General features: G+C 45.2%; 2 protein-coding genes across 3 annotated transcripts; both read left to right on the forward strand.

Annotated features, from left to right (window-relative positions):
* The first annotated feature begins 6,619 nt into the window (after positions 1-6,619).
* Positions 6,620-72,593, forward strand: LOC139383681 (G2/M phase-specific E3 ubiquitin-protein ligase-like). The gene is made up of 15 exons (XM_071128223.1): positions 6,620-6,744; positions 8,174-8,258; positions 8,440-8,537; positions 8,902-9,003; positions 19,615-19,739; positions 21,422-21,590; positions 21,810-21,916; positions 66,372-66,488; positions 66,599-66,723; positions 66,867-66,978; positions 67,343-67,656; positions 69,136-69,317; positions 70,006-70,178; positions 70,364-70,575; positions 71,785-72,593. Exons 2-15 carry the CDS (start codon positions 8,216-8,218, stop codon positions 72,030-72,032), a joined length of 2,127 nt encoding a protein of 708 aa, XP_070984324.1. The 5' UTR covers positions 6,620-6,744; positions 8,174-8,215; the 3' UTR covers positions 72,033-72,593.
* Positions 72,594-74,711: 2,118 nt separating this feature from the next.
* Positions 74,712-89,796, forward strand: LOC139383350 (sec1 family domain-containing protein 1-like). 2 transcript variants are annotated; one of them, XM_071127857.1, is made up of 24 exons: positions 74,712-75,246; positions 75,959-76,118; positions 76,473-76,563; positions 76,786-76,908; positions 77,138-77,225; positions 77,382-77,471; positions 77,960-78,015; positions 78,480-78,565; positions 78,965-79,064; positions 79,793-79,932; positions 82,504-82,594; positions 82,716-82,795; positions 82,906-82,987; positions 83,230-83,326; positions 84,382-84,452; positions 85,723-85,802; positions 85,918-85,980; positions 86,193-86,268; positions 88,172-88,225; positions 88,700-88,752; positions 88,853-88,886; positions 89,102-89,167; positions 89,270-89,338; positions 89,568-89,796. In XM_071127857.1, exons 1-24 carry the CDS (start codon positions 75,216-75,218, stop codon positions 89,589-89,591), a joined length of 1,905 nt encoding a protein of 634 aa, XP_070983958.1. In that variant the 5' UTR covers positions 74,712-75,215; the 3' UTR covers positions 89,592-89,796. The 2 variants fall into 2 exon arrangements, with proteins under 2 accessions (XP_070983958.1, XP_070983959.1); XM_071127858.1 differs by lacking the exons at positions 88,853-88,886; positions 89,102-89,167; positions 89,270-89,338; positions 89,568-89,796 and having other exon boundaries at positions 74,944-75,246; positions 88,579-88,700.
* The last annotated feature ends 12,862 nt before the right edge of the window (positions 89,797-102,658 follow it).

The following is a 102,658-nucleotide window of genomic DNA, read 5'->3' on the forward strand; positions in this document are numbered from 1 at the left end:
CAGGAAATATACAGAGCCTTCTTTAAATATTTAGACCCCAGGACTTTTTCCATATTTTATTACGTTATAGCCTTATTCTAAAATGGGTAGGATTGTGTCGAGGCACATATTTGGGAAACATTTCTGCAGCATTGAAGGTCTTCAAGAACACAGATCTCTAGAGTTCCTCTGCGGAGATGGGAGAACCTTCCAGAAGGACAACCATCTCTGTCGCACTTCACCAAACAGGCCTTTATACTAGAGTGGCCAGACAGAAGCCACTCTTCAGTAAAAGGCACATGACAGCACGCTTGGAGTTTTCCAAAAGGCATCTAAAGACTCTCAGACCATGAGAAACAAGATTATCTGGTCTGATGAAACCAAGATCGAACTCTTAGGCTTGAATGCCAAGCCTCACAACTGGAGGAAACCTGGCACCATCCCTACGGTGAAGCATGGTGGCAGCATCATGCTGTGGGGATGTTCTTCAGCGGCAGGGACTGGGAGACTAGTCAGGATTTAGGGAAAGATGAACGGAACAAAGTACAGAGATCCTTGATGAAAACCTGCTCCAGAGCACCCAGGACCTCAGACTGGGGTGAAGGTTCACCTTCCAACAGGACAACGACCCCAAGCACACAGCTAAGACAAGGCAGGAGTGGCTTCGGGACAAGTCTCTGAATGTTCTTGAGTGGCTCAGCCAGAGCCCGGACTTGAACCTGATCGAACATCTCTGGAGAGACCTGGAAATAGCTGTGCAGCAATGCTCCCCATCCAACCTAACAGAGCATGAGAGCATCTGCAGAGAAGAATGGGAGAAACTCCCCAAATGCAGGTGTGCCAAGCTTATAGCGTCATACCCAAGAAGATTCGATGCTGTAATCACTGCCAAAAGGTGCTTCAACAAAGTACTGAGTAAAGGGTCTGAATACTTATGTAAATGTGTCATTTCTGATTGTTAAATTAGCAAACATTTCTAAAAACCTGTTTTTGCTTTGTCTTTACGGGCTATTGTGTGTAGATGAGGGGGGGAAACAATTTCATCAATTTTAGAATAAGGCTGTAATGTAACAAAATGTGGAAAAAGTCAAGGGGTCTGACTACTTTTTATTACACACATTTAACCCCTTTTTCTGGGGAGGCACAAAACTACCTCCATGCAAGCTGTAGAGCAAAACACCACAGATTGTGAGAATGTCATCTTTCCATAGAGTGGTCATATTAGTTTGTAGGCCAAACCAGTCAGACGTTACAGATGTTTTCCATGAGAACACTGATTTTCGGGATATCTCAGGGTCTGAGAAACACCGCTATAGCTTGGTGACCTTCCACCGCAGATGCGGAAGGCTGCCATAGGCGAAGATGGTGGATTGAGACGCAGCCCATGCAAAAAAAATCTATATCTCGAGCTTAAACTGACGGATTTTGATGGGGATTTTTTTTTGTTTTTACTTAGTTTGACACACCAATAGACTCTAGGGGGTTTTAATAGGGTGATGGGCCACCACAATAACAGCTTCAATGCACCTTGGCATAGATTCTACAAGTGTCTGGAACTCTATTGGAGGGATCCAACACCATTCTTTCACGAGAAATTCCATAATTGTGTGCATTTTTGATGGTGGTGGAAAACGCTGTCTCAGGCACCACTCCAGAATTTCCCATAAATGTTCAATTGGGTTGATATCTGGTGACTGACACACACACACCCTTTAAACCCCCTATGCTGCTTTGAGATGCATCTTTCAAGTCACTGAGGTCCCTTCTTCTAGCCAGGGTAGCCAAAATAATGGGCAACTGGGCATTTTCATACATGACCCTAAGCATGATGGGATGTTAACTGCTTAATCAACTCAGGAACCTGCTTTCAATATACTTTGTATCCCTCATTTACTCAAGTGTTTCCTTTATTTTGGCAGTTACCTGTGTGTTGATGTGTGATGTGGTGTTGACTATTTGGCCATCGTTATGTAAACAGTCATTGTGCTTAGGTCTTATAAACACTTCTGCACATTAGTTGCATGCACATGTGAACAATGTAGCCCCGTTATTATATCGAAATGCTGAACACTGTTACAGTACCATGATTGGACAGGTAAGATCACATCAAGTAAAACATTATCTGAATAAATGTGTCTATCATTGAAAATCTGTTGAATCCTTCAAACAAAAGAGAAACCATGAAACTTTCCAGTGCACAACCAATCAACCAACCCCCTCCTCCTCCTCCTCCTCCTCCTCCTCCTCTCTGCAGGCAGCATTGTATTTTGTCAGTCCAATACAACAAAATGGTCTTGTCATATAAAAGGTGTTTTGCTGTGAGACAGAAGCTAGTGAAAAATCACAGGAAGCCAACAGAGGACAGATGTGCAATTATACTATTTTTACTGCCAGGAGCACAGTATGTGAGAGGGGAATTAGCATCACACCTGTGTATAATTGGCTAAATTAGCTTGTATAATGCCGGCTCTGAATAGTGGTGGACTTCAGGGGGAGGTGTGAGCAATGTTAGAAATCCAGCGTGTTGTTTAGACTCCCTTAGGAAACTTTTCAGGGAGGAGAGTAACGGTCTGTAATCTTGAGGCTCGGGGCAAAGGAACACTTGTGTGTCCTCACAGTGGTGTTGACAAACAAGGTAAATCAGTTCAGTTAGCCGTACAGTAATGCTCATGTTACACGTCAGAGGGAGAGAGGCTATATAGTTCAGTGTTTGAGACGCCTAAACTGAGTCTCATTACAATATGCCATGCCTCGATTCCCAATTAAATTAGACTATGCATAGTCCTCCTGTAGAATATTGTCATGAATTCATGGCATGTTCTAGTTACTGTGTAGGGTGGCTACTGTACATCATCTGGTCAATGCAATAAGTGAAAAACTGAAGGAGGGACAGGGAGGGGAGATCATTATAGTATTATCTTATATTAGAATGGGACTTACATACTTTATTTATGGGGGTGCAATGTGCCAGACGATGGCATGCCATAGCTCTCTGTTGTTCATGACAGCTGGTAGGTCCTCTGTTCTGAGACCAGTGTCTCGGCAGATGTTGCCCATGTTTCATGTGGTCATCCTGGAGGTTTTCGCCTATCAGGGTACCCGCAGTACGAGACAGCTGGTGGCCAGCTGGGAATGGCACATGACAGAGAAACTTGGACATCTCTCTGACTTTCCTCAGCTACATTTTGTTCAAGTGATGTTTATGAATTTGCAAAAGATCAATCTTGCCAAAGATCATTTTTTGGTCCATGATTTTGTTAATTCTGATCAAATATCTCAGATTATGCACACCCAAAAATTACACTTTCAGAAACTTAACCCACCCTATTTTATAATGTGACAAAGAGAATTGTGAAAAGAGGATATTCTGATACAGTATTCCAGTTTAACATTTGTCAAACATCCTTAAAAAACGAATGACAAAAATATTTAAAATGTTTTTTTAGGACCTTGACACTTTCAAAAGCCTGAAATAAAACTAACTATGAAAAGGAATTTATTGTCTATTAGCGCCATCTATTGGTGCAGTGAGACCAAAACCTTTGGCGATACGGAGTTAATCATTTCTGTCCACCAGATGCAGAACATAGCCGTATGAAAATACAATTCATTTAATCATAAAGACATTACGGAGCTCTATAAAGCAATGTATTCTTAAAGCATAGACACTTTTGGTTTTATGTAACCTGGTGCCCCCAGATACATTTTTGTTATTTAATCATATGCTCTAATTGAATTCAATATTTTCCTTGACATGTGCACCACACCAATACTTTTCCACAGTACAAGAGTTCCCAGTACCAGTATTTCAGACAAAAATATTTACCTGAATAAACCTATATAAAAAGACCAGAGTACGCCTGTGAATCAAGTATACTTAGAACATTGTATATTCTAGATAGAAAGTCATAGGGCCTATGTCTCCGTTTGTTTTGTTGCTTCAGGGCCGGCTTAGGGACCCTATTTATTTTTATGAACTCAGTCAGGGTGTCAACTTACTGTTGAGAGTTGGAAAAGTAGAATACACAAGGTGCAACTTTGAAATTTGGTTGTGCAACAGCAATTTTTCTGTTATTTCAGTCACTCAAATAGCCATGTTAGCTAACAATTTTTAGATTGGTAAGTCGGTAAGTTAGCTGGCTAGACTATCTAAATCATGGCCAAATACCAACAAGGAACATGCCCAGGGGCCCTGAACTCCACGGGACCCACACTGAATTTGTTAGTCACTCTCACTCAGATATCATTAACATGGCATAAGTCATGGCAAAATGGTTAGAATTGCAGGAAAATCCCTTTAAAACTTAAACAATTTCTCCATCCCATGGAAAATGAGGGGAGGGGGGTCACTAAAATGTTTTGCCTGCGAGGAGGAGGGGGAAGCCCCCCAGTGAAATCTTGCTTATGGCCCCAAAAGACTAGAACCGGCCTAGCCCAAGATGTGCTCTTAATGAGCCTGCCATTACTCGTTATGTCCTTGGAACTTATTTTCAGAGGTTGACTGGCTCTGGCAGCCAAAAACTCCATCCAAACGTGACTAGATTCTCAATTGCGATACGGTGCTCGAAACATAAAGCCCTTTACTTTCATATCACATCAAAATAATGTCACAAATGTAAAATATACACTTACTGTACACCAGTGGTGTTCGGTGCCGTTTAAGATGAGGGAGGATTATTTACTTATTTTGAGCATGGCCTTGTTTCCATTACAGCATATTGGATGACTGTCATTGTTATATTCCATTCACCCAGCTCAATGTAACATCGATAGGTTTAGGCTACTACATGATACTCACATTTTTCTCTGTACCCATCATGAGGTTGCTACAACCTTGCCTATGAATGAAAGTTTACAACGTCAAGGTGACAGACAGTGACACATTTAATACTGTCTTGCACACTCTTGCCTGCATCTAGCTGATCTAGGGTGTAAACATTAGTCCAACAGTTGAAAATTAGAGTTTCTATTGGGCAAATTCAGGTATGTTTATCCTTCTTTCGTTTAAAAACATTTTTCAACAGAATCGGCAGAATGAGTACACCCCTGATCACACGCAAACACAGTTCACTTTCATAGCAGCCACATAAAAACAGTACGATCACTTTGCTTGTTGTGTGTGTATATATAAAATTCCGTATCGTAACTATCTACACGCTCTCCTCCTCACCTTTTCCCTTCGCTTGTGGACTTCAGTGCACAACACATAAGCTGTCTGTGACCAGGCAAAAAATAAACTTTTCAAGCCAAATCTTCATATTATGACCGCTAACCACTACACACAGCCTACATCGTTGTCACGTCATAGTCAACATACTAGACCTATCGCGTTAGTAACCACCTACAATCATGCAGTACCTTGTACAGTCAGAAAGCAGTTTAGCAGCTACACTGTCAGGCCACAGTGGCAATAAATAAATCAAACCAAAAGCTTACCTTGACTTGGAAGAGTTCCGGTGTTGGATAGCCATAGCCGGCTGGCTAACATAGCATCCCTCTCTGAGCCAGGTAGGATAAACTAGGTAGCTGCATTCACTAGCTAAGTGAAAGTTCTCTCTCGCTTCTCCTTTTTGTTCAAAACTGTCATCTTTCACTCCGAGTCAACTACTCACATTTTATGCACTGCAATGCTTGCTAGCTGTAGCGTATACTTTCACTGCTAGATTAATTCTCTGATCCTTTGATTGGGTGGATATGTCAGTTCATGCTGCAAGAGCTCTGATAGGTGGGAGGACATCCTCCGGAAGTTGTCATAACTACGGTGTAAGTCTATGGGATGTGTGACAACCATGAGCCTCCTAGGTTTTGTATTGAATTAAATGTACCCAGAGGACAGAAGCTAGCTGTCTTCTGTTTACACCATGGTGCTAACCTAGAGTGCTGCTGAGGGTACTGTAGACCTTCATAGCAAAACAGTGTGTTTTAATCAATTATTTGGGGATGTTAATATATTTAGTATAGTTTTAGCTAAAATGTGTAACTTTTTAAAAGTGTCACTATTTTCATTTTTATGAAATTCACTTGAGATATGGCCGTGTGTGACACTAACCCTATAAAAATGTGTATAATTTTTTATTATTGTTTCTTGCTGGTATGAAAGATAAGCAGTGCTTGATTTGGGCAGGAGTTAACCATAGCGGAGTACCAGCACCTTACATGATCTACTGCCTGAGCTCCTGTTCCTTTTACAGAATATTAGCTCAAACGTATTGTGGAGCTCCTGCATCTAAATATTAACAGTACTGGCACCATATTTCAGTCCCAAATCAAGCACTGAAGATAAGGTCCTTATGCTTCCACAACCGTGCCGCAAGCAATGCTTGTTCATGTTCACACCGAGCGTCAGGGCTCTTAACAAAACCCCACCTTACATAAGACGCCTTCGTCCAATGACTTATGTGTAATGCAATGGAACCGAGGGTCACGATCAAAGGACTGGAGCCGGCCCTGTATTGCTTACTTAGTCTATATTTCAACATTACTATAATTAAATCAAATTTAATGGCTCCCCTCCCAGATCTTGTAGAAACATGAATATCAGTGGACTATATGCATTCGTTTCTGTTTTTATTTACATTTTCAGATAGGCTTTTATTCTGAAAATAATTAGCAGATTCTACCGGAAATCAACGTTGTGACTCTTCCCATTTCCGAATGTTTTGGTTCGGTTTGAAATTTACCCTCCAAAGACGAAGGGCGACGAGGGAAATTTAAAATCATGGAAAACCAAAGAAACTAGATTAAGTCCATATAAATCGAGTAAAAGTAAGATGCACGTTTTCATTCAATGTGTATAGTAGATAACTAGATTTTAGCTATGCACTTCTGTAACATACTTTATTAATTAGCTAGCTACTTAGCAAGCGAATGTGTTAACATATCATTGGCTTGTATTTTTGGAGAGCACTATAATTCACCGCTAAAGCTATCTAAATATCGAGAACGTCATTACACGAATGCGTAGATCTCGTTGCTACTTATTTGATACAGATAACGACTATGAGGAAGACTTTTGGAAAAAAATATGCATCTAAGCTGAAGCTATTTATAAATGCGGACGCATACCCATAGCTCTGGTTCACCGCTCTGGCACGTTTCCCCCCAGTTTTGTTTCGTAACTCACCAACGTGAAGATATTGCTAGAGTAATTTCAAACTTTTCTCTGTCCACTAAAACGACTTGGGCATTTTATCAGCTGATGAGCCATCTTTCGCTGTATGGAACTGAAACCTGCAATTCGGGACGTTCCCACATGTGTGCACCCCCCCCCCAAAAAAAAAATCGAGTATCCCATTGGTTCCTTCATGAACCACACCCCTCGAACATCCCTTTTGTTCCTGCATGACCCCCCCTCATGCTTGTGTGAAACTTTTGGATGTGGGTCAAAAGGGAAATACAAGTATTCTCTTTGAGTTTTTTGTGCCCCTGTCTGCTGTGTACCGGTGTCCTCCTTAGGACTAGTTTGCTAAGCTAGCACACTGGGTCCTTCGCTCCCGCCAGCTGAGCACTTGCTCTCGTCATCGTTAACAGAACTGCGGGATAACTGCCCGACAGGCGGGGGCGGTTATCCAGACAGAAAATATTTACACCAGAAACAATCTAATATCACACAGTCAAAACTCGCCGTCGTTTGGTTAAGTTCACCATTCTGAGATTCTCACTGTTAATAAACATCAGGCGTTTAGTTAAGTTCACGATTCTGCGATTCTCACTGCGTCCACCCCTCTTCTCTGGAGTTTATCGTTGGTTGGCATCCAACGTTATGGTGCGTTACTGGATCTAGGTTACTGGACCTATAAAAGGAGGGGTTGAACGCCCAGAATTGCGGGTTGCAGTTACACCCTTCTCGCTGCATGCTCATCCGACATGTGCATGGACCAGAGCTAACATACCCGGAGAGTGGGTCCTGGCCCACCTGCATAAAGTAAACAATGGAGCCAATGTATTCCCAGACAGTTTCACATGCAAATAGCTATGATTGTCTGTAGTGCCCAAGGTATGACATTCCATGCAACAGTAAGGTATTTGAGGTGCGCTCAATTCAGCTTGTAGTTTGCACTTTTGGGACTATTCCATTAGTTCCATTCTACAAGGCAAACTAGAATAAGTTAAGCACAGCTCCAGTATTTGACATGTATCAGACAGTCTGGTATCTTGAAAGTTTGCTGATACAGCTATGACATTTATTTTTCAGGCAATTTTCATGTGAAGAATCAAGTTCCTCTTACTATTAAAAATGAAGAGGAGGATTCGGAGATCCGAGCAGGAATACTTAGACCGTGAGTAATCAGTATGAAGGCCACTATATTGTTGTAGTATAACATTTTATCACTTTTTTTTTTTTAAACACTTTGACTTTGATGACAATGGTGAGCACACACATGATCAAACCACCCTACCCAAAAGTTAAGGTACTTGTTTATTTACATTGAACTTGAAATGTCTTCTTTCTATTTTAAGGTTGTGCACTTTGTAAATGCAGTGAGAATTGTCCAGACAAATATGGCGAGAAGATCACACTTAAGTCACAGGAACTCACTGTGCACTACTTTTGCCTGGTAAGAGAGAGAGAGAGAGAGTGTGTGTGTGTTAGAATTACTCATTGTTAATGAATTATGGCCTAGCTCAAACCAAAATATCTTGTCATTGTGGAATACTATTACTCAAACAGTAATAGTTTTTGTTTTATCATTCAGTTGCTTACTGAAGGGACCTTAAATGTACAGAATGTTTACAATGTCAGATGAAAGGTGGCAACTTAAATTCCCTGGTTTTCCAGAAATCTTGTTTAGAGGACTCTGGATTTTCTGCTTATTCCCTCCTGATTCCGGTAGTCCTCCAACCGGGATTTCCGGAAAACCAGGGAATTTATTGAAAGTTCCTGGGATTTTGCAATCCTATTCAGAGGTTTTTATATTCCAGCTGATGTCAAGCGGCGTGTATCAGCGTGGAGAGGAAAACGAAGGGATCTATGGCTTCTTGGTGGATGATATTAAACAGGAGGTTCGCAGATCCTCCAGACTAGTAAGTCAGTGTGTTCATTCATATTGAGGGCGTATTTATTTATCCTACTTTCATTATAGGCAAGGTACCATTTAGCCCTTGATTATGACTCAACAGTCTACCTCTGAAAATAACATATAGTTTCAAGTTGTAATGTCACATGCGCATGTGCAGTGAAATGCCTTTCTTGCAAGCTCAAAACCCAACAATGCAATAGTCAATAACATTGTAATACAACAAATAACATAAGTTAGATCAAAAACACAAGAACTAGAAATGAGAAGAATATGAGAAAGTAAGTAAGAATACTATAAATAGGGTCAGTCAGTTCCAGTACCAAATCTACAATGTGCAGGGATACTGGAGTGATAGCTGTAGATCAGGGTTCCCCAACTGGCGGCCTGCATTTGATTTTATTTGGCCCAAGTTTTCTGAGCAAGACAATTATTATGTTTTAGGCAAATATACAGTACCAGTCAAAAGTTTGGACACAACTACTCATTCAAGGGTTTTTCTTTATTTGTACTATTTTCTACATTGTAGAATCATAGTGAAGACATCAAAACTATGAAATAACAAAGGTAGGGGTGGTATACAGAAGATAACCCGTAAAAGACAGAGTCCATATTATTGCAAGAACAGCTCAAATAAGCAAAAATAAATTACAGTCCCATCATTACTTTACGACATGAAGGTCAGGCAATCCGGAAAATGTCAAGAACTTTGAAAGTTTCTTCAAGTGTAATATTCTCTGTTTCACGGAAACATGGCTCTCTCGGGATATGTTGTCAGAATCGGTTCAGCCACCGGGCTTCTCCATGCCGACAGAGATAAACACCTCTCTGGGAAGAGGAAGGACGGGGGTGTATGCTTTATGATTAACGACTCATGGTGTAATCATAACAACATACAGGAACTCGCGTCCTGCTCACCCAACCTAGAATTCCTTACAATGAAATGCTGGCCATTTTACCTACCAAGAGAAATCTTGTCAGTTATAGTCACAGCTGTGTATATTCCCCCTCAAGCGAACACCAAGACGGCCCTCAAGGAACTTCACTGGACTCTATGTAAACTGTAAACCATATATCCGGAGGCTGCATTTATTGTAGCTGGGGATTTTAATAAAGCAAATTTGTGAACAAGGCTACCTAAATTCTATCAGTATATTGATTGCATGACTCGCAGGGCTAATACTCTCGATCACTATTACTCTAACTTCCGCGATGCATATAAAGCCCTCCCTTCGGCAAATCCGACCACGATGCCATCTTGTTTGTTCCGTCTTATAGGCAGAAACTCAAACAGGATGTACCAGTGACGAGAACCATTCAACGCTGGTCTGACCAATCGGAAGCCACGCTTCAAGATAGTTTTGATCACGCGGACTGGAATGTGTTCCGGTCAGCCTCAGAGAACAACATTGACTTATACGCTGACTCTGTGAGTGTGTTTATAAAGAAGTGCATTGGAGATGTTGACTATTAAAACCTACCCAAACCAGAAACTGAAGCTGAATGGCGGCATTCACGCAAACTGAAAGCGCGATCCACCGCATTTAACCATGGAAAGAGGTCTGGAAATATGGCTACATTTAAACAGTGTAGTTATTCCCTCTGCAAGGCAATCAAACAACCGAAATGCCGGTACAGGGACAAGGTGGAGTTGCAATTCAACGACTCAGACACAAGACGTATGTGGCAGGGTTTACAGGAAATCATGGACGTCAAAAATAGCCACGTCACTGACACTGACATCACGCTTCCAGACAAACTAAACACGTTATTTGTCCACTTTGAGGATAATACAGTGTCACTGTCGCGACTTGCTAACAAAGATTGCGGCCCCCCCTCTACTTCTCAGTGGCTGACGTGAGTAAAACATTTAAACTTTTTAACCCTCGCAAAGCTGCTGGCCCGGACGGTATCCCTAGCGCGTCCTCAGAGCATGCGCAGACCAGCTGGCTGGTGTGTTTACGGACATATTCAATCGCTCCCTATCGCAGTTTGCTGTCCCCACATGCTTCAAGATGGCTACCATTGTTCCTGTACCCAAGAAGTCAAAGTTTGCATACTGCCCCAACAGGTCCACAGATGACGCAATCGCCATCACACTGCACAGTGCCCTATCCCATCTGGACAAGAGGAATACCAATGTAAGAATGCTGTTCCTGGGTCTCAACCCTTCCCTGTGCAACTGGGTTCTGGACTGTCTGATGGCCGCCCCCAGGTGGTGAAGATGGAAAAAACGTCTCCACTTCGCTGACCCTTAACACTGGGGCCCCACAAGAGTGCGTGCTCAGCCCTCTCCTGTACTCCCTGTTCACCCATGACTGTGTCGCCATGCAAGTCTCCAACTCAATAATCAAGTTTGCAGATGACACAATAGTAGTGGGCCTGATTACCAACAACGACAAGACAGCCTACAAGGAGGAGGTGAGGGCACTCGGAGTGTGGTGTCAGGAAAACAGCCTCTCACTCAACGTCAACAAACAAAGGAGATGATCGTGGACTTCAGGAAACAGCAGAGGGAGCAGCCCCCTATCCACATTGAAGGGACAGCAGTGGAGAAGGTGGAAAGTTCCTGGGCGTACACATCACAGACAAACTGAAATGGTCCACCCACACAGACAGTGTGGTGAAGAAGGCGTAATAGCGCCTCTTCAACCTCTTGAGGCTGAGGAAATTTGTCTTGTCACCTGAAACTCGGACAAACTTTTACAGATGCTCAATCGATAGCATCGCGTCGGGCTGTATCACAGCCTGGTACAGCAACTGGACAGCCCTCAACTGCAAGGCTCCCCAGAAGGTGGTGCGGTCTGCACAACACATCAACGGTGGCAAACTACCTGCCCTCCATGACACCTACAGCACCCGATGTCACTGGAAGGCCAAAAAGATCAAGGACAATAACCACCCGAGCCACTGCCTGTTCACACTGCTATCATCTAGAAGGCGAGGTCAGTACAGATGCATCAAAGCTGGGACCGAGAGATTGAAAAACAGATTCTATCTCAAGGACATCTGCTAAACAGCCATCACCAACTCAGAGAGGCTGCTGCCTACATTGAGACCCAATCACTGGACACTTTAAATTGATCACTAGTCACTTTAAACAATGCCACTTTAATATTGTTTACATATCTTACATTACTCATATCATATGTATATACTGTATTTTATACCGTCTACTGCACCTTGCCCATGCGCTTGGCCATCGCTCAACCAAATATTTATATGTACATTTTCTCATTCATCCCTTTAGATTTGTGTGTGTTAGGTACTTGTTGGGGAATTGTTAGATTACTTGTTAGATATTTCTGCACTGTCGGAACTAGAAGCACAAGCATTTCACTACACTCGCATTAACATCTGCTAGCCATGTGCATGTGACCAATGAAATTTGATTTGATTTGAAGTACAGTGGCAAAAACCATCAAGCGCTATGATGAAACTGGCTCTCATGAGGACCACCACAGGAAAGGAAGACCCAAAGGTACCTCTGCTGCAGAGGATACGTTCATAAGAGTTAACTGCACCTCAGATTGCAGCCTAATTAAAAGTTGCACAGAGTTCAAGTAACAGACACATCTCAACATCAACTGTTCAGAGGAGACTGTGAATCAGGCCTTCATGGTTGAATTACTGCAAAGAAACCACTACTAAAGGACACCAATAAGAAGAAGAGACTTGTTTGGGCCAAAAAATACGAGCAATGGACATTAGACCGGTGGAAATCTGTCCTTTGGTCTGATGAGTCCAAATGTGAGATCTTTGGTTCCAACTGCCGTGTCTTAATGAGACGCTGTAACGGGTGTCGTCGTCGGATGAGGAATAATCGGACCAAAGCGCAGCGTGGTAAGTGTTCATGACTTTTATTTAAACTGAACACTATAACAAAGAGCGTAAACGAAACCGAAACAGTCCTGTAAGGTGCAGAAAACACTAAACAGAAAATAACTACCCACAACACAATGGAGGGAAAAAGCTACCTAAGTATGGTTCCCAATCAGAGACAACGATAGTCAGCTGTCCCTGATTGAGAACCATCCTTAGAAAACATAGAAATACAAAACATAGAAAAATAACATAGAATGCCCACCCAAAATCACACCCTGACCAAACCAAAATAGAGACATAAAAAGCTCTCTACGGTCAGGGCGTGACAGACGCAGAGTAGGTGAATGGATGATCCTGAGTGGCACAGCGGTCTAAGGCACTGCATCTCAGTATAAGCGGCGTCACTACAGTCCCTCGTTTGATTCCAGGCTGTATCACATCTGGCCGTGATTGGGAGTCCCATAGGCGGTGCATAATTGGCCCAGCGTCGTCCAGGGTTTGGCTGTCATTGTAAATAAGAATTTGTTCTTAACTGACTCGCCTAGTTAAATAAAGGTTACTTTTTTTATCGATGCATGTGTTTTTCCCACCGTGAAGCATGGAGGTGTGGGGGTGCTTTGCTGTTGACATTGTCAGTGATTTAGTTAGAATTCAAGGCACACTTAACCAGCATGGCTACCACAGAATTCTGCAGCGATACGCCATCCCATCTGGTTTGTGCTTAGTGGGACTATCATTTGTTTATTAACAAGACAATGACCCAACACACCTACAGGCTGTGTAATGGCTATTTGAAAAAGATGGAGAGTGATGGTGTGCTGCATCAGATGACCTGGCCTCCACAATCACCCAACCTTAAACCAATTGAGATGGCTTGGGATGAGTTGGACCGCAGAGTGAAGGAAAAGCAGCCAACAAGTACTCAGCATATGTGGGAACTCCTTCAAGACTGTTGGAAAAGCATTCCTGGTGAAGCTGGTTGAGAGAATGCCAAGCGTGTGCAAAGCTGTCATAAAGGCAAAGGGTGGCTACTTTGAAGAATATAAAATATATTTTGTTTTGTTCAACAGTTTTTTGATTACTACATGATTCCATATGTGTTATTTCATAGTTATGATGTCTTCACTATTATTCTACAATGTAGAAAATTGTCAAAAAAAAATAAAACCCTTGAATATGTAGGTGTGTCCAAACCTTTGGCTGGTATTGTATTGTATCTGTTTGGGCTTCTTGTGGTACATTTTTAGTCTACAAATTGATTGTAATTATATTCCGGCCCTCTGACCATCCGCTCAAGAAAAAAAACGGCCAGCGACTGAATCTAGTTGATGATCCCTGATGTAGATACGCTACATGACCAAAGGTATGTGGACACATCTCATTCCAAAATCATAGGAATTAATATGGAGTTGGTCCCCCATTTTCTGCTATAACAGCCTACACTCTTCTGTGAAGGCTTTCCACTAGATGTTGGAACATTGCTGCGGGGACTTGCTTCCATTTAGCCATTTGTGAGGTATGGCACTGATGTTGGGCGATTAGGCCTGGCTCACAGTTCTAGTTCATCCCAAAGGTGTTTGATGGAGTTGAAGTCAGGGCTCTGTGCAGGCCAGTCAAGTTCTTCCACACCGATCTTGACCAAATCCATTCCTGTATGGACCTGATTTGTGCACTGGGGCAGTGCCATGCTGAAACAGGAAAGAGCCTTTCCCAAACTGTTGCCACAAAGTTGGAAGCACAGAATCGTCTAGAATGTCATTGGACTGTATGCTGTGGTGTTACGATTTCCCTTCTCTGGTCTAAGGGGCCTAGCCCGAACCATGAAAAACGTCCCCAGACCATTTTTCCTTCTCCACCAAACTTTACAGTTGGCACTATGCATTCGGGCAGGTAACGTTCTCTTGGCATGTGCGGCTACTTGACCATGGAAACCCATTTCATAAAGCTCCCGACTAACAGTTTTTGTGCTGAGTTTGCTTCCAGAGGTAGTTTGGAACTCAGTAGTGAGTGTTGCAACCGAGGACAGACAGTTTTTATGCGCTTCAGCACTCAGCAGTCCCGTTCTGTGTGCTTGTGTGGCCTATGACTTTGCGGTTAAGATGTTTTTTCTCCTAGACGTTTCAACTTCACAATAACAGCACTTACAGTTGACTGGGGCAGCTCTAGTAGGGCAGAAATTTGACGAACTGACCTTTTGGAAAGGTGGCATCCTGTGACGATGCCACGTTGAAAGTCACTGATATCTTCAGTAAGGTCCTTCTACTGTCAATGTTTGTCTATAGAGATTGCATGGCCGTGTGCTCGATTTTATACACCTGCCAGCAACGGGTGTGGCTGAAATAACCAAATCCAAATTTTGTTACCTTACAGCCTTTTTCTAAGTTGTTTTCCTCATCAATCTACACACAATACCTGATAATGACAAAGAATAAACAGGTTTTTAGAAATGTTTGCTAATTTATATGTATTTTTTACTGAAATATCACATTTGCATAAGTGTTCAGACCCTTTATTCAGAACTTTGTTGAAGCACCTTTGGCAGCGATTACAGCCTTGAGTCTTCTTGGGTATGACGCTACAAGCTTGGCACACCTACATTTGGGAAGTTTCTCCCATTCTTCTCTGCAGATCTTATCAAGCTCTGTCAGGTTGGATGGGGAGCATTGCTGCACAGCTATTTCCAGGTCTCTCCAGAGATGTTAGATCGGGTTGCAGTCCTGACTGGCTGGGCAACTCAAGAACATTTAGAGACTTGTCCCGAAGCCACTCCTTCGTTATCTTGGCTGTGTGCTTAGGGTCGTTGTCCTGTTGGAATGTGAACCTTCGCCCCAGTCTGAGGTTGTGAGTGCTCTGGAGCAGGGTTTCATGTAGGATCTCTCTGTACTTTTCTCTGTTCATCTTTGCCTTGATCCTGACTAATCTCCCAGTCCCTGCCGCTGGAACACATCCCCACAGCATGATGCTGCCACCACCATGCTTCACCGTAGGGATGGTGCCAGGTTTCCTCCAGACGTGATGTTTGGCATTGAGGCCAAAGAGTTCAATCTAGGTTTCGTCAGACCAGAGAATCTTATTTCTCATGGTCTGAGAGTCTTTAGGTGCCTTTTGGCAAACTCCAAGTGGGCTGTCATGTGCCTTTTACTGAAGAGTGGCTTCCGTCCAACCACTACCACAAAGGCCTGATTGGTGGAATGTTGCAGAGATGGTTGTCCTTCTGTAAGGTTCTCCCATCTCCACAGAGGAACTCTGGAGCTCTGTCAGAGTGACCATCGGGTTCTTGGTCACCTTCCTGACCAAGGCCCTCAGTTTGGCTGGGCGGCCAGCTCTAGGAAGAGTCTTGGTTGTCCCAAACTTCTTGCTGCAGACATTTTTTTGTACCCTTCCCCAGATCTGTCTCGACACAATCCTGTCTCTGAGCTCTACGGACTATTCCTTTGACCTCATGGCTTGGTTTTTGAACTGACATGCACTTGTCATCTGTGGGACCTTATATAGACAGGTGTGTGCCTTTCCAAATTATGTCAAATCAATTAAATTTACCACATGTGTATCAAGTTGTATAAACATCAAGGATGATCAATGATGCACCTGAGCTCAATTTAGAGTCGCATAGCAAAGGGTCTGAATACTTATGTAAATAAGGTATTTCTGTGGAAAAAGTCAAGGGGTATGAATACTTTCTGAAGGCACTGTATGATGTATGCATAGAGGTAAGGTGACTAGGCATCAGGATACAGTGGCTTGCGAAAGTATTCAACCCCTTGGTATTTTTCCTATTTTGTTGCCTTACAACCAGGAATTAAAATTGATTTTTGGGGGGGTTTGTACAGTGCCTTGCGAAAGTATTCGGCCCCCTTGAACTTTGCGACCTTTTGCCACATTTCAGGCTTCAAACATAAAGATATAAAACTGTATTTTTTTTGTGAAGAATCAACAACAAGTGGGACACAATCATGAAATGGAACGACATTTATTGGATATTTCAAACTTTAACAAATCAAAAACTGAAAAATTGGGCGTGCAAAATTATTCAGCCCCTTTACTTTCAGTGCAGCAAACTCTCTCCAGAAGTTCAGTGAGGATCTCTGAATGATCCAATGTTGACCTAAATGACTAATGATGATACATACAATCCACCTGTGTGTAATCAAGTCTCCGTATAAATGCACCTGCACTGTGATAGTCTCAGAGGTCCGTTAAAAGCGCAGAGAGCATCATGAAGAACAAGGAACACACCAGGCAGGTCCGAGATACTGTTGTGAAGAAGTTTAAAGCCGGATTTGGATACAAAATGATTTCCCAAGCTTTAAACATCCCAAGGAGCACTGTGCAAGCGATAATATTGAAATGGAAGGAGTATCAGACCACTGCAAATCTACCAAGACCTGGCCGTCCCTCTAAACTTTCAGCTCATACAAGGAGAAGACTGATCAGAGATGCAGCCAAGAGGCCCATGATCACTCTGGATGAACTGCAGAGATCTACAGCTGAGGTGGGAGACTCTGTCCATAGGACAACAATCAGTCGTATATTGCACAAATCTGGCCTTTATGGAAGAGTGGCAAGAAGAAAGCCATTTCTTAAAGATATCCATAAAAAGGGTCGTTTAATGTTTGCCACAAGCCACCTGGGAGACACACCAAACATGTGGAAGAAGGTGCTCTGGTCAGATGAAACCAAAATGGAACTTTTTGGCAACAATGCAAAACGTTATGTTTGGCGTAAAAGCAACACAGCTCATCACCCTGAACACACCATCCCCACTGTCAAACATGGTGGTGGCAGCATCATGGTTTGGGCCTGCTTTTCTTCAGCAGGGACAGGGAAGATGGTTAAAATTGATGAGAAGATGGATGGAGCCAAATACAGGACCATTCTGGAAGAAAACCTGATGGAGTCTGCAAAAGACCTGAGACTGGGACGGAGATTTGTCTTCCAACAAGAAAATGATACAAAACATAAAGCAAAGTCTACAATGGAATGGTTCAAAAATAAACATATCCAGGTGTTAGAATGGCCAAGTCAAAGTCCAGACCTGAATCCAATCGAGAATCTGTGGAAAGAACTGAAAACTGCTGTTCACAAATGCTCTCCATCCAACCTCACTGAGCTCGAGCTGTTTTGCAAGGAGGAATGGGAAAAAAATTCAGTCTCTCGATGTGCAAAACTGATAGAGACATACCCCAAGCGACTTACAGCTGTAATTGCAGCAAAAGGTGGCACTACAAAGTATTAACTTAAGGGGGCTGAATAATTTTGCACGCCCAATTTTTCAGTTTTTGATTTGTTAAAAAAGTTTGAATTAGAATTTTTTGAAACAAGCTATTTTTTTTCATTTCACTTCACCAATTTGGACTATTTTGTGTATGTCCATTACATGAAATCCACATAAAAATCTATTTAAATTGCAGGTTGTAATGCAACAAAATAGGAAAAATGCCATGGGGGGTGAATACTTTTGCAAGGCACTATATATGATAAACAAAGTTGCAGCAGCATATTTAATTATTGTATGTGAGGCTAGAGTCAGTATAAATGTATGTGCATATTATGTGTTTGTGAGCAAATGATGGAGTGAATCTTTGTGTGTTTTGGGGTGTCAGTGTGCGTGAGTGTATATGGCCCTTTGAGTGTGCGCAGAGACAGTGATAGAAGCTGTTGGTGTCAGCTGTATGACTTTTTGAGGATTTGAGGGCCCATGCCAAACCTGAGGGGGAAGAGTCGTTGTCATGCCTTCTTCATGACTGTGTGTGTGGACCATTTTAAGTCCTTAGTGATTTGGACAACGAGGAACTTGAAGCTCTTGACCTGCTCCACTGCAGCCCCATCGATGTGGTCCACAATAAGCTCCTTGGTCTTACTGACATTAAGGGAGAGGCTGTTGTTCTCGCACCACACTGACAGGTCACTGGTCCACCACTGTCGTGTTGTCAGCAAGCTTAATGATGGTGTTGGAATCATGTGTGGACACGCAGTTGTTGGTGAACAGGGAGTACAAGAGGGGACTAAGTACACACCCCTGTGGGTGATGAGTTTGGAGGGGACAATGGTGTTGAACGCTGAGGTGTAGTCAGTTAACAGCATTTTCAGATAGGTATTCCTCTTATTTAGGTTGGTGAGGGCAGTGTGGAGTGCAATTGAGATTGCGTCGTCTGTGGATCTGTTGGGGTGGTATGTAAATTGGAGTGGGTCTAGGGTGTCTGGGATGATGGAGTTGATGTGTGGCATAACCAGCCTCTCAAAGCACTTCATGATTACAGATGTGAGTGCTACAGGGCAGTACTGTAACGTTAGGCTCCTTTAAGAGTACAGGGCTAGGTACCATTCAACCTCTTCAGCTCAGCAGGCACTTTGAGTGATGCTTGTCACCATGGAAATATAGTATAAGGCATGCACAATATGTTCTATTTAATTCTGTGCTTGCCATGGCCAACATGGCCTCGGCTGTTTCGGTAGAGGAGAGTTTACGCAGTGGCTTGACACCAGGTAGAGGTCAGGAGCTTGATCACTCACCAAGCAGAAACTTTTCGTCTAAGGCTGATAGGCTCACTCAGCACCAACAGTAGTGCCGTCCATACAAGTTATTTAGTATGATGTATGGTTGTATTAGGGTTACCCTAATCCTAGAGTATTTGTCCACTCCAAGACTAAGCAGCACTTTTATTACAAAACGCATACAGTACATATTTTAGATGTTGCCTTCAATCGTTTCTGATTGCTTGGATTCTTGTTCAAAAACATCATTATCATGTCCTAAATGTACTTTTTTGCTTTCTGTGTACCCTGTGTTTAGAAATGTGCAGTCTGCAAGAAGAATGGTGCTTCAGTTGGGTGCTACGTCAAAAGCTGCCAGAAAAAGGTCCATTTTCCATGTGGCAAACAACACCAATTCATCTTTCAATTCACAGATTTATTTCCGTAAGTGACGATGATTATATATCACCAGTATGTATTAGAGCTGGGGCATAATCCGAAAATTATCAACACCGACATTGCCTTCCTCTTACCGAAGCATTTTGCATATGGCGGTAATTTTGCTACAGAACATTATTGTAGATTGTTCTAAAAACCATTATTTGGTCAACAGTAATAGCCTATGCATTATGTTGATTCCTGCTATGAAAGTGTGTACCTATCCCGGTTTCGCTGTCGACTGCTGACTCTCACTCCCTTTCCGCACTGCGCGCTCCTGAGGGGGGAGAGATGCATTCTGAGAAGCCCAAGCATATGATCGTTGCTTAAAATTGAATTGCGGGAGAAATGCCGTTTTCAAAGCAACTAATGTTGTTCTAGTAACAGAGGAGAGACAACTTTCTGTGACTATATACTCTATTTCTCAGCTCTTAATATTGAGTTCAGGACGACACCACTTTACAACCAGAGTAGGCCGTAGTATGGTTTTGATACGACCGCGGAGCTGAGCGAGCCATTTGCAGCGAATAGGCCTACATAACTAGCCTAGGAATAGTGCTGGAAAGTACTGATTTACTGATAGATCAATAAATTAGCCTACATGGCTATTTAGCGACAATATCATATTTAGATTTAGCAATCTAGCTGTCTTTGAGTTGCCATTTCCCCAGTTGGTGAATAATATAGTCTATAGGCCAATATATACAGAGATGTCGGCAAATTCTCTGAAGAGCCTAACATAAATGTGATCATTCTGGATCCTATTTTGACAGGCTGCATATCAAAATATCAATCATGCATTCCCTGGATATGTTAGATGAAATAGCTTTCTGTTTGAATAGTAGGCTCCCATCTCAGGTGTCTAACTTGGCATTGAAAAACCCCTATCTAGAGCCTTGCCACTAATGGAAAGTTATTGTTATCTAGTAAAATAGTTACATTTATTACGATATTACTTTTGATCCATATTGTCCAGCTCTAGTATGTGTTGTGTCTAGAGATTCTAAACCTAATAGACAGCAGCCATGGCAAACACAGTAACAGGGGATAATTAGGCTCAGCTCTTGTTTTAGAGATTACGAATATATAATTCATTCAAAAACAGTAAATTCATATTCGCCTTCATCAGAATGAAATTACAGCTGTGCCTATTTTCTCCCTGTGAACTTTATTTTTGTTTTTAATTTAATCTTTAACTAGGCAAGTCAGTTAAGAAAAAAATATGATTTACAATGACGGTCTAACAAAAGGCCCCCTTGCGGCAACGGGTGCAGGGATAAAAAATCTAATAAAAATATAGGACAAAACACACATCACAACGAGAGAGACACCAGAACACTGCATCAAGAGAGACCTAAGACAACAACATAGCATGGCAGCAACTCATGACAACACAGCATGGTAGCAACACAACTTGACAACAACATGGTAGCAACACAGCATGGCGGCAGCACAACGTGGTAGCAGCACAAAACATGGCACACACATTATTGGGCACAGACAAAGGGCAAGAAGATAGAGACAACAATACATCACGCGAAGCAGCCACATCTGTCATTAACAGTGTCCATGATTGAGTCTTTGGCTACGCCTCTACTTTTAGTTGGTTGAAGTACTCTTATCTCTCGGAAACATTAACAACAAGCCATGCTTTATACCATGGTGCGTCTCTGATTGTATTCCCCCAGGTCCTACTGTAAGGATCACAGTCCCTCCCAGTCCTTGCCAGTGTCGGCTTGTGTCAGTGAGCCTATGTCCTGCTCAGTGTGTCTGGACCCCATAGAGCCTGTCCTCTCCTACTCCATTCTCAAGTGTCCTGCCTGCCATGGCAGCTGGTTTCACAGAGACTGTGTGCAGGTAGCTACATCCCATGATTTTTCATACTACATAAAAGGTGTTGTAACAGTTCCTTGCAATGTGCTACAATGTGCATAACCCTTATTTCTTCCCTCTATATGGCATTACATTTGCATATATGGGCTTTGTGAAGCATCTATGATGGCCGTATAAAGAGTTTATGAAGGCTTGTAAGTGACTGCATGCATTCTCTTATTTATTTCCTATGTATTCCTCCAGAACCAGGCTCATAGTGCTGGCATGTTCTTCTTCAGATGCACTCTGTGCAACAACAAGGACATGTTCCAGCAGGAGATGCTCCAGATGGGAGTCCACATACCTGAGAGGTATTATTTACCTTACAGAACATTCTGCCCAAAACCTTTTTAATTGTCTACTGTACTGTGTGGTCCAGGCTCTACTGTATGTATGGTCCAGGCTCTACTGTATGTGTGGTCCAGGCTCTACTGTATGTATGGTCCATGCTCTACTGTATGTATAGTCCAGGCTCTACTGTATGTGTGGTCCAGGCTCTACTGTATGTGTGGTCCAGGCTCTACTGTATGTGTGGTCCAGGCTCTACTGTATGTATGGTCCATGCTCTACTGTATGTATGGTCCAGACTCTGCTGTATACATGGTCCAGGCTCTACTGTATGTGTGGTCCAGGCTCTACTGTATGTGTGGTCCAGGCTCTACTGTATGTATGGTCCATGCTCTACTGTATGTATGGTCCAGACTCTACTGTATGTATGGTCCAGGCTCTACTGTATGTGTGGTCCAGGCTCTACTGTATGTATGGTCCATGCTCTACTGTATGTATGGTCCAGGCTCTACTGTAAGTATGGTCCAGGCTCTACTGTATGTATGGTCCAGGCTCTACTGTATGTATGGTCCAGGCTCTACTGTATGTATGGTCCAGGCTCTACTGTATGTATGGTCCAGGCTCTACTGTATACATGGTCCAGGCTCTACTGTATGTATGGTCCAGGCTCTACTGTATGTATGGTCCAGGCTCTACTGTATGTGTGGTCCAGGCTCTACTGTATGTGTGGTCCAGGCTCTACTGTATGTATGGTCCAGGCTCTACTGTATGTATGGTCCAGGCTCTACTGTATGTATGGTCCAGGCTCTACTGTATGTATGGTCCAGGCTCTACTGTATACATGGTCCAGGCTCTACTGTATGCATGGTCCAGGCTCTACTGTATTGTGTTTATGGTCCAGGCTCTACTGTATACATGGTCCAGGCTCTACTGTATACATGGTCCAGGCTCTACTGTATACATGGTCCATGCTCTACTGTATGTATGGTCCAGGCTCTACTGTATGTATGGTCCAGGCTCTACTGTATGTATGGTCAAGGCTCTACTGTATGTATGGTCCAGGCTCTACTGTATGTATGGTCCAGGCTCTACTGTATACATGGTCCAGGCTCTACTGTATGCATGGTCCAGGCTCTACTGTATTGTGTTTATGGTCCAGGCTCTACTGTATGTATGGCCCAGGCTCTACTGTATGTATGGTCCAGGCTCTACTGTATGTATGGTCCAGGCTCTACTGTATGTATGGTCCAGGCTCTACTGTATGTATGGTCCAGGCTCTACTGTATACATGGTCCAGGCTCTACTGTATGTATGGTCCAGGCTCTACTGTATGTATGGTCCAGGCTCTACTGTATGTGTGGTCCAGGCTCTACTGTATGTGTGGTCCAGGCTCTACTGTATGTATGGTCCAGGCTCTACTGTATGTATGGTCCAGGCTCTACTGTATGTATGGTCCAGGCTCTACTGTATGTATGGTCCAGGCTCTACTGTATGTATGGTCCAGGCTCTACTGTATGTATGGTCCAGGCTCTACTGTATGTATGGTCCAGGCTCTACTGTATACATGGTCCAGGCTCTACTGTATGCATGGTCCAGGCTCTACTGTATTGTGTTTATGGTCCAGGCTCTACTGTATACATGGTCCAGGCTCTACTGTATACATGGTCCAGGCTCTACTGTATACATGGTCCATGCTCTACTGTATGTATGGTCCAGGCTCTACTGTATGTATGGTCCAGGCTCTACTGTATGTATGGTCAAGGCTCTACTGTATGTATGGTCCAGGCTCTACTGTATGTATGGTCCAGGCTCTACTGTATACATGGTCCAGGCTCTACTGTATGCATGGTCCAGGCTCTACTGTATTGTGTTTATGGTCCAGGCTCTACTGTATGTATGGCCCAGGCTCTACTGTATACATGGTCCAGGCTCTACTGTATGCATGGTCCAGGCTCTACTGTATGTATGGTCCAGGCTCTACTGTATGTATGGTCCAGGCTCTACTGTGTGTATGGTCAAGGCTCTACTGTATGTATGGTCCAGGCTCTACTGTATGTATGGTCCAGGCTCTACTGTATGTATGGTCCAGGCTCTACTGTATGTATGGTCAAGGCTCTACTGTATGTATGGTCAAGGCTCTACTGTATGTATGGTCCAGGCTCTACTGTATGTATGGTCCAGGCTCTACTGTATACATGGTCCAGGCTCTACTGTATGCATGGTCCAGGCTCTACTGTATTGTGTTTATGGTCCAGGCTCTACTGTATGTATGGCCCAGGCTCTACTGTATGTATGGTCCAGGCTCTACTGTATGTATGGTCCAGGCTCTACTGTATGTATGGGCCAGGCTCTACTGTATGTATGGTCCAGGCTCTACTGTATACATGGTCCAGGCTCTACTGTATGTATGGTCCAGGCTCTACTGTATGTATGGTCCAGGCTCTACTGTATGTGTGGTCCAGGCTCTACTGTATGTGTGGTCCAGGCTCTACTGTATGTATGGTCCAGGCTCTACTGTATGTATGGTCCAGGCTCTACTGTATGTATGGTCCAGGCTCTACTGTATGTATGGTCCAGGCTCTACTGTATGTATGGTCCAGGCTCTACTGTATGTATGGTCCAGGCTCTACTGTATGTATGGTCCAGGCTCTACTGTATACATGGTCCAGGCTCTACTGTATGCATGGTCCAGGCTCTACTGTATTGTGTTTATGGTCCAGGCTCTACTGTATACATGGTCCAGGCTCTACTGTATACATGGTCCAGGCTCTACTGTATACATGGTCCATGCTCTACTGTATGTATGGTCCAGGCTCTACTGTATGTATGGTCCAGGCTCTACTGTATGTATGGTCAAGGCTCTACTGTATGTATGGTCCAGGCTCTACTGTATGTATGGTCCAGGCTCTACTGTATACATGGTCCAGGCTCTACTGTATGCATGGTCCAGGCTCTACTGTATTGTGTTTATGGTCCAGGCTCTACTGTATGTATGGCCCAGGCTCTACTGTATACATGGTCCAGGCTCTACTGTATGCATGGTCCAGGCTCTACTGTATGTATGGTCCAGGCTCTACTGTATGTATGGTCCAGGCTCTACTGTATGTATGGTCAAGGCTCTACTGTATGTATGGTCCAGGCTCTACTGTATGTATGGTCCAGGCTCTACTGTATGTATGGTCCAGGCTCTACTGTATGTATGGTCAAGGCTCTACTGTATGTATGGCCCAGGCTCTACTGTATGTGTGGTCCAGGCTCTACTGTATGTATGGTCCAGGCTCTACTGTATGTATGGTCCAGGCTCTACTGTATGTATGGTCCAGGATCTACTGTATGTATGGTCAAGGCTCTACTGTATGTATGGCCAAGGCTCTACTGTATGTGTGGTCCAGGCTCTACTGTATGTGTGGTCCAGGCTCTACTGTATGTATGGTCCAGGCTCTACTGTATGTATGGTCCAGGCTCTACTGTATGTGTGGTCCAGGCTCTACTGTATGTGTGGTCCAGGCTCTACTGTATGTGTGGTCCAGGCTCTACTGTATGTATGGTCCATGCTCTACTGTATGTATGGTCCAGACTCTACTGTATACATGGTCCAGGCTCTACTGTATGTGTGGTCCAGGCTCTACTGTATGTGTGGTCCAGGCTCTACTGTATGTATGGTCCATGCTCTACTGTATGTATGGTCCAGACTCTACTTTATGTATGGTCCAGGCTCTACTGTATGTGTGGTCCAGGCTCTACTGTATGTATGGTCCATGCTCTACTGTATGTATGGTCCAGGCTCTACTGTATGTATGGTCCAGGCTCTACTGTATGTATGGTCCAGGCTCTACTGTATGTATGGTCCAGGCTCTACTGTATGTATGGTCCAGGCTCTACTGTATGTATGGTCCAGGCTCTACTGTATGTATGGTCCAGGCTCTACTGTATACATGGTCCAGGCTCTACTGTATGCATGGTCCAGGCTCTACTGTATTGTGTTTATGGTCCAGGCTCTACTGTATACATGGTCCAGGCTCTACTGTATACATGGTCCAGGCTCTACTGTATGCATGGTCCATGCTCTACTGTATGTATGGTCCAGGCTCTACTGTATGTATGGTCCAGGCTCTACTGTATGTATGGTCAAGGCTCTACTGTATGTATGGTCCAGGCTCTACTGTATACATGGCCAAGGCTCTACTGTATGTATGGTCCATGCTCTACTGTATGTATGGTCCAGACTCTACTGTATACGTGGTCCAGGCTCTACTGTATGTGTGGTCCAGGCTCTACTGTATGTGTGGTCCAGGCTCTACTGTATGTTTGGTCCATTCTCTACTGTATGTATGGCCCAGGCTCTACTGTATACATGGTCCAGGCTCTACTGTATGCATGGTCCATGCTCTACTGTATGTATGGTCCAGGCTCTACTGTATGTATGGTCCAGGCTCTACTGTATGTATGGTCAAGGCTCTACTGTATGTATGGTCCAGGCTCTACTGTATGTATGGTCCAGGCTCTACTGTATGTATGGTCCAGGCTCTACTGTATGTATGGTCAAGGCTCTACTGTATGTATGGCCCAGGCTCTACTGTATGTGTGGTCCAGGCTCTACTGTATGTATGGTCCAGGCTCTACTGTATGTATGGTCCAGGCTCTACTGTATGTATGGTCCAGGATCTACTGTATGTATGGTCAAGGCTCTACTGTATGTATGGCCAAGGCTCTACTGTATGTGTGGTCCAGGCTCTACTGTATGTGTGGTCCAGGCTCTACTGTATGTATGGTCCAGGCTCTACTGTATGTATGGTCCAGGCTCTACTGTATGTGTGGTCCAGGCTCTACTGTATGTGTGGTCCAGGCTCTACTGTATGTGTGGTCCAGGCTCTACTGTATGTATGGTCCATGCTCTACTGTATGTATGGTCCAGACTCTACTGTATACATGGTCCAGGCTCTACTGTATGTGTGGTCCAGGCTCTACTGTATGTGTGGTCCAGGCTCTACTGTATGTATGGTCCATGCTCTACTGTATGTATGGTCCAGACTCTACTGTATGTATGGTCCAGGCTCTACTGTATGTGTGGTCCAGGCTCTACTGTATGTATGGTCCATGCTCTACTGTATGTATGGTCCAGGCTCTACTGTATGTATGGTCCAGGCTCTACTGTATGTATGGTCCAGGCTCTACTGTATGTATGGTCCAGGCTCTACTGTATGTATGGTCCAGGCTCTACTGTATGTATGGTCCAGGCTCTACTGTATGTATGGTCCAGGCTCTACTGTATGTATGGTCCAGGCTCTACTGTATGTATGGCCCAGGCTCTACTGTATACATGGTCCAGGCTCTACTGTATGCATGGTCCAGGCTCTACTGTATGTATGGTCCAGGCTCTACTGTATGTATGGTCCAGGCTCTACTGTATGTATGGTCAAGGCTCTACTGTATGTATGGTCCAGGCTCTACTGTATGTATGGTCCAGGCTCTACTGTATGTATGGTCCAGGCTCTACTGTATGTATGGTCAAGGCTCTACTGTATGTATGGCCCAGGCTCTACTGTATGTGTGGTCCAGGCTCTACTGTATGTATGGTCCAGGCTCTACTGTATGTATGGTCCAGGCTCTACTGTATGTATGGTCCAGGATCTACTGTATGTATGGTCAAGGCTCTACTGTATGTATGGCCAAGGCTCTACTGTATGTGTGGTCCAGGCTCTACTGTATGTGTGGTCCAGGCTCTACTGTATGTATGGTCCAGGCTCTACTGTATGTATGGTCCAGGCTCTACTGTATGTGTGGTCCAGGCTCTACTGTATGTGTGGTCCAGGCTCTACTGTATGTGTGGTCCAGGCTCTACTGTATGTATGGTCCATGCTCTACTGTATGTATGGTCCAGACTCTACTGTATACATGGTCCAGGCTCTACTGTATGTGTGGTCCAGGCTCTACTGTATGTGTGGTCCAGGCTCTACTGTATGTATGGTCCATGCTCTACTGTATGTATGGTCCAGACTCTACTTTATGTATGGTCCAGGCTCTACTGTATGTGTGGTCCAGGCTCTACTGTATGTATGGTCCATGCTCTACTGTATGTATGGTCCAGGCTCTACTGTATGTATGGTCCAGGCTCTACTGTATGTATGGTCCAGGCTCTACTGTATGTATGGTCCAGGCTCTACTGTATGTATGGTCCAGGCTCTACTGTATGTATGGTCCAGGCTCTACTGTATGTATGGTCCAGGCTCTACTGTATACATGGTCCAGGCTCTACTGTATGCATGGTCCAGGCTCTACTGTATTGTGTTTATGGTCCAGGCTCTACTGTATACATGGTCCAGGCTCTACTGTATACATGGTCCAGGCTCTACTGTATGCATGGTCCATGCTCTACTGTATGTATGGTCCAGGCTCTACTGTATGTATGGTCCAGGCTCTACTGTATGTATGGTCAAGGCTCTACTGTATGTATGGTCCAGGCTCTACTGTATACATGGCCAAGGCTCTACTGTATGTATGGTCCATGCTCTACTGTATGTATGGTCCAGACTCTACTGTATACGTGGTCCAGGCTCTACTGTATGTGTGGTCCAGGCTCTACTGTATGTGTGGTCCAGGCTCTACTGTATGTTTGGTCCATTCTCTACTGTATGTATGGCCCAGGCTCTACTGTATACATGGTCCAGGCTCTACTGTATGCATGGTCCATGCTCTACTGTATGTATGGTCCAGGCTCTACTGTATGTATGGTCCAGGCTCTACTGTATGTATGGTCAAGGCTCTACTGTATGTATGGTCCAGGCTCTACTGTATGTATGGTCCAGGCTCTACTGTATGTATGGTCCAGGCTCTACTGTATGTATGGTCAAGGCTCTACTGTATGTATGGCCCAGGCTCTACTGTATGTGTGGTCCAGGCTCTACTGTATGTATGGTCCAGGCTCTACTGTATGTATGGTCCAGGCTCTACTGTATGTATGGTCCAGGATCTACTGTATGTATGGTCAAGGCTCTACTGTATGTATGGCCAAGGCTCTACTGTATGTGTGGTCCAGGCTCTACTGTATGTGTGGTCCAGGCTCTACTGTATGTATGGTCCAGGCTCTACTGTATGTATGGTCCAGGCTCTACTGTATGTGTGGTCCAGGCTCTACTGTATGTGTGGTCCAGGCTCTACTGTATGTGTGGTCCAGGCTCTACTGTATGTATGGTCCATGCTCTACTGTATGTATGGTCCAGACTCTACTGTATACATGGTCCAGGCTCTACTGTATGTGTGGTCCAGGCTCTACTGTATGTGTGGTCCAGGCTCTACTGTATGTATGGTCCATGCTCTACTGTATGTATGGTCCAGAATCTACTGTATGTATGGTCCAGGCTCTACTGTATGTGTGGTCCAGGCTCTACTGTATGTATGGTCCATGCTCTACTGTATGTATGGTCCAGGCTCTACTGTATGTATGGTCCAGGCTCTACTGTATGTATGGTCCAGGCTCTACTGTATGTATGGTCCAGGCTCTACTGTATGTATGGTCCAGGCTCTACTGTATGTATGGTCCAGGCTCTACTGTATGTATGGTCCAGGCTCTACTGTATGTATGGTCCAGGCTCTACTGTATGTATGGTCCAGGCTCTACTGTATGTATGGTCCAGGCTCTACTGTATGTATGGTCCAGGCTCTACTGTATACATGGTCCAGGCTCTACTGTATGCATGGTCCAGGCTCTACTGTATTGTGTTTATGGTCCAGGCTCTACTGTATACATGGTCCAGGCTCTACTGTATACATGGTCCAGGCTCTACTGTATGCATGGTCCATGCTCTACTGTATGCATGGTCCAGGCTCTACTGTATTGTGTTTATGGTCCAGGCTCTACTGTATGTATGGCCCAGGCTCTACTGTATACATGGTCCAGGCTCTACTGTATGCATGGTCCATGCTCTACTGTATGTATGGTCCAGGCTCTACTGTATGTATGGTCCAGGCTCTACTGTATGTATGGTCCATGCTCTACTGTATGTATGGTCCAGACTCTACTGTATACATGGTCCAGGCTCTACTGTATGTGTGGTCCAGGCTCTACTGTATGTGTGGTCCAGGCTCTACTGTATGTATGGTCCATGCTCTACTGTATGTATGGTCCAGACTCTACTGTATGTATGGTCCAGGCTCTACTGTATGTGTGGTCCAGGCTCTACTGTATGTATGGTCCATGCTCTACTGTATGTATGGTCCAGGCTCTACTGTATGTATGGTCCAGGCTCTACTGTATGTATGGTCCAGGCTCTACTGTATGTATGGTCCAGGCTCTACTGTATGTATGGTCCAGGCTCTACTGTATGTATGGTCCAGGCTCTACTGTATGTATGGTCCAGGCTCTACTGTATGTATGGTCCAGGCTCTACTGTATGTATTGTCCAGGCTCTACTGTATGTATGGTCCAGGCTCTACTGTATGTATGGTCCAGGCTCTACTGTATACATGGTCCAGGCTCTACTGTATGCATGGTCCAGGCTCTACTGTATTGTGTTTATGGTCCAGGCTCTACTGTATACATGGTCCAGGCTCTACTGTATACATGGTCCAGGCTCTACTGTATGCATGGTCCATGCTCTACTGTATGCATGGTCCAGGCTCTACTGTATTGTGTTTATGGTCCAGGCTCTACTGTATGTATGGCCCAGGCTCTACTGTATACATGGTCCAGGCTCTACTGTATGCATGGTCCATGCTCTACTGTATGTATGGTCCAGGCTCTACTGTATGTATGGTCCAGGCTCTACTGTATGTATGGTCAAGGCTCTACTGTATGTATGGTCCAGGCTCTACTGTATGTATGGTCCAGGCTCTACTGTATGTATGGTCCAGGCTCTACTGTATGTATGGTCCAGGCTCTACTGTATGTATGGTCCAGGCTCTACTGTATGTATGGCCCAGGCTCTACTGTATGTGTGGTCCAGGCTCTACTGTATGTATGGTCCAGGCTCTACTGTATGTATGGTCCAGGCTCTACTTTATGTATGGTCAAGGCTCTACTGTATGTATGGCCAAGGCTCTACTGTATGTGTGGTCCAGGCTCTACTGTATGTGTGGTCCAGGCTCTACTGTATGTATGGTCCAGGCTCTACTGTATGTATGGTCCAGGCTCTACTGTATGTGTGGTCCAGGCTCTACTGTATGTGTGGTCCAGGCTCTACTGTATGTGTGGTCCAGACTCTACTGTATGTATGGTCCATGCTCTACTGTATGTATGGTCCAGACTCTACTGTATACGTGGTCCAGGCTCTACTGTATGTGTGGTCCAGGCTCTACTGTATGTGTGGTCCAGGCTCTACTGTATGTATGGTCCATACTCTACTGTGTGTATGGCCCAGGCTCTACTGTATACATGGTCCAGGCTCTACTGTATGCATGGTCCATGCTCTACTGTATGTATGGCCCAGGCTCTACTGTATACATGGTCCAGGCTCTACTGTATGCATGGTCCATGCTCTACTGTATGTATGGTCCAGGCTCTACTGTATGTATGGTCCAGGCTCTACTGTATGTATGGTCAAGGCTCTACTGTATGTATGGTCCAGGCTCTACTGTATGTATGGTCCAGGCTCTACTGTATGTATGGTCCAGGCTCTACTGTATGTATGGTCAAGGCTCTACTGTATGTATGGCCCAGGCTCTACTGTATGTGTGGTCCAGGCTCTACTGTATGTATGGTCCAGGCTCTACTGTATGTATGGTCCAGGATCGACTGTATGTATGGTCAAGGCTCTACTGTATGTATGGCCAAGGCTCTACTGTATGTGTGGTCCAGGCTCTACTGTATGTGTGGTCCAGGCTCTACTGTATGTATGGTCCAGGCTCTACTGTATGTATGGTCCAGGCTCTACTGTATGTGTGGTCCAGGCTCTACTGTATGTGTGGTCCAGGCTCTACTGTATGTGTGGTCCAGGCTCTACTGTATGTATGGTCCATGCTCTACTGTATGTATGGTCCAGACTCTACTGTATACATGGTCCAGGCTCTACTGTATGTGTGGTCCAGGCTCTACTGTATGTGTGGTCCAGGCTCTACTGTATGTGTGGTCCAGGCTCTACTGTATGTATGGTCCAGGCTCTACTGTATGTATGGTCCAGGCTCTACTGTATGTGTGGTCCATGCTCTACTGTATGTATGGTCCATGCTCTACTGTATGTATGGTCCAGGCTCTACTGTATGTATGGTCCAGGCTCTACTGTATGTATGGTCCAGGCTCCACTGTATGTATGGTCCAGGCTCTACTGTATGTATGGTCCAGGCTCTACTGTATACATGGTCCAGGCTCTACTGTATGTATGGTCCAGGCTCTACTGTATGTATGGCCCAGGCTCTACTGTATGTATGGTCCAGGCTCTACTGTATGTGTGGTCCAGGCTCTACTGTATGTGTGGTCCAGGCTCTACTGTATGTATGGTCCAGGCTCTACTGTATGTATGGTCCAGGCTCTACTGTATGTATGGTCCAGGCTCTACTGTATGTATGGTCCAGGCTCTACTGTATGTATGGTCCAGGCTCTACTGTATACATGGTCCAGGCTCTACGGTATGCATGGTCCAGGCTCTACTGTATTGTGTTTATGGTCCAGGCTCTACTGTATACATGTTCCAGGCTCTACTGTATACATGGTCCAGGCTCTACTGTATGCATGGTCCATGCTCTACTGTATGTATGGTCCAGGCTCTACTGTATACATGGTCCAGGCTCTACTGTATGTATGGTCAAGGCTCTACTGTATGTATGGTCCAGGCTCTACTGTATGTATGGTCCAGGCTCTACTGTATACATGGTCCAGGCTCTACTGTATGCATGGTCCAGGCTCTACTGTATTGTGTTTATGGTCCAGGCTCTACTGTATGTATGGCCCAGGCTCTACTGTATACATGGTCCAGGCTCTACTGTATGCATGGTCCAGGCTCTACTGTATGTATGGTCCAGGCTCTACTGTATGTATGGTCCAGGCTCTACTGTATGTATGGTCAAGGCTCTACTGTATGTATGGTCCAGGCTCTACTGTATGTATGGTCCAGGCTCTACTGTATGTATGGTCCAGGCTCTACTGTATGTATGGTCAAGGCTCTACTGTATGTATGGCCCAGGCTCTACTGTATGTGTGGTCCAGGCTCTACTGTATGTATGGTCCAGGCTCTACTGTATGTATGGTCCAGGCTCTACTGTATGTATGGTCCAGGATCTACTGTATGTATGGTCAAGGCTCTACTGTATGTATGGCCAAGGCTCTACTGTATGTGTGGTCCAGGCTCTACTGTATGTGTGGTCCAGGCTCTACTGTATGTATGGTCCAGGCTCTACTGTATGTATGGTCCAGGCTCTACTGTATGTGTGGTCCAGGCTCTACTGTATGTGTGGTCCAGGCTCTACTGTATGTGTGGTCCAGGCTCTACTATATGTATGGTCCATGCTCTACTGTATGTATGGTCCAGACTCTACTGTATACATGGTCCAGGCTCTACTGTATGTGTGGTCCAGGCTCTACTGTATGTGTGGTCCAGGCTCTACTGTATGTATGGTCCATGCTCTACTGTATGTATGGTCCAGACTCTACTTTATGTATGGTCCAGGCTCTACTGTATGTGTGGTCCAGGCTCTACTGTATGTATGGTCCATGCTCTACTGTATGTATGGTCCAGGCTCTACTGTATGTATGGTCCAGGCTCTACTGTATGTATGGTCCAGGCTCTACTGTATGTATGGTCCAGGCTCTACTGTATGTATGGTCCAGGCTCTACTGTATGTATGGTCCAGGCTCTACTGTATGTATGGTCCAGGCTCTACTGTATACATGGTCCAGGCTCTACTGTATGCATGGTCCAGGCTCTACTGTATTGTGTTTATGGTCCAGGCTCTACTGTATACATGGTCCAGGCTCTACTGTATACATGGTCCAGGCTCTACTGTATGCATGGTCCATGCTCTACTGTATGTATGGTCCAGGCTCTACTGTATGTATGGTCCAGGCTCTACTGTATGTATGGTCAAGGCTCTACTGTATGTATGGTCCAGGCTCTACTGTATACATGGCCAAGGCTCTACTGTATGTATGGTCCATGCTCTACTGTATGTATGGTCCAGACTCTACTGTATACGTGGTCCAGGCTCTACTGTATGTGTGGTCCAGGCTCTACTGTATGTGTGGTCCAGGCTCTACTGTATGTTTGGTCCATTCTCTACTGTATGTATGGCCCAGGCTCTACTGTATACATGGTCCAGGCTCTACTGTATGCATGGTCCATGCTCTACTGTATGTATGGTCCAGGCTCTACTGTATGTATGGTCCAGGCTCTACTGTATGTATGGTCAAGGCTCTACTGTATGTATGGTCCAGGCTCTACTGTATGTATGGTCAAGGCTCTACTGTATGTATGGCCCAGGCTCTACTGTATGTGTGGTCCAGGCTCTACTGTATGTATGGTCCAGGCTCTACTGTATGTATGGTCCAGGCTCTACTGTATGTATGGTCCAGGATCTACTGTATGTATGGTCAAGGCTCTACTGTATGTATGGCCAAGGCTCTACTGTATGTGTGGTCCAGGCTCTACTGTATGTGTGGTCCAGGCTCTACTGTATGTATGGTCCAGGCTCTACTGTATGTATGGTCCAGGCTCTGCTGTATGTGTGGTCCAGGCTCTACTGTATGTGTGGTCCAGGCTCTACTGTATGTGTGGTCCAGGCTCTACTGTATGTATGGTCCATGCTCTACTGTATGTATGGTCCAGACTCTACTGTATACATGGTCCAGGCTCTACTGTATGTGTGGTCCAGGCTCTACTGTATGTGTGGTCCAGGCTCTACTGTATGTATGGTCCATGCTCTACTGTATGTATGGTCCAGACTCTACTGTATGTATGGTCCAGGCTCTACTGTATGTGTGGTCCAGGCTCTACTGTATGTATGGTCCATGCTCTACTGTATGTATGGTCCAGGCTCTACTGTATGTATGGTCCAGGCTCTACTGTATGTATGGTCCAGGCTCTACTGTATGTATGGTCCAGGCTCTACTGTATGTATGGTCCAGGCTCTACTGTATGTATGGTCCAGGCTCTACTGTATGTATGGTCCAGGCTCTACTGTATGTATGGTCCAGGCTCTACTGTATGTATGGTCCAGGCTCTACTGTATACATGGTCCAGGCTCTACTGTATGCATGGTCCAGGCTCTACTGTATTGTGTTTATGGTCCAGGCTCTACTGTATACATGGTCCAGGCTCTACTGTATACATGGTCCAGGCTCTACTGTATGCATGGTCCATGCTCTACTGTATGCATGGTCCAGGCTCTACTGTATTGTGTTTATGGTCCAGGCTCTACTGTATGTATGGCCCAGGCTCTACTGTATACATGGTCCAGGCTCTACTGTATGCATGGTCCATGCTCTACTGTATGTATGGTCCAGGCTCTACTGTATGTATGGTCCAGGCTCTACTGTATGTATGGTCCATGCTCTACTGTATGTATGGTCCAGACTCTACTGTATACATGGTCCAGGCTCTACTGTATGTGTGGTCCAGGCTCTACTGTATGTGTGGTCCAGGCTCTACTGCATGTATGGTCCATGCTCTACTGTATGTATGGTCCAGACTCTACTGTATGTATGGTCCAGGCTCTACTGTATGTGTGGTCCAGGCTCTACTGTATGTATGGTCCATGCTCTACTGTATGTATGGTCCAGGCTCTACTGTATGTATGGTCCAGGCTCTACTGTATGTATGGTCCAGGCTCTACTGTATGTATGGTCCAGGCTCTACTGTATGTATGGTCCAGGCTCTACTGTATGTATGGTCCAGGCTCTACTGTATGTATGGTCCAGGCTCTACTGTATGTATGGTCCAGGCTCTACTGTATGTATGGTCCAGGCTCTACTGTATGTATGGTCCAGGCTCTACTGTATACATGGTCCAGGCTCTACTGTATGCATGGTCCAGGCTCTACTGTATTGTGTTTATGGTCCAGGCTCTACTGTATACATGGTCCAGGCTCTACTGTATACATGGTCCAGGCTCTACTGTATGCATGGTCCATGCTCTACTGTATGCATGGTCCAGGCTCTACTGTATTGTGTTTATGGTCCAGGCTCTACTGTATGTATGGCCCAGGCTCTACTGTATACATGGTCCAGGCTCTACTGTATGCATGGTCCAGGCTCTACTGTATGTATGGTCCAGGCTCTACTGTATGTATGGTCCAGGCTCTACTGTATGTATGGTCAAGGCTCTACTGTATGTATGGTCCAGGCTCTACTGTATGTATGGTCCAGGCTCTACTGTATGTATGGTCCAGGCTCTACTGTATGTATGGTCCAGGCTCTACTGTATGTATGGTCCAGGCTCTACTGTATGTATGGCCCAGGCTCTACTGTATGTGTGGTCCAGGCTCTACTGTATGTATGGTCCAGGCTCTACTGTATGTATGGTCCAGGCTCTACTTTATGTATGGTCAAGGCTCTACTGTATGTATGGCCAAGGCTCTACTGTATGTGTGGTCCAGGCTCTACTGTATGTGTGGTCCAGGCTCTACTGTATGTATGGTCCAGGCTCTACTGTATGTATGGTCCAGGCTCTACTGTATGTGTGGTCCAGGCTCTACTGTATGTGTGGTCCAGGCTCTACTGTATGTGTGGTCCAGACTCTACTGTATGTATGGTCCATGCTCTACTGTATGTATGGTCCAGACTCTACTGTATACGTGGTCCAGGCTCTACTGTATGTGTGGTCCAGGCTCTACTGTATGTGTGGTCCAGGCTCTACTGTATGTATGGTCCATACTCTACTGTATGTATGGCCCAGGCTCTACTGTATACATGGTCCAGGCTCTACTGTATGCATGGTCCATGCTCTACTGTATGTATGGCCCAGGCTCTACTGTATACATGGTCCAGGCTCTACTGTATGCATGGTCCATGCTCTACTGTATGTATGGTCCAGGCTCTACTGTATGTATGGTCCAGGCTCTACTGTATGTATGGTCAAGGCTCTACTGTATGTATGGTCCAGGCTCTACTGTATGTATGGTCCAGGCTCTACTGTATGTATGGTCCAGGCTCTACTGTATGTATGGTCAAGGCTCTACTGTATGTATGGCCCAGGCTCTACTGTATGTGTGGTCCAGGCTCTACTGTATGTATGGTCCAGGCTCTACTGTATGTATGGTCCAGGATCGACTGTATGTATGGTCAAGGCTCTACTGTATGTATGGCCAAGGCTCTACTGTATGTGTGGTCCAGGCTCTACTGTATGTGTGGTCCAGGCTCTACTGTATGTATGGTCCAGGCTCTACTGTATGTATGGTCCAGGCTCTACTGTATGTGTGGTCCAGGCTCTACTGTATGTGTGGTCCAGGCTCTACTGTATGTGTGGTCCAGGCTCTACTGTATGTATGGTCCATGCTCTACTGTATGTATGGTCCAGACTCTACTGTATACATGGTCCAGGCTCTACTGTATGTGTGGTCCAGGCTCTACTGTATGTGTGGTCCAGGCTCTACTGTATGTGTGGTCCAGGCTCTACTGTATGTATGGTCCAGGCTCTACTGTATGTATGGTCCAGGCTCTACTGTATGTGTGGTCCATGCTCTACTGTATGTATGGTCCATGCTCTACTGTATGTATGGTCCAGGCTCTACTGTATGTATGGTCCAGGCTCTACTGTATGTATGGTCCAGGCTCCACTGTATGTATGGTCCAGGCTCTACTGTATGTATGGTCCAGGCTCTACTGTATACATGGTCCAGGCTCTACTGTATGTATGGTCCAGGCTCTACTGTATGTATGGCCCAGGCTCTACTGTATGTGTGGTCCAGGCTCTACTGTATGTGTGGTCCAGGCTCTACTGTATGTGTGGTCCAGGCTCTACTGTATGTATGGTCCAGGCTCTACTGTATGTATGGTCCAGGCTCTACTGTATGTATGGTCCAGGCTCTACTGTATGTATGGTCCAGGCTCTACTGTATGTATGGTCCAGGCTCTACTGTATACATGGTCCAGGCTCTACGGTATGCATGGTCCAGGCTCTACTGTATTGTGTTTATGGTCCAGGCTCTACTGTATACATGTTCCAGGCTCTACTGTATACATGGTCCAGGCTCTACTGTATGCATGGTCCATGCTCTACTGTATGTATGGTCCAGGCTCTACTGTATGTATGGTCCAGGCTCTACTGTATGTATGGTCAAGGCTCTACTGTATGTATGGTCCAGGCTCTACTGTATGTATGGTCCAGGCTCTACTGTATACATGGTCCAGGCTCTACTGTATGCATGGTCCAGGCTCTACTGTATTGTGTTTATGGTCCAGGCTCTACTGTATGTATGGCCCAGGCTCTACTGTATACATGGTCCAGGCTCTACTGTATGCATGGTCCATGCTCTACTGTATGTATGGTCCAGGCTCTACTGTATGTATGGTCCAGGCTCTACTGTATGTATGGTCAAGGCTCTACTGTATGTACTGTCCAGGCTCTACTGTATGTATGGTCCAGGCTCTACTGTATGTATGGTTCAGGCTCTACTGTATGTATGGTCAAGGCTCTACTGTATGTATGGCCCAGGCTCTACTGTATGTGTGGTCCAGGCTCTACTGTATGTATGGTCCAGGCTCTACTGTATGTATGGTCCAGGCTCTACTGTATGTATGGTCAAGGCTCTACTGTATGTATGGCCAAGGCTCTACTGTATGTGTGGTCCAGGCTCTACTGTATGTGTGGTCCAGGCTCTACTGTATGTATGGTCCAGGCTCTACTGTATGTATGGTCCAGGCTCTACTGTATGTGTGGTCCAGGCTCTACTGTATGTGTGGTCCAGGCTCTACTGTATGTGTGGTCCAGACTCTACTGTATGTATGGTCCATGCTCTACTGTATGTATGGTCCAGACTCTACTGTATACATGGTCCAGGCTCTACTGTATGTGTGGTCCAGGCTCTACTGTATGTGTGGTCCAGGCTCTACTGTATGTATGGTCCATGCTCTACTGTATGTATGGTCCAGACTCTACTGTATGTATGGTCCAGGCTCTACTGTATGTGTGGTCCAGGATCTACTGTATGTATGGTCCATGCTCTACTGTATGTATGGTCCAGGCTCTACTGTATGTATGGTCCAGGCTCTACTGTATGTATGGTCCAGGCTCTACTGTATGTATGGTCCAGGCTCTACTGTATGTATGGTCAAGGCTCTACTGTATGTATGGCCCAGGCTCTACTGTATGTGTGGTCCAGGCTCTACTGTATGTATGGTCCAGGCTCTACTGTATGTATGGTCCAGGATCGACTGTATGTATGGTCAAGGCTCTACTGTATGTATGGCCAAGGCTCTACTGTATGTGTGGTCCAGGCTCTACTGTATGTGTGGTCCAGGCTCTACTGTATGTATGGTCCAGGCTCTACTGTATGTATGGTCCAGGCTCTACTGTATGTGTGGTCCAGGCTCTACTGTATGTGTGGTCCAGGCTCTACTGTATGTATGGTCCATGCTCTACTGTATGTATGGTCCAGACTCTACTGTATACATGGTCCAGGCTCTACTGTATGTGTGGTCCAGGCTCTACTGTATGTGTGGTCCAGGCTCTACTGTATGTGTGGTCCAGGCTCTACTGTATGTATGGTCCAGGCTCTACTGTATGTATGGTCCAGGCTCTACTGTATGTGTGGTCCATGCTCTACTGTATGTATGGTCCATGCTCTACTGTATGTATGGTCCAGGCTCTACTGTATGTATGGTCCAGGCTCTACTGTATGTATGGTCCAGGCTCCACTGTATGTATGGTCCAGGCTCTACTGTATGTATGGTCCAGGCTCTACTGTATACATGGTCCAGGCTCTACTGTATGTATGGTCCAGGCTCTACTGTATGTATGGCCCAGGCTCTACTGTATGTGTGGTCCAGGCTCTACTGTATGTGTGGTCCAGGCTCTACTGTATGTGTGGTCCAGGCTCTACTGTATGTATGGTCCAGGCTCTACTGTATGTATGGTCCAGGCTCTACTGTATGTATGGTCCAGGCTCTACTGTATGTATGGTCCAGGCTCTACTGTATGTATGGTCCAGGCTCTACTGTATACATGGTCCAGGCTCTACGGTATGCATGGTCCAGGCTCTACTGTATTGTGTTTATGGTCCAGGCTCTACTGTATACATGTTCCAGGCTCTACTGTATACATGGTCCAGGCTCTACTGTATGCATGGTCCATGCTCTACTGTATGTATGGTCCAGGCTCTACTGTATGTATGGTCCAGGCTCTACTGTATGTATGGTCAAGGCTCTACTGTATGTATGGTCCAGGCTCTACTGTATGTATGGTCCAGGCTCTACTGTATACATGGTCCAGGCTCTACTGTATGCATGGTCCAGGCTCTACTGTATTGTGTTTATGGTCCAGGCTCTACTGTATGTATGGCCCAGGCTCTACTGTATACATGGTCCAGGCTCTACTGTATGCATGGTCCATGCTCTACTGTATGTATGGTCCAGGCTCTACTGTATGTATGGTCCAGGCTCTACTGTATGTATGGTCAAGGCTCTACTGTATGTACTGTCCAGGCTCTACTGTATGTATGGTCCAGGCTCTACTGTATGTATGGTTCAGGCTCTACTGTATGTATGGTCAAGGCTCTACTGTATGTATGGCCCAGGCTCTACTGTATGTGTGGTCCAGGCTCTACTGTATGTATGGTCCAGGCTCTACTGTATGTATGGTCCAGGCTCTACTGTATGTATGGTCAAGGCTCTACTGTATGTATGGCCAAGGCTCTACTGTATGTGTGGTCCAGGCTCTACTGTATGTGTGGTCCAGGCTCTACTGTATGTATGGTCCAGGCTCTACTGTATGTATGGTCCAGGCTCTACTGTATGTGTGGTCCAGGCTCTACTGTATGTGTGGTCCAGGCTCTACTGTATGTGTGGTCCAGACTCTACTGTATGTATGGTCCATGCTCTACTGTATGTATGGTCCAGACTCTACTGTATACATGGTCCAGGCTCTACTGTATGTGTGGTCCAGGCTCTACTGTATGTGTGGTCCAGGCTCTACTGTATGTATGGTCCATGCTCTACTGTATGTATGGTCCAGACTCTACTGTATGTATGGTCCAGGCTCTACTGTATGTGTGGTCCAGGATCTACTGTATGTATGGTCCATGCTCTACTGTATGTATGGTCCAGGCTCTACTGTATGTATGGTCCAGGCTCTACTGTATGTATGGTCCAGGCTCTACTGTATACATGGTCCAGGCTCTACTGTATGTATGGTCCAGGCTCTACTGTATGTATGGTCCAGGCTCTACTGTATGTGTGGTCCAGGCTCTACTGTATGTGTGGTCCAGGCTCTACTGTATGTATGGTCCAGGCTCTACTGTATGTATGGTCCAGGCTCTACTGTATGTATGGTCCAGGCTCTACTGTATGTATGGTCCAGGCTCTACTGTATGTATGGTCCAGGCTCTACTGTATACATGGTCCAGGCTCTACTGTATGCATGGTCCAGGCTCTACTGTATTGTGTTTATGGTCCAGGCTCTACTGTATACATGGTCCAGGCTCTACTGTATACATGGTCCAGGCTCTACTGTATGCATGGTCCATGCTCTACTGTATGTATGGTCCAGGCTCTACTGTATGTATGGTCCAGGCTCTACTGTATGTATGGTCAAGGCTCTACTGTATGTATGGTCCAGGCTCTACTGTATGTATGGTCCAGGCTCTACTGTATGTATGGTCCAGGCTCTACTGTATGTATGGTCCAGGCTCTACTGTATGTATGGTCCAGGCTCTACTGTATGTATGGCCCAGGCTCTACTGTATGTGTGGTCCAGGCTCTACTGTATGTATGGTCCAGGCTCTACTGTATGTATGGTCCAGGCTCTACTTTATGTATGGTCAAGGCTCTACTGTATGTATGGCCAAGGCTCTACTGTATGTGTGGTCCAGGCTCTACTGTATGTGTGGTCCAGGCTCTACTGTATGTATGGTCCAGGCTCTACTGTATGTATGGTCCAGGCTCTACTGTATGTGTGGTCCAGGCTCTACTGTATGTGTGGTCCAGGCTCTACTGTATGTGTGGTCCAGACTCTACTGTATGTATGGTCCATGCTCTACTGTATGTATGGTCCAGACTCTACTGTATACGTGGTCCAGGCTCTACTGTATGTGTGGTCCAGGCTCTACTGTATGTGTGGTCCAGGCTCTACTGTATGTATGGTCCATACTCTACTGTATGTATGGCCCAGGCTCTACTGTATACATGGTCCAGGCTCTACTGTATGCATGGTCCATGCTCTACTGTATGTATGGCCCAGGCTCTACTGTATACATGGTCCAGGCTCTACTGTATGCATGGTCCATGCTCTACTGTATGTATGGTCCAGGCTCTACTGTATGTATGGTCCAGGCTCTACTGTATGTATGGTCAAGGCTCTACTGTATGTATGGTCCAGGCTCTACTGTATGTATGGTCCAGGCTCTACTGTATGTATGGTCCAGGCTCTACTGTATGTATGGTCAAGGCTCTACTGTATGTATGGCCCAGGCTCTACTGTATGTGTGGTCCAGGCTCTACTGTATGTATGGTCCAGGCTCTACTGTATGTATGGTCCAGGATCGACTGTATGTATGGTCAAGGCTCTACTGTATGTATGGCCAAGGCTCTACTGTATGTGTGGTCCAGGCTCTACTGTATGTGTGGTCCAGGCTCTACTGTATGTATGGTCCAGGCTCTACTGTATGTATGGTCCAGGCTCTACTGTATGTGTGGTCCAGGCTCTACTGTATGTGTGGTCCAGGCTCTACTGTATGTGTGGTCCAGGCTCTACTGTATGTATGGTCCATGCTCTACTGTATGTATGGTCCAGACTCTACTGTATACATGGTCCAGGCTCTACTGTATGTGTGGTCCAGGCTCTACTGTATGTGTGGTCCAGGCTCTACTGTATGTGTGGTCCAGGCTCTACTGTATGTATGGTCCAGGCTCTACTGTATGTATGGTCCAGGCTCTACTGTATGTGTGGTCCATGCTCTACTGTATGTATGGTCCATGCTCTACTGTATGTATGGTCCAGGCTCTACTGTATGTATGGTCCAGGCTCTACTGTATGTATGGTCCAGGCTCCACTGTATGTATGGTCCAGGCTCTACTGTATGTATGGTCCAGGCTCTACTGTATACATGGTCCAGGCTCTACTGTATGTATGGTCCAGGCTCTACTGTATGTATGGCCCAGGCTCTACTGTATGTGTGGTCCAGGCTCTACTGTATGTGTGGTCCAGGCTCTACTGTATGTGTGGTCCAGGCTCTACTGTATGTATGGTCCAGGCTCTACTGTATGTATGGTCCAGGCTCTACTGTATGTATGGTCCAGGCTCTACTGTATGTATGGTCCAGGCTCTACTGTATGTATGGTCCAGGCTCTACTGTATACATGGTCCAGGCTCTACGGTATGCATGGTCCAGGCTCTACTGTATTGTGTTTATGGTCCAGGCTCTACTGTATACATGTTCCAGGCTCTACTGTATACATGGTCCAGGCTCTACTGTATGCATGGTCCATGCTCTACTGTATGTATGGTCCAGGCTCTACTGTATGTATGGTCCAGGCTCTACTGTATGTATGGTCAAGGCTCTACTGTATGTATGGTCCAGGCTCTACTGTATGTATGGTCCAGGCTCTACTGTATACATGGTCCAGGCTCTACTGTATGCATGGTCCAGGCTCTACTGTATTGTGTTTATGGTCCAGGCTCTACTGTATGTATGGCCCAGGCTCTACTGTATACATGGTCCAGGCTCTACTGTATGCATGGTCCATGCTCTACTGTATGTATGGTCCAGGCTCTACTGTATGTATGGTCCAGGCTCTACTGTATGTATGGTCAAGGCTCTACTGTATGTACTGTCCAGGCTCTACTGTATGTATGGTCCAGGCTCTACTGTATGTATGGTTCAGGCTCTACTGTATGTATGGTCAAGGCTCTACTGTATGTATGGCCCAGGCTCTACTGTATGTGTGGTCCAGGCTCTACTGTATGTATGGTCCAGGCTCTACTGTATGTATGGTCCAGGCTCTACTGTATGTATGGTCAAGGCTCTACTGTATGTATGGCCAAGGCTCTACTGTATGTGTGGTCCAGGCTCTACTGTATGTGTGGTCCAGGCTCTACTGTATGTATGGTCCAGGCTCTACTGTATGTATGGTCCAGGCTCTACTGTATGTGTGGTCCAGGCTCTACTGTATGTGTGGTCCAGGCTCTACTGTATGTGTGGTCCAGACTCTACTGTATGTATGGTCCATGCTCTACTGTATGTATGGTCCAGACTCTACTGTATACATGGTCCAGGCTCTACTGTATGTGTGGTCCAGGCTCTACTGTATGTGTGGTCCAGGCTCTACTGTATGTATGGTCCATGCTCTACTGTATGTATGGTCCAGACTCTACTGTATGTATGGTCCAGGCTCTACTGTATGTGTGGTCCAGGATCTACTGTATGTATGGTCCATGCTCTACTGTATGTATGGTCCAGGCTCTACTGTATGTATGGTCCAGGCTCTACTGTATGTATGGTCCAGGCTCTACTGTATACATGGTCCAGGCTCTACTGTATGTATGGTCCAGGCTCTACTGTATGTATGGTCCAGGCTCTACTGTATGTGTGGTCCAGGCTCTACTGTATGTGTGGTCCAGGCTCTACTGTATGTATGGTCCAGGCTCTACTGTATGTATGGTCCAGGCTCTACTGTATGTATGGTCCAGGCTCTACTGTATGTATGGTCCAGGCTCTACTGTATGTATGGTCCAGGCTCTACTGTATACATGGTCCAGGCTCTACTGTATGCATGGTCCAGGCTCTACTGTATTGTGTTTATGGTCCAGGCTCTACTGTATACATGGTCCAGGCTCTACTGTATACATGGTCCAGGCTCTACTGTATGCATGGTCCATGCTCTACTGTATGTATGGTCCAGGCTCTACTGTATGTATGGTCCAGGCTCTACTGTATGTATGGTCAAGGCTCTACTGTATGTATGGTCCAGGCTCTACTGTATGTATGGTCCAGGCTCTACTGTATACATGGTCCAGGCTCTACTGTATGCATGGTCCAGGCTCTACTTTATTGTGTTTATGGTCCAGGCTCTACTGTATGTATGGCCCAGGCTCTACTGTATACATGGTCCAGGCTCTACTGTATGCATGGTCCATGCTCTACTGTATGTATGGTCCAGGCTCTACTGTATGTGTGGTCCAGGCTCTACTGTATGTGTGGTCCAGGCTCTACTGTATGTATGGTCCAGGCTCTACTGTATGTATGGTCCAGGCTCTACTGTATGTATGGTCCAGGCTCTACTGTATGTATGGTCCAGGCTCTACTGTATGTATGGTCCAGGCTCTACTGTATGTATGGTCCAGGCTCTACTGTATACATGGTCCAGGCTCTACGGTATGCATGGTCCAGGCTCTACTGTATTGTGTTTATGGTCCAGGCTCTACTGTATACATGTTCCAGGCTCTACTGTATACATGGTCCAGGCTCTACTGTATGCATGGTCCATGCTCTACTGTATGTATGGTCCAGGCTCTACTGTATGTATGGTCCAGGCTCTACTGTATGTATGGTCAAGGCTCTACTGTATGTATGGTCCAGGCTCTACTGTATGTATGGTCCAGGCTCTACTGTATACATGGTCCAGGCTCTACTGTATGCATGGTCCAGGCTCTACTGTATTGTGTTTATGGTCCAGGCTCTACTGTATGTATGGCCCAGGCTCTACTGTATACATGGTCCAGGCTCTACTGTATGCATGGTCCATGCTCTACTGTATGTATGGTCCAGGCTCTACTGTATGTATGGTCCAGGCTCTACTGTATGTATGGTCAAGGCTCTACTGTATGTACTGTCCAGGCTCTACTGTATGTATGGTCCAGGCTCTACTGTATGTATGGTTCAGGCTCTACTGTATGTATGGTCAAGGCTCTACTGTATGTATGGCCCAGGCTCTACTGTATGTGTGGTCCAGGCTCTACTGTATGTATGGTCCAGGCTCTACTGTATGTATGGTCCAGGCTCTACTGTATGTATGGTCAAGGCTCTACTGTATGTATGGCCAAGGCTCTACTGTATGTGTGGTCCAGGCTCTACTGTATGTGTGGTCCAGGCTCTACTGTATGTATGGTCCAGGCTCTACTGTATGTATGGTCCAGGCTCTACTGTATGTGTGGTCCAGGCTCTACTGTATGTGTGGTCCAGGCTCTACTGTATGTGTGGTCCAGACTCTACTGTATGTATGGTCCATGCTCTACTGTATGTATGGTCCAGACTCTACTGTATACATGGTCCAGGCTCTACTGTATGTGTGGTCCAGGCTCTACTGTATGTGTGGTCCAGGCTCTACTGTATGTATGGTCCATGCTCTACTGTATGTATGGTCCAGACTCTACTGTATGTATGGTCCAGGCTCTACTGTATGTGTGGTCCAGGATCTACTGTATGTATGGTCCATGCTCTACTGTATGTATGGTCCAGGCTCTACTGTATGTATGGTCCAGGCTCTACTGTATGTATGGTCCAGGCTCTACTGTATACATGGTCCAGGCTCTACTGTATGTATGGTCCAGGCTCTACTGTATGTATGGTCCAGGCTCTACTGTATGTGTGGTCCAGGCTCTACTGTATGTGTGGTCCAGGCTCTACTGTATGTATGGTCCAGGCTCTACTGTATGTATGGTCCAGGGTCTACTGTATGTATGGTCCAGGCTCTACTGTATGTATGGTCCAGGCTCTACTGTATGTATGGTCCAGGCTCTACTGTATACATGGTCCAGGCTCTACTGTATGCATGGTCCAGGCTCTACTGTATTGTGTTTATGGTCCAGGCTCTACTGTATACATGGTCCAGGCTCTACTGTATACATGGTCCAGGCTCTACTGTATGCATGGTCCATGCTCTACTGTATGTATGGTCCAGGCTCTACTGTATGTATGGTCCAGGCTCTACTGTATGTATGGTCAAGGCTCTACTGTATGTATGGTCCAGGCTCTACTGTATGTATGGTCCAGGCTCTACTGTATACATGGTCCAGGCTCTACTGTATGCATGGTCCAGGCTCTACTTTATTGTGTTTATGGTCCAGGCTCTACTGTATGTATGGCCCAGGCTCTACTGTATACATGGTCCAGGCTCTACTGTATGCATGGTCCATGCTCTACTGTATGTATGGTCCAGGCTCTACTGTATGTATGGTCCAGGCTCTACTGTATGTATGGTCCAGGCTCTACTGTATGTATGGTCCAGGCTCTACTGTATGTATGGTCAAAGCTCTACTGTATGTATGGCCCAGGCTCTACTGTATGTGTGGTCCAGGCTCTACTGTATGTATGGTCCAGGCTCTACTGTATGTATGGTCCAGGATCTACTGTATGTATGGTCAAGGCTCTACTGTATGTATGGCCAAGGCTCTACTGTATGTGTGGTCCAGGCTCTACTGTATGTGTGGTCCAGGCTCTACTGTATGTATGGTCCAGGCTCTACTGTATGTATGGTCCAGGCTCTACTGTATGTATGGTCCAGGCTCTACTGTATGTATGGTCCAGGCTCTACTGTATGTATGGTCCAGGCTCTACTGTATGTATGGTCCAGGCTCTACTGTATGTATGGTCCAGGCTCTACTGTATGTATGGTCCAGGCTCTACTGTACTGTATGTATGGTCCAGGCTCTACTGTATGCATGGTCCAGGCTCTACTGTACTGTGTTTATGGTCCAGGCTCTACTGTATTGTGTTTATGGTCCAGGCTCTACTGTATGTATGGTCCAGGCTCTACTGTATGTATGGTCCAGGCTCTACTGTATGTATGGTCCAGGCTCTACTGTATGTATGGTCCAGGCTCTACTGTATGTATGGTCCAGGCTCTACTGTATGCATGGTCCAGGCTCTACTGTATGCATGGTCCAGGCTCTACTGTATTGTGTTTATGGTCCAGGCTCTACTGTATACATGGTCCAGGCTCTACTGTATACATGGTCCAGGCTCTACTGTATGCATGGTCCATGCTCTACTGTATGTATGGTCCAGGCTCTACTGTATGTATGGTCCAGGCTCAACTGTATGTATGGTCAAGGCTCTACTGTATGTATGGTCCAGGCTCTACTGTATGTACGGTCCAGGCTCTACTGTATACATGGTCCAGGCTCTACTGTATGCATGGTCCAGGCTCTACTTTATTGTGTTTATGGTCCAGGCTCTACTGTATGTATGGCCCAGGCTCTACTGTATACATGGTCCAGGCTCTACTGTATGCATGGTCCATGCTCTACTGTATGTATGGTCCAGGCTCTACTGTATGTATGGTCCAGGCTCTACTGTATGTATGGTCAAGGCTCTACTGTATGTATGGTCCAGGCTCTACTGTATGTATGGTCCAGGCTCTACTGTATGTATGGTCCAGGCTCTACTGTATGTATGGTCAAAGCTCTACTGTATGTATGGCCCAGGCTCTACTGTATGTGTGGTCCAGGCTCTACTGTATGTATGGTCCAGGCTCTACTGTATGTATGGTCCAGGATCTACTGTATGTATGGTCAAGGCTCTACTGTATGTATGGCCAAGGCTCTACTGTATGTGTGGTCCAGGCTCTACTGTATGTGTGGTCCAGGCTCTACTGTATGTATGGTCCAGGCTCTACTGTATGTATGGTCCAGGCTCTACTGTATGTATGGTCCAGGCTCTACTGTATGTATGGTCCAGGCTCTACTGTATGTATGGTCCAGGCTCTACTGTATGTATGGTCCAGGCTCTACTGTATGTATGGTCCAGGCTCTACTGTATGTATGGTCCAGGCTCTACTGTATGTATGGTCCAGGCTCTACTGTATGTATGGTCCAGGCTCTACTGTATGTATGGTCAAAGCTCTACTGTATGTATGGCCCAGGCTCTACTGTGTGGTCCAGGCTCTACTGTATGTATGGTCCAGGCTCTACTGTATGTATGGTCCAGGATCTACTGTATGTATGGTCCAGGCTCTACTGTATGTATGGTCCAGGCTCTACTGTATGTATGGTCCAGGCTCTACTGTATGCATGGTCCAGGCTCTACTGTACTGTGTTTATGGTCCAGGCTCTACTGTATTGTGTTTATGGTCCAGGCTCTACTGTATGTATGGTCCAGGCTCTACTGTATGTATGGTCCAGGCTCTACTGTATGTATGGTCCAGGCTCTACTGTATGTATGGTCCAGGCTCTACTGTATGTATGGTCCAGGCTCTACTGTATGCATGGTCCAGGCTCTACTGTACTGTGTTTATGGTCCAGGCTCTACTGTATTGTGTTTATGGTCCAGGCTCTACTGTATGTATGGTCCAGGCTCTACTGTATGTATGGTCCAGGCTCTACTGTATGTATGGTCCAGGCTCTACTGTATGTATGGTCCAGGCTCTACTGTATGTATGGTCCAGGATCTACTGTATGTATGGTCAAGGCTCTACTGTATGTATGGCCAAGGCTCTACTGTATGTGTGGTCCAGGCTCTACTGTATGTGTGGTCCAGGCTCTACTGTATGTATGGTCCAGGCTCTACTGTATGTATGGTCCAGGCTCTACTGTATGTATGGTCCAGGCTCTACTGTATGTATGGTCCAGGCTCTACTGTATGTATGGTCCAGGCTCTACTGTATACATGGTCCAGGCTCTACGGTATGCATGGTCCAGGCTCTACTGTATTGTGTTTATGGTCCAGGCTCTACTGTATACATGTTCCAGGCTCTACTGTATACATGGTCCAGGCTCTACTGTATGCATGGTCCATGCTCTACTGTATGTATGGTCCAGGCTCTACTGTATGTATGGTCCAGGCTCTACTGTATGTATGGTCAAGGCTCTACTGTATGTATGGTCCAGGCTCTACTGTATGTATGGTCCAGGCTCTACTGTATACATGGTCCAGGCTCTACTGTATGCATGGTCCAGGCTCTACTGTATTGTGTTTATGGTCCAGGCTCTACTGTATGTATGGCCCAGGCTCTACTGTATACATGGTCCAGGCTCTACTGTATGCATGGTCCATGCTCTACTGTATGTATGGTCCAGGCTCTACTGTATGTATGGTCCAGGCTCTACTGTATGTATGGTCAAGGCTCTACTGTATGTACTGTCCAGGCTCTACTGTATGTATGGTCCAGGCTCTACTGTATGTATGGTTCAGGCTCTACTGTATGTATGGTCAAGGCTCTACTGTATGTATGGCCCAGGCTCTACTGTATGTGTGGTCCAGGCTCTACTGTATGTATGGTCCAGGCTCTACTGTATGTATGGTCCAGGCTCTACTGTATGTATGGTCAAGGCTCTACTGTATGTATGGCCAAGGCTCTACTGTATGTGTGGTCCAGGCTCTACTGTATGTGTGGTCCAGGCTCTACTGTATGTATGGTCCAGGCTCTACTGTATGTATGGTCCAGGCTCTACTGTATGTGTGGTCCAGGCTCTACTGTATGTGTGGTCCAGGCTCTACTGTATGTGTGGTGTATGTGTGGTCCAGACTCTACTGTATGTATGGTCCATGCTCTACTGTATGTATGGTCCAGACTCTACTGTATACATGGTCCAGGCTCTACTGTATGTATGGTCCAGGCTCTACTGTATGTGTGGTCCAGGCTCTACTGTATGTATGGTCCATGCTCTACTGTATGTATGGTCCAGACTCTACTGTATGTATGGTCCAGGCTCTACTGTATGTGTGGTCCAGGATCTACTGTATGTATGGTCCATGCTCTACTGTATGTATGGTCCAGGCTCTACTGTATGTATGGTCCAGGCTCTACTGTATGTATGGTCCAGGCTCTACTGTATACATGGTCCAGGCTCTACTGTATGTATGGTCCAGGCTCTACTGTATGTATGGTCCAGGCTCTACTGTATGTGTGGTCCAGGCTCTACTGTATGTGTGGTCCAGGCTCTACTGTATGTATGGTCCAGGCTCTACTGTATGTATGGTCCAGGCTCTACTGTATGTATGGTCCAGGCTCTACTGTATGTATGGTCCAGGCTCTACTGTATGTATGGTCCAGGCTCTACTGTATACATGGTCCAGGCTCTACTGTATGCATGGTCCAGGCTCTACTGTATTGTGTTTATGGTCCAGGCTCTACTGTATACATGGTCCAGGCTCTACTGTATACATGGTCCAGGCTCTACTGTATGCATGGTCCATGCTCTACTGTATGTATGGTCCAGGCTCTACTGTATGTATGGTCCAGGCTCTACTGTATGTATGGTCAAGGCTCTACTGTATGTATGGTCCAGGCTCTACTGTATGTATGGTCCAGGCTCTACTGTATACATGGTCCAGGCTCTACTGTATGCATGGTCCAGGCTCTACTTTATTGTGTTTATGGTCCAGGCTCTACTGTATGTATGGCCCAGGCTCTACTGTATACATGGTCCAGGCTCTACTGTATGCATGGTCCATGCTCTACTGTATGTATGGTCCAGGCTCTACTGTATGTGTGGTCCAGGCTCTACTGTATGTGTGGTCCAGGCTCTACTGTATGTATGGTCCAGGCTCTACTGTATGTATGGTCCAGGCTCTACTGTATGTATGGTCCAGGCTCTACTGTATGTATGGTCCAGGCTCTACTGTATGTATGGTCCAGGCTCTACTGTATGTATGGTCCAGGCTCTACTGTATACATGGTCCAGGCTCTACGGTATGCATGGTCCAGGCTCTACTGTATTGTGTTTATGGTCCAGGCTCTACTGTATACATGTTCCAGGCTCTACTGTATACATGGTCCAGGCTCTACTGTATGCATGGTCCATGCTCTACTGTATGTATGGTCCAGGCTCTACTGTATGTATGGTCCAGGCTCTACTGTATGTATGGTCAAGGCTCTACTGTATGTATGGTCCAGGCTCTACTGTATGTATGGTCCAGGCTCTACTGTATACATGGTCCAGGCTCTACTGTATGCATGGTCCAGGCTCTACTGTATTGTGTTTATGGTCCAGGCTCTACTGTATGTATGGCCCAGGCTCTACTGTATACATGGTCCAGGCTCTACTGTATGCATGGTCCATGCTCTACTGTATGTATGGTCCAGGCTCTACTGTATGTATGGTCCAGGCTCTACTGTATGTATGGTCAAGGCTCTACTGTATGTACTGTCCAGGCTCTACTGTATGTATGGTCCAGGCTCTACTGTATGTATGGTTCAGGCTCTACTGTATGTATGGTCAAGGCTCTACTGTATGTATGGCCCAGGCTCTACTGTATGTGTGGTCCAGGCTCTACTGTATGTATGGTCCAGGCTCTACTGTATGTATGGTCCAGGCTCTACTGTATGTATGGTCAAGGCTCTACTGTATGTATGGCCAAGGCTCTACTGTATGTGTGGTCCAGGCTCTACTGTATGTGTGGTCCAGGCTCTACTGTATGTATGGTCCAGGCTCTACTGTATGTATGGTCCAGGCTCTACTGTATGTGTGGTCCAGGCTCTACTGTATGTGTGGTCCAGGCTCTACTGTATGTGTGGTCCAGACTCTACTGTATGTATGGTCCATGCTCTACTGTATGTATGGTCCAGACTCTACTGTATACATGGTCCAGGCTCTACTGTATGTGTGGTCCAGGCTCTACTGTATGTGTGGTCCAGGCTCTACTGTATGTATGGTCCATGCTCTACTGTATGTATGGTCCAGACTCTACTGTATGTATGGTCCAGGCTCTACTGTATGTGTGGTCCAGGATCTACTGTATGTATGGTCCATGCTCTACTGTATGTATGGTCCAGGCTCTACTGTATGTATGGTCCAGGCTCTACTGTATGTATGGTCCAGGCTCTACTGTATACATGGTCCAGGCTCTACTGTATGTATGGTCCAGGCTCTACTGTATGTATGGTCCAGGCTCTACTGTATGTGTGGTCCAGGCTCTACTGTATGTGTGGTCCAGGCTCTACTGTATGTATGGTCCAGGCTCTACTGTATGTATGGTCCAGGGTCTACTGTATGTATGGTCCAGGCTCTACTGTATGTATGGTCCAGGCTCTACTGTATGTATGGTCCAGGCTCTACTGTATACATGGTCCAGGCTCTACTGTATGCATGGTCCAGGCTCTACTGTATTGTGTTTATGGTCCAGGCTCTACTGTATACATGGTCCAGGCTCTACTGTATACATGGTCCAGGCTCTACTGTATGCATGGTCCATGCTCTACTGTATGTATGGTCCAGGCTCTACTGTATGTATGGTCCAGGCTCTACTGTATGTATGGTCAAGGCTCTACTGTATGTATGGTCCAGGCTCTACTGTATGTATGGTCCAGGCTCTACTGTATACATGGTCCAGGCTCTACTGTATGCATGGTCCAGGCTCTACTTTATTGTGTTTATGGTCCAGGCTCTACTGTATGTATGGCCCAGGCTCTACTGTATACATGGTCCAGGCTCTACTGTATGCATGGTCCATGCTCTACTGTATGTATGGTCCAGGCTCTACTGTATGTATGGTCCAGGCTCTACTGTATGTATGGTCCAGGCTCTACTGTATGTATGGTCCAGGCTCTACTGTATGTATGGTCAAAGCTCTACTGTATGTATGGCCCAGGCTCTACTGTATGTGTGGTCCAGGCTCTACTGTATGTATGGTCCAGGCTCTACTGTATGTATGGTCCAGGATCTACTGTATGTATGGTCAAGGCTCTACTGTATGTATGGCCAAGGCTCTACTGTATGTGTGGTCCAGGCTCTACTGTATGTGTGGTCCAGGCTCTACTGTATGTATGGTCCAGGCTCTACTGTATGTATGGTCCAGGCTCTACTGTATGTATGGTCCAGGCTCTACTGTATGTATGGTCCAGGCTCTACTGTATGTATGGTCCAGGCTCTACTGTATGTATGGTCCAGGCTCTACTGTATGTATGGTCCAGGCTCTACTGTATGTATGGTCCAGGCTCTACTGTACTGTATGTATGGTCCAGGCTCTACTGTATGCATGGTCCAGGCTCTACTGTACTGTGTTTATGGTCCAGGCTCTACTGTATTGTGTTTATGGTCCAGGCTCTACTGTATGTATGGTCCAGGCTCTACTGTATGTATGGTCCAGGCTCTACTGTATGTATGGTCCAGGCTCTACTGTATGTATGGTCCAGGCTCTACTGTATGTATGGTCCAGGCTCTACTGTATGCATGGTCCAGGCTCTACTGTATGCATGGTCCAGGCTCTACTGTATTGTGTTTATGGTCCAGGCTCTACTGTATACATGGTCCAGGCTCTACTGTATACATGGTCCAGGCTCTACTGTATGCATGGTCCATGCTCTACTGTATGTATGGTCCAGGCTCTACTGTATGTATGGTCCAGGCTCAACTGTATGTATGGTCAAGGCTCTACTGTATGTATGGTCCAGGCTCTACTGTATGTACGGTCCAGGCTCTACTGTATACATGGTCCAGGCTCTACTGTATGCATGGTCCAGGCTCTACTTTATTGTGTTTATGGTCCAGGCTCTACTGTATGTATGGCCCAGGCTCTACTGTATACATGGTCCAGGCTCTACTGTATGCATGGTCCATGCTCTACTGTATGTATGGTCCAGGCTCTACTGTATGTATGGTCCAGGCTCTACTGTATGTATGGTCAAGGCTCTACTGTATGTATGGTCCAGGCTCTACTGTATGTATGGTCCAGGCTCTACTGTATGTATGGTCCAGGCTCTACTGTATGTATGGTCAAAGCTCTACTGTATGTATGGCCCAGGCTCTACTGTATGTGTGGTCCAGGCTCTACTGTATGTATGGTCCAGGCTCTACTGTATGTATGGTCCAGGATCTACTGTATGTATGGTCAAGGCTCTACTGTATGTATGGCCAAGGCTCTACTGTATGTGTGGTCCAGGCTCTACTGTATGTGTGGTCCAGGCTCTACTGTATGTATGGTCCAGGCTCTACTGTATGTATGGTCCAGGCTCTACTGTATGTATGGTCCAGGCTCTACTGTATGTATGGTCCAGGCTCTACTGTATGTATGGTCCAGGCTCTACTGTATGTATGGTCCAGGCTCTACTGTATGTATGGTCCAGGCTCTACTGTATGTATGGTCCAGGCTCTACTGTATGTATGGTCCAGGCTCTACTGTATGTATGGTCCAGGCTCTACTGTATGTATGGTCAAAGCTCTACTGTATGTATGGCCCAGGCTCTACTGTGTGGTCCAGGCTCTACTGTATGTATGGTCCAGGCTCTACTGTATGTATGGTCCAGGATCTACTGTATGTATGGTCCAGGCTCTACTGTATGTATGGTCCAGGCTCTACTGTATGTATGGTCCAGGCTCTACTGTATGCATGGTCCAGGCTCTACTGTACTGTGTTTATGGTCCAGGCTCTACTGTATTGTGTTTATGGTCCAGGCTCTACTGTATGTATGGTCCAGGCTCTACTGTATGTATGGTCCAGGCTCTACTGTATGTATGGTCCAGGCTCTACTGTATGTATGGTCCAGGCTCTACTGTATGTATGGTCCAGGCTCTACTGTATGCATGGTCCAGGCTCTACTGTACTGTGTTTATGGTCCAGGCTCTACTGTATTGTGTTTATGGTCCAGGCTCTACTGTATGTATGGTCCAGGCTCTACTGTATGTATGGTCCAGGCTCTACTGTATGTATGGTCCAGGCTCTACTGTATGTATGGTCCAGGCTCTACTGTATGTATGGTCCAGGATCTACTGTATGTATGGTCAAGGCTCTACTGTATGTATGGCCAAGGCTCTACTGTATGTGTGGTCCAGGCTCTACTGTATGTGTGGTCCAGGCTCTACTGTATGTATGGTCCAGGCTCTACTGTATGTATGGTCCAGGCTCTACTGTATGTATGGTCCAGGCTCTACTGTATGTATGGTCCAGGCTCTACTGTATGTATGGTCCAGGCTCTACTGTATGTATGGTCCAGGCTCTACTGTATGTATGGTCCAGGCTCTACTGTATGTATGGTCCAGGCTCTACTGTATGTATGGTCCAGGCTCTACTGTATGTATGGTCCAGGCTCTACTGTATGTATGGTCAAAGCTCTACTGTATGTATGGCCCAGGCTCTACTGTGTGGTCCAGGCTCTACTGTATGTATGGTCCAGGCTCTACTGTATGTATGGTCCAGGATCTACTGTATGTATGGTCCAGGCTCTACTGTATGTATGGTCCAGGCTCTACTGTATGTATGGTCCAGGCTCTACTGTATGCATGGTCCAGGCTCTACTGTACTGTGTTTATGGTCCAGGCTCTACTGTATTGTGTTTATGGTCCAGGCTCTACTGTATGTATGGTCCAGGCTCTACTGTATGTATGGTCCAGGCTCTACTGTATGTATGGTCCAGGCTCTACTGTATGTATGGTCCAGGCTCTACTGTATGTATGGTCCAGGCTCTACTGTATGCATGGTCCAGGCTCTACTGTACTGTGTTTATGGTCCAGGCTCTACTGTATTGTGTTTATGGTCCAGGCTCTACTGTATGTATGGTCCAGGCTCTACTGTATGTATGGTCCAGGCTCTACTGTATGTATGGTCCAGGCTCTACTGTATGTATGGTCCAGGCTCTACTGTATGTATGGTCCAGGCTCTACTGTATTGTGTTTATGGTCCAGGCTCTACTGTATTGTGTTTATGGTCCAGGCTCTACTGTATGTATGGTCCAGGCTCTACTGTATGCATGGTCCAGGCTCTACTGTATTGTTTTTATGGTCCAGGCTCTACTGTATGTATGGTCCAGGCTCTACTGTATGTATGGTCCAGGCTGTACTGTATGTATGGTCCAGGCTCTACTGTATGTATGGTCCAGGCTCTACTGTATGTATGGTCCAGACTCTACTGTATGTATGGTCCAGGCTCTACTGTATGTGTGGTCCAGGCTCTACTGTATGTATGGTCCAGGCTCTACTGTATGTGTGGTCCAGGCTCTACTGTATACATGGTCCAAGCTCTACTGTATGTATGGTCCAGGCTCTACTGTATGTATGGTCCAGGCTCTACTGTATTGTGTTTATGGTCCAGGCTCTACTGTATGTATGGTCCAGGCTCTACTGTATGCATGGTCCAGGCTCTACTGTATGTATGGTCCAGGCTCTACTGTATGTATGGTCCAGGCTCTACTGTATGTATGGTCCAGGCTCTACTGTATGTATGGTCCAGGCTCTACTGTATTGTGTTTATGGTCCAGGCTCTACTGTATTGTGTTTATGGTCCAGGCTCTACTGTATGTATGGTCCATTCTCTACTGTATGTATGGTCCAGGCTCTACTGTATGTATGGTCCAGGCTCTACTGTTTGTATGGTCCAGGCTCTACTGTTTGTATGGTCCAGGCTCTACTGTATTGTGTTTATGGTCCAGGCTCTACTGTATGTATGGTCCAGGCTCTACTGTATGTATGGCCCAGGCTCTACTGTATGTATGGCCCAGGCTCTACTGTATGTATGGCCCAGGCTCCACTGTATGTGTGGTCCAGGCTCTACTGTATGTATGGTCCAGGCTCTACTGTATGTATGGTCCAGGCTCTACTGTATACATGGTCCAGGCTCTACTGTATTTATGGTCCAGGCTCTACTGTATGTATGGTCCAGGCTCTACTGTATGTGTGGTCCAGGCTCTACTGTATGTAGGGTCCAGGCTCTACTGTTTGTATGGCCCAGGCTCTACTGTATGTATGGTCCAGGCTCTACTGTATGTATGGCCCAGGCTCTACTGTATGTATGGTCCAGGCTCTACTGTATGTATGGTCCAGGCTCTACTGTATACATGGTCCAGGCTCTACTGTATTTATGGTCCAGGCTCTACTGTATGTATGGTCCAGGCTCTACTGTATGTGTGGTCCAGGCTCTACTGTATGTGTGGTCCAGGCTCTACTGTATGTATTGTCCATGCTCTACTGTATGTATGGTCCAGACTCTACTGTATGTATGGTCCAGGCTCTACTGTATGTGTGGTCCAGGATCTACTGTATGTATGGTCCATGCTCTACTGTATGTATGGTCCAGGCTCTACTGTATGTATGGTCCAGGCTCTACTGTATGTATGGTCCAGGCTCTACTGTATGTATGGTCCAGGCTCTACTGTATACATGGTCCAGGCTCTACTGTATGTATGGTCCAGGCTCTACTGTATGTATGGTCCAGGCTCTACTGTATGTATGGTCCAGGCTCTACTGTATGTGTGGTCCAGGCTCTACTGTATGTGTGGTCCAGGCTCTACTGTATGTATGGTCCAGGCTCTACTGTATGTATGGTCCAGGCTCTACTGTATGTATGGTCCAGGCTCTACTGTATGTATGGTCCAGGCTCTACTGTATGTATGGTCCAGGCTCTACTGTATGTATGGTCCAGGCTCTACTGTATGTATGGTCCAGGCTCTACTGTATGTATGGTCCAGGCTCTACTGTATTGTGTTTATGGTCCAGGCTCTACTGTATTGTGTTTATGGTCCAGGCTCTACTGTATGTATGGTCCAGGCTCTACTGTATGCATGGTCCAGGCTCTACTGTATTGTTTTTATGGTCCAGGCTCTACTGTATGTATGGTCCAGGCTCTACTGTATGTATGGTCCAGGCTGTACTGTATGTATGGTCCAGGCTCTACTGTATGTATGGTCCAGGCTCTACTGTATGTATGGTCCAGACTCTACTGTATGTATGGTCCAGGCTCTACTGTATGTGTGGTCCAGGCTCTACTGTATGTATGGTCCAGGCTCTACTGTATGTGTGGTCCAGGCTCTACTGTATACATGGTCCAAGCTCTACTGTATGTATGGTCCAGGCTCTACTGTATGTATGGTCCAGGCTCTACTGTATTGTGTTTATGGTCCAGGCTCTACTGTATGTATGGTCCAGGCTCTACTGTATGCATGGTCCAGGCTCTACTGTATGTATGGTCCAGGCTCTACTGTATGTATGGTCCAGGCTCTACTGTATGTATGGTCCAGGCTCTACTGTATGTATGGTCCAGGCTCTACTGTATTGTGTTTGTGGTCCAGGCTCTACTGTATTGTGTTTATGGTCCAGGCTCTACTGTATGTATGGTCCATTCTCTACTGTATGTATGGTCCAGGCTCTACTGTATGTATGGTCCAGGCTCTACTGTTTGTATGGTCCAGGCTCTACTGTATTGTGTTTATGGTCCAGGCTCTACTGTATGTATGGTCCAGGCTCTACTGTATGTATGGCCCAGGCTCTACTGTATGTATGGCCCAGGCTCTACTGTATGTATGGCCCAGGCTCCACTGTATGTGTGGTCCAGGCTCTACTGTATGTATGGTCCAGGCTCTACTGTATGTATGGTCCAGGCTCTACTGTATACATGGTCCAGGCTCTACTGTATTTATGGTCCAGGCTCTACTGTATGTATGGTCCAGGCTCTACTGTATGTGTGGTCCAGGCTCTACTGTATGTATGGTCCAGGCTCTACTGTTTGTATGGCCCAGGCTCTACTGTATGTATGGTCCAGGCTCTACTGTATGTATGGCCCAGGCTCTACTGTATGTATGGTCCAGGCTCTACTGTATGTATGGTCCAGGCTCTACTGTATACATGGTCCAGGCTCTACTGTATTTATGGTCCAGGCTCTACTGTATGTATGGTCCAGGCTCTACTGTATGTGTGGTCCAGGCTCTACTGTATGTGTGGTCCAGGCTCTACTGTATGTATTGTCCATGCTCTACTGTATGTATGGTCCAGACTCTACTGTATGTATGGTCCAGGCTCTACTGTATGTGTGGTCCAGGATCTACTGTATGTATGGTCCATGCTCTACTGTATGTATGGTCCAGGCTCTACTGTATGTATGGTCCAGGCTCTACTGTATGTATGGTCCAGGCTCTACTGTATGTATGGTCCAGGCTCTACTGTATACATGGTCCAGGCTCTACTGTATGTATGGTCCAGGCTCTACTGTATGTATGGTCCAGGCTCTACTGTATGTATGGTCCAGGCTCTACTGTATGTGTGGTCCAGGCTCTACTGTATGTGTGGTCCAGGCTCTACTGTATGTATGGTCCAGGCTCTGCTGTATGTATGGTCCAGGCTCTACTGTATGTATGGTCCAGGCTCTACTGTATGTATGGTCCAGGCTCTACTGTATGTATGGTCCAGGCTCTACTGTATGTATGGTCCAGGCTCTACTGTATACATGGTCCAGGCTCTACTGTATGCATGGTCCAGGCTCTACTGTATTGTGTTTATGGTCCAGGCTCTACTGTATACATGGTCCAGGCTCTACTGTATACATGGTCCAGGCTCTACTGTATGCATGGTCCATGCTCTACTGTATGTATGGTCCAGGCTCTACTGTATGTATGGTCCAGGCTCTACTGTATGTATGGTCAAGGCTCTACTGTATGTATGGTCCAGGCTCTACTGTATTGTGTTTATGGTCCAGGCTCTACTGTATGTATGGCCCAGGCTCTACTGTATACATGGTCCAGGCTCTACTGTATGCATGGTCCATGCTCTACTGTATGTATGGTCCAGGCTCTACTGTATGTATGGTCCAGGCTCTACTGTATGTATGGTCAAGGCTCTACTGTATGTATGGTCCAGGCTCTACTGTATGTATGGTCCAGGCTCTACTGTATGTATCGTCCAGGCTCTACTGTATTGTGTTTATGGTCCAGGCTCTACTGTATGTATGGTCCAGGCTCTACTGTATGCATGGTCCAGGCTCTACTGTATGTATGGTCCTGGCTCTACTGTATGCATGGTCCAGGCTCTACTGTATGTATGTTCCAGGCTCTACTGTCTTGTGTTTATGGTCCAGGCTCTACTGTATTGTGTTTATGGTCCAGGCTCTACTGTATGTATGGTCCAGGCTCTACTGTATGTATGGTCCAGGCTCTACTGTATGTGTGGTCAAGGCTCTACTGTATGTATGGTCCAGGCTCTACTGTATGTATGGTCCAGGCTCTACTGTATGTGTGGTCCAGGCTCTACTGTATGTGTGGTCCAGGCTCTACTGTATGTGTGGTCCAGACTCTACTGTATGTATGGTCCATGCTCTACTGTATGTATGGTCCAGACTCTACTGTATACATGGTCCAGGCTCTACTGTATGTGTGGTCCAGGCTCTACTGTATGTGTGGTCCAGGCTCTACTGTATGTATTGTCCATGCTCTACTGTATGTATGGTCCAGACTCTACTGTATGTATGGTCCAGGCTCTACTGTATGTGTGGTCCAGGATCTACTGTATGTATGGTCCATGCTCTACTGTATGTATGGTCCAGGCTCTACTGTATGTATGGTCCAGGCTCTACTGTATGTATGGTCCAGGCTCTACTGTATGTATGGTCCAGGCTCTACTGTATACATGGTCCAGGCTCTACTGTATGTATGGTCCAGGCTCTACTGTATGTATGGTCCAGGCTCTACTGTATGTATGGTCCAGGCTCTACTGTATGTGTGGTCCAGGCTCTACTGTATGTGTGGTCCAGGCTCTACTGTATGTGTGGTCCAGGCTCTACTGTATGTGTGGTCCAGGCTCTACTGTATGTATGGTCCAGGCTCTACTGTATGTATGGTCCAGGCTCTACTGTATGTGTGGTCCAGGCTCTACTGTATGTGTGGTCCAGGCTCTACTGTATGTGTGGTCCAGACTCTACTGTATGTATGGTCCATGCTCTACTGTATGTATGGTCCAGACTCTACTGTATACATGGTCCAGGCTCTACTGTATGTGTGGTCCAGGCTCTACTGTATGTATGGTCCAGGCTCTACTGTATGTATGGTCCAGGCTCTACTGTATGTGTGGTCCAGGCTCTACTGTATGTGTGGTCCAGGCTCTACTGTATGTATGGTCCAGGCTCTACTGTATGTATGGTCCAGGCTCTACTGTATACATGGTCCAGGCTCTACTGTATGCATGGTCCAGGCTCTACTGTATTGTGTTTATGGTCCAGGCTCTACTGTATACATGGTCCAGGCTCTACTGTATACATGGTCCAGGCTCTACTGTATGCATGGTCCATGCTCTACTGTATGTATGGTCCAGGCTCTACTGTATGTATGGTCCAGGCTCTACTGTACTGTGTTTATGGTCCAGGCTCTACTGTATGTATGGTCCATTCTCTACTGTATGTATGGTCCAGGCTCTACTGTATGTATGGTCCAGGCTCTACTGTATGTATGGTCCAGGCTCTACTGTATTGTGTTTATGGTCCAGGCTCTACTGTATGTATGGTCCAGGCTCTACTGTATGTATGGCCCAGGCTCTACTGTATGTATGGTCCAGGCTCTACTGTATGTATGGTCCAGGCTCTACTGTATGTGTGGTCCAGGCTCTACTGTATGTATGGTCCAGGCTCTACTGTATGTATGGTCCAGGCTCTACTGTATGTATGGTCCAGGCTCTACTGTATTGTGTTTATGGTCCAGGCTCTACTGTATGTATGGTCCAGGCTCTACTGTATGCATGGTCCAGGCTCTACTGTATGTATGGTCCAGGCTCTACTGTATGTATGGCCCAGGCTCTACTGTATGTATGGCCCAGGCTCTACTGTATGTATGGTCCAGGCTCTACTGTATGTGTGGTCCAGGCTCTACTGTATGTATGGTCCAGGCTCTACTGTATGTATGGCCCAGGCTCTACTGTATGTATGGTCCAGGCTCTACTGTATGTATGGCCCAGGCTCTACTGTATGTATGGTCCAGGCTCTACTGTATGTATGGTCCAGGCTCTACTGTATACATGGTCCAGGCTCTACTGTATTTATGGTCCAGGCTCTACTGTATGTATGGTCCAGGCTCTACTGTATGTGTGGTCCAGGCTCTACTGTATGTATGGTCCAGGCTCTGCTGTATGTATGGTCCAGGCTCTACTGTATGTATGGTCCAGGCTCTACTGTATGTATGGTCCAGGCTCTACTGTATGTATGGTCCAGGCTCTACTGTATGTATGGTCCAGGCTCTACTGTATGTATGGTCCAGACTCTACTGTATACATGGTCCAAGCTCTACTGTATGTATGGTCCAGGCTCTACTGTATGTATCGTCCAGGCTCTACTGTATTGTGTTTATGGTCCAGGCTCTACTGTATGTATGGTCCAGGCTCTACTGTATGCATGGTCCAGGCTCTACTGTATGTATGGTCCAGGCTCTACTGTATGCATGGTCCAGGCTCTACTGTATGTATGTTCCAGGCTCTACTGTATTGTGTTTATGGTCCAGGCTCTACTGTATTGTGTTTATGGTCCAGGCTCTACTGTATATATGGTCCAGGCTCTACTGTATGTATGGTCCAGGCTCTACTGTATGTATGGTCCAGGCTCTACTGTATGTATGGTCCAGGCTCTACTGTATGTATGGTCCAGGCTCTACTGTATGTATGGTCCAGGCTCTACTGTATGTATGGTCCAGGCTCTACTGTATGTGTGGTCCAGGCTCTACTGTATTGTGTTTATGGTCCAGGCTCTACTGTATGTATGGTCCAGACTCTACTGTATACATGGTCCAGGCTCTACTGTATGTATGGTCCAGGCTCTACTGTATGTATGGTCCAGGCTCTACTGTATGTATGGTCCAGGCTCTACTGTATGTGTGGTCCAGGCTCTACTGTATGTATGGTCCAGGCTCTACTGTATGTATGGTCCAGGCTCTACTGTATGTATGGTCCAGGCTCTACTGTATGTATGGTCCAGGCTCTACTGTATGTATGGTCCAGGCTCTACTGTATGTATGGTCCAGGCTCTACTGTACTGTATGTATGGTCCAGGCTCTACTGTATGCATGGTCCAGGCTCTACTCTACTGTGTTTATGGTCCAGGCTCTACTGTATTGTGTTTATGGTCCAGGCTCTACTGTATGTATGGTCCAGGCTCTACTGTATGTATGGTCCAGGCTCTACTGTATGTATGGTCCAGGCTCTACTGTATGTATGGTCCAGGCTCTACTGTATGTATGGTCCAGGCTCTACTGTATGCATGGTCCAGGCTCTACTGTACTGTGTTTATGGTCCAGGCTCTACTGTATTGTGTTTATGGTCCAGGCTCTACTGTATGTATGGTCCAGGCTCTACTGTATGTATGGTCCAGGCTCTACTGTATGTATGGTCCAGGCTCTACTGTATGTATGGTCCAGGCTCTACTGTATGTATGGTCCAGGCTCTACTGTATGTATGGTCCAGGCTCTACTGTATGTATGGCCCAGGCTCTACTGTATGTATGGTCCAGACTCTACTGTATGTATGGTCCAGGCTCTACTGTATGTGTGGTCCAGGCTCTACTGTATGTATGGTCCAAGCTCTACTGTATGTATGGTCCAGGCTCTACTGTATGTATGGTCCAGGCTCTACTGTATTGTGTTTATGGTCCAGGCTCTACTGTATGTATGGTCCAGGCTCTACTGTATGCATGGTCCAGGCTCTACTGTATGTATGGTCCAGGCTCTACTGTATGTATGGTCCAGGCTCTACTGTATGTATGGTCCAGGCTCTACTGTATGTATGGTCCAGGCTCTACTGTATTGTGTTTATGGTCCAGGCTCTACTGTATTGTGTTTATGGTCCAGGCTCTACTGTATGTATGGTCCATTCTCTACTGTATGTATGGTCCAGGCTCTACTGTATGTATGGTCCAGGCTCTACTGTATGTATGGTCCAGGCTCTACTGTATTGTGTTTATGGTCCAGGCTCTACTGTATGTATGGTCCAGGCTCTACTGTATGTATGGCCCAGGCTCTACTGTATGTATGGTCCAGGCTCTACTGTATGTATGGCCCAGGCTCCACTGTATGTGTGGTCCAGGCTCTACTGTATGTATGGTCCAGGCTCTACTGTATGTATGGCCCAGGCTCTACTGTATGTATGGTCCAGGCTCTACTGTATGTATGGTCCAGGCTCTACTGTATGTGTGGTCCAGGCTCTACTGTATGTATGGTCCAGGCTCTACTGTATGTGTGGTCCAGGCTCTACTGTATGTATGGTCCAGGCTCTACTGTATGTGTGGTCCAGGCTCTACTGTATGTATGGTCCAGGCTCTGCTGTATGTATGGTCCAGGCTCTACTGTATGTATAGTCCAGGCTCTACTGTATGTATAGTCCAGGCTCTACTGTATGTATGGTCCAGGCTCTACTGTATGTATGGTCCAGGCTCTACTGTATGTATGGTCCAGACTCTACTGTATGTATGGTCCAGGCTCTACTGTATGTGTTGTCCAGGCTCTACTGTATGTATGGTCCAGGCTCTACTGTATGTGTGGTCCAGGCTCGACTGTATACATGGTCCAAGCTCTACTGTATGTATGGTCCAGGCTCTACTGTATGTATCGTCCAGGCTCTACTGTATTGTGTTTATGGTCCAGGCTCTACTGTATGTATGGTCCAGGCTCTACTGTATGCATGGTCCAGGCTCTACTGTATGTATGGTCCAGGCTCTACTGTATGCATGGTCCAGGCTCTACTGTATGTATGTTCCAGGCTCTACTGTATTGTGTTTATGGTCCAGGCTCTACTGTATTGTGTTTATGGTCCAGGCTCTACTGTATGTATGGTCCAGGCTCTACTGTATGTATGGTCCAGGCTCTACTGTATGTATGGTCCAGGCTCTACTGTATTGTGTTTATGGTCCAGGCTCTACTGTATGTATGGTCCAGGCTCTACTGTATGTATGGCCCAGGCTCTACTGTATGTGTGGTCCAGGCTCTACTGTATGTATGGTCCAGGCTCTACTGTATGTATGGCCCAGGCTCTACTGTATGTATGGTCCAGGCTCTACTGTATGTATTGTCCAGGCTCTACTGTATGTATGGTCCAGGCTCTACTGTATTGTGTGTATGGTCCAGGCTCTACTGTATGTTTGGCCCAGGCTCTACTGTATGTATGGTCCAGGCTCTACTGTATACATGGTCCAGGCTCTACTGTATACATGGTCCAGGCTCTACTGTATGCATGGTCCAGGCTCTACTGTATGCATGGTCCAGGCTCTACTGTATGCATGGTCCAGGCTCTACTGTATGCATGGTCCATGCTCTACTGTACTGTATGGTCCATGCTCTACTGTACTGTATGGTCCATGCTCTACTGTACTGTATGGTCCATGCTCTACTGTATGCATGGTCCATGCTATACTGTACTGTGTGGTCCAGGCTCTACTGCACTGCATTTATGGTCCATTCTCTACTGTACGGTATGTCTTGTCCAGGCTCTACGGTACTGTATGGTCCATGCTATACTGTACTGTATGCTCCATGCTCTACTGTACTGTGTGGTCCAGGCTCTACTGTACTGCATTTATGGTCCATGCTCTACTGTACTGTATGTCTTGTCCAGGCTCTACTGTATGGTATGTATGGTCCAGGGTCTCTGATTGTGTGTACTGTGGGACGTGGTTGACAGCAGTCACAGTACACCAGAAGACGAATTTCTGATGTAACAGTTAAAGTACAAATAAAGTACTGTTGCATTAGTTTTGTGGCGTTATGAGTTTTAACTAAAGTTTTCTGTATGTGTGCCATAGAGATGCAGCCTGGGAGCTGGAAGAAAATGCCTATGGAGAGTTATTGCAGGTGTACCAGCACTGTGATGCCAAAAAATGTCTCTCCCACAGTGGTCGGACATATTCTTCACGCACTGGGTAAGCTCTAATGTTGTGTGTGTGTGTGTGGCTGAAATGGTTGACGAACCAAAATGTGTTTATCTCTAAAATGAATTTGGGTCTCACTCATATGTCTTTTTGGTTTTCAGATGGTTTCAAATTCTGCGCTGTGCCCTCTGTGGCTCTAGTGGCACCCATCGAAAATGTGGTTCCCTCAAACTTGACGAGACTAACTGGGCTTGTGAGGACTGTGCAGGATCTGTGGATGGGACAGGTAGGTTATTTGCCGTACTGTGTCTGTTTTGATCTAACTGGGCAAGTTATGACCAGACCAGTTATGATTGGAATGAAGAACTGCTTTTATTGTCTTTATAAAGTCTATTCTCTCTCTGATAATCATTGTTATTTCTTGTTTAGCTTCACTCCCCAGACACACTGACTCTCCACAGCCCGGTGGGCAGAGAAGAAGCAGGACTTCTAAAAGGAGTCTCACACTGACCCCTCGCCAATCACCCATAGTCTGTAAAAGGTACAGTACATTATTGTTTAGCATTTTTTTCACACAAAAATCCTTGGCGCCTTTCAGCCAGTCTATTGATAGTGAACACACGTTGCACCAGGGGGCATAGCTTCAAAACCTGACTGGCACGGCTTCAAGCCCTGACTGCGCCGCTTTCCATTCCAAGTCTCCTCTCTCCCCATCTCAATAACTTAACCATTGTATCTATCAATAAAAACTATCAAATACATTTAGAAAAATACTTCAAATTTGTTGTACTTGCCGTCATAGACCAAGTCCAAATGTTTTCTAGGGGACTTGTTTTTTGGTCTTACCTTATATGTTGTGCTAAGAACACATTGGAGATAAACATAGATTATTTAATGATTGGCAGGACATTTTTGTTGGGAGGCTCTGCTAGAGAGATCCTACAGGAGCTTGCCAGTCAGACTTCACAGCACCAACTATCCATGCCAGTGGTGGTGAATGGAAACAAGGTCCTGGAGGCTGCCATGGAGCTAGTGAAGAGGAGTGACTTCAACCCGTCCCATGCCCTTGCAGTGAGATTCACAAGCAGCAAGCACAGTTCCAGCCCAGACACCTGCCCTGGCAACACCCGGCACTTCCTCAGGCTCCTGGTGCAGCAGCTCCAGAACACTGTCTTTGAAGGTCCGGATGGTGCCAAGACCCTGACCCTCGATGCACGAGGTAGGTCAATACCACCCCCATACAAACACTCTCCAGCTTTCAGTCATAAACTGACGCTAGCACCATCACTTGCTTGTTGCTAGAAGTTTTGGGTCATGAACTCACATTCATAGTAACATTTGGGAGTTACAGTTGAAGTCGGAAGTTTACATACACCTTAGCCAAATACATTTAAATTCAGTTTTTCACAATTCCTGACATTTAATCCTTGTAAAAATTCCCTGTCTTGGGTCAGTTAGGATCATCACTTAAGAATGTGAAATGTCAGAATAATAGTAGAGAGAGTGATTTATTTCAGCTTTTATTTATTTCACCACATTCCCGGTGGGTCAGAAGTTTATATACACTCAATTAGTATTTGGTAGCATTGCCTATAAATTGTTTAACTTGGGTCAAACGTTTCGGGTAGCCTTCCACAAGCTTCCCACAATAAGTTGGGTGAATTTTGGCCCATTCCTTCTGACAGAGCTGGTGTAACTGAGTCAGGTTTGTAGGCCTCCTTACTCGCATGCACTTTTTCAGTTCTGCCCACAAATGTTCTATAGGATTGAGGTCATGGCTTTATGATCGCCACTTCAATACCTTGACTTTGTTGTCCTTAAGCCATTTTGTCACAACTTTGGAAGTATGCTTGGGGTCATTGTCCATTTGGAAGACCCATTTGCGACCAAGCTTTAACTTCCTGACTGATGTCTTGAGATGATGCTTCAATATATCCACATACTTTTCCTCCCTCATGATGCCATCTATTTTGTGAAGTGCACCAGTCCCTCCTGCAGCAAAGCACCCCCACAACATGATGGCTGATTTCTTTTGATTTTCCCATGATGTCAAGCAAAGAGGCACTGAGTTTGAAGGTAGGCCTTGAAATACATCCACAAGGACACCTCAAATGATGTCAATTAGCCTATCAGAAGCTTCTAAAGCCATGACATCATTTTCTGGAATTTTCCAAGCTGTTTAAAGGCACAGTCAACTTACTGTATACAAACTTCTGACTCACTGGAATTGTGATACAGTGAATTTTAAGTGAAATAATCTGTCTGTAAACAATTGTTGGAAAAATTACTTGTGTCATGCACAAAGTAGATGTCCTAACCGACTTGCCAAAACTATAGTTTGTTATCAAGAAATTTGTGGAGTGGTTGAAAAACGAGTTTTAATGACTCCAACCTAAGTGTATATAAACTTCCGACTTCAACTGTATATTGTTATCAAATACTGGGGATGTGGTTTCGATCTGTTCTCAGCTTCTGTCAGTGCTTGACTTGGACTGAAATAGGTGCCGGTACTCATTTTGGTTGCTGTATATATTTAGGTGCAGGAGCTCCACAATACTTTGGGCTAATATTCTATAAGAGGAACAGGAGCTCAAGTAGTAGAACATTTGAGGTGCTGGTACTCAGCTCTGGGGAGCTCCTGCCCAAGTCAAGTGCTGGCTTCTCTATGTTGTCTCATTTCTATGTCCTGTTTCCCTAGCTCTGAGGGAGGACGTCTACTTTGACGTGGGGTGTCTTCTGTCCCTGAGTCTGGTCCACGGGGGACCTCCTCTGGGCTTCTTCTCCAGGGCTCTCTACCTGTGTCTGTTCAACTTCCCCAGGGATACACCTCTCACTGTGGAAGACATGGGCAGCACTGTGTTCACAGACAAAGTCAAGAAGGTACATATTTTAACATGTCTCTTTACTCTCTTAGATGCTGAATAGATTGATTTAGTTGGACCTTCTAATGTTACAAAGGCTTTAAAGGATTGGTTCACAATTTATGAACCAAATCTCTATTTTTGATGGAAATGGCGTGTTGTAGAAGGGTCCTGACGCTTTTTTTTCGATTTCACTTGTTTTTGAGAAACTGTCCCCACACGCAATATACTTCCTCACTGCTCGTTCTACAACATGGAGGCTATGGAAAAATATAAACAAGGGTTCCAAAAATACCCAAATACTTCCTTTTGGAAAGGTTCTTCTCTGTGTAGCCCCGCAGAACAGCCAGTAAGGGGAGAACGCTCGAGTCTAACAAAATGGAACATAACTTTGCTAATAAATTCTGAATTACCCAATTTCATGTGTACAACATCTAAAGACCCGTATCACTATAGTGAGAGCTTTGCCGTTGCTAAAAGGACATATTTGGGTGTTTTTGGAGGCTTGTTCACGTTTTTCCGTAACCCCATAATGCAGAACGAGCAATGAGGAAGTCTATTACAAGTGGGGATAGTTCCTCAAAACCAAGTAAAATTGCTAAAAAAGTGTCTGGACCCTATAGCATGCCATTTACATCAAAAATAAAGATTTGGTTCAAAAATTGTTAACCAATCCTTTAACTCATACGACATCTCTTTTGGTTCAGATTCAGGAATCCAAGTCCTTGGAGGAATTGAGAGAGGCAATGGAGTCAGCTTCAGAATACCTGGAAGTGGCTGGGTGCACAAGACCAGTTGAGAGCCTTTCGGACAAAGATACACTCGTTAAAGACATTGTAAGCTTCCACCTAATAACAAGAATGCAGTTACCCGTCCAAAGGTTTGTATGACTATGGGTATTTCCTTTAGAAAAGGGGTACCTTTTTGACTCTGTTTCACATTCAACATGTTCTATCATTGCTCAAACATATTTTAAACTGTCACTAGTATTCTACTGTAACTATGTTTGAGACATTGTAATCCTGGTTTCTGTTAAATATATTTTGTTTAACTTTGTGTTTGTAGGTTCTGTGAGGGTCTGAAAACCCTTGGTGTGTTTGACCAGGTCCAGATGTTTCCAGGAGCCTTTGTTGGTCTGTTCTGTTCCTCTCATGACAAGCTGACTGCTGACACCATGGCAGCTCTCTTCACTGTTCAGTTTTCAGACCAGGAAGAGACCGCAGGGAAGGAGGCCGCTGTGGTCACCTTTTGGAGACACTACCTATTGGAGTGTGAAGGTATTTGACCTCTAATGACTCAATGATTGATATATTTATTTGATCATTTAAGATATACACTACCGTTCAACAGTTTGGGGTTACTTAGAAATGTAGAAGAGAAGAAGAGCACATTTTTTTGTAACATCAAATTGATCAGAAAGAGTGTAGATATTGTTAATGTTGTAAATTACTATTGTAGCTGGAAACAGCAGATTTTTTTATTTAATATCTACATTGGCGTACAGTGGCCCATTATCAGCAACCATCACTCCTGTGTTCCAATGGCACGTTGTGTTAGCTAATCCAAGTTTATCATTTTAAAAGGCTAATTGATCATTAGAAAACCTTTGACTGGTGTTTTGCGTGTACAATTTAATGAAACTGCCAGTTGAGGACTTGTGAGGCGTCTGTTTCTCAAACTAGACACTCTAATTTACTTGTCCTCTTGCTCAGTTGTGCACCGGGGCCTCCCACTCCTCTTTCTATTCTGGTTAGTGCCCGTTGGCGCTGTTCTGTGAAGGGAGTAGTACACAGCGTTGTACGAGATCTTCAGTTTCTTGCCAATTTCTCGCATGGAATAGCCTTCATTTCTCAGAACAGGAATAGACGGACACGTTTCAGAAGAAAGTTCTTTGTTTCTGGCCATTTTGAGTCTGTAATCGAACCCACAAATGCTGATGCTCCGGATACTCATCTAGTCTAAAGAAGCACAGTTTTATTGTTTCTGTAAGCAGAACAACAGTTTTCAGTTGCGTTAACATAATTGCAAAATGTTTTTATAATGATCAATTAGCCTTTTAAAATGATAAACTTGGATTAGCTAACACAACGTACCATTTGAACACAGGAGTGATGGTTGCTGATAATGGGCCTCTGTACGCCGATGAAGATATTCCATTACAAAATCTGCCGTTTCCAGCTACAATAGTTATTTACAACATTAACAATGTCTACACTGTATTTCTGATCAATTTGATGTCATTTTAATGTACAACATTTTTTACATTTTCTTTCAACAACAAAGACATTTCTAAGTGACCCCAAATTTTTGAACGGTAGTGTACATATCAAGCCAAGAAGAACAAGCCGTACAGACACTTGAAGGCCGTTCAGACAGTGTACTCTACTATTACAATGATATTCAGTAAAACTAACACAATCACATGGATGTCCCCGCCTGTCTCCATATATTACCCATCATCACCAGTCTCTGTTCTCTGGTTTCAGTTGGCAGATGTGCAACGTCGCTAGAGGACGTGCTCATCTTTGCCACTTCAGCTGATGTGGTACCAGCTGTAGGGTTCAGCCCCAGCCCTACCTTATCCTTCCTCCATCCACTGGACCCGGCCGGGGCCTTCCCTGTGAGCCAGCCCAGCTCCAACCGCCTCCTGCTGCCGGTGGTACCTTCCTACCAGGCCTTCAAGAAGCACATGGAGTATGCAGTGTGCCAACTCACAGTCTTGCAGATCATTTGATCACAGACACACAGACAGTATTGATCTATATAAGCTCAACTTTAATAGACTGTCAATGAACTTGTAGGACACATTTCATTTAGATTCTGTACTTCAGTTGATATTTACTCACCTCATAGAGTTTCAGGTTTGTGTAGGGTATTTCCACCACGACAGAGATAATGCGTTTTGTATTATAGGCTTTAGCTGTTGACTTTTAGAAACTATTTTACACTAATTGAATTGTTAGAAAGAGCATTAGTTTAGGTGCTACAATTGTTTGAATGGTCTTTTCTTTGTTTGAATGATATGTTTGGTATGAAATATGTGTTTCTTTCTCTTTTGGGATTCTCTTTGACATATTTTATGTTGTACATACTGAGGTGTGTCAATGTTTTCTGTTACGTTTTGTCAATTATATGCTACATTTTCTATTTTTGTGATTGGTCTGTTGTTTTTTATGTACTGTTCAGGTTGCATGCCTTATTTGTTTTGGCTTTGTATGTATTTTCTATGTTTATTAACTTCATTCTCAAGCATTTTACTCATGCCAAATTAAACATTTGCATTTACTCTCTGAAATATTCCTGCAATGGTCGATTCTCCCCCCCAACATCGGTATTCAAAATGCATGAGATAAGTGCATTTCACTAGACCCTATTACTTTGCCATCATATTTCCTAGTGAGGATCTGGGAATCATAATTGAGTCAAGCAGACCAGTGATGTAGATTTGATTTCCTATTTACAATCTAAGAGTAAAGTAGGGGCTACTCCATCAAAATGTGTGATAGCAAAGCCCAGGTACACCCTCATGTACATGATGCCGTTCAAAACAACTCTTGAGTTCAGAAATCTCTGACTTCCCAAGACAACTGGGAACTGGGGGAAAAGAAACAAGCTCCGACTAGGAAAAACTGAACCAAAATACACTGCTCAAAAAATAAAGGGAACACTTAAACAATACAATGTAACTCCAAGTCAATCACACTTCTGTGAAATCAAACTGTCCACTTAGGAAGCAACACTGATTGACAATAAATTTCACATGCTGTTGTGCAAATGGAATAGACAACAGGTGGAAATTATAGGCAATTAGCAAGACACCCCCAATAAAGGAGTAGTTCTGTAGGTGGTGACCACTTCTCAGTTCCTATGCTTCCTGGCTGATGTTTTGGTCACTTTTGAATGCTGGCGGTGCTTTCACTCTAGTGGTAGCATGAGACGGAGTCTACAACCCACACAAGTGGCTCAGGTAGTGCAGCTCATCCAGGATGAGACATCAATGCGAGCTGTGGCAAGAAGGTTTGCTGTGTCTGTCAGCGTAGTGTCCAGAGCATGGAGGCGCTACCAGGAGACAGGCCAGTACATCAGGAGACGTGGAGGGGGCCGTAGGAGGGCAACAACCCAGCAGCCGGACCGCTACCTCAGCCTTTCTGCAAGGAGGAGCAGGAGGAGCACTCCCAGAGCCCTGCAAAATGACCTCCAGCAGGCCACAAATGTGCATGTGTCTGCTCAAACGGTCAGAAACAGACTCCATGAGTGCCCAACGTCCACAGGTGGGGGTTGTGCTTTACAGCCCAACACCGTGCAGGACGTTTGGCATTTGCCAGAGAACACCAAGATTGGCAAATTCGCCACTGGCGCCCTGTGCTCTTCACAGATGAAAGCAGGTTCACACTGAGCACATGTGACAGACGTGACAGAGTCTGGAGACGCCGTGGAGAACGTTCTGCTGCCTGCAACATCCTCCAGCATGACCGGTTTGGCGGTGGGTCAGTCATGGTGTGGGGTGGCATTTCTTTGGGGGGCAGCACAGCCCTCCATGTGCTCGCCAGAGGTAGCCTGGCTGCCATTAGGTACCGAGATGAGATCCTCAGACCTCTTGTGAGACCATATGCTGGTGCGGTTGGCCCTGGGTTCCTCCTAATGCAAGACAATGCTAGACCTCATGTGGCTGGAGTGTGTCAGCAGTTCCTGCAGGAGGAAGGCATTAATGCTATGGACTGGCCCGCCCGTTCCCCAGACCTGAATCCAATTGAGCACATCTGCTCCATCCACCAACGCCACGTTGCACCACAGACTATCCAGGAGTTGGCGGATGCTTTAGTCCAGGTCTAGGAGGAGATCCCTCAGGAGACCATCCGCCACCTCATCAGGAGCATGCCCAGGCGTTGTGGGGAGTTCATACAGGCACGTGGAGGCCACACACACTACTGAGCCTCATTTTGACTTGTTTTAAGGACATTTCATCAAAGTTGGATCAGCCTGTAGTGTGGGTTTCCACTTTAATTTTGAGTGTGACTCCAAATCCAGACCTCCATGGGTTGATAAATTTGATTTCCATTGATAATTTTGGTGTGATTTTGTTGTCAGCACATTCAACTATGTAAAGAAAAAAGTATTTAATGAGAATATTTCATTAATTCAGATCTAGGATGTGTTATTTTAGTGTTCCCTTTATTTTTTTGAGCAGTGTATAAATGCAACATGTAAAGCGCTGGTCCCATGTTTCATGAGCTGAAATAAAAGATCCCAGAAATGTTCCATATGCACAAAAAGCTTATTTCTCAATTACATTTTGTGCACAAATGTGTTTAAAAACCTGTTAGTGAGTTGAGGAGGATTTATGTCCGTGATAAAGCCATTTTGTGGGGAAAAATTAATCTGATTGGCTGGGCCTGGCTCCCCCGAAGTGGGTGGGTTTATGCCCTATCAGGCCCACCCATGGCTGCGCCCCTAACCAGTCATGTGAAATTCATAGATTGGGGCCTAACTAATTCATTTAAATTGACTGATTTCCTTATATGAACTGTAACTCAGCAAAATCTTTGAAATTGTTGCAAGCTAGAGCTCCGACTTTCCGAACTGAAGATCACTGACGTCATGATTTGCGCTCGTATTTGACCGAGTTCCCAGTTGTCTTCTGCCGCGTTTAAAACAACTGGGAACTCGGAAAAATACTAGGTCTAGGCCCGAGTTGCCGAGTTGGAATTCCGAGTTGGGTGGCCGTCCTAATCGAATTTTCCCAGTCGGAGCTCGTTTTTTTCCGCACGGAAATCGGAGATTTTCGAGTTCTCGGTTGTTTTGAACGCGACATTGAAAGCACCACGTGAGATCGCGGTAATGAGCGATATAGCAGACATCGAACGAGACTTGCCTGACTGGTCATCCTATGCCCGGTGTGATTGCATAAACAGAAAAGATGGCCGCCTCCGTCCGTGAAAAGCAGGCAGGTCTGTCAATGGTTTAGTTTATTCATTCCTAATCAGCATAGGCTGTCGAATAAAATCGACTATTTTATCTGACCCTAGCTATCTACATGTTGGGGGGAAAACGATCTGCCACGGCGACCAACCAGTTCACGAGAAAAGCAATGCTAAGCTAACTTACTAGCTGGCTAATTAACTTTACAATCGTATTATAAAACAGCAAGAAGTCGGATGGCTAGCCTAAACGTACCTATACTCTTGAATTCACTAGACACTGATGTGGCTGTCATGTTAAGAAACATGAATGCAACGCACTGAATGTGTTGTCGCCGGACACACTGAAATACAGCTAGACAGACTGCTATGTTCCATTTCCCCTCATTAAAAGGTGAATGGGTATCTAACATTAGCTAGTTAACTATTTCACTCATCTAACGATTTCATAATTTCACTCAACATTGAGTGGCAGAAATGGTATAGCAAAGTCCCAGTTACCCCAGACCTGTGCAATGTTTAGTGGGGCAAAAGTGGTGGCTGTAGTAAAAAGTGGTGGCTGGGGCGGCAGGTGGTCTAGTGGTTAGAGCTGAAAGGTTGCAAGATCGAATCCCCTAGCTGACAAGGTACAAATCTGTCGTTCTGCCCCTGGTCAAGGCAGATAACCCACTGTTCCTAGGACGTCACTGACTTGCCTAGTTAAATAAAATAAACTGTCTTATGGGTTCTTCCATGTCCCCAGCTGCCTTGAAGCGCATGCTGAATTTCAATGCTCCTCCTTTGAAAAACACTGCTGCTGAGCCAGTATGGAAGGTGCTGATCTACGACAGGTGTGGCCAGGACATCATCTCCCCTCTACTGGCAGTCAAGGAGCTACGGGACATGGGGATCACGTTGCACTTGTGAGTAGACCTAACTCACAATTTGACATCACTGTTATCTATTAGTCTCCTTCACAAAAGGTACATTTAGAAAAAGCTAAAATCATGATATGCCATGATAAGGCTGTAAAGACATTTAACCTTTTTGTGTAACAACCCATCAACTGGTGAGTCTTTTGGTAATGAAGGAGCTGTGTAGTATATTTCAAAGGACAACAACAGTTTTGAGAAAAGGAATTTGTGTCAATACTGAATTTGTGTCAATACTGAATTGAGCAATTGCAAATAAGTCCAGCACAGCATTGACTTGGTGTCAATCAATAGAGGATACAGTCATCTAGAAAGCTCTTCAATGTATTTTATCTTTCTCTATAGGTTGCTTCATTCAGACAGAGATCCCATCCCCGATGTGCCAGCCATCTATTTTGTGATGCCGACAGAGGAGAACATTGACCGGATATGCCAAGTAAACATCCCTCACTCAGAACTTCAACATGACATCGTCAGATATGTTTAAACGCTGGATAGGCCAGATGATAAGGATAAATGTCTTTGGCCACCGAGTCTATGAATTTGGTGGCTTTGCCCAGATAAAATGATTTGTTGTCCAAATGTAACATCCCAGACATGTAACATCCTACTAGTCAGTATATTGTTCCATTCCGTTGTTTTTTTCTCTCTTTCTCAGGACCTTCGTAGCCAGCTGTATGAGTCTTACTATTTTAACTTCATCTCAGCCATATCTAGAAGTAAACTAGAGGATATTGCCAGTGCAGCTCTCTCAGCCAACGCTATCACACAGGTTACCAAGGTGAGTCTACAACACACTAGTTTACCACTCTGCCAGTCTGCACCTCAAATGGTACCCTATTCCCTATATGCTGCACTACTTTGTGCCTGTAGGGCTCTGGTGAAAAGCAGTGTACTATAAAGGGGGATAGTGTGCAATTTGGGACTCAGGCCCAGTCATTTTCTATAAATCACATCACAGGGTATTTGACAGCCTTTAAGAGTAAGGTCTTTTTTTTTTGCTTTTTTAGGTGTTCGATCAGTATTTGAACTTCATCACACTTGAAGATGATATGTTCATCCTCGGCAATCAAAATAAAGAGTTCATCTCCTACCATGGTAAGTTCATTGGATTCAGAAACGGGGCAAGATTTGATATTGTCAAAATGAAACTAAAGATAACTGTTTTTATTCACATATTACCTTCAGATCGTCTTCTTGATTAGTTGGCATGATTGTATTTGACATCCTGTTTTCCTATTCCCTTTTGATTAGCAATTAACAAGCCAGACATCATGGACACAGAGATGGAGGCCATCATGGATACGATAGTAGACAGTCTCTTCTGCTTTTTTGTCACTCTGGGTGGGTCCTTCAACACACCGTTATCAATGTCACAATACTATTGAGACTCCTGAGAGAACATTGCTTTGGTATTTCAAAATATACGGTGAGATGCATTTACTCAGGTGGCTATACCATTTCTACCTGCTAGATGGCAGCATTACTACCATTTATTACTCACAAGAATCAAAGCCGTACCAAGATAATAGTTATTCTGAGCGAGGAAAGCTGTTTGAAAGTAAAGGGTTTTGTCTGAAAGTGTGACCATATGGATGACACTTTGACAAAACAAACCCACCTTGCAGTCTGTTAAAAGATTCTCAGTTTTATCCTAATGGTGTTCAGCCACCACTAGACTCCAGCACATATAGAGAAGCTCTGCTAAACTCTTCAATGCTCTCTATTGGCAGCTGACAGATGTGTTTTCTTAGGTACAGAGATGATGTATAGAGATGCTCTACTAAACTCTCCAATACTCACTATTTTCAGCTGACAGATTGTTTTCTTAGGTACTGTCCCCATAATCCGCTGTCCAAGAGGGAATGCTGCGGAGATGGTCGCGGTGGTAAGCATCACCCTCCCTCATTTAAAACCATCTGAAGTTTCCTCACCTCAGCCGCTGTCAGGGGCGCAGTCTGTCTGAAAACTCTTTATAATACGTCTTGGCAGTGCAGAGAGGCCTGGGAGAGTACTACCCATTCCCCATAGGCACAGTGAAAGGGGAAATTAGTCATTTGAGGACCACCCCAAATCCAACCACCCCCAGAATCTCAGCATTTGCAGACTGTATTTGCAGGTGGAATGTTGATGCAGTCTGTGGAAGCTGATCCTCCAGGGGCCTTAATGGATGGGTAGAGTGATTCTCCTCTAGTCACACAACACTGCTCTTTGTTCCATGTAGTGCTGTGTTGTGGTGGTGGTCTTAATGCAGGACTGTGTGCTTAGTCTTTATTTGGTTCAGAAGATATAAGGCCTCTTGCCTCGCTAGTTAACAGACTAAAACATCTTAACCCAGTTTCTCTATTTCAGAAACTTGACAAGAAGCTTCGGGAGAACCTGCGAGACGCCAGAAACAGCCTGTTCACTGGGGACAACATGGGGGCCAGCCAGTTCAGGTGGTTCAGGGTGCTGAAGACTAGTAAACTGAGTATGAACCATAAAGAGAGCAGACTAGATGTAGACATTCATCCCATTGTGTACTTTACCATGGAAAGCCTACTCCATTCCATATGACAAACGCATACAATGGCTTCCCACACACACTGTTTCACCATGTCTTTGTTTAACTCTGAGGTGGAAATGTGCTCTCCTGCTGTTCTCTCCAGACCCACTGAACAGTTAGCTAGGCCTTCACTAAGTGGTGGATGAAGATTAAACAGTCATGCCTCCTCTGTGAAAATCTAAGCTGGATCCATTTCAAATCTTCTTTTGTGGTGGAGCATAGAGAGCCTAGTCAGTGGGGAACTCTGGGTACATATGTCATCCTCCGTTTCATCTCTGTCTGTCTCTCTCAGCTTCCAGAGACCCTTATTTGTACTTGCTGACCGCAACCTGGATCTTGCCACCCCCCTCCACCACACATGGACCTACCAGGCCCTCATCCACGACGTGCTGGTAAGACTGACAGGATACAGTAAGAGAGAAAGAGAGGAGCAGATCTGTTTGTTGTTCTCCCACCACAGTGTTATGATGGACTTAACAGACACATCATACACTTTGACAAATCTAAGGGCTTACTAATGAGAAACCTCCACTCTACAGTCTGGACTCATTCCTGGTGAATTGTGTTGGGTGTATGGTATTTTACACTGAGTCTGAACTGGTCTGCTCAGTAGTGTGAATAGGGTATATACAGTACGCCAAGGTGTGTGTGGTTTTTCAAGGTAGCAAACAGATTTAACTTGGAATGTTATTTCTGAGATACTGTAATTACTTTGTGTGTAAGATAAAGAGGAGGGTAAATGGTATGTGCTCAGTGCAATGACATGTGTCAGAGGTCATAAATATTAGTGAGGAACCATTTTCCACCATCTGTGCCTTAAAATGATTTGTGGTGTAGAGTGGACCAACCAGTCTCCTATTCAACCATTGGTTTTCAGCATTGCAGGTCCTTTGTTTTAGCCTCGATATATGTATGACAACGGTTGTTATTTTGAAGGTAGGCTATGATGATGTTAGTAGATATCAATGTTTATTCCCAGAGGTATCTATGGATCAGTATGTTTTCTAATGTTTTGAGTAGAAATATGACCAGACTTCATATCCAATAGGATCTGTGCCAGCCAACAAACACAGAGTAACTAGTGTCTGTACCGGTGTCTGTTTATTTGTGTGTGTCCCAGGACTTCCACCTGAACAGGGTTAGTATGGATGAGTCTGTGGGGTCAGAATCCTCTCCTGCCGGAGCCAGACCCAAGAAGAAGAACAAGAAGAGTTATGACCTCACATCAGCCGACATGTTCTGGCAGAAACACAAGGGCAGGTTTGTATTTGCTATGCAACATTTTTCCAGCAAAATTAAGGCAGTTACACATTTTTGAAAACATTACAATGCATTCACAACAGATTTCACAACATTAAGTGTGTGCCCTCCGGCCCCTTCTCTACTACCACATATCTACAACACAAAATCCACGTGTTCGTGTGTGTATGTTATTGTGTGTTTGTATGCATGTCTGCCTATGTCTGTGCCTATGTTTTTGTTGCTTCACAGTCCCTGCTGTTCCATAAGGTGTGTTATCAGTTCATTTTTTTCTTCTAGATTTTTACTGCTTGCATGAGTTTCTTGACTTGATGTGGAATAGAGTTCCGTTTAGTTATGGCTCTATGTAGTACTGTGCACCTACCCATAGTCTGTCCTGGACTTGGGGACTGTGAAGAGACCTCTGGTCTTGTGGGGTATGCATGGGTGTCCGAGCTGTGTGCCAGTAGTTCAAACCGACAGCTCGGTGCATTCAACATGTCAATACCTCTCACAAATACAAGTAGGGATCTCCTCCACTTTGAGCCAGGAGAGATTGACATATTAATATTAGCTCTCTGCACGTCCAAGGGCCAGCCGTCCTGCCCTGTTCTGAGCCAATTGCAATTTTCCTAAGTCCCTCTGTGGCACCTTTACCACACGACTAAACAGAAGTCCAGGTGCGACAAAACTAGGGCCTGTAGGACCTTCCTTGTTGAAAGTGCTGTTAAGAATGCAGAGTAACTACTGTTGTCAATATGTTTTGACCATGACCGTTTACAATCCAGGGTTACTCCAAGCAGTTTAGTGTCCTCAAATTGCTCAATTTCCACATTCATTCTAAGATTTAGTTTGTCCCAAATACAATGCTTTTTGAAATATTTAAGACTAATTTATTCCTTGCCACCCATTCTGGAACTGACTGCAGCTCTTTGTTAAGTGTTGCAGTCATTACAGTTGCTGATGTGTATAGTGTTGAGTCATCCTCATAGATAGACACACTGGCTTTACTCTTTACGCATGTTGTTAGTAAAGATGGAAAAAAGTAAGGTGCCTAGACAGCTGCCCTGGGGAATTCCTGATTCTACCTGGATTATGTTTGAGAGGCTTCTATTAGAAAACACCCTCTGTGTTCTGTTAGACAGGTAACTCTTTATCCACAATATAGCAGGGGGTGTAAAGCCATACAAGTTTTTCCAGCAACAGACTATGATTGATAATGTCAAAAGCTGCACTGAAGTCTAACAAAACAGCCCCCACAACCTTTGTATCATCAATTTCTCTCAGCCAGTCATCAGTCATTTGTGTAAGTGCTGTGCTTGTTAAATGTCTTTCTATAAAAGCATGCTGAAAGTTTGTCAATTTATATTGTATCTGGTCAAACACAATTTTTTTCAAAAGTTTACTAAGGGTTGGTAAAAGGCTGATTGGTTGGCTATTTGAGCCAGTAAAGGGGGCTTGACTATGCTTAGGTAAGGGAATAACTTTTGCTTCCTTCCAGGCCTGAGGGCTCACACTTTCTAGTAGGTTTAAATTGAAGGTATGGCAAATAGGAGTGTCAATATCATCCGCTATTATCCTCAGTCATTTTTCGTCCAAGTTGTCAGACCCAGGTGGCTTGTCATTGTTGATAGACAATTTTTCTTCCACACTTACTTTACGGAATTCAAAATTACAATGCTTGTCTTTCATAATTTCGTCAGATATACTTGGATGTGTCGTGTCAGCGTTTGTTGCTGGCATGTCATGTCTAAGTTTGTTAATCTTGCTAATGAAAAAATCATTCAAGTAGTTGGCAATATCAGTGGGTTTAGTGATGGATGAGCCATCTGATTCAATGAATGATGGAGCGGAGTTTGCCTTTTTGCCCAAAATTTAATTTAAGATGCTCCAATGCTTTTTAGTATCATTCTTTGTTTCATAGTGTAGTTTGTTTTATTCAGTTTAGTCACATGATTTCTCAATTTACAGTACGTTTGCCAATTACTTGTACAGCCAGACTTATTTTGCCTAATCCTTCTCAACCATACAATTTTTCAATTCCTCATCAATCTATGGGGATTTAAGTTATTACAGTCATTTTCTTAATGTATGCATCCTTATTAGTAACTGGGATAAGACATTTCATGAATGTGTCAAGTGCAGCGTCTGGTTGCTCATCATTACACACCATGGACCAACACATATTCTTTACATCAACAACATAGTAATCACTACAAAACTTGTTGTATGACCTCTTACACACTATATTAGGCCCAGCTTTCTAGATATGGCTACAATATTGTGATCACTACATCCAATGGATTTGGATACTTCTTTCAAACACATTTCTGCAGATTTAGTAAAGATGTGATCAACACATGTTGATTATTTCAATCTTGTGCTGTTTAACTACCCTGGTAGGTTGATTGATAACCTGAACCAGCTTGCAGGCACTAGTTTCAGTTTGAAGCTTTCTTAGGAACTCGTGATCAATTACTGATTTAGAAGGTAGTCTGCAGGGGATGCTTTATAACTCGGTAGAAACAATCTATTTGGAGCATTGCCATAGTGAAGTTATTCTTGCCTGAGAGGTCGTTTTGACTCTTCCAGCCCGTTCCCAGAGGTGGCTGAGTCTGTACAGGAGGAGTTAGACACATACCGAGCCCAAGAGGATGAGGTGAAACGCCTCAAGAGCATCATGGTAAGCGTGGCACACAGGTGGTTTTATAGAGCTGTTCAACAAAGTAGTCTCACTGAAAATATTAAGACGACACTCACACTTGCATATTCCCCACTAAAATAACTTTAATTTTCTTCTCCAGGGTTTGGAGGGTGAGGATGAGGGACCCATTAGTAGTATTAGTATGTCAGACAACACCGCAAAACTTACCTCAGCTGTCAGGTAAGCATCAATGTAGAATATACAGGATTTATCATTATTATTATTTATTCATAACGGCACCATTATTGACAGTTCTCTCAGTCCGTACCAAACTGTGTTTCCTCTAACAGCTCTCTGCCAGAACTTCTGGAGAAGAAGAGGCTGATTGACCTCCACACTAATGTAGCCACTGCCGTTCTGGATCACATTAAGGTCAGTGTTTAGCACTGTCTTGGCCAGACAGGGTGTTCTCTGTGTCTAGAGAGAGAGGGTTCTCTTTATGTCCACAGTGAACAGCGTCCCATTAACACTATTCTCAGATATTGTACACATATGGAAGACTGTTGTGCTGTGCAATCGCAGTTCTACTATCTCATATAAAGTTACTACATCTGTCAAAGGGTTGCCTAAAAATCTTCTTGAACTAATCTACACCTTATGGGATGTATCCACAGAGCCGTAAACTAGATGTGTACTTTGAGTACGAGGAGAAGCTGATGAGCAAATCCACCCTGGAGGAGTCTTTACTGGACATAATCAGTGACCCTGACGGTAGATGTACCACTGTGCTTATCTTACCCTGACGGTAGATGTGCCTCTGTGCTTATCTTACCCTGACGGTAGATGTGCCTCTGTGCTTATCTTACCCTGACGGTAGATGTGCCTCTGTCATTATCTTACCCTGACGGTAGATGTACCTCTGTGCTTATCTTACCCTGACGGTAGATGTGCCACTGTGCTTATCTTACCCTGACGGTAGATGTGCCACTGTGCTTATCTTACCCTGACGGTAGATGTACCTCTGTGCTTATCTTACCCTGACGGTAGATGTGCCTCTGTGCTTATCTTACCCTGACGGTAGATGTGCCACTGTGCTTATCTTACCCTGACGGTAGATGTGCCACTGTGCTTATCTTACCCTGACGGTAGATGTGCCACTGTGCTTATCTTACCCTGACGGTAGATGTGCCACTGTGCTTATCTTACCCTGACGGTAGATGTGCCACTGTGCTTATCTTACCCTGACGGTAGATGTGCCACTGTGCTTATCTTACCCTGACGGTAGATGTGCCACTGTGCTTATCTTACCCTGACGGTAGATGTGCCTCTGTGCTTATCTTACCCTGACGGTAGATGTGCCACTGTGCTTATCTTACCCTGACGGTAGATGTGCCACTGTGCTTATCTTACCCTGACGGTAGATGTGCCACTGTGCTTATCTTACCCTGACGGTAGATGTGCCACTGTGCTTATCTTACCCTGACGGTAGATGTGCCACTGTGCTTATCTTACCCTGACGGTAGATGTGCCTCTGTGCTTATCTTACCCTGACGGTAGATGTGCCTCTGTGCTTATCTTACCCTGACGGTAGATGTGCCTCTGTGCTTATCTTACCCTGACGGTAGATGTGCCTCTGTGCTTATCTTACCCTGACGGTAGATGTGCCTCTGTGCTTATCTTACCCTGACGGTAGATGTGCCTCTGTGCTTATCTTGGCCAGAAATTACATGCATCATGCATATGTGTGCTACTTTGTCAAGGGTTGGAAGTACCTGAGATGCCTGTTTTGAAGGTTTGGCAAACAACAGTTTTTCTCTTTGTAACAGCGGGAACACCGGAGGACAAGATGAGACTCTTTCTGATTTTCTACATCACAGCCCTGCAGCCCACTTCAGAGGTGAGGCCTGGGCCCCTTCTATCCCTACCCTTAACCCCTCCTATCCCTTACCCTAACGGTCTAAGCCTAAACTCTGTCCCTATCAAAAACATACTAGACTCCCATCACACGTTCTGTCCCCATCAAATGCATGCCAAACTAGACTCTATCACAGGTCAGGGGAGGACCCACAGGATGCAGGCCCCTCTGTTCGGGAACTCTATGCTGATCCACTGCAGTCATATCAGTATCATGTCCAATGGACCAAAACAACACACTAGCAACCTGAATGGAGACACTTTGTGGTTTCACTGTAGAAATCTTAACAAAAACACAATACACACTTTGAAAAACCTTGGGCTTGGCTTTGATTTAATTATGTTGAACACCATTAAGCAAAACACCAATTCCCAACATTTTCATTTTTGATATGCTTTTCTTCTGACAACATTCAAAATCTTTATTGTTCGATATGACGCATGTAGAGGCAGATTCTAGGAACATTGAAACCCTTTGAAGCCGCGGCCAAACATCATTACTCCAGAAATCCAATAATGCTAGCCTGTTCTATTCTGGGCATCTCAAGGCCCTCTGTATAGGAGACCTTCCGGCTCTCCACAATGACTGGGGGTTCTACGTCCCACCTGTTCTCTTCAGTGAGATTAGGGCTGATCTAGGATCAGTTGCTCACCCCTGTCCGTATAACCTTATTCACTATCATCTAAAAGACACAACTGATCCCAGAACAGCACTTCTACTCTGAGGCGCTTTGTTAATATGGGCCCAGGTTTCTGGCTGCGGCTGCAGGCTGGTAACAGTGTTAGGATCAGGCTGTCCTGGAGAATCATGTTGATCAATGGTCTCCCTAACAGCCCTTCTCCTCTGAGACACCATGCTGTTCCCTGGCCTGACAGCTGAAGTCAAGCAGGAAATCGTTTTCTACCACTAATGTCTATGGTATTTCTCCTTTCGTCTCTGTCCCCATGAACCTGAACCCTCCCTGGGTAGATTATCACCATGGGATTACCCTCTCCGGTTCATCCGTCCACTCCTGCTCTTAAGGTTATTTGTTTTCCCTGGCAGATGTGGTGTAACATGGTACATTAAACAGTCTCTGCCGTCATTCCATACTATAAAGATGATGCCACCACACCCATCACACTTGGCCTCACACTCTGTTTATGAACAATGGGTGTCGATCCTTTCGGGGTACTTGACCTTGAATCCCTGCTCGATCACTTGTATGTTTTACCTTGTCGAAAACAGGCATTCTTTATGTTCTTTGATGTAGACTGATCTGGACCAATACAAGAAGGCTCTGCTAGACACAGGCTGTGACCTGTCCCCTGTCAACTACATCAAGCAGTGGAAGTAAGTTGGTCCATCATTATGTTTCATACATACAGAATAAAACAGTTAAACACAACAGTTAACCACATTTTGTTTTAGACAACAAGCTACTTATATATTGTCTCTTTTTTTTCAGGGCTTTCACTAAGATTGCTGCCACACCATCTAACTATGGGAACAGCGGTGTAAAACCTATGGGGTAAGAGAGAGAGTGTGACCCTTTCCATAGACCACAGTTTTAATCATTATTTAACCAGATAAGTTATTGAGAACACATTTTTTATTTTTCAATAACAACATAATCCATGCTAGTTCCATATTCCTAACCCCCGTGTTGACACTCTCCTAACCCCCGTGTTGACACTCTCCTAACCCCCGTGTTGACACGGTCTTCCTGTCTCTGTCTCACAGCCTCTTCTCTAGGGTGATGAACTCTGGCTCCCAGTTTGTCATGGAGGGGGTGAAGCACCTGGTGCTCAAACAGCATGTAAGTAGCTCTACACAGAGAGAGAGACACACACAGAGGGAGAAATACACACACATACACACACACACACACACACACACAGAGGGAGAAATACACACACACACACACACACACACACACACACACACACAGAGGGAGAAATACACACACACACACACACACACACACAGAGGGAGAAATACACACACAAACACACACACACACACACACACACACACACACACACAGGGGGAGAAATACAAACACACACACACACACACACAAAGGGAGAAATACACACACAAACACACACACACAGAAACACACAGGATGAGTAGGAAGATACCGAATGTCTCCTAATCTTACTCCTGCTGAGGCTGGCTGGCTGGCTGAGAGACTGGCTGGCTGGCTGAGAGGCTGGCTGGCTGGCTGAGAGGCTGGCTGGCTGGCTGAGAGGCTGGCTGGCTGGCTGAGAGGCTGGCTGGCTGGCTGAGAGGCTGGCTGGCTGGCTGAGAGGCTGGCTGGCTGGCTGAGAGGCTGACTGGCTGGCTGAGAGGCTGACTGGCTGGCTGAGAGGCTGACTGGCTGGCTGAGAGGCTGACTGGCTGGCTGAGAGGCTGGCTGGCTGGCTGAGAGGCTGACTGGCTGGCTGAGAGGCTGGCTGGCTGGCTGAGAGGCTGGCTGGCTGGCTGAGAGGCTGGCTGGCTGGCTGAGAGGCTGGCTGGCTGGCTGAGAGACTGGCTGGCTGGCTGAGAGACTGGCTGGCTGGCTGAGAGACTGGCTGGCTGGCTGAGAGACTGGCTGGCTGGCTGAGAGACTGGCTGGCTGAGAGACTGGCTGAGAGACTGGCTGAGAGGCTGGCTGAGAGGCTGGCTGAGAGGCTGGCTGAGAGGCTGGCTGGCTGAGAGGCTGGCTGGCTGAGAGGCTGGCTGGCTGACTGGCTGAGAGGCTGACTGAGAGACTGGCTGGCTGACTGAGAGACTGGCTGGCTGGCTGAGAGACTGGCTGGCTGGCTGAGAGACTGGCTGGCTGGCTGAGAGACTGGCTGGCTGGCTGAGAGACTGGCTGGCTGGCTGAGAGACTGGCTGGCTGGCTGAGAGGCTGGCTGGCTGGCTGAGAGGCTGGCTGGCTGGCTGAGAGGCTGGCTGGCTGGCTGAGAGGCTGGCTGGCTGGCTGAGAGGCTGGCTGGCTGGCTGAGAGGCTGGCTGGCTGGCTGAGAGGCTGGCTGAGACACTGGCTGGCTGGCTGAGACACTGGCTGGCTGGCTGGCTGAGACACTGGCTGGCTGGCTGGCTGGCTGGCTGGCTGGCTGGCTGAGAGACTGGCTGGCTGGCTGGCTGGCTGAGAGACTGGCTGGCTGGCTGAGAGACTGGCTGGCTGGCTGGCTGAGAGACTGGCTGAGAGGCTGGCTGAGAGCCTGGCTGGCTTGAGAGGCTGGCTGAGAGCCTGGCTGGCTTGAGAGGCTGGCTGAGAGCCTGGCTGGCTTGAGAGGCTGGCTGAGAGCCTGGCTGGCTTGAGAGGCTGGCTGAGAGCCTGGCTGGCTTGAGAGGCTGGCTGAGAGCCTGGCTGGCTTGAGAGGCTGGCTGAGAGCCTGGCTGGCTGAGAGGCTGGCTGAGAGACTGGCTGGCTGGCTGGCTGGCTGGCTGGCTGGCTGGCTGAGAGACTGAGAATGATGGCCGGCTGGCCGAGGGAGAGGCTGGCTGACCGAGAATGCTGGCCGGCTGGCCGAGGGAGAGGCTGGCCGAGGAGCGCTCTCATTATGATACTGTCTGTATGTGTGTCCAGATGTCAATTGGTTTTGATGGGAAGGTTTTTCCTGGAGACATGTATGATAATTATCTCACTTAGCTGCTATGTTAGTCAGTCTGTAATGAATGATATCATCCGGTGAGCAGAACAGAGTTTGAACGAGTTTCTCTTTCAGAACCTGCCCGTCACACGTATCCTGGACAACCTGATGGAGATGAAGTCCAACCCGGTGAGTCTCCTCCTCTTTTATTCCCTCCTCTCCTTCTCTCTTCCCTCCTCTGTTCCCTCTCTCTTGTGGACATTCCTCTATGTATTTGTGTTGCATCGTCACATTCAGGAGGGAAGCATGCTCATAATACAGTAGCAAAAAGATGGACAACCTGATTGGAGGCTCATGTATGCAGTCTGAGACCTCTCCAATCATGCTTCTATTCTGTTCAGATCACTTCTGACTGGATATGTGGAGAAACTATTCATCACTATTTGTGAAGAATTACTTTTTTAGATACTTAAGCTACTTTGCAAAATGGGGAGGGAGAGAGGGGTATTGTCTGATCTGAATGAGTTAAATGTGTCTCACAGGATCCATCCTGCTTGTACAGGAGCTGTGGTTACTAAGAGGAATTGGGTGACCTCTAAGCAATGGAAGGAATTGAGGGTTTCTAGAATTGAGTTTGGTGTACTGATGATATATGATCTGCAGGAGACAGATGACTACAGATACTTTGATCCCAAGATGCTGCGTGGCAGTGAGAGGTAAGACTCCATAACGAAGTCCAAAGATAGCAGTTACTTAGCTAAGGCCTATACATTTTCTGTCTGCAAGATGTTTCTAACACTCCTGCCTTCCAACCAGCTCCATCCCAAGGAACAAGAACCCGTTTCAAGAGGTGAGTCCTGCCATGGTCAGCAGAAAGAGACACACAAATAGAACCTCCATGCCCAGTAACTGCTGTGGCCCTGAGTACCCTGGACGGTCCTGGCCCTTAGCCTTGCCTGACTGTGTGAAGGGTAGAGCACTAATCTCATCTGTGTGTCCTGACCTGAATCTAGCAGCCTGATGTAGCATTACGGTATCAAAATGAGACTTTCTCTCCTATTTTAGGCTATCGTCTTCATGGTGGGAGGAGGGAACTACGTAGAATATCAAAACCTGGTGGACTACACAAAGGTAGCTTCTTATTACTCTAAATCGGTTTGTTTTTCAAGAACCTCTTCATATATCCAGGTGAGTTTTTATTGAACAATGTGTATTTTGTGGTACCCTTTTTAGGCAAAGCCAGGGAAGAGGGTGCTGTACGGATGCAGTGAGCTCTTCAATGCAGGACAGTTCATCAAGCAGGTAGGAGGACCAACAGCCTTTTAAAAAATGCAATAATAATAATATTGCTAATTATGTATAATTGATCATTATCATTTGATAATATCATGATATTTATCAACAGTAATCATTAACAAGCCCAAAACATAATATGAAATTATGACATATTGTGGGTTTGTTAAATAACCTACTCTGCTTAATTGATCTCAGATTTCTTGTTTTGACTATTTCTCCATGCTTATCTCCACAGCTGTCCTCACTCGGCCAAAAGTAAAAACAAGAAAATATATGAACATTTTATTTTCTTCAATTCCATTTCTCCTAAATACTCAAGACCTCCCGAATCATACTGTAGAATCTTACCTCTAGGTTCTCTCTCTGATATTCCATGTATTTTATCATGTGTACTGTACTTACATTGTTTGTTTACCTAATTATCTTTACACTCTCAACAAATAAAGATTAACAGTCTTACTCAGCACTGCTGTGATGTCTAGTGTTTGTACCAGGGTTTTCCAACTTGTCCTTTGTTTCATCTTATTCTAGATCAGAACAGGGTGTTTTAGCAGAGACTTCAGGATTATTATTTTAAAAGTCTACATATAGCCCCGTTAGTCTGTTCCCCTTGGGCCATTTTGGAGCTGAACTCCTCAACCAAGCAGGATCAAGGGATTAGGCTAATAATGTATGAAAGACACAGCCATTCCTGTTCTCTCAGCCTCAGTCTATTGCTGTACACCTGCCTGCTGCTGGCTGGCTGGCCACATAGACATGGTGATCCTGTGGAGAGACAAGAGAACGCCACCATCCACCTGAGCGGTCTCTGGGACACCACTCACTTCACCTGTCTTTAATCAGAACAACACTGGGCTCTTCAGACGTGTGTGTGTGGTTGAAATGAGACCGTTGTGAAAGTTTGGATCTTAGCCTAGTGGCACTCAGATGACAAGGGTGCTGATGGAGAACACCATTATATCCCTTCCTAATGTAACTGTCTACAGTGTGTCAGCCAAGGAGGAGACTGCCATTGTTGATACTAGGTAATTATTCTAATGTTTACCTTGTAAAACTGCTATAGAGCTACACTGTTGATAATATAGAAAAGACAACTTTCACAAAATAAATACATGGTGAATCTTGAGTGTACTTGTATTCTGATAGCATTGCGAGTTGTCTTCATGGATACGGTTTAATTGGGATGTATTTTATTTCCATTTCCAGGGTGGCTCTCCTGGCTAGGTAATAGAGTGATGATTTGTTATTGAAGTGTCTCGCTTTGAGGAAAACACAGGGCCACTGACACGGCCCGCTACCAAAGCCTATGGCCTCTCCTCTGTGGCCAACATGAGTTAAACATGTTAACCCTCGCAATGCTGCTGTCCAAGACTATCCCTATCCATGTCCTCAGAGCATGCGCAGACCAGCTGGCTGGTGTGTTTATGGACATATTCAATCTCTCCCTATCCAAGTCTGCTGTACCCACTTGTTTCATGTTGTCCACCGTTGTTCCTGTACCCAAGAAAGTGAAGGTAGCTGAGCTAAATGACTCGCCCTGTAGCACTTCTGTCATCATGAAGTGCTTTGAGAGATCATGAAGTGCTTTTGAGAGACGACGCAATCGCAATCACACTGCCCTATCCCATCTGAACAAGAGGAATACCTATGTAAGAATGCTGTTCATTGTCTACAGCTCAGCATTTAACACCATAATACCCTCCAAACTCGTCATTAAGCTCGAGACCCTGGGTCTCGACCTCGCCCTATGCAACTGGGTCCTGCACTTTCTGACTGGCTGCCCCCAGGTGGTGAAGGTAGGAAACAACATCTCCGCCCCACTGATCCTCAACACTGGGGCCCACAAGGGTGTGTTCTCAGCCCTCTTCTGTACTCCCTGTTCACCCACGACTGCGTCGCCATGCACGCCTCCAACTCAATCATCAAGTTTGCAGGCGACACTACAGTGGTAGGCTTGATTACAAACAATGACGAGACGGCCTACAGGGAGGAGGTGAGGGCCCTCGGAGTGTGGTGTCAGGAAAATAACCTCTCACTCAATGTCAACAAAACAAAGGAGATTATCGTGGACTTCAGGAAACCGCAGAGGGAGCACCCTTCTATCCACATCGATGGAACAGTAGTGGAGAAGGTGGATAGTTTTAAGTTCCTGGGCGTACACATCAACGACAAACTGAAATGGTCCACCCACACAGACAGTGTGGTGAAGAAGGCGCAACAGCGCCTCTTCAACCTCAGGAGGCTGAAGAAATTTGTCTTGTCACCTATAACACTCTCAAACTTTTACAGATGCAGACTCGAGAACATCTTATCGGGCTGTGTCACCACCTGGTACGACAACTGCACCGCCCTCAATCGAAAGACTTTCCAGAGGGTGGTGCGGTCTGCACAACACATCACCGGGGGCAAACTACCTGCCCTCCAGGACACCTACAGCACCCGATGTCACAGGAATGCCAAAAAGATCATTAAGGACAACAACCACCCGAGCCACTGCCTGTTCACCCCGGTCAGTACAGGTGCATCAAAGCAGGGAACGAGAGACTGAAAAACAGCTTCTATCTCAAGGCCATCAGGCTGTTAAACAGCCATCACTAACATAGAGAGGCTGCTGCAACATACTGACTCAAATCTCTAGCCACTTTAATAAATGGACTTTAAAATGGTATCACTAGTCACTTTAAATAACGCCACTTTAATAATATTTACATATCCTACATTACTCATCTCATATGTACAGTATTTACTGTTCTATACCATCTACTGCATCTTGCCAATGCCGTTCGGCCATCGCTCATCCATATATTTATATGTACATATTCTTATTCATCCCTTACATTTGTGTGTATTAGGCAGTTGTGAATTTGTTAGATATTACTGCATTGTCGGAACTAGAAGCACAAGCATTTCGCTACACTCGCATTAACATCTGCTAACCATGTGTATGTGACCAATACAATTAGATTAGATGTTTCAGATGACCTATATGGCCCTCTGATGTTTCTAATGCTAGTTATAGTTGCAGTGTTTTAATAGTGGTTTTGTGTATTACTAGACAGAAGTTGATATGCTGACCCTCTTGTTAGGAGACAGGGTTGTGGTTAATTCCACAAATTCAATTCCTGTAAATTCCATTGAATTAAATTCTAATTCCAGGTCAGTCTTTGAATTCTGAGAATTCAATTCCTCTCAATTCCAATGTTCAGTAAATTACAATAATTAAATTCCCAATCAATATTATACCAACCCAACAATTCCATAAATGTAAATGAAATTCCTTCAGGCTGATAATGTCACTGTTCAGACAAACTAGCTGTACTGGAAATGTAGAATACAGGTAGAAATGATTTAAAACAAATCCTGCAGTCAATTTTTTATAAGTGTATTAATTCCATCAACTGTGAAATGTACAATTTCAATTCCAATTTAGTTCCAGTTCAAACAGACGGAACTAAATGTAATTGAACCAAACCCTGTTAGTAGTTGTTCTAAAACCTTGAATGAGGTTCAAGATCACTTCATAGATTGACAAGGAACCCAGATCTTAACAAGGAGTTCATCTGTGAATATGAAAACAAAACTACATTCTAGCTCCACATATTATCAAATCAATCCCTCAGTAGACTACTGTTACCGTCTCTATCCAGGACTCCCAGCATTCTACTTGACAGACAATTGAATAAACGACAGAAAGAAAAACATCACATTCCACCAGAGAAGAATGTGTTTTTATCCTGCAGTAGTCCGTCTACCTGGCTTGTAGAGTCTGGTTAGTGGGTGATGACAAAACCCGGTTTGGAAGGATTCCTCCCTCCACAGGCTGGCAGAGAGTTGCAGGCACTTCATCCTAATGTAAAAGTGTGTGGATGTAGGTGTACGTGCCTGTCTGCCAGGTGGATGGTTTCCCGATCCTGCTCTTTGTGCTCATAAGCATCAACACACTGACAGCTATCAGTGTCATTCGTTACAACAAGGGATGCCAGCCTAGCCATGGTATGTGGTCTATGCTGTGACCCTGCCAAGGTTGCGGGCCAGGGGGTGTGGTCCAGGTTCTCATGGCAGTGCACCCTGGGTCAATGTCAGCCACTCTAAACCCCATTATCTGCTGCTCCTGGTCAAGGCCTTAAGCTGTTCAGTGCTCCCGGACTGCCGGTGGGCAGGTTGGCTTGATGGCACAGATCAGATGGGACTATTATTATTAGAGAGAATCAGATTATTATCTTAGTTGTAGTCATTGTTTTTTGTGAAATCAGGATAGCTGCAGGATTGGGTACATACTACACACTGGTCAATGCTGTTGGATTCAAAGTACTAAGCCAATTTGGGTCGACTGATGGCCTGCTCTTTTAGCTATACACTGCTTTGATTTCATTTACATTTTAGTCCAATGCAGAGTTATATCTTCTCATCTTCAGAAGGTATTAGTTAGGTCAGTGTTTGTGGCTATTCATGTGTAGTGTGTATTATACCAACTCCTCTCCTAGGTGTCTGATCCTGTGTTCAGCCTTCCTGATGTTCTGGTCTCCCAACAAGTTCATCTCAATGTGGCCTCCTCTCCACAACATCCTGGCCAAACTGTTCGCTAAGTCAGCCAGCTTCTACAACCCCTTCATCTAGCTGGGCATGAGCTCCAAGTTCAGACACAACCTCAGGGCACTGTTCTGCACTCTCTCTCTCTCTCTCTGTCTGTTAACTCTCTCTCTGTGTGTGTCTGTTCTCTCTGTGTGTGTCTGTTCTCTCTCTCTCTCTCTCTCTCTCTCTCTCGGTGTGCCTGTTCTCTCTCTCTCTCTCTCTCTCTCTCTCTCTCTCTCTTGGTGTGTCTGTTCTCTCTCTCTCTCGGTGTGTCTGTTCTCTCTCTCTGTCTCTCTCTCGGTGTGTCTGTTCTCTCTCTCGGTCTCTCTCTCGGTGTGTCTGTTCTCTCTCTCTGTCTCTCTCTCGGTGTGTCTGTTCTCTCTCTCTGTCTCTCTCTCGGTGTGTCTGTTCTCTCTCTCTCTCTCTCTCTCTCTGTGTGTCTGTTCTCTCTCTCTCTCTCTCTCTCTCTCTCTCTCTCTCTCTCTCACTCTCTATCTCTGTGTGTTCTCTCTCTCTCTCGCGCAGCTCTGTCTCTCTCTCGCACAGCTCTGTCTCAGGTTCTGCTATTGTGCAGTGGTTGCATAGCCTTTCCTCTACAGGGAGCCAGGTTTTCCTGTGTCTACCCTTCTGAATGGCAAGGCTGTGCTCACTGACCCTGGACTTTGTCAAGGTTTTTCTAAGGTTTTGATCAGTAACCATGGTTAAATATTTAGCCACGGTGTACTGTTGATTTACGGCCAGATAGCACTGCATTTTTCTTTGTGCTTGTGTTTCCCAATAAGCAATGTAGTTTTGTTTTGACTGTGTTGTAATTTGGTTTATTCTGATTGATTGGATGTTCTGGTCCTGAGGCTTCAGTGTGTTAGTAGAACAATTTTGTGAACTCAGCCCCAGGACCAGCTGGATGAAGGGACTCTTTTCTTTGCTCAGCTCTTGGCATTGCAGGGCTTGGTAATGATATGAGAGGGGGTCACTGTATTTTAGATGTTTCCAAAACTTTATTGCTTTTTTGAGTTTTTATTATTAGTGGATATTGGCCTAATTCTGCCCTGCATGCATTGTTTGTAGTTTTCCTCTGGACATGTAGGATAATCTTACAGAACTCTGCATGCAGGGTTTCAATGGGGTGTTTGTCCCATTTGATGAAATCTTGTTTTGCAAGTGGACCCCACACCTCGTTGCCATAAAGTGCAATTGGTTCAATGACATATTCAATTAGTTTTAGCCAAAGTTTAGTAGGTATTTCAATTTGAATTAGCTTTTTAATGGTGTAGAATGCCCTGCGTGCTTTCTCTCTCAGTTCATTTACTGCCTCATTAAGGTGTCCAGTTGAGCTTATTTTAAAACCTAAGTAATAGTAGTCTGTGCAGTACTCTATATATTTTGTACCAATTGGGAACTTTGGTCTAATTCCCTGAGATCTGAACCTTCTCTAGAAAATCATTATTTTAGTCTTTTTGGGGTTACTGCCAGGGCCCAGGTCTGGCAGTACTGCTGTAGCAGGTCCAGGCTCTGCTGTAGGCCATGTGCTGTGGGTGACATCAGGCATAGGTCATCTGCGAAGAGTAGACATTTAACCTCTGAATTGTGGAGACTAACACCAGGGGCTGAGGATTTTTCTAGAATAGTGGCCAATTCGTTGATGTAAATGTTGAAGAGTGCAGGGCTCAGATTGCAACCCTGGCGAAGGCCCTGCCCTGGTTAAAGAATTCAGTTATTTTCTTGACAATTCTAATGCTGCACATATTGCCAGTATACATTGATTGAATTATGTCATATGTTTTACCTCCTACACCACTTTCAATAACTTCGTAGAACAGTCCTGTATGCCAAATAGAATCAAATGCTTTTTGGAAGTCGATAAAACAAGCAAATATTTTGGTATCATTTTGGTGGACATTTTAGTGTACAGTTGTAGTGTAGCTCAGCTTTACTGTTAACAATTCACCTCCCCAGCTCTCTGATGGCCGATACACATGTCGTTTTTACTCAGAGTACAGCAACCAAAGAAAAACTTAAATCAAGAGCAGACCTTGGTTTCAGCCTCACCTAAATTGTTTGGAATCACTGATATTTAATTGCAGGATTTACAGTATGTGGCGGCACTATCTATTTAGGGTCTGAATGAAATCATATCTGTTGTCTAAATAGTATATAATGCTAAATATCCATTGTTTAGTTGGAATGGAATGTTTGTTTCCTGTATATTTGACTGTGATATGTGGTTGTCTCACCTAGCTGTCTTAAGATGAATGCACTAACTAATTATCTTTGGATAGGAGCATCAGCTAAATGGCTAAAATGTCAAATGTAGTTCTTTGTTACGTTTGACTGTGTAAAGCCAAGCAGTATTACTTATTTCTCTGAGTGAGGCGGATATTGTCTCTCTGAAATGAAACCATTTAGTGATAGATGTATTTGTTTAAAATCTATCATTGAACAACCCCATGAGACGATTAGATTGTAGTTTTCTTCACTATCTCTTCCTACATTTCTTTCAGCAATAAAAAAGCTAATTTACCAACAATTCTGAAAATTGATAAATAGCTTTTTGGAATAAAACCTCACATAGACATAAGTAACATAACTAAATGACTGTGAAAGTCAAACTGCAATAAATATAAATGAAAGTTGTAAAGTCATGGCAAGTAGGATTACTGTTATTCTGTGGAGTGTACTGTACTGTGGGACATAAACAAACAAGAAAATGCACATCCAGAGGCGATGCTCCTAGTGGCAGGTGATTTTAACGCAGGAAAGGTGAAACCCTTTTGGTCACATATTTCTACCAGCATGTCATCTGGCCAACTAGAGGCGACAAAACACTGGATCACCTTTACTCCACACACAGAGACGCATACAAGGCTCTCCTTGTAAAACCATAACTCTATTTAATTTTTTTATTTAACCTTTATTTAACTCAGTTAAGAACAAATTCTTATTTACAATGACGGCCTACCAAAACGCAAAAGGCCTCCTGTGGGGACGGGGGCTGGGATTTAAAAAAAATAAAAAATGTCATTAAAATATAGGACAAAACACACATCACGACAAGAGAGACTACACTACATAGAGACAACACAACACTACATAAAGAGAGACCCAAGACGGTAACATAGCATGGCAGCAACACAACATGACAACGTGGTAGCAGCACAAAACATGGTACAAACATTATTGGGCACAGACAACAGCACAAAGATAAAGACGGTAGAGACAACAACACATCACGCAAAGCAGCCACAACTGTCAGTAAGAGTGTCCATGATTGAGTCTTTGAATGAAGAGATTGAGATAAAACTGTCCAGTTTGAGTGTTTGTTGCAGCTTGTTCCAGTCGCTTGCTGCAGTGAACTGAAAAGACGAGCAACCCAGGAATGTGTGTGCTCTGGGGACCGTTAACAGAGTGTGACTGGCAGAACGGGTGTTGTATGGAGGATGAGGGCTGCAGTAGATATCTCAGATAGGGGGGAGTGAGGCCTAAGAGGGATTTATATATAAGCATCAACCAGTGGGTTGAACAGAGATGGCCAGTTTACAGACGAGTATAGAGTGCAGTGATGAGTATAGAGTGCAGTGATGTGTGGCAAATCTGATGACCGAATGGTAAAGAACATCTAGCTGCTCGAGAGCACCCTTACCTGCTGATCTATAAATTATGTCTTCATAATCTAGTATGGGTAGGATGGTCATCTGAATCAGGGTTAGTTTGGCAGCAGGGCTGAAGAGGAGCGCATCCTCCTGATACCTGCTACTAAGCCATAGGGAATTGTTTTAAGAAGATCATACCAAGAATCACTTAGCTATTTGATCTTGAATTTTAAAACCCTTTGATTTGGGTCCAGTGTAGTTCTGTGTAGCTCAGCAGATATTGCCCCAAAATATAAAAAATAATTTGATTCTGAAGTGTCTCTGCTACAGTATATCTGAGAGATTTAAGAAAGATCAGGAAACGTGCTATTAATTCTGTATTTAACCCCATATTTTTGGCATTCAACAATCTCCATATATACTTCCACTAATTTTTTCAACTGGTACCAGGGGACTTTCAAGTCTTGTACATGTTCGTGAGAGTCTCACCTTTATACAGAGGGGTTATATTAGTGTGTAGGCAAAACGGTTTGGACGCTACAGATGATTTTGTGAGAAGACCGATTTTTGGGATGTCTCATGGTCTGACAAACATCGCTTTAGCTCTGCCACCTTTCACCACAGATGAGAAAGTGTGACTTAGGCAGATGCGGTGGATTGAGACGAATCCAATGCAAAAACAAAATCGGATATCTCTAGTTTAAACTGACAGATTTTTATGGGGATATTGTTGTTATGCTAAATAGATTTCCGCAGGGCGCGGACATCGACCTTAAGCGGTTTGATAAGAGCATCGATCATGTCTTCCCCATTGTGACGTACATACATATCCCAACCAGAAGCCATGGATTAAAGGCAACATCCACACTGAGCTAAAGGCTGTCGTGTCTTTGGCTATGCCGTATTAAGTGATATGACATGCTATTCTATAAAATAATTTCTCCGTAATTAATATTACCTGATTGAGTTAATCATGTAAATGTAATTAACTAGAGAGTCGGGCACCACAAAATAATATTTATAGAGCTGTTATCTCCAAATAAACTCTTAAAGACCTATTAATATTTTACATCAATAGCAGTCAATAATAATCGTCGTCTTAATTCAGTCTCATCTGAAAGTTGTAAATTCTTGGTTATCTGCACGAACCCTGGCTAACAAGTTGAACCAGTAATACAAAATTGGGTTTAATTATTTATTTACTAAATACTTAACTAATTACACATACACATAATTAAATCATAACTTGATTACAAATTATGTCATAAAGGAAAACATCCCGAGCGGGCGGAACAGATATGACAGCTTGTTACACAAAAGAAAAGGGGCTGGGTTTGAGTGAAAGAGCGAGAAGACTGAGGAACAAAGGGCAAAGCTGTGCTATCGTAAATACAGTATCTTATGCATTCTAAATTACCGCCCTTTTGGAAAAGAAAAATGCAATAAATATTTACTCTGAGCTGCGCTTTGGTAGGTTGATGGTAGATGGAAGGCCGTGTTGCCCAACTGAGTCCTTTGTCCTTTGATGAATGTATCTGCTGGTAAATTGTATACAGTGCCTTGCGAAAGTATTCGGCCCCCTTGAACTTTGCGACCTTTTGCCACATTTCAGGCTTCAAACATAAAGATATAAAACTGTATTTTTTTGTGAAGAATCAACAACAAGTGGGACACAATCATGAAGTGGAACGACATTTATTGGATATTTCAAACTTTTTTAACAAATCAAAAACTGAAAAATTGGGCGTGCAAAATTATTCAGCCCCCTTAAGTTAATACTTTGTAGCGCCACCTTTTGCTGCGATTACAGCTGTAAGTCGCTTGGGGTATGTCTCTATCAGTTTTGCACATCGAGAGACTGAATTTTTCCCATTCCTCCTTGCAAAACAGCTCGAGCTCAGTGAGGTTGGATGGAGAGCATTTGTGAACAGCAGTTTTCAGTTCTTTCCACAGATTCTCGATTGGATTCAGGTCTGGACTTTGACTTGGCCATTCTAACACCTGGATATGTTTATTTTTGAACCATTCCATTGTAGATTTTGCTTTATGTTTTGGATCATTGTCTTGTTGGAAGACAAATCTCTGTCCCAGTCTCAGGTCTTTTGCAGTCTCCATCAGGTTTTCTTCCAGAATGGTCCTGTATTTGGCTCCATCCATCTTCCCATCAATTTTAACCATCTTCCCTGTCCCTGCTGAAGAAAAGCAGGCCCAAACCATGATGCTGCCACCACCATGTTTGACAGTGGGGATGGTGTGTTCAGCTGTGTTGCTTTTACGCCAAACATAACGTTTTGCATTGTTGCCAAAAAGTTCAATTTTGGTTTAGTCTGACCAGAGCACCTTCTTCCACATGTTTGGTGTGTCTCCCAGGTGGCTTGTGGCAAACTTTAAACAACACTTTTTATGGATATCTTTAAGAAATGGCTTTCTTCTTGCCACTCTTCCATAAAGGCCAGATTTGTGCAATATACGACTGATTGTTGTCCTATGGACAGAGTCTCCCCCCTCAGCTGTAGATCTCTGCAGTTCATCCAGAGTGATCATGGGCCTCTTGGCTGCATCTCTGATCAGTCTTCTCCTTGTATGAGCTGAAAGTTTAGAGGGACGGCCAGGTCTTGGTAGATTTGCAGTGGTCTGATACTCCTTCCATTTCAATATTATCGCTTGCACAGTGCTCCTTGGGATGTTTAAAGCTTGGGAAATCTTTTTGTATCCAAATCCGGCTTTAAACTTCTTCACAACAGTATCTCGGACCTGCCTGGTGTGTTCCTTGTTCTTCATGATGCTCTCTGCGCTTTTAACGGACCTCTGAGACTATCACAGTGCACGTGCATTTATACGGAGACTTGATTACACACAGGTGGATTGTATTTATCATCGTTAGTCATTTAGGTTAACATTGGATCATTCAGAGATCCTCACTGAACTTCTGGAGAGAGTTTGCTGCACTGAAAGTAAAGGGGCTGAATAATTTTGCACGCCCAATTTTTCAGTTTTTGATTTGTTAAAAAAGTTTGAAATATCCAATAAATGTCGTTCCACTTCATGATTGTGTCCCACTTGTTGTTGATTCTTCACAAAAAAATACAGTTTTATATCTTTATGTTTGAAGCCTGAAATGTGGCAAAAGGTCGCAAAGTTCAAGGGGGCCGAATACTTTCGCAAGGCACTGTACGTTGTAGTAACGTCGTTGTGTGGTAGACGGGATACTCTGTCTGTTCCTTCCTAACCTGCGTTTGCAGCTGCTGTAGCTAACTCAACGGCTAGGAGGTATCACTTCTGTAGTGAATAAGAGTTTAAAGTTCATACCATTTGCAACCAAAGCTCACGCTGATGTTGGCTTCGTTCTGTAGATATTATCTGAACCATTCTGACATCGGACGGTCGTCCTCACATCCTTGGAACAGGAGGTTATATTGTCGTCAAGGCTTTATTTTGGAAGGGAGAGGAGGGCGTGTTTGAAAAGTTCACAGGGGCGGGCCACTGATTGAGCAAAGACCTACCTTATGAAAACCCAAATCTCACATTTTAGAAGCTAAAATCACATTTCATCCCATCCCAAATAATTTCATATTCAAACATTTAAATTGAACAACAATTCCATGTGAATCAGATAACTCTGATGTGTAGACTTTCCACTGTAGAGTTTATGTCATCTTATCATTGATGAGAATGTCTCAGATGACAACCGAACTGACATCATATTCATTAAGTACCACCGTATATGTTCAAATGGTCGGATTACCAGAATATAGTTCATTTCCCCCCCACCTTCTGTTGTTCCCAGAATCTCTATGTTAACCAAAGGGGTTTGCAACAGTAACATCAGTAGGGTAGAGCGAGGAAAAAAGGGGGGAAGAGGTATTTATGACTGTCATAAACCTACCCCCAGGCCAACGTCATGACACGTGTCATGCCAACAGTAAAGCATCCTGAGACCATTCATGTGTGGGGTCGCTTCTCAGCCAAGGGAGTGGGCTCACTCACAATTTTGCCTAAGAACACAGCCATGAATAAAGAATGGTACCAACACATCCTCCGAGAGCAACTTCTCCCAACCATCCAGGAACAGTTTGGTGACGAATAATGCCTTTTCCAGCATGATGGAACACCTTGTCATAAGGCAAAAGTGATAACTAAGTTGCTCGGGGAACAAAACATCAATATTTTGGGTCCATGGCCAGGAAAATCCCCAGACCTTAATCCTATTGAGAACTTGTGGTCAATCCTCAAGAGGTGGGTGGACAAACAAAAACCCACAAATTCTGACAAACTTCAAGCATTGATCAGTCAGGATGTGGCCCAGAAGTTAATTGACAGCATGCCAGGGCAGATTGCAAAGGTCTTGAAAAATAAGGGTCAACACTGCAAATATTGACTCTTTGCATCAACTTCATGTAATTGTCAATAAAAGCCTTTGACAGAATTCTGAGTATGTACAGTGCTCTTGTCTTTCCACTGACACCCCTCAGACAGAATTCTTCCTGACTAACTTCACTCAACCCAAAGATGTGAGGTAAGCCATCAAAGAGATGGCGTGCCTGGGATGCGACACGAACACAGGTCCTTTCTGCCTTGTATTGTTAGTATACACATAGTACCACATGATGGATGTGGATACTATACAACCAGTGTACAATAGTATTTCCCATTCAAAGAAGAAATGGATTCTAGAGGAATGAGAGGAATATTTGGGCCAGGTAGTGTTCTCCTGGCATCCTCCAAACCCAGATTAGTCCGTCAGACTGCCAGATGGTGAAGCGTGATGTCACTCCAGAGAACGCGTTTCCACTGCTCTAGAGTCCAATGGCAGTGAGCTTTACACCACTCCAGCCGACACATTGCACATGGTGATCTTGCTCGGCCACGGAAACCCATTTCATGAAGCTCATGACGAACAGGTCTTGTGCTGACCTTGCTTCCAAAGGCAGTTTGGAACTCGGTAGTGAGTGTTGCAACCGAGGACAGACGATTTTTACACGCTACAGCACTCGGCGGTCCCGTTCTGTGAGCTTGTGTGGCCTACAACTTCGCGGCTGAGTCGTTGTTGCTCTTAGACATTTTCACTTCACAATAACTTCACTCACAGTAGAACAGGGCAGCAAATTTACAAACTGACTTGTTGGAAAGGTGGCATCCTATTACAGTGCCATGCTGAAAGTCA

The sequence above is a fragment of the Oncorhynchus clarkii genome, chromosome 25, assembly GCF_045791955.1.
Source record: "Oncorhynchus clarkii lewisi isolate Uvic-CL-2024 chromosome 25, UVic_Ocla_1.0, whole genome shotgun sequence".
In the NCBI taxonomy this organism is placed as follows: domain Eukaryota; kingdom Metazoa; phylum Chordata; class Actinopteri; order Salmoniformes; family Salmonidae; genus Oncorhynchus; species Oncorhynchus clarkii.

Bases quoted from the DNA above. Each gene is read 5' to 3' on its own strand.
- LOC139383681 (XM_071128223.1), top strand. From the start codon at position 8,216: ATGAAGAGGAGGATTCGGAGATCCGAGCAGGAATACTTAGACC. The intron at 9,004-19,614 runs GTAAGTCAGTGT...CCCTGTGTTTAG, and splicing joins TTCGCAGATCCTCCAGACTA to AAATGTGCAGTCTGCAAGAA. The intron at 66,979-67,342 runs GTACAGTACATT...AATGATTGGCAG, and splicing joins TCACCCATAGTCTGTAAAAG to GACATTTTTGTTGGGAGGCT.
- LOC139383350 (XM_071127857.1), top strand. From the start codon at position 75,216: ATGGCCGCCTCCGTCCGTGAAAAGCAGGCAG. The intron at 79,933-82,503 runs GTTTGTATTTGC...TGACTCTTCCAG, and splicing joins TGGCAGAAACACAAGGGCAG to CCCGTTCCCAGAGGTGGCTG. The intron at 86,269-88,171 runs GTAAGTAGCTCT...TTTCTCTTTCAG, and splicing joins ACCTGGTGCTCAAACAGCAT to AACCTGCCCGTCACACGTAT.